At 46.1% G+C, this 138,708-nt stretch overlaps 1 protein-coding gene across 1 annotated transcript; it reads left to right on the top strand.

Moving 5' to 3' along the window:
* Positions 1-22,709: 22,709 nt before the first annotated feature.
* On the top strand, positions 22,710-89,055 carry LOC141056270 (transient receptor potential cation channel subfamily V member 6-like). Its single transcript, XM_073553012.1, has 15 exons — positions 22,710-22,898; positions 25,033-25,130; positions 28,647-28,769; positions 46,282-46,422; positions 47,741-47,839; positions 53,853-54,016; positions 54,122-54,268; positions 56,159-56,371; positions 64,901-64,987; positions 65,411-65,487; positions 77,352-77,517; positions 77,905-77,971; positions 79,519-79,787; positions 80,470-80,570; positions 88,667-89,055. Exons 1-15 carry the CDS (start codon positions 22,807-22,809, stop codon positions 88,764-88,766), a joined length of 1,944 nt encoding a protein of 647 aa, XP_073409113.1. The 5' UTR covers positions 22,710-22,806; the 3' UTR covers positions 88,767-89,055.
* The last annotated feature ends 49,653 nt before the right edge of the window (positions 89,056-138,708 follow it).

Below are 138,708 nucleotides of genomic sequence, written 5' to 3'. Positions count from 1 at the left end.
GAGCTCCTGTAAGGCATATTGTGCCAATTCAGGCCAGGTGTCCAGTTTACAGGCCCAATAGTCAAAGGGGAATGACCTGCGAGGGAGAACATCGATATGGGAGGATAAGTAGTTTGTAATCATAGTTGACAACTGCTGTCTCCTGTCACTTTTAATCGATGCAGTATTAGCAGTCGTGTGAGCGGTACTTGAGAAATCAGTCCACAACATGGTCATGAAACCCCTGTCTCCAATGCCACTTCGGCTGTGTGCACCAAGAACAACTCTTCCATTGTGCCCACTACGGCTCGTGGGAGAAACAGCACCGCTGCTGTGTGCTGGGAAAGCATTAAACAAATGGTTTACCAGAGTTGCTTGTTTGCTAGCCAATATTATCTCTAGGTTCTCCTGTGGCATGATGTTGTGTAATTTGCCTTTGTAGCGTGGATCGAGGATGCTGGCCAGCCAGTAGTCATCATCATTCATCATTTTGGCAATGTGGGGTCCCTTTTTAGGATCCGCAAGGCATAACCGCACATGTGGGCCAATGTTCCAGGTGTCAATAATGCACTGCCACTGCTGGGTGGAGGAGCGCTTTCTGGAAAATACACATCCCTTCAGTCACGCACAAACCCTGTACCTGACCTTGGAATTCCAACATTTTCTCTTGCCCGCTGATAAGCATCCTCCTGCCCAAAATAATCATCCCCCTCATCCTCCTCTTCTTCCTCCACCTTGTCCAGGACAGTTCCCTGACCAGACAATGGCTGACTGTCAGCAAGGCTTCCCTCCTCTTCCTCCTGTTCCTCTTCCGCTGCAGACGCGTGTTCCTTAATGTGCGTCAAACTTTGCATGAGCAGACGCATAAGTGGGATGCTCATGCTAATGATGGCGTCATCTGCGCTTACCAGCCATGTGCATTCCTCAAAACACTGAAGGACTTTACAGAGGTCTTTCAGCTTTGATCACTGCACACCTGACAATTCCATGTCTGCCCTCAAACTGCCTGCCCGTGTATCCTCCCACAAATGCATTACGGCCTGCCTTTGTTTGCATAGCCGCTCCACCATGTGCAGGGTGGAGTTCCACCTTGTTGCAACGTTGATAATTAGGCGGTGCTTGGGGAGGTGGAGCAATTGCTGCAGCTTCGGCATACGACTGGAGTGTATGGGCGAGTGACGGATGTGCAAGCACAGTCTTCGCACCTTATGGAGCAGGGATGTTAACTCTGGATAATTATTAAGGAAGCACTGCACCACCAGGTTCAAATTGTGAGCCAGGCAAGGAATGTGTGTGAGTTTTGCAAGGCCTATGGCTGCCACAAAATTATGGCCGTTATCACTGACTATCTTGCCTGGCTCAAGATGTAGACTGCCCCGCCATGACTCAGTTTGTCGCTGCAAGTAGTCGGCCAGTACCTCCGCAGTGTGTCTGTTGTCGCATAAACACATCATCATCAAACCAGGGGAAGAGTCTTGAGGAGATCATTTGCATATTCCCAGTGCCTTCTGGGATAAGTGAAGAGTCTCCGCGAGCTCAACGATCACTGGGTTTTGGCCGTTGCAGCTGAAAAGAGGAAATCGGAAAACCAGGGGAAGAGTCTTGAGGAGATCATTTGCATATTCCCAGTGCCTTCTGGGATAAGTGAAGAGTCTCCGCGAGCTCAACGATCACTGGGTTTTGGCCGTTGCAGCTGAAAAGAGGAAATCGGAAAACCAGGGGAAGAGTCTTGAGGAGATCATTTGCATATTCCCAGTGCCTTCTGGGATAAGTGAAGAGTCTCCGCGAGCTCAACGATCACTGGGTTTTGGCCGTTGCAGCTGAAAAGAGGAAATCGGAAAAACCGCGCGCCTATCGGCGCTCGAATTTTGGCTCATCTTTCATCGTTTTTAAGAAATCTCAAGATGGAAGAGGCCAGGAGCCATTTGGTGAGCTGCATTTCTTGCTACATGTTCACAGATTTACCAGTGGAAAAGCCAAACTTCACATGCCACAAATGCAAGCTTGTGACCCTGTTGGAGGAAAAGTTGCAAAATCTCGAAGAGAGGTTAGCTACGTTGAAGATCATTAAGGAAGGTGAAGAGTTCTTGGACAGAGCAGAATTATCTCTTCATGATACAGAAAGAGAAGAAATTCGAAGTGCACCTGAAGAAACAGAGGAATGGAGACATGTGACCCAGAGAAGCAGGAGGATCAGGAGGCAGTCAGCACCCATACTGCTCAGGAACCAGTACCAGGCTCTCACGCAGGAAAACGATGAAGAAATACATCAGGATAAGACTTTGCCAACAAACAGCAACCTTGTACGCCTTCAGAGTCCTCCTGGATGGAGAAAGAAAAATGTTGTGAAGAAGAAACGGAGAGTGGTGGTCATGGGGGATTCCCTGTTGAGAGGAACAGAGGCCGCTATCTGCAGACCGGATATAACTTCAAGAGAAATGTGCTGTCTTCCAGGTGCAAAAATTAAAGATGTGTCTGACAGGATATCAGGACTCTTCAGACCTACAGATGACTACCCATTCCTGCTACTACATGTGGGGACAAATGACACCGCAAGAAACGACCTGGAAACCATCTGCAGAGACTTTGAAGACTTAGGCAAGAAAGTGAAAGAACTGGGAGCGCAGGTGGTCTTCTCTTCCATCCTCCCAGTGGATGGCCATGGAACAAGGAGGTGGAATAAGATTCTGCAGGTGAACAACTGGCTACGTCGATGGTGCCGTCAGCAACGATTTGGATTTCTGGATCACGGAGTGAACTACTTATACGATGGACTACTTGCTAGAGATGGGGTGCACCTTACGAAGACTGGAAAGCAGGTATTTGGAAGTCGCCTTGCTACACTTGTAAGGAGAGCTTTAAACTAGAACAACATGGGAAGGGAAGCAAAAGACCAGAAAAAGCCATACACCTGACAAATGCTATTGAGAACTCTGCTATTAGAAGTGGAAAGGAAGAACAAAGACAAAAGAATCTAATTAATAAAAATATTGGAGAAAGAGAAACCAATCACAAACTAAAATGTTTCTATACTAATGCACAAAGCATGGGCAACAAACAAGGAGAATTGGAACTACTAACACAGGAAAAGAAATATGATGTCATTGGAATCACTGAAACTTGGTGGGACAATACACATGATTGGAATACAAGACTAGAAGGATACAACTTATTTGCAAGAAACAGACTTGATAAACGAGGAGGGGGTGTCGCATTGTATGTTAGAAATGCGTATATCTGCACAGAGATTGAAGCTTCAGAGACTGGGAGTTCTGTGGAAACTGTTTGGGTAAGAATACAAGGACAGAACAATGGAAAGGACACCATTGTAGGCATTTACTACAGGCCGCCTGTGCAAGCTGAAGATATGGATGAACTCTTTATGCATCAAATGGCCAAGTTCTCCAAAAAATATGACATAGTTGTCATGGGAGATTTCAACTATCCAGACATTTGTTGGGAATCTCTCTCAGGCAAAACTAACAGGTCAAGGAAATTCTTATCCTCTCTTGCTGACAACTTTATCTTCCAAAAGGTAAAGGAGAAAACAAGGGGAACTGCTACCTTGGATCTAATCCTTATAAACAGGGAGGAAATGGTTGAGGAGGTAAAAGTGGCTGGGACCCTAGGAGGTAGCGACCATGCTATTTTAGAATTTTGGATAACTAGAGGCGGAAGACCTGTGAAGACTCAGACGTCAAGGTTAGATTTCAGAAAGGCAGATTTTAAGGGATTCAGAAAGAGAATTGGAGGGATCCAATGGCTGGATATCCTTAAAGACAAAAATGTCCAGGAAGGATGGGAAATCTTGAAAAATGAAATTCTCAAAGCACAGTTGTTAACAATTCCGAAAAGAGGGAAGAATAGGAAGCATTTAAGGAAACCAGGATGGATGAACACAGAACTTAAGCACATGCTAAAAAGGAAGAAAAAAATGTTTATAAAATGGAAAGAGGGAGGCATATCTAAAGAAGAATATAATGCTGTCTGCAGAACCTGCAGGGCACAAATCAGATTAGCTAAAGCTGAAAATGAATTGAGGCTTGCAAGAGATGTCAAAAGCAATAATAAAGGATTTTGGGGATATGTCAAAAGTAAAAGAAAAGTCAAAGATGCTATAGGATTTTTACAGGATGAAAATGATGAAATGGTAAGACAGGATGTTGAGAAGGCTGAACTTTTAAATTCCTATTTTGCATCTGTTTTCTCTCAGAAAGGAAATGTAACATCAACTGTTATTCACTGTCCTATTAAGGGAATAGAAGAATCCAGGATATCTATAAACAGAAAGATAGTGAGGAAACACTTAGCTAACCTAAATGAATTCAAGTCTCCAGGTCCAGATGAATTACACCCCAGAGTACTGAAGGAGATAGCAGAAGAAATTTTTGAACCCCTCTCCATAATCTTTGAAAATTCTTGGAGAACAGGAGAAGTGCCAGAAGACTGGAGAAGAGCAAATGTTGTTCCTATCTTCAAAAAGGGGAAGAAGGTGGACCCAGGCAACTATAGGCCGGTGAGTCTGACTTCTATACCAGGAAAGATCTTTGAACAAATTATTAAACAACATGTATGTCAATACCTGGATAAGAATGAAGTGATTAAACAGAGTCAGCATGGGTTTGTAACTAATAAGTCATGTCAGACTAATTTAATTTCCTTCTATGACGGTATTACTGATTGGGTGGATCAAGGAAATGCTGTAGATATAGTATATCTTGACTTCAGCAAAGCATTTGACAAAGTCTCTCATACAATCCTTATTGAAAAAATGACTAAGTATGGAATGGACAAGGCAACTGTTAGGTGGATTCATAACTGGCTTAGTGATCGGACCCAAAGAGTGGTCGTAAATGGCTGCACATCCAGTTGGAAGAATGTCTCAAGTGGGGTACCACAGGGCTCTGTCCTGGGCCCTGTATTGTTCAACATCTTTATCAACGATTTAGATGAAGGAATTGAGGGTAAACTGATTAAATTTGCTGATGACACAAAGCTAGGAGGGATAGCTAATACTAGAGAAGAGAGAGAGAGGATTCATAAAGATTTAAATAAACTGGAGAAGTGGGCAGCAACTAACAGAATGGTTTTTAACAGGGAGAAATGCAAGGTACTACATCTGGGCAATAAAAATGAAAAAAGCATATATAGAATGGGAGGAATAGGGCTAAGTGACAGCACATGTGAAAAAGACTTGGGTATACTAATAGATCACAGACTGAATATGAGTCAACAGTGTGATGCAGCAGCAAAAAAGGCAAATGCAATTCTAGGATGTATTAACAGAAGCATACAGTCTAGATCACGTGAAGTAATTATTTCCCTCTACTCCTCTTTGGTCAGACCTCATCTGGAATATTGTGTCCAATTTTGGGCACCACATTTTAAAAAAGACATCAACAAACTGGAGCAAGTTCAGAAAAGAGCGACCAGAATGGTGACCGGTCTGCAAACCCTGTCTTATGAGGAAAGGTTGCAGGATTTGGGAATGTTTAGTTTGCAAAAGAGAAGACTGAGAGGAGACTTAATAGCTGTCTACAAATATCTAAAGGGCTGTCACATTGTAGAAGGATCAACTTTATTCTCATTTGCACAAGGAAAGACTAGAAGCAATGGGATGAAGCTGAATGGGAGGAGACACAGATTAGATATTAGAAAAAACTTTTTGACAGTTAGAGTGATCAATGAGTGGAACAGGCTGCCACGAGAAGTGGTGAGTTCTCCTTCAATGGAAGTCTTCAAACAGAGGCTGGACAGACATCTAACTGGGATGATTTAGCGAATCCTGCTTTGAGCAGGGGGTTGGACCAGATGGCCCAGGAGGTCCCTTCCAACTCTACCATTCTATGATTCTATGATTCTATGATTCTATGATTCATCTGTAACACAGCCTGCTGACGCTTACCACAAGCTGTTCGATAGTGGGACACCTTGTGTGCAACACTGACAGCTGTTGATGGAGTGCTCGTGCGACTGCGCTCTGTGGACAAGCTTTCGCTTATAGGTGGAAGAGGAGGATATGGCTTGAATGCCTACAGGCAACTGTTTTCTATACCGTGGGCTAGGCAGCACTGTTCCACCGCCGCTGTGCCCTGTGGAGCCTGCATCCACCACATTAACCCAGTGAGCAGTGATGGACACGTAACAGCCCTGGCCATGCCTACTGGACCATGCATCTGTTGTGAGTTGCACATTTCCACTCACTGATTGCTTGAGTGCATGGACAATGCGGTCTTTCACATGCAGGTGGAGGGCTGGGATGGCTTTTCGAGAAAAGAAGTGCCGACTGGGTAGGTCATAGCGTGGGACTGCGTAGGCCATGAGCTCGCGGAAAGCTTCGCTTTCAACCAAAACGGTAGGGCATCATCTCTAACGAGATTAGTTTGGCAATGTAGGCGTTCAAAAACAGTGTACACGGATGAGAGGATGAGTACTTTCTTGTCCTACTCAGAGTGTCTGGTAGGGTGAGCTGGACTGGAGAGCTGCATATGGGGGAACTAGCGGTGGACTGGACGGAGTGAGAGGGAGTTGGTGATGGTATTGGTGGTGATGGCCTAGATTCTGTGTTGGGTTGCAAAACCATTGTGATTCCCTGAGTGCTTTGGCCTTGCAACGACAACTCAACATTTCTTGCTGCTGGTGTGCTTACCGGTGGGCTTACAGTGGGGGAAGCGATGGAGCGTTGCTGGCTACCTTTAGTCAGAGCAGGTGCATATGTGCTACCTGAGGTTTTGTAGCCCATCCACGCTTGCAAGTGCATGGTGGTTAAATGTCTAATCATGCAACTGGTATTCAAATTTCTTAGATTTTTCCCTCGGCTAAAGGTCCTTCTGCACTTCTTACAGGTAACCTTTGCCTCATCAGTAGGATTTTGGACAAAGAAGTGCCACATTGCACTCTTCCTACTACGGTATACATTTTCTGGCCTTGCACGCTGTGCTAAGTTGACCGTCTGGTCAAGCTGTCCTGCAACTCTTTTAGTTTTTGGTCCACCTTTTTGGACAGCTACGGGCCCGCCAGATAACCGCTGCTGTGATGTCAATGCCTGCTGCGGATCCTTCTCCTTATCTGAACTATTGCCAGCGCCTCCCTCCTCCCCCCAATGGATGCCAATCCGGGTCAAGAACTGGGTCATCCATCACCTCCTCTTCAAAGTCATCTGCAACTTCCTCTTTACCTTCCTCTGTGTCACCATGTAAGGTGGTATAGTATGTGGGAAGGGGCATCTGAGTTTCATCAGGGTCAGATTCTGGCTCAGTAGACTGCGAGGACAATGTAGTGCTCTGGGTCAATGTACCAGCAGAATCATCTAGCAGTGGCTGTGCATCACTGCACTCCATGTCAGATTCATCTTGGACTGGGGAATTCAGGATTTGACTGGATAACCCAGGCATGGTATGTGAAAAGAGCTCCATAGAGTAATCTGAAGTGTGGGCTGCCGCATCCTTCACTTTTGGTGGGGGTGAAGGACACAAGGAAAGGTGTTTTTCCTGACCAGAACCCTCCACTGATGACTCTGTGCTTGCAGGTTTGGAACGTTCAGAAGAGGAGGCAATAGAGCTGGTGGCTGTTTCGGCAATGTATGCCAAAACCTGTTCCTGATGCTCCGGCTTTAAAAGCGGTTTTCCGACTCCAAGAAAAGGGAACCTTACAGGCCTTCTTGGGCCAGACGATGACGCAGGCTCAACACCTCCTGCCTTAGCTGCTATTGTGCTTTTGCCAGAACCAGTCGATGCACCACCACCATCAGTACCAGCTGCGCCCCCCTGCCCACGTCCGCAGCCTCTTCCACCATACTTCCTCATATTTGGGAAAATGTACCCAAAATACCAGCAGATAGATGGTACTGTATGAGGAGCGTCCAGCTGTGTAAGGTGTATTAAAAAAATTAAATCTACGTATATTTTTTGCTAGTCACAGACGCCCTCCCAGTATGTATTTGACTGTAATACAACAAGCAGATATATAGTACTGTATCAGAAGTGTACAGCTGGATGCGTTTTTTGTGTAACTAACAATCTCCGTATATGTATTTACAGAGTGTCACACACACACGCTGACTCTGTATAGATGTGACTGTAATGTGAACAGCAGATATACACTACTGTTTGAGAATCGGACAGCTCTATACGGTGTAGGTCTGGAAAAATGGAAAATCTCCTCAGTTTGTTTTTCCAGAAAAACACACAGATAGCTTCACTGTTTGAAAAGCCGACAGCTCTATATGTAGGTCTGGAAAAATGGAAAATCTCCTTGTTTTTTTTTCCAGAAAAACACACAGATAGCTTGCATTTGTCCGTGATACCAGCCGGTACACAGTAGTGTGTGAGGAGCGTACACCGCTATACGGTGTCTGTATGGAAAATTGTAAATCTCAGGCTATGTTTATACGGAGTGACACACGCTGTCTCTGTATAGTTTGGACCATAATCAAACAGCAGATATACTAAACTGTTTGAAAAGATGACAGCTATATACGGTGTAGGTCTGGAAAAATGGAAAATCTCCTCGGCTTGTTTTTCCAGAGTCACACACAGACAGCTTGTATTTGTCAGTGATACCAGCCTGTACATGGTAGTGTGAGGAGCGTACACCGCTATACGGTGTGTGAAAAAAAGAACGCTCGGTAACTGACCAGAACAAAGTAATAAAAGTTGGAGTGCTTTGAAAAAAGCAGTTTGAACAGCATTGTGCACACAGCAATGCAGCTATCTGGTAGCCTTAAAAGGAGTCTAATCACCACCAGCGCTGCTGCACACAACTAAAATCCTCCCCTGTCACTGCACACTAACTGTACAGTGAAAAGCACTATCAGCTGAAGCTATTCTTTTTTCTTCTTCCCTGCCTAACGCTCTCCCTATTCAAAATCAGCAGCAGCACCTCTCCTTGTTCTAAGATCGGCAGAAGTAAGATGGCGGTCGGCGGTCATGGCCTTTTATAGCCCCTGTGACGCCACACAAAGCCAGCCAATTACTTCAATGCCCTTCTCTAAGATGGTGCTGGCCGCTGCCTATGTCATCGCGTTGCCCACAGTGTGCGTCCTCCTTCATTGGTTGAAAAAAGGCGCTGGAAGCATCATTTGAAATGCGACTTTGGCGTGCGGGTCGGCGACCTCATGGCCGACATCACGCTATGGTCGGGTTTTGCTTCATGAAACCCGACTTTAGCGAAAGTCAGTGATTTTTAAATTTGACCGACTCGTTTCGCTCAACTCTAGTGGTAACATCCTCAGCACCTGCATCTTATTACACTCCTACCACACTATCTGAGCAATATGACTGGGTGAGACTGTGGTGGAAGGTGAATTAGGTTTGGTGTTCAAGGTGTACGTTTGTGAAAGCACTAGTGAAGCAACGACATGTCCTATGCAAATGTAGGATAACAAGCAGGAACGCGGGATGCAGTGATGAGACGCAGGCAGAGCAAGGGTTAACAGGTTTATTTGCAGGGGAAATTATTCCACACAGGGAGATAAAAAAGTTAAACGGTAATAAAGGCACAGCACAATAATAACAGTACAAATACACGACAATTTGTGTAACAGGTATATCAGAAAGTCCTGGCTCTGCAGCTTCTGCTGCATACTCAACAGCGCCGACGATGGCAGGTGCTGCGCCTCCTTCTGGAGGTCTCTGTAGACATTGGTCCCTCTTCTGATGACAGTGGTCGGTCTTCGGCACCTTCCACTGCCCCTTGTCCACATATTAACGTGACTGAATAAAGGCACGGGCCACAGTCCTGTTTGGGCCATCGTGGCCTCTATGTTATTTCCACTAGTAACGTCCAGTCCAAAATGTCAGGGCAACTATCTACTGACCCAGTCACACGGCTCTGCACTCTCTGGCTCAGCTTCAGACGGCTCTGCACTCTCTGGCTCTGCTTCACATGGCTCTGCACTCTCTGGCTCGGCTTCACACGGCTCTGCACTCTCTGGCCCAGCTTCACACGGCTCTGCACTCTCTGGCTCGGCTTTAGACAGCTCTGCACTCTCTGGCCCGGCTTCACATGGCTCTGCACTCTCTGGCCCAACTTCACATGGCTCTGCACTCTCTGGCCCGGCTTCACACGGCTCTGCACTCTCTGGCCCGGCTTCACATGGCTCTACACTCTCTGGCCCGGCTTCACACAGCTCTGCACTCTCTGGCCCAGCTTCACACGGCTCTGCACTCTCTGGCCCAGCTTCACACGGCTCTGCACTCTCTGGCCCGGCTTCACACGGCTCTGCACTCTCTGGCCCGGCTTCACACGGCTCTGCACTCTCTGGCTTGGCTTCACACGGCTCTGCACTCTCTTGCCCGGCGTCACACAGCTCTGCACTCTCTGCACAGCAGTCCCTGTCTCTGTCTGTCTCATCGGGTTCAGCACTGCCTGTGACTGCCCCAGTATGCTCTGGTGAGGGAGGGGGAACCGTACGCACTCCTCAACACTCTCCTGCGTGCTGCTCTCCATTGGCACTGGCCCCTTCCTTTTTGCGTGCTTCCTCTCACTAGCCTTGCCCTCCTGCGTGCGCTCATCCAGGTCTCCCCACCCCCTGTCACTCCAGGAAGATCCGTCTCTCTCTTGCTTCCTCCAGGGGACAGGAGACGCAGCCTCTCAAGTTCCAGACACGGCATGCAGGTACCCGCGGTCCGATCCACTTCCCCACAAAAGACAACCTACAACTTCTGCACGGACCACTCTACTACCTTTCTTTGGCAGACGCACAGCGGTACGCCTTGTCAATGATGCCCAGAAAGACCATGTACTCGAGTGGATGGCAAGTGCAGCTTCAAGTGGCCTCTCCACCTCAACATCGCACTCAGTACAGTCAACAGAGGTTTCCCCCTCTATTTCCCCTTGCTTCCCCCCACGTCCCAACTATCCAACCATTCAACTGACAGTACGGAACCACAGATGGGTGATTCTGAAGAGCTGTTCACACATTCTATGCCATATTCATCAGAAGTGTACTCAAAAGCTTTGCAGAGTCAAGATGAGGAAATCTGCACCGATGCCCAAAATTCTTTATAGATTGGATCCGGGCCAGGAAGAAGTACGGTCCGAACAGCATTGTGATCCTCGTCATCAGACGTTAACCCCTGGGGGGAGGTGATCCTGATGAGAGTCAGATATCTGAGGCTCACGCGGACTGTACTGTGCTGACAGGGCAAGAAGAGGAGGAGGATAACTCCAATGGCAAAGAATGTGATAACACAGAGGATGATGATGAGGTGTTAGATCCCAGTTGGCGTGAACATAGAGGCACACAGATGAGTAGGTCATCTGAGGAGGGAGACGAGGAGGTTACATTGCGCCATCCGTCGCAGACACGTAGTGATGCAGCCACGATGAGCGATGCATCCTCAGCCACAACTGTGCCTCTGACCAACAGCACCGGTGGGGCTGCAGCTCGCAGGGATGGCAAGGGTTGCCTAGCCTGGGCCTTTTTTGACACTGCAAAGGATGAGCCAACTCACGTAATCTGCCAACTTTGCAAAAAAAAAAAACTGAGTCGAGGTAAAAACTGCAATAATTTGACTACTACATGTATGAACGTTCACATGCCAATCAACATGCTTCGGTGTGGGAATCCCACTGTGTAAAAATGCGGACCAGCGGACATCAACAACCATCAGCCGCCTCATCAATCACACCTGCTGCTTCCTCCTCCTCTGTTACCGTGCCAACAATGGAGACACAGGTCTTTGATCGCAGAACCTCGGGTTCTTAACCTGATGGAGTCAGGCTGACTGAGAGGTCGCCTTCAGCTATAATGGAAGCGGACATGCCTGCTGTATTTGATCGATCTCAAACAACGATCACACCACAAGTTTCTCAATCCACAATAATATCTCCACCTGAACCTCTCTCACGGTCCAGCAGTTTGCCTGGTTCACGGTACTCCACACTCTCACAGCTCTGCAGCCAGCCCACGGTTCCGCAGTTGTGGTCACGGAAAAGATTGTTTCCTCCTTCTCATGACAAAGCTAAGAGGTTATAACAACAATAGTCCAATTAAGGTAAAGAGGGCACTTCAACCAATAATACACAACAAATCCCACATATCACATAGTAGGAAAAGGAAGAGATCCCACAATATAATGTAATAAACAAGGTGTATACTTTATTGAAAAAATCACTAAAATCAGCGTGAAATAGCAGCAAGATTGCCATGAAGAGGACATACCGCAAAGGCCTTTATCAGGACTATATATGCATGCAGCGTGGCATATAAACATGCAATAAACATATGGTTACATAAAAAGGATATATATATAAAAGATATGCAGTGCTTTATTATAGTAAATGCATAAATATAAGCTCTACAATAGAGTAATCCTCAGACACAATGGCTGTAGCAAACACCATAAAAAGCCCATACTGCAAAAAGAGATATACCATACCATTGCTAATGAAGTCCTAATAATGCCCGAGAACTCAGCTCCATAATAGCCATCTAATGGAACCGGTATATAATTAACCGGATAAAAGGTAAAGGAGCGGAGTAAATAAATATATCTACCTGTGGCAGAGCGGTGTCCCCACAGGTCCCCACACCGCTCTGCCACAGGTAGATATATTTATTTACTCCGCTCCTTTACCTTTTATCCGGTTAATTATATACCGGTTCCATTAGATGGCTATTATGGAGCTGAGTTCTCGGGCATTATTAGGACTTCATTAGCAATGGTATGGTATATCTCTTTTTGCAGTATGGGCTTTTTATGGTGTTTGCTACAGCCATTGTGTCTGAGGATTACTCTATTGTAGAGCTTATATTTATGCATTTACTATAATAAAGCACTGCATATCTTTTATATATATATCCTTTTTATGTAACCATATGTTTATTGCATGTTTATATGCCACGCTGCATGCATATATAGTCCTGATAAAGGCCTTTGCGGTATGTCCTCTTCATGGCAATCTTGCTGCTATTTCACGCTGGTTTTAGTGATTTTTTCAATAAAGTATACACCTTGTTTATTACATTATATTGTGGGAGCTCTTCCTTTTCCTACTATGTGATATGTGGGATTTGTTGTGTAAAGCTAAGAGGTTGTGGGTCGCCCTCCCAGGGCTGTGGGGTACTCGGTACCGGGCCGGTATCAGCGGGATGTGTCACAGCAGCGGGGACCCGGTCCGTGGCCCTGGGCGCCCAAGTAATGGGGGAATGTAATGATTTGAATGAATAGTTCGTGACGCCACCTGTGGTGTTCGGCAAGTGAGATGTTAGGCCGACGCTGCATGCAGATCCTCTGGGGCTGGTGGTGTGTTGCAGCCAAGATGGTGAAGCTCCCCACAGGTGGAGCTGTAGCCCCAGGGCAGTGTAGATGTGGGGGAAGAGGAGAGGCACAAGCGGTATAGAAGCTGGTACCCAGATGTAGCGGTGCTGGGTGCGTTGGCACGAGAATGAATGGAGGACACCAGGGCTTGCAGTTCCAAAGCTTTACTCACAGTCTGCAGTACACACAGGTGCCTGCCTCCGTACTGTGTCCTCCAGGTCAGAGGCTCAATCAACCTCCAGGTCCGATGGAATGCTCCCTTCCAACGCTCCGCCAACATGTGCCTTTATGAACGTCTCCTCTATAGCGCCTTTAAGTGTGAAGTACTCAGTACTGAGTTACACTGGAGTGCCTCCTGACAGATGTTCCCAAGAACTCTACTTGTACGGCAGACAGCTGTAGCCTGCTTCGGGGACTCTCTACTCCTGAGTCCCAGCTCACTATCCAAGTTGCTGTTGTGCCCCCAAGTCTTAGATGGGAGTAGTGCATTTACAGCCCACTACTCCACCGGTGTCTGCTGCAGAACCATTAGTGTCCATACAACCTCGGGGACTGGGCCCCGGCCTTGCGCTTAGAACTTCTAGGCAGGGTTCATCCTCTAACCCACGTCCTCTCTGTTCCCTTTTACTCCTTCGTTCCGTTCTAATCTCTCTCTCTTATGGAAGATCAGGTTTCAGTTCAATGTCTTTCTCCTTCTTTCCTTTCCTGTGCCAGCAGACCAAGGTCACTGAGGTCTGATGCAGCACTTCCTTCCTCCATCCCTTTCTCAGGGATATTCTTTCCTCACTCCTCTCTGAGTGGCTTCCTCTCCCTGACTGACCTGTAATTCTAAACCTTCCCGCTCGTTTATGTATTATCATAGAATCATAGAATCATAGAATCGTAGAGTTGGAAGGGACCTCCTGGGCCATCTGGTCCAACCCCCTGCTCAAAGCAGGATTCGCTAAATCATCCCAGTCAGATGTCTGTCCAGCCTCTGTTTGAAGACTTCCATTGAAGGAGAACTCACCACTTCTCGTGGCAGCCTGTTCCACTCATTGATCACTCTAACTGTCAAAAAGTTTTTTCTAATATCTAATCTGTGTCTCCTCCCATTCAGTTTCATCCCATTGCTTCTAGTCTTTCCTTGTGCAAATGAGAATAAAGTTGATCCTTCTACAATGTGGCAGCCCTTTAAATATTTGTAGACAGCTATTAAGTCTCCTCTCAGTCTTCTCTTTTGCAAACTAAACATTCCCAAATCCTGCAACCTTTCCTCATAAGACAGGGTTTGCAGATCGGTCACCATTCTGGTTGCTCTTTTCTGAACTTGCTCCAGTTTGTTGATGTCTTTTTTAAAATGTGGTGCCCAAAACTGGACACAATATTCCAGATGAGGTCTGACCAAAGAGGAGTAGAGGGAAATAATGACTTCACGTGATCTAGACTGTATGCTTCTGTTAATACATCCTAGAATTGCATTTGTCTTTTTTGCTGCTGCATCACACTGTTGACTCATATTCAGTCTGTGATCTATTAGTATACCCAAGTCTTTTTCACATGTGCTGTCACTTAGCCCTATTCCTCCCATTCTCAACTCCGACCGCCTCCCAGCACGTTTCATGTTCCAAGTAGGGAACCACCAAAGGTGCTCTGCTACTCTCTAATCAAGGAGCCGCAATGTGGCTTTGCTGAACTATCCTGTTGTATGGGGTGCGAGTGTTGGAGCGAGGTCAGGAGCCTCCAACTTACCTGGATGGTGGGGCACCACACCTCAGGAGGAGGTGCAGTACCTTTGTGGCGACTGAGCCTCAGGGGCGCCAGAGTTGAACTTCACCATCTCCAATTTGTCGGCCACAGAAATGCTGCCTTTCCGTCAGGTCGATACTGACGGTTTCCGAAAGCTGATGGCCGTCGCAGTCCCCCAGTACCAATTACCCAGTGCACAAAAAACAGATGTATTTAGGCCTGTCTGGTTTTCTCTTGATTTTTTTTTTTTCTGGAGGATTTTTTCCCCTTTCCGAGGTTTTAATGTTGTAGTAGGACTGACAAGAGTAAGGAACTTTGACGCAGTTTGCCAGCTTCCGTATTATGGCCATAATATCAACTAATACCTTACATATATTGATATGTTTTTTGTGCACTGTATATTTTTTTCAGGGTACAGTTGGGCCCAAATGGTTCTGCAAACTTGTGGCCTCTGTTCACACGGGATGCATTTTAGTTGGCACTGGGCAGCCCCCCTCTATGGTGTTCTAAGAGGCTGTGAACCAGAAGCCCTGCATTCCCTGTGTGAACACTGCCACATGCGGATTATTTTTTTGCACTGGTGTACCACACGGACATTCCCTGATTGTAGGCTGGCTGTTTCATTTGGTATTATTGCACCTGTGCAGCTGCCATTTTACTTGGGTCCGCTGCACCCTGTATTAGTGCAGATGCATTTAGGCCTGTCTGGTTTTCTCTGCATTTCACCACAGACACTTGGACGAGTAAGTATGGCCAAGGGCGTTACATCTCCCTGACTGGGCACTGGGTGACTCTGGTGGCTGTGGGGATAGGCGCTGCTCCACAAGTCTTAGAATCCCCAAGGCTTGCATTCCAAACCTCTACATTTAACAGAAATAGAAAAATGAAAAGTCAGCTCACCCAACAGTTGTTACTGGACTCCGAGCAAGGAAACTGTAATGCAACCAGAAAAGCAATGGTCCAAGGTATAATCCGGCTCAAACAAGTTCGTTTAAAATTCAAAAAATATTTTTCATAAAACAATGGTCATACAGTGTAAAAAATAATCCCCATGTGGGAATAGTATCGTGGACAGAGATGTTTTGAACAATAGACACGAACGATTGTTCAAAACGCGTCTGCCCACGCTACTATTCCCACATGGGGGTTGTGATTTTTAACACTGTGTGACCACTGTTTTATGAAAAATATTTTTTCATAAAACAGGACTTGTTTTAGCTGGATTCTACATTTAACACTTCGTCCACTTATTCTGCCTTCTCTATCTCCTCTAGGGCCTCCACCTACGCCCTCAACCTCTGCCTTCACGAGACCCGCGTTCCAACACTGCACAGAGAACCCCCACCACCTCCATACTGCGCAGCCAGGGATCACCTCAATCAGGTAGTTTTAAAATTGATATGCCTTGCAGATGCCATTGTAGGATACTAGCAGGTGCGTAGGATGCAGTGACGAGCAGGAGGCAGAGCAAGGGTTAATGGGTGTTTTTTATATATATATATATATATATATATATATATATATATATACTGTATATTGTATGTAAAATGGAAAAAAGGACCATCAATGCTTTCTCCACGCAGGGAGATGGTATACACAGCAGGCACAGTAGTGCCGTGAGGACAGATAGTTGGTGAATAATATAAGACGGTAACGGGCTGTCCTCCGCTGGAAACAGCGGTAAAACACAATAACAAATGGCGGTTAATAGCGTTAGATTCAACTTATCAGTCTCTGTCGACCAGATGAAGGTGGTTGGAAGATGCCCCGATGTTGCCGCAGTTGGTGAGTCACGACAAGGAAGCCGTCCTGAATATACCGGAGGCACTGTCTCTTTGAGGAGGCGAAGAGTTCTGAAACTTTCTATGGTCCACTCTGTGTCCGGGTACTTTTCGCTGCTGCTCCAGGGAAGGAGGAGGAGGAGGAATCCAGTATCGAGGCCGCAGCCACAGCTGTGGCTATGTAGTCTCTCACAGCGGGTTGTGCTGCACAAGCTGTCAGGGGGTAAGCGTCGCACAGTGCAGTCAGGGATTCTTGCCTGTGGTTGCGTCTGGGCGTTGTTCCCCCGGGGTATGCAGTCACTGATGCTGGCGCTTGGTGCAGGGAAGGGTGCACTGGAAGTGGAGCGCGGTCTGCAGTCTGCTAGGTTTACTGCAGGGAGGGAGCTAACCTTCACCTGCAGTCCCTTCTGTCTTGCAGCAAAAAGCCCCTTGTTCCCACGCTCAGCCCCTTTCATCACAGACCCGCCCTTAGCAGCAGGGGTTACAGGTCTGTCCCGGTCAGATGCTCCATCCCCCTGCAACATTAGTGACTGTCCCAATGGTTCTGGCCCAGAGACACAGTTATCTTTACTGTTCTAGTCCTTCCTCCCACACAGTCAGACAGCTGAAGAGTTGTGGACAGCTCTCCAGGCTGAATTTGATCAATGGCTGTCTCCGCTGAACCTGCATCCAGGGAAGGCCATGATCGATAACGGTGCAAACCTTGTGGCGGCTCTACGGCAAGGCCAGCTCACACACGTGCATTGCATTGCTCACGTCCTCAACCTGGTGGTACAGCGTTTTTTCGGCCACTATTCTATCTACCGCTCGCACCCCTCTGCTCATCGACTTACATCGATACAGAGGTCTTTGTCCATGCCAGTTAACAGGTTGATATTCGATGTGCCGACATGGTAGAATTCCACTCACCACATGTTGCAGTGACTGTGGAAGCAGCTGCAAGGTAGGTCCAGGACAATAGTCAAAGCCGGACTCAGCTCCGGTCCATGCAGTGGGAGACCGTTTCAAGGAAAATTAACATCAACTGAGACACAGTCCATCATAACTTCAACAAAGACTCCTTTACTTGGTTCTTTACACAGCATCTCCAAAGACTTCACAGCATTTACAACAGGCTTCACAAAACAAGGTTCCTTATCTTTCCCTACACTTTGTTCACAGTTACTCTGCACGGGCCCGGGTCGGACCATCCCTGATGATTTACCAGTTTCCTCCGTATTCAGCTCTGCCAAGGCCATGCATCCCTCAGTCTGGTTCACCCCAGACACAAGATCATTAATCTCCAAAGTCAGTAGCCACTGAGGATGAGCCCTGAACTGATGCACTGCTCTCTGGACTGGCCCCGCTTCTTCTCTATCTGTACTTGCTGCTTCTGTGGATTCCCCTGACCGTTTCATCCCAGTCTTAAGGGTGTGTGCCCAAGCAATCAGTTGCCACTTTCTTTTGTACTAGCCTGTTGCTGTGCTGTGATGGTGAGGAAGAAAGCTGGACTTCTCATTGCAATATTGTGAGACTGCTGCCTAGTCCTGGGCTTATTGCCCTTGTGGACCCTTCGGGAGCCTCTGGCCCTCTGCCTCTAACTCTGACTCTCTCAATCTTAACAGGCAGCAGCCCCCCTATATTAACCCTTACTACACTATGTGTTAATGATTCCCCCCTCTAGTGGCCCAGCTAAGGCAATGTTCTCCTTATACATTGTGCCCCATCTAGTGGCCGACCCAGGGAAATAAACTGCCCCTATCTAATGAGCACAAATACATTAAACAATATTATGACATAGGATATACAGTACATAGCAGAAGAAAGGGAAAATAATCAAATATACATTGTTGCCAGTATGGTAATACACGTAGCTGTGTAGCAATACCATTAAAGAACTAGTGGTAATACACCAAGTGGTGTAGCAGTACCAATATGTAGACATATATTACAAACAGATTTTCCTCACCCCCTTACATAGCAACGATCCCTGACGCAGTATGCCACGTCATATAGCCTGGGCCAACGCAGTACGGACATGGCGCACATCACGTTTACAGAGTGGGCACAGATTAAGGACCTCTGCACCCTTCTGCACAATTTTGAAATAGTTACTAAGATGGCTAGTGCTGACACCGCCATCATCAGCATCACTCTACTGGTCATCTATATGCTGGAGCAGACTTTGAATAGCCTGTGGGAGGAGATGGCGGTCCCAGAAGAGGAGGAGGAAACAGAGGAGGCTGCGGAGGGGATAACATTGTCTCTAAGTTCAAAACTGTTGTCACACAGGCAGGTGCCAAGGGAGGATGGATTACTGAGATCCAGGGGGGCTGGTGATGATAACAGATAAACTGTTATTGAAGGTGCAAGATCCGAGGACCTCATGGTAGAGCTCGATATATGAGTGCCTTCTTTGCTGCACATGATCCCCGTACTGATATGATTAGGAATAATGCTGACTACTGGGTTGCCACTTTATTAGAGCCACATTATAAAACAAAATTTTGCCAGATGATTCCCGCCCTAGCAAGGGACCCTCGAATGCTGGAGTATCGAAACATTCTTTTATACAACCTTAAGAGAGCTTTTCCCCAAGTCAGAGGTGAAGCGCACAGTTCGCATCGCAGCTGTAGACTTCCAACCTCCGGCACGTCAATAGGTCAATGCCAAAACATTAGCAGCAGCAGCAGTAGTGGAAGTGGAAGAAACAATTTCTGTGAGTCCTTTGACACTTTCTTTAGACCAACTTGTGTACCAGCACAACAGAGTCCAAGTCTTACACGTGGTGAGCGAACGGAGAGGATGGTGCAGGAGTATCTAGAACTCAATATCAATAGGGTTTGACCCTTTCAAATTTGGTCTTCCAAAATGGATTAGTGGCCTGAGCTCGCCTCACATGTGATGTGTTTTGGCCGCATTTGAGGCCGTTATAAGGTATTGTGCATGCATTTGTTTTTGCCGCCCAATTAACGTGAATGACGTTCTGTTATGTTTGGTGAATATTGCAAATTCGGCGAATGTAATCCGAACTGAACATTGAAATATTCGCTCATCTCTAATGGTCACATTCTATCTCAATTAGAGGGGAATATACCTCAATAAATGGGAACTTAAGAGGGGTCCTCCACCCTCCATATGCAACATTCCACGAAGGATAATGGAAATATTCTGCATAGACTAGTGCCCCATATGGCGGCACACAGAAGCTCTGTATTACAGTAGAGACCCCACCTCTAACCATAAAGGACTTGAGTTGCGTTGACAGAGTTCCCCACGTTCAAAGCCAATCTAACTGACCACTACAATACCCAGCATGCCCTGACAACCTGCTGCACCATATGGTGGCACATAGTACCCAACCACAGGGACCCCATGTCTGATCATAAAGCATTTCGGTTCGGTGAGCCCAATGATCTCCATTTGTTACACAATATACCTCCTCGTATGCCCCAACAGCAGGGGGCACCATATGGCGGCACACGCATCGGCTTGTAGTACAGAACCGTCAGAGGCCATGTGCAGTTAGGGCTCAAGTTGGGTTTGCACAGTTGTCTCCAATCTGTAGATTTCCAGCTGTTGCACAACTAATCCCGAGCGCTCCCTCTCCACTGAGGACTATGGGGAATCGGGTAACTAAGTGTCACATTTATACGGGGAATCGGGTAACTAAGTGTCACATTTATACGGCTGCATTTGTCTTATTACTTATGCTGCGATCACAATAAAACCACAACAGTTTTGCAACAATTCTTTAAAGTTTAAAGAAGTTTCTGTCGTGACTGCATCTATCACTATCCGACTATATTATGGAATTGCCATCTCGGCAGTTTTCCAGAGTTTGTCAGTGATCCCTCAGGTTATTCTGAATGTTTATAATCTGCAGCTGAGCAGTGCCCTCTGGTGGCCATTACCAGGAGTGCAAAATTGCCAATAAAGTGTTTTTAGGGAGTGTCCAGGCGGAATTTCATGGAATGACTTTCTCCACAGTAATGCTCCTACCGGGAGTTTCCATTCTATGATACTTATTTATTTAACAGAAATTTAAAGGAATTGTCCTATCAGAATATATAATTATTTATTAGATGCTCCCCCTGATCAGCTGCCATTCAATGTGTGGTGGCAGCTGCAGGTATTGCAGGGCAACTCCTATTCTTTCTGAATGCATTACCAACAGCGGCCACTACAGATTGAATGGCGCTGCACCAATCCTTATTGCAGAGATGCTTCACATTTGCATTATTTTGGGGGAGGTTCCCAGAGGTGGGATTTAAAGGACATGTGACAGGTGACTTGCGTATGAGAAATGACACTATTTCTGGCCATTATATGACTTGTATCCTGCATTTTTTACCAGTTTTCACTCTCCAGGCTCTAATCTCTAGTTATCAGTTGTCTCTGAGCTTCTGGGTAAAGACTATGATGATCTCCAATATGCAGCACACGCAGGATCCTGCTCGCCATTCCTTAGAGCGCATACAAGCGGCAGCAGCATGGAGGAAATTATACATCAGTACTGAGCAGAGTAGATGTGAATCCAGCTCTGGGGTGAAATAAAAGACTTACTAGAAAGCTCAGCATGATCTCTGCGTCTCCCTTTGCTTGTTTCCTCCATAGAGGGTAGTAGGCGGTGGAAAATGATGCCTCACTTTACAGATAGTGCCTCTTGTTTTCAGCAAGACTGATCTGACCTTGTTTTTTTGTTTGTGGAAAAAGAAGCAAATTTCTCCGACACAGAACACATTTTCTCTCCACATGCTGCAGAGGGTAAAAAAAAAAAAGAAGTAAGAAAAAAAGTAAAAAAAAAAAAAAAAAATTTCTAATCACCCCATTTTTTTTCCCCCCATTAAAAATATTAAAGCATAAATAAGCATATTCTCTATCAGAATGCAAAATTACTTAACCTGGTCAAAAAAAATCTGCATTGACAAAAAAAAAAAAAAAATTCAAAAAGTCAGAAGAGGGTTTTTTGAGGTCATCATCACTCCTCCTTAAAAATATGCTATCGAATATGATCAAAATATCATATGATCCCAAAATGGTATCAATAAAATAATAGTCTCAGGACACAAAAAAGACGCCCTCCCAAGACTCCATCAGTGATTAAAAAATGTTACAGCTCTGAGAAAATGGAGACACAAAGCATTTTTTTTTCTTTTTTTTATTTAATTTTTTTTCTCCTCCACTTAAAAAAAAAAAAAAAAAAAAAAAAGACAATCAAGTTTGTTTTCGCCGTAATTGCAGTGACGAACAAACAGGCGATCCATGCATGTGTTGCGGATGTCGTACAGCTGCGAGACATGCAGCCGCGGGGACTCGAGCATATGTTTTGAGCACGCAGAAGACTCTCTGTTAGCACCCGAGCATGGTCAGACATGTTAAAAAAAATTGCTGATTTTTTTTTCATTTTATCCTACTTTGGAATCTTTTTTCCCATTTTTCGGTCCATTATATGGTAAAATGACTGATGTCTTTCAAAACCACAACTCATCCTGCAAAAAAAAAAAACTGCTATGGAGAAATAACAAATAAATGTGGCCTTTAAAGGAAGAAGGGGAGGAAACGTGAAAGTGCGAAACAAAACGAAAATCGACTTGTTTTTGAGGGGTTAAAAATTAATAACAGATTTGCTGTTCAGGATCCTAGGAAAGCAGGTTGATGTGTGAAAGATGTAAGGACAATGGAAAGTTGTCACCAGACATTTTCAGGAACGCGTAGTGTCTGAATACAAGTTTTAAAAAGTTGCCAGAAGACAAAAAAAAGGAAAAATCTGAGTCTTTCTAATTTTTGATGTTGGTGCGTTGCCTTTATGCTCCGCTCACATTCCTGCCGTATGTCCGGCCTCTTATGCAGAGATCCAGCACTACACAGGTTAACAACGAGAGGAACAGGTCTGGTGAGGATGGGGGATAGGAATGGAGAAGACTCAAGTGAGACGCTGAGCACCTGATTGCTCCTTACAAGACCAGACCTTACCGATCAGTGATCATCTCAACATCTGGGTTTAAAGGGACAGCACCGATGATGTGACCACCCTCCACCCCTGACCTGGGACCACCGACCGAGGCAGCAACATGTTTAATCTATTCAAAGAAAGGCTCAGCTCTTGGGCTACACAATACGAGCCAACGGAGGAGGAGAAGATGGAGCTGATCCAGAGGAAACGGTATGAGACGTGTGTGGCTACTTTATGGCTTTTTAAGTGCTAGAAAGGGATGAGCTGCAGTATCTGAGATGTGTGTGGTTACTTTGTGGCTTTTTAGGTGCTAGAATGGAATGAGCTGCAGTATCTGAGACGTGTGTGGTTACTTTATGGCTTTTTAGGTGCTAGAAAGGGATGAGCTGCAGTATCTGAGACGTGTGTGGCTACTTTATGGCTTTTTAGGTGCTAGAATGGAATGAGCTGCAGTATCTGAGACGTGTGTGGCTACATTATGGCTTTTTAGGTGCTAGAATGGAATGAGCTGCAGTATCTGAGATGTGTGTGGCTACTTTATGGCTTTTTAGGTGCTAGAATGGAATGAGCTGCAGTATCTGAGACGTGTGTGGCTACTTTATGGCTTTTTAGGTGCTAGAATGGAATGAGCTGCAGTATCTGAGACGTGTGTGGCTACTTTATGGCTTTTTAGGTGCTAGAATGGAATGAGCTGCAGTATCTGAAACATGTGTGGCTACTTTATGGCTTTTTAGGTGCTAGAATGGAATGAGCTGCAGTATCTAAGACGTGTGTGGCTACTTTATGGCTTTTTAGGTGCTAGAATGGAATGAGCTGCAGTATCTGAGACGTGTGTGGCTACTTTATGGCTTTTTAGGTGCTAGAATGGAATGAGCTGCAGTATCTGAAACATGTGTGGCTACTTTATGGCTTTTTAGGTGCTAGAATGGAATGAGCTGCAGTATCTGAGACGTGTGTGGCTACTTTATGGCTTTTTAGGTGCTAGAATGGAATGAGCTGCAGTATCTGAGACGTGTGTGGCTACTTTATGGCTTTTTAGGTGCTAGAATGGAATGAGCTGCCATATCTGAAACATGTGTGGCTACTTTATGGCTTTTTAGGTGCTAGAATGGAATGAGCTGCAGTATCTAAGACGTGTGTGGCTACTTTATGGCTTTTTAGGTGCTAGAATGGAATGAGCTGCAGTATCTGAGACGTGTGTGGCTACTTTATGGCTTTTTAGGTGCTAGAATGGAATGATCTGCAGTATCTGAGACGTGTGTGGCTACTTTATGGCTTTTTAGGTGCTAGAATGGGATGAGCTGCAGTATCTGAGATGTGTGGCCAAGCCCCTTGTGCCTGTGTAAACCATGAATGGGAGAGAGGGCAACACAACTGCCCCTGAGGGTCCACGAGGTGGAACAACACTAAGAAAACACTGAAGACCCCTTTAACCCCTTTACAACCTTGTAATTTTCAGTTTTCAATTCTTCCTCCCCTGCTTCCCAGAGCCATAACTTTTTTTTCTCCCCCATCAATATAGCCATGTGAGGGCTCGTTTTTTGCAGGACGAATCGTATTTTTGAATGACCCCATTTACTTTACGATATAGAGTATTGGAAAAAGAAAAAAACATTCCAAGTGAGTTGAAATTGCAAAAAAAAAAGGGGCAATCCACTTTTTTTTCATTTTCAATGTATGGTAAAACTGAACCGGTAATATGATTCCTTTTTTTTTTTTTTCTCTTGCTTATTACTGTATCTAACAGTCCCCTTAGGGGACTTGAAGCCACGATCATCCTGTGGCTTTTGCTACACATAGCAGGTCATCAGCAATATGGTAGAAATCAGGATCTATGAACATCAGCCGCGGGCCGGCCTTCACAGGAGTCAGCAGCAGACCCCCAGCTGTCATGACAACCCATCGGGGCCCCACCTCTGCAGTTATCCATGTAGGCTACACAGGCCTTATATTTTTATATGGTATCCTTAGTATAAGTGCACATTGAGTTTTTGAAGTGCGTACTCTTTAAAAAAAAAAAAAAAAAAACTCTTCAAAGACTCTTCCCATGAATTGAAAACTGCTATAGCAATGGAAAAACTCCTCCAAAAATTTGGCACGGGAGGTTCTGCTCCATTAGGGCTCAGCCTCATTGCCTGTTGGAATCAACAATGGTCTGAAATCCATCACAACACCGCATCTTCCTTGTCGGTTTCCCTTGCTTTACACTGCGGCTCAGCTTAGCTGCACAAGATCAATAGGGAGCCATGTTTATTACATAGTCCTTCTATCCCTGTAATCTGGGTGGGAGGTCGGATAACTTTATAGTCAGAGTTGAAATAATTCTGCTCCACCCTTTATTTAGGATTCTGGATCTTCCTCTTCTTCGAGCTGCAAAGGAAAATGACATTCAACGACTAAAGGAACTTCTAGAAGATGAGAGTTGCGATCCGTTCCAGAGAGGTGAGGGTCCAAGGGATGAAGTAAGAATGGAAATGTGCCGGGTACTCGGCCGTATTCCTCGCATGTGTGATCCCAGCCTAAAACACGCTTTTTAGCAAGAAAAAATCTTTTTAAAGCATGTGCGCCTTATATTCCGCAGTTGGCATCCTTAGTTATCAAACAGAGCACTCGTATAATGTCCTTCCACCTGCGGCTGCACAGTTCTCTCTCTTCCTGCTCCAAATTTATGTGAATAGTGAAGTGTGGCGCCCCCAGGAGTATGGACGCCACAGTGGCATTGCCTTCCTCCAATGAGGGTGATGTCAGGCTTGGAAGCAATGAACGGTCTCTCTAGCAGTTAACCATGTCATGCAACACAGTTCCCACTCCAGGCCAGCAGAGGGAGCTCTGAACCAATACTAAGGGGAAGATCTTCTCTCTGAGGGCCAGGAGGGGAGATTAGTCAGTTAGTGTGAGGAGGGCAACGTGTGTAGACGTGGAGAGAAGCTGGGAGACTGAGCAAAGTTGAGAGCCCATTCCCAGCTGGACCACATGATCTGGAGCCTGGTCTCCACGGTTGTATGGATACTGAAGGTCCTGCAACAGAAACCAGAGGAATAGGAAGCTGTAAATGATCTATTCCCAACTAAGACTCGGAGGCACAACAGCGACGGGTGAGCCAAGAGAAATAGAGGGCTACAGCTGTCTGCCATACGAGGTAGTTAAAAGAGAAGATAACAAAGAGGAACTTCAGTGTAACACAGTACTGTATGTACCTCAAGTAAGCGCTAGGAAAGAGACTACACAACCCATCTGACAGAGAGATTCCTGAATTGCTTCCAGGCTAGCCTGCTCCTGTGCCATCTGTAACCAGGACCCTGGACTGCACTTACAAAGTAAAGGTAAAGAAACTACACTTTGCTGTGTCCTTGCCTTCTTTCTGCAACTTCTCCAGCACTGCTACATCTCTGTGCCAGCCACTGCACCCTCTTCCTCAGCCCCTATTCTCTTCATCTACTCTGCCCTGGGACTGCAGCCCTACCTGTGGAGGGCTACAACATCATTGCTGCACCCCACCATCTGTCCCAGAGGATCTGTCTGCAGCGTCGGGTTAACACCTCCCTTGCCGAACACCACAGGTGTCGTCACGAATCACTCAACCCCTTTTACATGGGCGCCCAGGGCCACGGACCGGATCACCGCTGCTGTGACATTCCCCTCTGAAGGACCGGCCCGGTACCGAGTACCCCACAGCCCAGAAGGGCAGAAGAGGAATGTCGCAGATCTCACAATGTAGTGGAATGTTAACTCCAACAGATTGGTGATGACTTTATGGAGTCTAGAAATGTTTCCATCACGACAAGCCTTCCTATCTGTTACATTGGAGACTGGATATTCTATACCCCTGTCCCTATTCCTCAGTGCCACACTCGAGCTAAGCCCTCAGTTACTCCCCTACAGTCCACTTCACCACAGGACTGAACCTTACAAACAATGCCAAAGGCCAAATATGGGACATCTAAGCCCCAACAATCCATAAATATCAGTCCACTTTACCTTGAGAACACCTAGGTAGCAGAGTTTGCATAAGCACTGCATTGCTTGGGTCCAGATTGGGTAACAGTCCTGGTGAAATCAAGAATGTTGATCCTTAAAGGGTAGCTAGCCTCAGAAATGGCTTAATGTTTAAATCAGGTTTTTGTGTTAAATTATTTTCTCCCAGATAACAAAGTGTAGTAAGAATAAAAAATTGAAATGTTGCCATTTTCGCACTAAAGTTTCTAAAGTTGCAACTACCGTCTGATGCCTAGTGCCTTGCTAGGCCAGACAATAACATCTCTGGCTTAAGGATCCCCAAAAGCACAGCAGGTGACCCACTATGCAGCTTCTCCACAGGTTCCTGGGATCCTTGTCAGTTTTACCCCAGTCTCAAGTCGATCCACAAACCAGTCTGCCTCCAGCTCATGAGTTACTCCTATTGGGTCGCCCCACGCTCGCCCAGGGCAGCGGGGTACTCGGTACCGGGCCGGTGTCAGGCGGGAATGTGTCACAGCAGCGGTGACCCGATCCATGGCCCTGGGCGCCCAATATCAATGGCGGTGATGTTAATGGTGTTAGAGTTTATTAGAGTAGTTCGTGACGCCACCCGTGGTGTTTGGCAATCAAGATGTTGAGCCAACGCTGCATGCAGATCCGCTGGGACTGATGGTGTGGTGCAGCAAAGATGGTGTAGCTCCCCACAGGTAGAGCTGTAGTCCCAGGGCAGTGTAGGTGCAATGGATGTGGAGAGGCGCAGGCTGGTATGGATGCTGGTACCCAGATGTAGCGGTGCGGGAATAACTGGAGGACACCAGAGTATGCGGTTCCAAAGCTTTACTCACTGTTTGCAGTTCACACCACTGCCTGCCTCCATACTGTGTTCTCCAGGTCAGGGCTCCAGCCAACCTCCAGGCAGGATAGGATTCTCCCTTCCACACTCCGCCAACATGTACCTTACTGAACGACTCCTCCAATGCGCCTTTAGGTGCGAAGCACTCCAGTACTTAGTTACCCTGGAATGCCTCTCTCTAGGTGTTCCTAGTCTTTACTTGTATGACAGACAGCTGTAGCCTCTATCGGGGACTCCTCTCAGAGTCCTGGCTCGCAAATTGGTTGCTGTTGTGTCCCAAGTCTATGATGGGAGCAAGGCGTTAGCAGCTCACTACTCCGGTGTCTGTTGCCGGACATAAAGATCAAATCAACCTCGGGGACCAGGCCCCGGCCTTTGCGCTCTCTGAACTGGAAGGGTTCTCTATCTTTCTCAACCTTCTTCCCACCGTCGTTCTATTCTCCTTCGTTCCGATCTGTTCTATCTCTCTTATGGAATCTGTAGTCTTCAGTCTGTCTCTTTCTCCTTCTCTTCCTTAGGGAGCTCGTTCCACTAAGACCAGTCCTCAGCCTCTCCTGACTGACTGTCTTCCTCCGCCTTGAGCCCCTCTCAGGCTGACCTGCTGTCAGCCTGCTCTCTCTCTCTCAGACCCTCGTCGGACCGACCTTCTCTGGGACTCACCCCAGACTCACTGACTGACTGACCTGAAATCCTACACTTTCCCTCTTTTGTATCATCTCACTCCACCCGCCTCCCAGCACATCTCATGTTATGAAGCAGGGTTCCACGAGGGGTGCTCTGCTAACCCCCAGCCTGAAGCTGTTAGGTGGCCCCACTGAACTATCCTGTGTGTGGAATGCAGATGTGGAGCGTGGTCAGGAGTTCCCACCCTACCTGGATGGTGGGGCACTACACCTTAGGAGAAGGTGCAGTACCTCTGTGGCGACTGAAGCCTCAGGGGTGCCACACTATGACAACCACACATGAACCATTGGCACCATACCTCTCCCGCATATCTGCATTTTGCCCTTCTACGAACAATGTGGCTCAAGATTCTAAATAGAATGTTATTGATTAGGGATAATCTAGAACAAAGGCATATTCAGATCAATCAGATATACAGTAGATTGTTCCCTTATTTGACATATTTCCCCCCACTATATACACAGGAGCGGCGGGGGAGACGGCATTGCACGTTGCGGTCCAGCATGAAAACTTGGAAGCTGCAAAGATTCTACTGGATGAAGCTCCTCAACTAATTAACCAGTCCATGACCTCGGACTTCTATCGAGGTAGATTCTGCGTGGATCATGTATGGTGATTTTTACTGTAATTGTTATCAAAGAAGTATCTTTTCTCCTTGCGGAGAATGACATGCCAAGCATGCCAAGATGAGGAGACTTAAAGCCACAATGCTCCACTGTGAAATATGCTAAATATGCAAATTGTCTCTTCAGAGAGGAAGAGGACAAACCCCAAAATAGTGTCTGCAAATTGAGATTCTGGCTTGGCTTTTATCCTAAGTCATGTAACAAGACTCGTTAAAGGGTCGACATTGACTTTTAGGATTGCTACTTCCAATAGGTGGCACTAGAGTTCTAGTCCTCTCTGAAGAGACAATTTGCATAATTACTGTAATTGTTAATGGTTTGACAGGGTCACTGGGGCTGTATGTGAGAGGAGAGGTGTCATGAAGATTGCTTTCTTCCGTGATCTGAAACCCCTAAGTTTCTCTCCAGCATTCTATGTGCTGGAGGGATTAACCAGCCATAAGGGTGTGTGCACACGTTGCGGATTCTGCTGCGGATTTTTCAGCGCAGATTTGTCAAATTCCGCAGACCTGCGGATTAGCCTGCGGTTTTCCCCTGCGGTTTGACACCTGTCAAGGAGCAGGTGCCAAACCGTTGCGGAATCCGCACAAAGAATTGACATGCTGTGGATTTAAATCCGCAGCAAATCCGCGCTGAAAAATCTGTAACATCTGCACAGCGTTTTCCATTTTAGATTGACTAAAATGATACTGTACAATGCAGCAGAAACTGCTGCGGATCCGCAGGGCCGATTGGGCTGCGGATCCACAGCAGAATCCGCAACGTGTGCACACACCCTTAGGGACTGGGTTTTAGGTGAGTAGGTAAGAGATGGGCAGGTCACCTATTCGTCATATCTCCACCTCAAGGGTGTGGCTGGGGGAGTTAAATGTGCAGCCACTTTTTTTTTTTTTTCTGTGTTGTATGTATGGAGAGGAGAGAGTCCACATGTGGCTCCAAGTGGAGCTGAAGACTTGTGGTGTCCTCTGCCGGCGAGTCCCGCCAACACAAGGACTTTGCCATACTTTATTTTTAGTTTTCTCAGAAAGGCCATGCTTATTTTGTTAAACCCTGCTATGGTTTATGCTGTGCTATAATAAACCAGCAGGTGACTTATACAAGAAGCATTCCTGTGTCTACCTTTTGCAAGCAGCAGTCAACCCTTCACAAACTTAATACAAAAAATTTACCCTAACACAACGTGAAAGATGATAGAGAATTTTTTTCCACTTTATCTACAATTTTAAGTTATCTATCCCTTCCATAAAATGTCAGAAGTACTTTGGGAGCCTGGTCTTATACATATTGCCACCTCATGCATGTACAAAGGGGCCCACACTAATTATTACTGAGTTTGTCATGTACAAGAATATAACTACTATAAGGGCTGGCCCACGGTGAACTGACAGCGTGGGAAAATGTTTAGCGTGGGAAAGTTTCTTATGAGTTTATCTCCGGTCAGGTGGAGAGGCTGGGCAGACAGCTTTTTATTCTTTCCTCAGTGGTTTACAGCCGGGCTGGTATCATTAGCACCGCTCCCGGTTGTAAACTATTTAACCCCTTCAGATGGATTGCAGCATGGGACTTGACTGTACGGCGGACAGGTATGGGATATTGTTGCTTTTTTATTTTGGATTTTTTTTACAGGAGAATGATGGCTTCGATTGGATTGGGAGTTAAATAAAGATGGGGGTGGGGAGATTTGCCCCCATCTGTAAGATGCACCAATTCCAGCACTTACCCTCTCTCTTCCCATTGCCCTGTAACGGGAGACATATGGGGTAATAAGGGGGTAATGTCACATTGCTGTTGTAAGGTGACATTAAGCCTGGTTAATAATGGAGACGTGTCTTAAGACACCTATCCATTATTAATCCACTAGTCTGAAAAGGTTAAAAAAAACACTAAAGCCCCCATCACACACAGCAATCTCGCTAGCGACACCGCTGCTGAGTCACAAGTTTTGTGACGCAACAGCGATCTCACCAGCGAGATCGCTGTGTGTCACTGACCAGCAACTGCCCCCCTGCCGGGTGTCGCTGATCGTCCTGGAATGGCCAGGACATTTTTTGGGTCGCTGGTCTCCCGCTGGCCAGCACGTATCGCTGCGTGTGACAGGTGGGAGACCTGCGTGTGACAGGCGGGAGACCAGCGAGCTGGCGCTGGTAACTAAGGTACATATCGGGTTTCTAAGCGGCGCGCGCCGCTTAGAAACCCGATGTGTACCGTAGTTACCAGCGCGCTGGTGCAGGGAGCTGGTAACCAAGGTACACATCGGGTTTCTAAGTGCCGTGCGCCGCTTAGAAACCTGATGTGTACCGTAGTTACCAGCTCCCTGCACCAGCACTCTGGTAACTAAGGTACACTGCGGGTAACTAAGCGACGTGCGTTGCATGTTACCCACGTGTCGCTGGTGCTGATCGTTGGTGAAGCTGCCAATGGCAGCTCACCAGCGATCCTGACAAGGTCATATCATTGTCGGGATCGCTGGTGCGTCGCTATGTGTGACGGGGCCGTAAGAATTAAGAGTTTTAGTGAGAAACACTTTTTTTTTTTTGCCCGGGGGGAACCTAAAACAATGGTCCCTCTCTAGGCTATTAATTTCTGCCCTCAGTCACAGGCTTGCCCTCTCTGGCGATGAAAATTGCACGGGAGCCCACGCAATTGCAATGGTTTTCTCTATGTAAATCATGTCTCCTATCCTGTCTACTTTTGCAATTATTTTACAGAAGCCGACAATTGAATTATCGGCTATTCTGCTATCTATCACGCTCTCAAAAAAAATCATATATAATTATTCTGTGTGTGTGTGTATGTATGTATGTGTATATATATACACACACACACACACACACACACACATATTCTATCTTTTCTGTTATAACTAGAGATGAGCGACTTTGCCTTTTTTCGGGTCGAGTTGGGTTTCGCGAAACCCGACTTTCGCAAAAGTCGGGTCGAACGAAATCAGCCGACTATAGGGAAAAGTCGGGGGTCCGACTGAAACACGAAACCCAATGTAAGTGAATGGGGAATTAAAGTCGGCAGTGAGAGGAGGACAGGAAACACACCTACAGTGCCCATTTGAATGCCAAAAGCATAAATTCTTATTACTGAAGCTTGTCAACCTTTATTTACTTCATAATACTAGTTACGCACTGAAAAATGGGGGTTATTTGGCTAAAGTTGTGGGGGGGGGGGCTGGCTCCAGGTTTTCATGTGCCCTGGGCGAAAGAGCGCCCCTTTAACACATACCACAACTCATGCTGCTCCGATACGGTAAGAAATAGCGGTATAGTACAAAGAAAAATACTTCACTTTTTACATCTCATGACAAGGCCCATCTATTTCTCCATACAGAATCATTGGTCCCATATAATGTTTGAAACAGTATATGATGAGCTCCACATAATGCTACAGTATATGTTGGTCCCCATGGATGAAGCTCCACTGTCTTATGGGCCCAAATAATGCTCCAAACATAATGGGCTCCATTTCTAATGCTCTAGTGTATAATGGGCCCTGTAAATGCTGCTCCAGTGTCTGATGTCCACCTTTGGAATGTTCCAGTGTATGGTGGGCCCCATCTATCATTCTCCAGAGTATAGTGCTCCCCAAAAATTGCTGTCCCAACATTGAAAACAATGAAATAAGTCTCCTCGCTAGGGAATCCCTGTACTAGTCTGGACTCCTCGTCGTCCTCATCTTCCATCTCACTGCACAGTATTTCAACCTTGCAAGTGCTGTGATCCTGAGCAAGCAGGGGGGGCCCACTCGTTGGCGACGGCACTGGCACAGGGCCCCTGATAGTACGGTGGTGTGTCTGACGGCGGGTGGGCCGAACCTGCACTTTCATCTGCAGCTTCCTCTTTGTCACCGTGCAAGATGAAACAGTATATGGGAAGGGTAACCTGAGTTTCATCAGGGTCAGATTCAGGCCGTGTAGAGTGCGAGGGGAATGTAGTGGTCTGGGTCAATGTACCAGCAGATTCATCGAGCAGTGGCTGGGCATCAGTGCACTTGTGTCGCCCCCAGGAGTACGGTCGCCACAGTGGCATTACCTTCCTCCTAGGGAGTGTGATGTCATGCTTGGGAGCAACGAAGGATCGCTCTAGCCGGTTAACTGATTGGGCGGCGTTATTCCCACGAGTCACGACCCTCCAAACAGCGTTCATGAAGGCAAAGTGTTTGTTTTACATGGGCAGTATGGTTGCAAAGCTGAACCTTAAAGGAATGTCCAGAAGGGCACCACCAGGAGTGGAGCCTGTGGCGTAATTTGACTCAACACGGGCAACCTCAACCATCCAGCAACAAAAAAGATGCACACATTGCAAGCTTAATTCCGTTAACGAACGAGACTCCGTCATGCCCCGCGGTCCGAGTCCGGCTTACTAGAGGGACACGTGCGGCTCTGGCACGTGAGATTGGCCAATAACTGGTGTGTCATGCCCATACATGTCCGTGGCTGCATGTGCGCTACACTGAAAGGGCCAGCGTTTGTCGCTTACAGGTGCAGATAACCCGCTGAACACCGTTAGTGATGGGGATCTGGGATTACAATTATTACCCGCGAACGATGATTTCCCAGTAAGTGCAGGTCAACCGCAGTTCCGGAATTAGGCCTAACCGTCATTCCTGAAAATGAAAAACTTACGTGTGCAAACCACAGGTGCTGTAGCTTGCTTAACAGCTCGCCAGCCGTTCTCAGGCCCAGTATGGATTACACGTGATTGCACAAAGGTGAGAAAGGGTACCGTATCCCCGGATAACATGTATGGATAGCATAGTGTACACATTCAAAATATATGTCTATAGATCAGGAGGCAGGCTCAGACGGTGTCAGGCCCAGTATGGATTACACGTGATTGCACAAAGGTAAGAAAGGGTACCGTATCACCGGATAACATGTATGGATAGCATAGTGTACACATTCAAAATATATGTCTATAGATCAGGAGGCAGGCTCAGACGGTGTCAGGCCCAGTATGGATTTGATGGCTCAGACTACACAGCGGAGGAGCAGGGAGAGGTAAACATTGCAAATGCTGGGGCCTTGCCCAAGCAAGGGGGGCACACTCGTGGGCGTCGGTACTGGCACTGGGCCCCTCATAGTACGGCGGTGTGTCTGACGGCGGGCGTGCACCACCACTGTCAGAGACACTTGATTGCACTATGAGGGACCCTGTGCCAGTGCCCGCGCCCAAGAGTCGGCCTACCCACCTGTCCAGGGCAATGGCACTCGCACGGTTTCGTGTGCTAGGTGGTGACCCCGGCCATGGGGGGGGAAGGCAGCACAGTTAGGGAGTTTTAGAAAGTGGCATATGTTGATGTTGGACATTCAGCTGATGCAAAAGGCGAAATAGGTCAAGTCCCAGGAAGAGGAGGACCAAAGCAAGCCATTTTTCTGTCAATCTATGTGTCATCAGGGGAAGGTGGAACAAAATCCTTGGAAACCTATGCATGGTTCATTTTAATGAAGGTTAGATCATCCACATTTTGGGTCGACAGACGGGACCTTTTTTCTGTCAGGATTGATCCAGCAGCACTGAAGACTCTTTCCGATAGCACACTTGCAGCTGGGCAAGCGAGCTCCTGTAGCGCATATTGTGCCAATTCAGGCCAGGTGTCCAGTTTAGCGGCCCAATAGTCAAAGGGGAATGACCTGTGAGGGAGAACATCGACATGGGAGGAAAAGTAGTTTGTAACCATAGTTGACAACTGCTGTCTCCTGTCACTTTCCATCGATGCAGTATTACCAGTCGTGTGAGCGGGACTTGAAAAATCGGTCCACAACATGGTCATGAAACCCCTGTCTCCAACGCCACTTCTGATGTGTGCACCACGAACACCTCTTCCAAGCTGCCCTCGGCCCGTACGGCTCGTGTGAGAACCAACCGCTGCTATGTGCTGGGAATGCCTCAACCAACCGGTTTACCAGAGTAGCTTGTTTATTAGCCAATATTAGCTTTAGGTTCTCGTGTGGCATGATGTTTTGGAATTTGCCTTTATAGCGTGGATCCAGGATGCTGGCCAACCAGTAGTCGTCATCGGTCATCATTTTGGCAATGCGGGGGTCCCTTTTTAGGATCTGCAAGGCATAATCTGACATGTGGGCCAATGTTCCCGATGTCAATGATGCAGTGCGACTGCTTGGTGGAGGAGCACTTTCTGGCAAATCCACATCCCTCCAGTCACGCACAAACCCTGTACCAGACCTTGCCACGCCAACATTTTCTCTGGACACACGAGAAGCATCCTCCTCCCCTAAATAATCATCTCCATCATCACCCTCCTCCTCCTCTTCCTCTTCTTCCTCCACCTCGTCCAGGAGAGGTCCCGGTGCAGACAATGGCTGACTGTCATCAAGGATTTCCTCCTCCTCTTCCTCTTCGTCAATCTCGGCTGCAGACGCCTGCTCCTTAAGATGCGTCAAAGTTTGCATGAGCAGACGCATAAGTGGGATGCTCATGCTTATGATGGCGTCGTCTGCGCTTACCAGCCGTGTGCATTCCTCAAAACACTGAAGGACTTTACAGAGGTCTTTCAGCTTTGACCACTGCACACCTGTCAACTCCATGTCTGCCCTCAAAGTGCCTGGCCGTGTATCCTCCCACAGATGCGTTACGGCCTGCCTCTGTTCGCACAGCCGCTCAACCATGTGCAGGGTGGAGTTCCACCTTGTTGCAACGTCGATAATTAGCCGGTGCTTTGGAAGGTGTAGCAATCGCTGCAGCTTCTGCATACGACAGGAGTGTACGGGCGACCGGCGGATGTGCGAGCACCAGGCTCGGACTGGCCCACCGAGGTACCGTTGGATCCCTCGGTGGGCCCCGCCCCCGCCCGACCATGAATGTCACTGAACAAGCCCGCTCGCGGCCCAGCTGCTGGTACCTGTGAATCACAGTCACCTCTCCTAGCATGTCTCTTGCAGCCCCCTGTGCTTATTCCATCTTCAATCTCAGCGATGTTCTATCTTCCTGTATTCAGCGGCCGCTCATTACCTATGTGCATAAGTAATGAGCGGCTGATTACATATGCGCATATGTAATGATTGGCTCAGCTGAACCAGGTGGACGCTGAAAGCAGGAAGTAGAACAGCGGTAAGATTGAAGATGGAATAAGCACCGGCCTGGGGTTGCAAGAGACATGCTAGAAGAGGTGGTGAGTGCCTCTCCCCTCTGTTTCCATTTGCATGACTGATGATCACTTACGGTACCCCATTTGTCTGTTCCAAAAACAGTACAGATATGTGGAAGGTCTGGACAGACGTGATCACCGCCTAACTTTTCTGTCAGTGCCTGCAACTTACACGCTGCAGAATAACAGACTCCTGTACACCACATAAGCGCCTATTGTCACATCTCATTTATTAGACATACGCATTTTCAGAATACCTAAAGCTGAGAAAGCCGAGCACAATTTATGCTGCCATGGGCAAATATTCAATATGGATCCATGCCCTCTTACCCTAGCTTCACCCTCCTTTTATAACTACCGTAATCCCCCGCCTGTTTCAATTTACATATCCTACATAATATGGCGTCACCTAGTCCTGTCCCTGCGCTCTGCCCTGTCCACTCAGCTGTGCTCTGCCCTGTACCCTCAGCTGCACTCTGCCCTGTCCCTGCACTCTGCCCTGTCCCTGCACTCTGCCCTGTCCCCTCAGCTGCGCTCTGCCCTATCACTGCGCTCTGCCCTGTCCCCTCAGCTGCGCTCTGCCCTGTCCCCTCAGCTGCGCTCTGCCCTGTCCCTGTGCTCTGCCCTGTCCCCTCAGCTGCGCTCTGCCCTGTCCCCTCAGCTGCGCTCTGCCCTGTCCCTGTGCTCTGCCCTGTCCCCTCAGCTGCGCTCTGCCCTGTCCCCTCAGCTGCGCTCTGCCCTGTCCCCTCAGCTGCGCTCTGCCCTGTCCCCTCAGCTGCGCTCTGCCCTGTCCCCTCAGCTGCACTCTGCCCTGTCCCCTCAGCTGCACTCTGCCCAGTCCCTGCGCTCTGCCCTGTCCCCTCAGCTGCGCTCTGCCCTGTCCCCTCAGCTGCGCTCTGCCCTGTCCCCTCAGCTGCGCTCTGCCCTGTCCCCTCAGCTGCACTCTGCCCAGTCCCTGCGCTCTGCCCTGTCCCCTCAGCTGCGCTCTGCCCTGTCCCCTCAGCTGCACTCTGCCCTGTCCCTGTGCTCTGCCCTGTCCCCTCAGCTGCCCTCTGCCCAGTCCCTGCGCTCTGCCCTGTCCCCTCAGCTGCGCTCTGCCCTGTCCCCTCAGCTGCGCTCTGCCCTGTCCCCTCAGCTGCGCTCTGCCCTGTCCCCTCAGCTGCGCTCTGCCCTGTCCCTGTGCTCTGCCCTGTCCCCTCTGCTGCGCTCTTCCCTGTCACTGCGCTCTGCCCTGTCCCCTCAGCTGCGCTCTGCCCTGTCCCCTCAGCTGCGCTCTACCCTGTTACTGCGCTCTGCCCTGTCCCCTCAGCTGCGCTCTGCCCTGTCCCCTCAGCTGCGCTCTGCCCAGTCCCTGCGCTCTGCCCTGTTCCCTCAGCTGCGCTCTACCCTGTCACTGCGCTCTGCCGTGTCCCCTCAGCTGCGCTCTGCCGTGTCCCCTCAGCTGCGCTCTGCCGTGTCCCCTCAGCTGCGCTCTGCCGTGTCCCCTCAGCTGCGCTCTTCCCTGTCCCCTCAGCTGCGCTCTGCCCTGTCCCCTCAGCTGCGCTCTGCCCTGTCCTTGCGCTCTGCCCTGTCCCCTCAGCTGCGCTCTACCCTGTAACTGCCCTCTGCCCTGTCCCCTCAGCTGCGCTCTGCCCTGTCCCCTCAGCTGCGCTCTGCCCTGTCCCCTCAGCTGCGCTCTGCCCTTTCCCTGCTGCCGCTCTCTTTGGGTATGTGCACACGTTGTGGATTGTGCTGCGGATTTGGCTGAATCCGCAGGTAAAATGACCTGTGCTTTACCTGCAGATTTTGTGCGGATTTCGCCTGCGTTTTTACACCTGCGGATTCCTATAATGGAATGGGTGTAAAAACGCTGCGGATTCCGTACAAAGAAGTAACATGCTGCAGAAAATAAACCGCAACAAATCTGTGTAGAATTTTCCGCAGCATGTGCACAGCAGATTTGGTTTTCCATGGGATAACATGGTACTGTACACCCCATGGAAAACTGCTGCAGATTCGCAGCCAAATCTGCAACATGTGCACATACCCTTCCTCTGCCTGTGCCAACGCTCTCTTCTCTTTCTCTGCCTGTGCCAACGCTCTCTTCTCTGTGCCGCTACGCTCTGCATGCACCTGAGTTTTGTACAGGCCACAATATGTTTTGCGCTGTACACAAGAAATGGCCGTCAGTGTCAGTAAAACTTCAAGGAAATCTATCAGCAGAATTCACATTCCAATCTGCCTGCATTAGCGGACCTGATGAGGCTGGTGAACTGACTGCAAATCCATGTCTGGTTGGCTGGATAATCCTGCATGAAGGTTTCGCTGCCTGAATCTCCGCTGGGCGTTTTCTGAGCGCTAGTCGGGTTGTGAAATTCTCATCTCATAAGGTCCCAGGATTATACAATCATTTCTACAAGCCGTGCACCAACCGGAGGAGCACAGGAGGGAGCGCTGAGTAATTACAGGGGGTGGGAGGGTGAAAGCACAGGTTACACAGCCTGGAGCTGTAATACTCCTATGTCACGGGGAGCGCTGCTCCTGCAGCTGTACATTCTATCATCCCACAAGGGAGAGACCGATGTGAACTACAGCTCTGGAAAGTAATACAGCAGGTAGCTCAGGATCAGTAATGAAATGTTATAATTCTGTATGGAGGCCTATGCGGTGCCTATAATACTGTATGGAGGACTATGCGGTGCCCATAATACTGTATGGAGGACTATGCGGTGCCCATAATACTGTATGGAGGACTATGCGGTGCCCATAATACTGTATGGAGGACTATGTGGTGCCCATAATTCTGTATGGAGGACTATGTGGTGCCCATAATTCTGTATGGAGGACTATGTGGTGCCCGTAATACTGCATGGAGGACTATGTAGTGCCCATAATACTGTATGGAGGCCTATGTGGTGTCCATATTTCTGTATGGAGGCCTATGTGGTGCCCATAATTCTGTATGGAGGACTACATGGTGTCTCATAAATCTGTATGGAGGACTATGTGGTGCCCATAATTTTGTATGGAGAGATACGTGGTGTCCCATAATTCTGTATGGAGGCCTATGTGGTGCCCATAATTCTGTATGGAGGACTACATGGTGTCCCATAATTTTGTTTGGAGAGATACGTGGTGCCCCATAATTCTGTATGGAGGACTATGCGGTGCCCATAATTCTGTATGAAGGACTATGCGGTGCCCATAATACTGTATGTAGGGATATGTGGTGTACTGTATGCTATGCCAGGCCTGCCATTGCTATTAATGATCCCTCTTCTGGATTCTTCTGTTTGGTTCTTGTATGTGCGGTGATGGCGCTGACATCCTTGTGTTCAGACATCTTTTCTCCAAGTCTCTAAATTAAAATGTCCACTAATGTACGGCGAGGGGTTCCGTCGGTCCCCGCAGCTAATCGCACGGGTACCGGGAGGCTTTCGCCGCTAAGACCGGCAGGCAGCAACGCTGCCTGGCTGGTCCGGGCGAATTTTAGCCCCCCCTGCAGATCCGAACGCTTCGATTGGCTGGGCTGTGTAGCATCTACCATGGAACGCTTGTTGGGACAAAGTGATCACCATACCCCCTACGTCAATCCTTGGGGGTGTAGATTCCAAAATGGGGTCACTTTTTAACTTCAAAGTAACACAGGTCAGATTTGCAAAAAAATGGCCTGGACATTAAGGTGAAAACAGGCCTGCGGCCCTAAAGGATTAAATGAATCGTAGTGCGGAAAGATCTGCAGCATATGAACAGCGGTGCAGCTTTTAGTAGAATTAGGATGCTGAAATGATGCAGATTTGGCGTGGGATATATGGCAAAAGAACCCATGGTGTAATTCTGCGGTCTCAAAGCCTAAATGTTGAGTTGTACATTACTGTAGGTGGGCCCCTAAAATTCATTCCCTTGGTGGGCCCTACACACCCCAGTCCGACCCTGGCGAGCACAGTTTTCGAACCTTCTGGAGCAGGCCTGTTAACTCTGGATAATTATTGAGGAAGCACTGCACCACCAGGTTCAAGGTGTGAGCCAAGCAAGGTATGTGTCTGAGTTTTGAAAGGGCTATGGCAGCCACAAAATTACGGCCGTTATCGCTGACTACCTTGCCTGCCTCAAGATGTAGACTGCCCAGCCATGACTCAGTTTGTTGCTGAAAGTAGTCGGCCAGTACTTCCGCGGTGTGTCTGTCGCCAAAACACATCATCTTCAACACAGCCTGCTGACGCTTTCCACTATCTGATCGATAGGGGGACACCTCGTGTGCAACACTGGCAGCTGCGGATGGAGTGCTGCTGCGACTGCGCTCTGGGGATGAGCTTTCGCTTCTAGAGGAGTAGGAGGAGGAGGGTCGAACGCCTACAGCCAACTGTTTCCTATACCGTGGGCTAAGCAGCACAGTCCCACCACCGCTGTCCCCTGTGGACCCTGCATCCACCACATTAACCCAGTGCGCAGTGATGGACACGTAACGGCCCTGGCCATGCCTACTGGACCATGCATCAGTTGTGAGGTGCACCTTTCCACTCACTGATTGCTTGAGTGCATGGACAATGCGGTCCTTCACATGAAGGTGGAGGGCTGGGATGGCTTTGCGAGAAAAGAAGTGGCGACTGGGTAGTTCATAGCGTGGTACTGCGTAGGCCATGAGTTCGAGGAAAGCTGCGCTTTCCACCAACCGATAGGGCATCATCTCTAACGAGATTAGTTTGGCAATGTGGGCGTTCAAACCCAGTGTACGCGGATGAGAGGATGAGTACTTTCTTGTCCTACTCATAGTCTCTGGCAGGGCGAGCTGGACTTGAGAGATGCCTATGGTGGAACTAGCGGTGGACAGGGCGGACTGAGAGAGGGTTGATGATGGTGATGGAGTTGTTGTTCTTTCTGATGGCCTCGATTCAGGCTTTCGTTGATATAACATTGTGATTCCCTGACAGCTTTGGCCTTGCAACGACACCTCAACATTTGCTGCTGTGCTAACCGGTGGGCTTACAGTGGGGGAAACAATGTAGCGTTGCTGACTACCTTCTTTGGGAGCATCTGCACATGTGGTACTTGAGGTTTGGTGTTCCGTCCACGCTTGCAAGTGCATGGTGGTTAAATGTCTAAGCATGCAACTGGTATTCAAATTTTTCAGATTTTTCCCTCGGCTAAAGGTCTTTGCGCACTTCTTACAGATAACCTTGGCCTGATCATGAGGATTTTGTTAAAAAAACTGCCACACTGCACTCTTCCTACTATGGAAGACATTTTGCGTCCTTGCACGCTGTGCTATTTTGACAATCAGGCCAAGCAGTCCAGCAACTTTTTGGCTTTTTGTAACCCGTTTTTGGACTGCTCCGTGCCTGCCAGATAACAGCTGTTGCGATGTCGATGCCAGCTGCGGATGCTCCTCCTCCTCTTCGGAGCTAATGGCAGCGGCACCCTCTTCCTCCAATGGATGCCAATCTGGGTCAACAACTGGGTCATCCATCACCTCCTCTTCAATGTCATGTGCACCTTCCTCTGTGTCACCGTGTATGGTGGTATAGTATGCGGGAAGGGGCACCTGAGTTTCATCAGGGTGAGAATCTAGCTCAGTACACTGTGAGGACAATGCCGTGCTCTGAGTAGTGTTGAGCATTCCGATACCGCAAGTATCGGGTATCGGCCGATACTTGCTGTATCGGAATTCCGATACCGACTTCCGATATTTTTTCAATATCGGAAGTCGGCATCGGAATCAGATGTTCAAAGTTGATTGACAGCCTGACGTCATCATGATGCGCGGTGTGTGCGCATCATGATGCGCCGTCATTTCGGGCCTTCCGGGGGTCTCTGCCGGCCTGCCGGGGGGCTGTGCCGGCCTGCCGGGGGGCTGTGTGGACTGCCCGGGGTCTGTACCGGCCTGCCGGGGGGCTGTGCCGGCCTGCCGGTGGTCTGTGCACCCTGTGGGGGTCTGTACCGGCCTGCCGGGGGCTGTGCCGGCCTGCCGGGGGGCTGTGCTGATGTCCGGGGGTCTGTGCAAGCATCGTCCGATGGGACTACAAGTCCCATCTGGCGATGCCTGCTACCATGACAGTGATTGACACATTAGCCAATGATGGGACAGTAGTAGTCCCATCATCCGGCTAATGTGTTAAATGTTAAAAAAAAAAAAAAAAAAAATACTACATACATACTACATGCATGCTACATACATACTACATGCTACATACATACTACATACATGCTACATACATACTACATGCTACATACATACTACATACATACTACATACATACTACATACATACCACATATATACTACATACATACCACATACATAACACATATATACTACATACATACTACATACATACTACATGCTACATACATACTACATATATACTACATACATACTACATACATACTACATGCATGCTACATACATACTACATGCTACATACATACTACATATATACTACATGCATGCTACATACATACTACATGCTACATACATACTACATACATACTACATACATACTACATGCATGCTACATACATACTACATGCTACATACATACTACATACATACTACATACATACTACATACATACCACATATATACTACATACATACCACATACATAACACATATATACTACATACATACTACATACATACTACATACATACTACATGCTACATACATACTACATATATACTACATACATACTACATACATACTACATGCATGCTACATACATACTACATGCTACATACATACTACATATATACTACATGCATGCTACATACATACTACATGCTACATACATACTACATACATACTACATGCATGCTACATACATACTACATATATACTACATGCATGCTACATACATACTACATGCTACATACATACTACATATATACTACATACATACTACATACATACTACATGCATGCTACATACATACTACATGCTACATACATACTACATATATACTACATGCATGCTACATACATACTACATGCTACATACATACTACATATTTACTACATACATACTACATGCATGCTACATACATACTACATGCTACATACATACTACATATATACTACATGCATGCTACATACATGCTACATACATACTACATATATACTACATGCATGCTACATACATACTACATGCTACATACACACTACATATATACTACATACATACTACATACATACTACATGCATGCTACATACATACTACATGCTACATACATACTACATATATACTACATGCATGCTACATACATACTACATGCTACATACATACTACATATATACTACATGCATGCTACATACATACTGCATGCTACATGCATGCTACATACATACTACATGCTACATACATACCACATATATACTACATACATACTACATACAATACATTCATACAATACATACATAGACATACAGTACATATAACATAGAGTAACATACTTACCAATACTTGTCACATTGTTCCCCGAAGCCATTGTCTTTTACGGAATAAATATTAACATAACAAACCACAAAAATACTCACCCACGATCCGAAGCAGTCCACGAGTGTGTCCCACGACGATCTTGGGTAGAGAACTGCAGCATCAGCTGTTGCTGCAGTTCTCTACGGGCTGCAGGAATCCAATGACGGAAGGTAGGTATCCTTCCGCACTGTATTCCTCCGCCACTTAAAAAATAAAAAAGTCCCTAGTCTCACTTTATGCCATTGCTGCGTGGGAATTTCCCACACAGCAATGGCATAAAGTGAGACTAGGGACTTTTTTATTGATGGGACTACTACTGTCCCATCATTGGCTAATGTGTCAATCACTGTCATGGTAGCAGGCATCGCCCGATGGGACTTGTAGTCCCATCGGACGATGCCTGCACAGACCCCCGAAGCCTGCACAGCCCCCCGGCAGGCCGGCACAGCCCCCCGGAGCCTGCACAGCCCCCCGGCAGGCCGGCACAGCCCCCCGGCAGGCTGGCACAGCCCACCGGAGCCTGCACAGCCCCCCTGGCAGGCCGGCACAGCCCCCCGGCAGGCCGGCACAGACCACCGGAGCCTGCACAGACCCCCTGGCAGGCCGGCACAGCCCCCCGAAAGGCCCGTACAGACCCCAGAGAGGCTGTACAAGGGAAAAACAGGATTTTTCTTATTCCGATACCGGAAGTCCCATAGACTTGAATGGGACTTCCAGTATCGGAATCGGCGATACCGATACTTTTTTTTAAGATCGGCCGATCCATTCTGATCCGATACTTTGAAGTATCGGACGGTATCGCTCAACTCTAGCTCTGAGTGAATGTACCAGCAGAATCATCTATCAGTGGCTGTGCATCAGTGCACTCCATGTCAGATTCATATTGGCCTGGGTAATTCACCATTTCACTTGATAACCCAGGCATGGTATGTGAAAACAGCTCCATGGAGTAATCTGTTGTGTGGCCTGCCGCATCCTTCAATTTTGGTTGGGGTGAAGGACACAAAGAAAGGTGTGGTTCATGACCATGAGCCTCCAAAGACGACTCAGTGCTTTTATTTATTACAAGTTCAGAAGAGGAGGCGATAGAGCTGAAGGCCGAGTCAGCAATGTAGGCCAAAACTTGTTCCTGAAACTCCGGCTTTAAAAGCGGTTTACCTACTCCCAGAAAAGGGAGCCTTCAAGGCCTTGTGGAGCCAGATGATGACGCAGGCTTAACACCTCCTGCATTAGGTGTTATTTTGCTTTTGCCACTACCAGCAGATCCAACACCAACACCATCATTAACAGCTGGCAACCCCCGCCCACTAACACGGCCTCTTACACCACACTTCTTCATTATTTTGAAAAATGTACCCACAATTCCACCCACGATATGGAACTGTAAAACAAGGTACAAGGTGTATATAGGACAGGGGAGAATTTAATTCTCCTACCACTTCTGGACACTGATGTATTGTGTCAGGCCAGTGTATATCACATCACTGTATGACAGGCTGAATTTGGCTGGTGTGAAAAATGTGACATAGGACGGCAGAAATGGATTGTTCTTACACACTTCTGGACACTGATGTATTGTGTCAGGCCCAGTGTATATCACACCGCTGTATGACAGGATGAATTTGGCAGGTGTGAAAAATGTTATATAGGACAGGGCAGGATTGGAATCTCCCTAGAGTGTAGGTCTGTAAGAACGGAACAACTCCTCGACTTATCCTTACAGAGTCACACCCTTAGCTTCACTGTGGCCGTGATAACAGCCGTTAAACGGTACTGAGAGTGCAGCGTGCACGTACACCGCTGTCCGGTGTATGTTAAATTGTCAAGCTCCATGTTTTTTTAGTAAACGGACTGACACACGCTGTCTCTCTATAGTTTTGAATATAATCAAACAGCAAATAGACTAGACTGTTTGAAAAACAGACAAAACTATAAGGTGGAGGTCTGTAAGAACGGAACAACTCCTCGACTTATCCTTACAGAGTCACACCCTTAGCTTCACTGTGGCCGTGATAACAGCCGTTACACGGTACTGAGAGAGCAGCGTACACTGCTGTACAGTGTGAAAAAATGCACGCTCAGTATCTCACCAGGACAAAAAAAAAAAAGCCTTATAAGGCAGCCTAACAACCAACACAGCTGATCCAGCAAAATATAGCCTCCCCTTGCACTGCACAGTGACTGGTGTGTTGTACAGGCAAAATCGCTAGCAGCAGCAGCTGATTTTTTTTCTTCTTCCCTGCCTAACGCTCTCCCTACAGAATCTGCAGCAACCTCTCCCTATGCTAAGATCGGCAGAAGTAAGATGGCGGTCGGCGTTAACGCCCTTTTATACCCCCTGTGACGCCCCCCAAAGCAAGCCAATCACTTGCATGCCCTTCTCAAAGATGGTGGGGACCGCTGCCTATGTCATCACGTTGCCCACAGTGTCCGTTCTTCCTCATTGGCTGAAAAAGGGCGCTGAAGCATGTTTTGAAACGCGACTTTGGCGCTAAAGTCGCCGACCTCGTGGCCGACCTCACGCTGAGGTCGGGTTTCGTTTCATGAAACCCGACTTTGAATTTTTTCGACCTGTTTCGCTCAACTCTAGTTATAACATGTCAGTGTGATTTTAATGTATAGCCAGATATGAATTACCAGCTTTTCAAAGGACACCGGTGCATAAAAATCGGACAGCACTCGCATGGTGCAAGTGCTGTTCATTTTTTTTTTTTTTTTCTCAGTCCAATATCGGCTGAGAAAAATATCCAAATGAGATGTCACCCATTGAATAACACTGGTCCGAGTGCAATCCGATTAATTTTAATATAATGCTGCTCTCGATATACAAGAATATAGCTGTTATTATACTCACTTGTGCTGACAAATCTGTGGTCTCCTGATTGTCACTTGTTTCTCCTTTTCCAGGTCAGACGGCATTACATATAGCTGCTGTCAATCAGAACATGAACCTGGTTGCGTCTCTGATTCGCAGAGGAGCTGATGTCTCTTCACCTCGAGCTACAGGATCATTCTTCGCACTTAGTGATAAGAATCTCTTTTACTTTGGTGAGTGATGGAACGTGAGGAGATCAAGGAGGGTTTTTACTTGCTTTTGTCTGTCTTATGACTCCAGTTGATTGTAGTACAATATTATGGATTATCGACACTAACTGTATCTGTTTGCAGGGTACTTTTTGGTCTGTTCGCGGACACTGGCACCAGAGGCCTCCTTGTCGTCATTGTATATGGATCACCTTGTTCTGTAACTTATAACTTGATCTCATCATCACTGGCTAACTCCTTATTTTTTGTAAAACTCACCATCAGCTTCTTAGCAATTGTCAGAAATGAATAAGAATGACCATACATATATGAATATCAGCCCCACACCGTGATGTTCCCACCTCTAAAGTTCACAGTTGATATGGTGTTTTTGGGGTTATATGTAGCGCCTTTTGGCCTCCAAACACAGTGTGTATTATGGCAGCCAAGTAGCTCAATTTTGGTTTCTTCTGACTAGACTACATTCTCAGTGTATCACAGGCTTCTAGAAGTGTTGTTGGACATGCTTTTGTTCAGCAATGGTGTCTTGCATGGTGAGCATGCATACAAGCCACAGAGATTGAGTGCATTACTTATAGTCTACTTTTAAAAATTGTAACTGCTGATTCCAGGTAAATCTGCAGCTCTCCACAGGTGGTCTTTGGCCCTTGGACAACTCTTCTGTTAATTCTTTTTCACTCTGTCTGACATCTTGCATGGAGCACCTGGATGAGACTACTTTATGGTGAAATGATGGTGTTTCCACTTCTGGATTATGGCCCCAACAGTGCTCACTGGAACCTTCAGTGGTTTAGAAAGTCTTCTGTAACCCTTGCTATCAGCATGCTTTGCAACAATAAGGTTCTTAAGGTCCTTAAGGTCTTGAGACAGGTCACTGGTTTTACCCATCAAGAAGATGTTTCCTGTGTCACTCCTTGATAATGAGACATGTTTTCATAGGATATCAGTTTAACCAGCTGATATTATTTGACAAGAAGTGGCAGGATTGCTTCCTAATTATTGATAGATGTCAGCTGTTGTCATGACTTTCCAGACCTTTTTTTTCATTTATTTCTTGATGTGTTCTATACTTTTCTCCCTTTTGTCATTTCTCATTATTACATGCAACCTAATTTATGGATATCTAAGATTTGGTTTATTTGCCTGTGTAGATTGAATGGGTTGTTACAACATCTTGTGAGAGCTTCATGTCAATCGCACCTTTAGAAATAGATTTAATTACAAAATTGGTGACGTGTTCAATATTCATTTCACCCCTTGTATTAGTTTTATAAGGCACGTCCTAACACATGGATTCAAAATTGTCTAATATTTCTTTTAGGAGAGCACATACTGACCTTTGCAGCATGTGTAGGGAACATTGAGATTGTGAAGATGCTTCTACATCATGGAGCCAACTGCCAGGTCAAGGACTCCTGGGGTAAGTACATTTTGGACCTTTCCCTACAACTTTAAAAATAAGAAAAATGGAGGTCATTTTTGATAACCAATACATTGTCTTTGAATGCTAGTGACTAAAGGTACTGTCACACTTAGCGATGCACCAGCGATCCCGACCAGAAATATGACGCGGTCAGGATCGCTGGTACATCGCTAAGTGGTCACTAGTGAGCTGCCACACAGGCAGATCTCACCAGCGACATCGCTGGGGATTGGGGTCGCTACTTAATTGTCACATTAGGCGATCCTGACGTCCTCCTGTCCGGCTCGTCGCTCGTCTCTCCACAGGAAGCTGACGATGAGAAACAGTCCAGGACGTTCTCGCACGATCAGCGATAACCAGAGGGGGAGCGGGTCGTAGGTAAGTATCAGACACAGCGATATCGCTATAACGTCACAAGTTATAGCGATATTGCTAGCGATATCGCTAAAGCTGGAGTCACACATGGCGACTTACCAGTGATCCCGACAACAATATCAACATGTCAGGATCGCTGGTAAGTCGCTATGTGATCACTGGTGAGCTGTCAAACAGACAGCTTCACCAGCGATCAGCACAGCGATGCCGAGCGCCCGGCATCGCTGTGTTCGTTAGCGCTGATGCCATATCCCTGTAAAAAAATAGAATTAAAATAAAAAATATTGTTAGTCTCATCTTCCGATGTCCCGCGCAGCCATCCCGCCTCTCTCCACGCTCCCGGTCCCAGTGATCCTTTGCACGAATGACCGCGAGACTTCGCGCTCCCGCGAGACCGTGACATTCTCGCGGTCATTCTCGCAAAGGATCACTGGGACCGGGAGTGTGGAGAGAGGCGGGATGGCTGCGCGGGACGTCGGAAGGTGAGAATAACAATATTTTTTATTATTTTTTTTACAGCTGATCGCTGGTCTCCCGCCTGTCACACGCAGCAATGCGTGCTGGCCAGCGGGAGATCAGCGACGAAATAAAAGGCCAGAGGTTTCTTGCAGCGATCAGCGATACCGGCAGGGGGGCCGCTCGCTGATCGCTGTCACACACAGCGATCTCGCTGGTGAGTTTGCTGTTACGTCACAAAAGTTGTGACTCAGCAGCGATCTCACTAACGAGATTGCTTTGTGTGACTCCAGCTTTAGTGTGACAGGCCCTTAACTTGGGAGCAAGGCAGCCAGGCTATTCTGGAAGTGCATCTTTTTATTGGATTACACCCTTTCCACGCAGTCTTTACTGATAAAAAAACCTTTTTGGAAATGCTGAATCCCAGGCAGTCTTATTGTTATCTTTGGTAAATATCAGAATCCCACTTACAAGAGTTTTTCAGGCATTCTGGGAAAGTTGGAAAGTATTCTATAATCTCTAGAATGTTCTCTTTTTTTGTTTTATGGTCTCTTAAGGCCCCGTTACACACAACAATGTCCCAGCGATCCCACCAACGATCCGACATGGATGGGATCACTGGGACATAGTTAGGCTGATCGCTGGTGACCTGTCACATACAGATTCACCAGCGATCAGGACCAGAGAGCAAGCTGGTTTCCAAGGTAAACAGCGGGTATCTAAGAGCCGCGCAGCTGATCTTTGGTCTCTCGATGCACGCTGGCCAGCAGGAGACCAACAATCAAAAAATGGCCCAGGATAATGCTGCACGATCAGCGATACCCGGCAGGGGGGGCCGGTAGCTGATACATGTCACACACAACGATATCGCTGTGACATCACAAAATCAGCGATCTGGCTGGCGATATCGCTGTGTGTGACGGGGCCTTTATTCTCAGTGAGATGTTTTTGACTTCTGTCCCATTGAAATGCTGTCCAAAAATACTGCAACTTGCCAGATCCTTCTTTACACGGAAATCTATTGGCTATCAAAGCTCTGGCCCTTTACGAAAAGAGGATTTATGATGGTCTCTCCACGATTTCACTAGTTTGACAGCACTTTGTGGGGGGAGACATGGAGTATGGAGCATGAAAACACATGGAGATCTACACTGTTATCTTATCTCATAATGGATGAATTCCAAAAGACACAACTGAAGGTGGATTCCTGCTCTTATGGAGCAGCAAGGGAAGAAGAAGGCTAAAAATTGTAATACCAAAGGTTAATTTGATCATCACTTTCTCTTCCTAGTGAGAAATTCAGATTAATATTTTACAAGCATATATAACTTCCTTTGGAACATTAGCCTTTTACCAGCAGCTATGTCCTCCTCTAGAAATTTAAGCCTTTAACAGCAGCTATGTCCTTCTCTAGAAGATTGCTTATTTTGAAGCATCTGTGTATATTCCTCTAATATCTGGGACACACTATACACAGGGACATCTTATTAAATGGCTAATGAATAACAATATTCTGTATAAACTAGGCATTGCTCCTACTAGCCAGTTTCCTACTCCACACTGATGAGGGGCAATACCCCGAAACAGCTGTCTGTGGATGGATACCATGTTTTGGCATAGGTGGTTTCCTTCATTGGAGACTGCCCTTCCCGTGGTTGTTCCTTCCCGGGGAAAGACCTGGCTAGTCATTGCTTGCGTTGAGAAACATGTGATGGTGTCTCCGCGGCTGTTGATTTACATGCTTTTGCATATTTCCCATAAGGGATGGGGGCATTGCTCTAGATCACTGCGTTGAGAAACATGTGATGGTGTCTCCGCAGTGTTGGATGTTGATCTCCATGAGGTCACTCATCCTTATGTTCATAGCCTTTCACTAGGCATTGCTCCTACTAGCCAGTTTCCTACTCCACACTGATGAGGGGCAATACCCCGAAACAGCTGTCTGTGGATGGATACCATGTTTTGGCATAGGTGGTTTCCTTCATTGGAGACTGCCCTTCCCGTGGTTGTTCCTTCCCGGGGAAAGACCTGGCTAGTCATTGCTTGCGTTGAGAAACATGTGATGGTGTCTCCGCGGCTGTTGATTTACATGCTTTTGCATATTTCCCATAAGGGATGGGGGCATTGCTCTAGATCACTGCGTTGAGAAACATGTGATGGTGTCTCCGCAGTGTTGGATGTTGATCTCCATGAGGTCACTCATCCTTATGTTCATAGCCTTTCACTAGGCATTGCTCCTACTAGCCAGTTTCCTACTCCACACTGATGAGGGGCAATACCCCGAAACAGCTGTCTGTGGATGGATACCATGTTTTGGCATAGGTGGTTTCCTTCATTGGAGACTGCCCTTCCCGTGGTTGTTCCTTCCCGGGGAAAGACCTGGCTAGTCATTGCTTGCGTTGAGAAACATGTGATGGTGTCTCCGCGGCTGTTGATTTACATGCTTTTGCATATTTCCCATAAGGGATGGGGGCATTGCTCTAGATCACTGCGTTGAGAAACATGTGATGGTGTCTCCGCAGTGTTGGATGTTGATCTCCATGAGGTCACTCATCCTTATGTTCATAGCCTTTCACTAGGCATTGCTCCTACTAGCCAGTTTCCTACTCCACACTGATGAGGGGCAATACCCCGAAACAGCTGTCTGTGGATGGATACCATGTTTTGGCATAGGTGGTTTCCTTCATTGGAGACTGCCCTTCCCGTGGTTGTTCCTTCCCGGGGAAAGACCTGGCTAGTCATTGCTTGCGTTGAGAAACATGTGATGGTGTCTCCGCGGCTGTTGATTTACATGCTTTTGCATATTTCCCATAAGGGATGGGGGCATTGCTCTAGATCACTGCGTTGAGAAACATGTGATGGTGTCTCCGCAGTGTTGGATGTTGATCTCCATGAGGTCACTCATCCTTATGTTCATAGCCTTTCACTAGGCATTGCTCCTACTAGCCAGTTTCCTACTCCACACTGATGAGGGGCAATACCCCGAAACAGCTGTCTGTGGATGGATACCATGTTTTGGCATAGGTGGTTTCCTTCATTGGAGACTGCCCTTCCCGTGGTTGTTCCTTCCCGGGGAAAGACCTGGCTAGTCATTGCTTGCGTTGAGAAACATGTGATGGTGTCTCCGCGGCTGTTGATTTACATGCTTTTGCATATTTCCCATAAGGGATGGGGGCATTGCTCTAGATCACTGCGTTGAGAAACATGTGATGGTGTCTCCGCAGTGTTGGATGTTGATCTCCATGAGGTCACTCATCCTTATGTTCATAGCCTTTCACTAGGCATTGCTCCTACTAGCCAGTTTCCTACTCCACACTGATGAGGGGCAATACCCCGAAACAGCTGTCTGTGGATGGATACCATGTTTTGGCATAGGTGGTTTCCTTCATTGGAGACTGCCCTTCCCGTGGTTGTTCCTTCCCGGGGAAAGACCTGGCTAGTCATTGCTTGCGTTGAGAAACATGTGATGGTGTCTCCGCGGCTGTTGATTTACATGCTTTTGCATATTTCCCATAAGGGATGGGGGCATTGCTCTAGATCACTGCGTTGAGAAACATGTGATGGTGTCTCCGCAGTGTTGGATGTTGATCTCCATGAGGTCACTCATCCTTATGTTCATAGCCTTTCACTAGGCATTGCTCCTACTAGCCAGTTTCCTACTCCACACTGATGAGGGGCAATACCCCGAAACAGCTGTCTGTGGATGGATACCATGTTTTGGCATAGGTGGTTTCCTTCATTGGAGACTGCCCTTCCCGTGGTTGTTCCTTCCCGGGGAAAGACCTGGCTAGTCATTGCTTGCGTTGAGAAACATGTGATGGTGTCTCCGCGGCTGTTGATTTACATGCTTTTGCATATTTCCCATAAGGGATGGGGGCATTGCTCTAGATCACTGCGTTGAGAAACATGTGATGGTGTCTCCGCAGTGTTGGATGTTGATCTCCATGAGGTCACTCATCCTTATGTTCATAGCCTTTCACTAGGCATTGCTCCTACTAGCCAGTTTCCTACTCCACACTGATGAGGGGCAATACCCCGAAACAGCTGTCTGTGGATGGATACCATGTTTTGGCATAGGTGGTTTCCTTCATTGGAGACTGCCCTTCCCGTGGTTGTTCCTTCCCGGGGAAAGACCTGGCTAGTCATTGCTTGCGTTGAGAAACATGTGATGGTGTCTCCGCGGCTGTTGATTTACATGCTTTTGCATATTTCCCATAAGGGATGGGGGCATTGCTCTAGATCACTGCGTTGAGAAACATGTGATGGTGTCTCCGCAGTGTTGGATGTTGATCTCCATGAGGTCACTCATCCTTATGTTCATAGCCTTTCACTAGGCATTGCTCCTACTAGCCAGTTTCCTACTCCACACTGATGAGGGGCAATACCCCGAAACAGCTGTCTGTGGATGGATACCATGTTTTGGCATAGGTGGTTTCCTTCATTGGAGACTGCCCTTCCCGTGGTTGTTCCTTCCCGGGGAAAGACCTGGCTAGTCATTGCTTGCGTTGAGAAACATGTGATGGTGTCTCCGCGGCTGTTGATTTACATGCTTTTGCATATTTCCCATAAGGGATGGGGGCATTGCTCTAGATCACTGCGTTGAGAAACATGTGATGGTGTCTCCGCAGTGTTGGATGTTGATCTCCATGAGGTCACTCATCCTTATGTTCATACACTATACACAGGGACATCTTATTAAATGGCTAATGAATAACAATATTCTGTATAAACTAAAGTTTAGGCTTCTTGCTTTAAATCAGCAAAAATTTCACTTGATTTGCATTTTGCTGATTTTCTGCTTGTTTAGATGCAGTCTATTTTTAGAAAATTTATGAAAAAAAAATAGGTGAATGATTTCTCCAATTTTTAACATAATTTAAGTTTAGAAGTTTGGCTCCGCAAACAGAACTTTAGGAAATCAGACTATACATAGTAGTGCTGTAGGTTTATCACACATGTGCAGAGGTGAGAGGCAGGTAACACTCATGTGCGATCTTCAAAGACCAAGATGACCCATATATGAACATCCCTGTATTGTACTGTGATTTTTATTTAATTTTTTTTTTTTAAGCAAGATTACCAGATAGCTGGGATGTTAAAAGGCTATAAGAAAACATGTCACACCTCCGACCTCTAAACTGCACAATGGTATATCTATAGTTTTTTATGCTCCTTCCAGGTAACACAGTTCTACACATCCTTGTTCTTCAACCTAACCAAAGTCGTTCATGCCAAATGTTTGACTTCTTCATATCGCAGGATAGTGGGAAAACTCTCATTGACATTCCCAATGCTCGAGGACTTACACCACTGAGGTTGGCCGTCTGTGAAGGAAATGTGACTGTAAGTCAATTTCTTGTTCTCAATCATAATACATGATTGTCACTGAGAATATGTTTTCAGAGACCAGTAAGACATCTGATTCTGCTAAATATCGCCTCATGACAGATGTTCCAGCACTTAATTCAGAAGAAAAGAAAACTCCAGAGGACTTTTGGTCCTGTCACCACCGTGATGTATGACATATCAGAACTTGATTCCTGGGAAGGTCAGCAGTCAGTGCTTGAGCTAATTGCATCATCCAACAAGAGCCAGGTACATAACATTACTAGTTATGATCCCTATTCGTTTTTTGTCATAAAATGCAGAAACCCTTCTGAACACCCTAAACTTAACATGCAGCATGCAAGTGCATGTGTCTACAATAACACCTCATATATAAGAAAGTAATTGCTATAATACTGCCCCTATGTACAAGAATATAACTACTATAATACTGCTCCCTATGTACAAGAATATAACTACTATAATACTGCCCCTATGTACAAGACTATAACTACCATAATACTGCTCCTATGTATAAGAATATAACTACTATAATACTGCTCCTATGTACAAGAATATAACTACTATAATACTGCTCCTATGTACAAGAATATAACTACGATAATACTGCCTCTATGTACAAGAATATAACTACTATAATACTGTCCCTATGTACAAGAATATAACTACTATAATACTGCCCCTATGTACAAGAATATAACTACTATAATACTGCCCCCTATGTACAAGAATATAACTACTATAATACTGCCCCCTATGTACAAGAATATAACTACTATAATACTGCCTCCTATGTACAAGAATATAACTACTATAATACTGCCCCTATGTATAAGAATATAACTACTATAATACTGCCCCTATGTACAAGAATATAACTACTATAATACTGCCCCTATGTACAAGAATATAACTACTATAATACTGCCCCTATGTACAAGAATAAAACTACTATAATACTGCCCCTATGTACAAGAATATAACTACTATAACACTGCTCCCTATGTACAAGACTATAACTACTATAATACTGCCAACTATGTACAAGACTATAATTACTATAATACTGCTCCTATGTATAAGAATATAACTACTATAATACTGCTCCTATGTACAAGACTATAATTACTATAATACTGCTCCTATGTATAAGAATATAACTACTATAACACTGCTCCCTATGTACAAGACTATAACTACTATAATACTGCCAACTATGTACAAGACTATAATTACTATAATACTGCTCCTATGTATAAGAATATAACTACTATAATACTGCTCCTATGTACAAGACTATAATTACTATAATACTGCTCCTATGTACAAGAATATAACTACTATAATACTGCCCCTATGTATAAGAATATAACTACTATAATACTGCCCCTATGTACAAGAATATAACTACTATAATACTGCCCCTATGTACAAGAATATAACTACTATAATACTGCCCCTATGTACAAGAATAAAACTACTATAATACTGCCCCTATGTACAAGAATATAACTACTATAACACTGCTCCCTATGTACAAGACTATAATTACTATAATACTGCTCCTATGTATAAGAATATAACTACTATAATACTGCCCCTATGTACAAGACTATAATTACTATAATACTGCTCCTATGTATAAGAATATAACTACTATAATACTGCCAACTATGTACAAGACTATAATTACTATAATACTGCTCCTATGTATAAGAATATAACTACTATAATACTGCCCCTATGTACAAGACTATAATTACTATAATACTGCTCCTATGTATAAGAATATAACTACTATAATACTGCTCCTATGTATAAGAATATAACTACTATAATACTGCCCCTATGTACAAGAATATAACTACTATAATACTGCTGCCTATGTACAAGAATATAACTACTATAATACTGCCACTATGTACAAGAATATAACTACTATAATACTGCTCCCTATGTACAAGAATATACTATAATACTGCCCCTATGTACAAGAATATAACTACTATAATACTGCCCCCTATGTACAAGAATATAACTACTATAATACTGCCCCTATGTACAAGAATATAACTACTATAATACTGCCCCCTATGTACAGGAATGTAGTTCTGACAATCTTTGTCTTCTATCCTCTAGGCTCATAAAATACTGAACATTACTCCAGTGAAGGAGCTACTGCAAAAGAAATGGAAATCTACAGGACGCCCATACATTTGGTTCCTTGCCACAGTGTATATTTCGTACATGATCTGTGTCTCCCTATGTTGTGCCTTCCGTCCACTTAAGTTGGCAGATGGAAATAACACAGACCCCAGAGACATCACTCTATATGTTCAGAAACCCCTGAAGGTGGGACATATTTCTAATCCTTTTCGCTTTTACTTAAAAATAATGATGCAAGAAATTTGTAGTAAACACGTTTTAGGAAATGAGTGAGATTATCCCACATAGTTACTACAAGTCCGCACCATCTTCCATCGTTGTGATACAAGCAGCGCTGGACACCTGACACTGATAATGACAGCCACTTACATATACCTCCTCCAACTGCTAAGCGCCTAGCAATGGATGTGACAATATCATAAATCTTGGTCTACTCCGTTTCCGATGTATAGATCAGCAAGCCAAGCAAGAGATGGTTGTTAATGTTGACCCATGTTCCGTAAAAAAAAAGGGAAAAAAAACGTCCATATGTTAAAAAATTTAGGTCATGTTATTACTTTATCAAAACCTTTGTCAGTCTGCAAAGCTCATCACAATCATTGGATGACCACACCTAGACCCATATAGCATAAAGAACTCCTAGAAGGGCAATGGAGCGTCACGGTGAGGAAAAACTATGGAGGGCTAGTGCAATATTTGGGTCAGAGTTGAGAAGTAAGCAACAGTCTACTAAAACTGTGCGTTATAATGAGTGTTCCTTTTGCAGCAGAACAATTTTCACTGCATGAGACACTTGGTATAGCCAATCGGCCGGTTGAAAAGAGTGATGGGGGGCGTGGCCTAGGCGCAGGTAATGCAAGTCGCACTGCGTGCGTGCTCCTGAGGTAACCCTCTACAGCTACTGACTACGCACCTATATTTCTAAACTTTCTCTCTCATTCATACTTACTTTTATTCAGCAAGTTGTTTGGCGCATTTTAAGACGTTTCCTGTCAAAATCGGATATACCTAGGACATTTTATCCTGTGGCGAAGACTGCGGCCTGCTAAAATGGCGTCGGTTGATGCCATGTCACTGTGAGAGATCCTGTCTGAGGTAAAAAAGACTCAAAGACTGCCTCTTTTTCCTTTATAAATATTTTATTTTTCACCTTTCATCACATTGGCGTGGATTTATATTCATTTTCCCACAATTTTTTTTTTTTTTTACTTTTGGAGCTTTTATCAATTTTCAGTGACCTTTTCATTATTTTGATATTGCGCCAATTTATTGGAAGATTTCCTCTTGGACCCTCTCTGGATGTACCCCTGATCAACCAGGCGGTTTTAGCCCCCTTTTGACTGTGTTATACCCTGGCACAGCGGGGGTGAAGATCCTGTCAGAAATTTCTCTGGGCGCCATCTTCTGACCTCCAGTGACGTCACCGCTAATCGGTGGGTATCATAAAACCCCTTCTGGGACCTGTGTGTGTGCCCCTACCCAACCGGGGGGTTTTCGCCCCCTTTTAATTTTGTTTAGCCTGGGCACATTGCAGGTGAAGACTTGGACTGAGACCGCTGCAGGCGCCATCTCCCTCCCTATCAGTGACGTCACCGCTGTAAGCGGATTTTTTCCTGTGATCAAATTTGAACTAGACTGATTTTAACTCTTATTTTGGGGCTGCCCCTTGTGGACCGGGGGGTCGGGGATCTCTTTTGTGTGTGCTTTCATTGGACACACTGCTGTGGAAATTCCCCCCACAGATCGCTGGGCTCTGCTGCGCTGCGGATCCTCCTCCTCTGCCAGTGACGTCACTGCTATTCGGGTGGCGTCACAAAATACATTGGAACCCCCTCTGTGACCTTCTATAGGTCTGCCCCTGTCTAACCAGGGGGTTTGCGCCCCCTTTTAACTTTTATTTTGCCTGGGCACATCGCAGGTGAAGATTTGGATTGGGACTGCAGCAGGTGCCACCTCCCTCCCTCCCAGTTTTTCACCGCTATATGCAGTTTTTTTCTGGGCTCAAAATTGAATAAAAATGTATCTATCCCCATTTATGGGGTTGCCCCTGATGGACCGGGGGGCTTTGGATCTTGTTTGAATTTGTTTCACCAGGGCACATTGCCCGAGAAGTTCCTTTGTCAGCTCGCCCTGTTCCTCTATACTCCGGCTGCTCCTCCTCCTGTGACATCATCGCTGGACCCAGGGCCTTCTTCTGAATGAAGTGGAGATCCCCAGCTGCATTGTCCTGACGTGTCTGGCTGTGACAGGCACGGATCGCTGTATATTCCTGCTCCACAGGCTTCCTCACCTCTGCCTGTGACATCGCCTGTCTGGAAGCTGTGGGGGACTGCAGTCGCCGCCTACGGTAGCGGCCATTTTCTTGGTGGGTCTAGTGTTGCAGCTGCTGGGGGTGGCCATTTTCTTGGTGGGTTTGAACTCAATATTTGGTGTTGCTTTATTTGCAGTTCTTGTATTGAAAAGTGTATACACATACTTCATCATAGTGATTGGTATAGGGGATTGTTGCTCATTTAACATAACTAACAAATATACTATATAATTTTTATTTAAAACTAAATAATAAGTTTATAAAGTATAATTATAATATTATATAAATTGGAGGGAAAGAGGAAACAGAAGAAACAATAATATTAGAAATAATAAATAAAACATAATAAAATACAAAAAATTAAATAAAACAATAAAAAAAATTTTTTAGCAAAAATTGACGTTGGGTAGCGGTGGTCCATAGCCGGTCACCTCAAAATAACACAACCCTATACACTTCTGTGACATTATCTCCCTGGTTAATTTATTTAATATAAAGTTACTATTCTACTCTTTCTCAGTTCTTGGTTATATCACTTGGCAAAATGAGACATTTCAACTCAAAATTACCTATGGCTAAAACCACAGATGTCTCTAGAGGACCAAAGCAAAATAAAGAACCCAGGTCTCCTCGTGGTTCTTCCAGGGACACGGTTAATCTATTGAGTCCGCTTAAGTCCTGTTCTCCCATTGACAGAGACTGATCGCAGCTTTCTACCGACAATGTGTCTCTCTCGTTGTCCACACATGGTGCTTGTTTGACAACGTTAAGTGGAGATCTTCCTTCCTCAAATTCTCATACTGAGACAATGGATCTTTCTTCCTCTTCAAAGAGGAAGGGTCCCTCAGGTGGGGGGAGTACGCGGTCTTCCAGTGCCAATTCCTTGGGGGAGGATTGTAGTTCTTCTTCCCCCAACCCTACTCCAAAAAAATCCAGACCGAAACCTGAGGAGTTGTCCGGGGCCTTCCCTGGTGCTACAACCCTTGAGGCATATATGAACACATTAGTTGAAAAACTTAGTGCCAGGATGTGTATCGTCATGGCTAACCAAACAAAGCTTTTTCAAGACACTCTTGAACACTTTACTGCTCTGTTGGATAACCATGAGTCTAGATTGGGGGAATTGGAAAAATCACAAACGGTATCTCTAAAACACCATTCGGAGTCCAAGTCTGAGATACACCAGTTGCGACTTAAATTGGCGGATCTAGAGGACCGCTCCAGCCGCAACAATATTAAAATCAGGGGTATATCGGAAGATATTTCACCCGTCAAGCTTTCTATGTTAGGGGAGTTTTTAGGAGGATGATTCCCAATCTTTCGGATACGGATCTTATCATTGATCGTATCCATCGTCTTCCTAAGCCTCCTTCCATCCCTAAAGACCTACCCAGGGATGTAATTATGAAAATTCATTTCTACCACATAAAGAGAAAATTCAGAATTTGGTCAGAATTAAGAGAGGCTTCCCGGAACCATATCACCATCTAAAGTTGTTTTCTGATCTATCTAAAGCAACTATAGAAGGTCGGAAACACTTTTGATCACTGACCTCCGTGTTGAGGGAGCGAGGCCTTCCTTATAAGTGGGGCTTTCCTCTATGCCTCTTTTTTAATTACAAAGGGAAGAATGCAATTTTTCTTTCATCTGAAGAGGGGTTCCAATTTCTGAAATCTCAGGGTGTCTTGTCCTCTGTTCCTACAGTTTATTCTGCTGGTCCAGGACATGTCACCTTAGCCTATTGTGATGTGTGTCTATGGGTTATCTGATATTATATGATTTAATATTGTGCTTAGCTTGTATATTTGTCTATTTGATATAGGTACTAATGAGGGTTTCCTTAGCCTTGCGCTGCACGGACTTTTCCCCCGGCGCAAGTAGGAGAACCATTTTCTGTGGTTTCCCTCTTAGGGTTCTAACACTGTACAATTTTAAGTTTGTACTTATTATTTGGTTATTTAGTTTTGTAGTGTTTTCTTTTTTTTGACACTTTCCAGCTGGTGATTGTTTTTTAACGCCAATTTTTCTCTTTTTTTTATGGTACTTACATTAGTTACTTATAACGTTAAGGGGCTTAATAGTCCACATAGGCGTTTTTCCTTTCAGAGAGAAATTAATAAATCTGCAGCAGATTTCGTGTGCCTCCAGGAGACTAAATTTAAAATTAATAATCATCCCATGTTTTCCCTAAAAAATTACCCTCATGTTTTTGAGGCCTCGGGTCCCTCTAAAAAGGCAGGTGTCATGACCCTAGTCAGGGACTCCTTGTCGTTCGAACTGCTGGAGGAATTGGTTGATGTGAACGGTCATTTTCATGTCCTTGTCTGTTCTATAGACTCCCAAATTTATACCATTGCCAATATCTACACTCCTACTAAAGGTCAAATTAGGTTTTTGAACAAATTACTAAAAAAACTTGAACCGCTAAAGAGAGGCATTCCTCTATTCTTAGGTGATTTTAACTTGGTACCCGATAATACGCTTGATGCCTCTTCTTCCAGTAGACTTAATTTCCCTTCTTTAAATAATTGGCTTTTCACTAATGAATTTTTTGACGTTTTTCGTTGTCTCAATTCCACTTCAAAGGAATATACCGTACATTTTTTTTTTCTGACTCTCATTTATCTGCCTCTTGTATTGACCTCACTTTGTCAGACGCATTTTCTCTCCCTAGATTTTCCTCAGTTTCAATTGGAAATAAATCTATTTCAGATCATGCTCCTGTTATTGCCAAGTTGGTTGAGGGGCACTCTGTTAGTTAATAATCAGCAGTTGTGGAAGTGTAATGCTTCTATTTTTAAAATTCCTACTTACCATGAGGAAATATCTAAATCTCTCAATTTTTATTTTCAGAAAATATATTTGATCCTTCCAAACCGTTCCTCCAGTGGAATGCTCACAAGGCGGTTATATGAGGCACTCTTATTCGTATTTCCTCCCGTATAAAAAATTTTAACCGTCAAAAAATTAAAAATTTGCAGGCTTTGATTAAGGAGAAAGAGTTGGAATTGTCCTTATCTAAGAATCCTCCCTCTAGCTCCACATCTCTAGCTGATTTATCCCGTCTTCGAAATAAATTAAGGGCCACAATTTTTTCGTTCTATGATTTAGCAGTAAAGCAATCAAAATTTCATTATTACATGTCCCTTAATAAACCCACCCGTTTTATGTTTAATCGAATAAAGAAGCTTAGAGTACGCAACCGAATTGACAAAATTACTTCTCCTAAGGGATTATCCCTCACCCACCCACAGGACATTGCAAATGAATTTGCGAAATATTTCAAACAACTGTATAATTTGAGGTCTGATCCCTCTCTTCCCGCTCCAGTTGCGGACTCTATTAATAATTTTTTATCTTCGGTTAACCTTCCAAAGCTCAACTCTGTGGACACAGATTTTTTTATCTGCTCCTTTTACTGCTGAAGAGATTGGTGACACCATTAATCAATTAAAGTCATATAAAGCCCCTGGTCCCGATGGTTATAGTAACAATTATTATAAGTCTTTCCGCGACATTCTTGTCCCCCATTTAACTAAACTTTTTAATGCCGCTGAGTCCGTTAGTTCCTTCATTAGAGAAAATTTAGATACTACAATCGTACAAATTCCCAAACCCAATACTAATCCTGATCAAATTCTTAATTATCGTCCCATTTCATTAATAAATACTGACCTCAAAATTTATTCTAAAGTTTTAGCTAATCGTCTTAATATTATACTGCCTAAATTAATTTCCACGGACCAAATTGGCTTTATCAAACATCGGCAATCCATTGAAGGGACCAGACGGCTGCTAAATATTATAAAGTTAATCAATTCCCAAAAACTTCCTTCTGCTCTAATTTCATTAGATGCAGAAAAAGCATTTGATCGCTTGAATTGGACCTTTCTCCGATGCTCCCTACTAAAATTTGGATTTAATTTAGACTTTATCACCAAAATGATGGCCTTATATTCTGACCCTCAAGCAAAAATTTACAATAATCACTTTTCCTCCCCATTTCTAATGGCACCCGGCAGGGTTGTCCCCTCTCTCCATTTCTTTTTGCCCTTGCAATAGAACCGCTAGCCCAATTAATCAGAGATCATTCCTCCATAGAGGGTGTTCGAACAGATCATCAGGAGTTTAAGATCAGTCTATATGCTGATGACGTCCTCCTGTCTCTTACTAATCCCTGCTCCTCTATTCCACATTTACAATCCCTTCTTCAAAAATTTTCCTCCCTTTCCTATTTTAAGATTAATGAGTCCAAATCCAAAGTTTTCCAATTTAATCTCACCAATTCTAAAATCAGGAGTATAAAGGATGTCTCTTCTTGGGGTTGGGCGGAGTGGGAAATTGTTTATTTAGGTCTGCGGTTTTCTAGAAACCTTGGATCTCTGATTTCCACTAGATTCCCTAATTGCCTCCATTTCTAAAGGCCTTAATTTTTACGCGGACAAAGAATTATCCTGGTGGGGAAAATGTCTAGTAGCCAAATCAATATTCCTTCCCAAAATCCTTTGTTTTCAGATCCCTTCCCCTGCTTGTTTCCACTTCTTATTTAACTAGTCTGCAGACACACCTTAATTTATTTATTCGGGGAAATAAAAAGCCCGTATTGCTTCAAATCAGTTATACAAACATAAGTTACATGGAGGTATGGGACTGCCTAACATCTCAGCTTATTATTACTCTAATCTTATTAAGCAAAGTCCATGTTGGTGGTCAACTGGCCATATACCTTCATGGGCGGACTTGGAATTTTATTTTAATAAAAATTCCCCTCCTTGTTCTCTTATTTTGAATCTATTGACATCTAAGCATTTATCTCAGTTTAATCATCCAATTTTTATGGCTGCTATTGTGGCTTGGAGGAAGTTTTTTAAATTTAAGAGTAGTTTTTCTAGGATTCAACTCCTGTTGAGGCTTCCTCTCTCTTTTCTGGCCTCTGTTTATTCATTCGATTTGCATTCTACTTGGGCTGACTGGGGTATTTCTAAATTAAATGACATCTTTGATGGTCATAAATTTGTATCTTTTTCTCATCTTAAGAATAGGTTTGGGGTTCCCTCCTCTGCTTTTCTACACTTTACTATGTTGAAAGAATTTTTGACTCCACTGGTGACTCGCTGCCCTCCGCTATCGGAGCCAGCGATCAATATTTTATGCAACTCAGGCCATAATATTTTTTGTTCCACTCGTTATATCTACCAGTGGTTCAACAACGATTCTGCATTTATAAAATCCCCATATATGAAAAAATGGGAATCGGTTTTGAATTTTTCTTTTACCCCAGATGTTTGGGAACTGACCATGTCTCTAACCTATTCTGCTACCATGTCTATGGCTCTCCATGAGTCCTACTTTAAAATTATATCGAGATGGTACTACTCGCCATCTCATCTAGCTTTTATCAACCCTTCCACCTCCCCTCTCTGTTGCGGGCATCATGGTAGCCTTTCCCATTTATTTTGGTTTTGTCCGCGTCTTCAGCATTTTTGGGACGACATCTCCTCTCTTATTTCTCAGTTCGCCCTGCTCTCGTTGGATGCAAGTCATTTGAATCCTTCTGTTAGGAATTGGTAATTCATTTACTTTTGGTTTCTAAAAATGAAATTGCGTTTTATTGGAAATCCACTCGAGTGCCCTCTTCACTCGATATTATTGCAAAGCTGACTTTACGTAAGTCATATGAGCAAAAATTGGCGTTGCTGAATGGCTGTCTTCCTTTCTTTATAAAGAAATGGTCTTGCTGTCTGGAAATGTTTCCATGAGTTCTTATTATTATTTATAGTCTGGTTGTGTTTTTTTATTTTTTCTTTCATGTGTCATGAATGCCTCATGATATTGCATTTATGTATGCTCTGTTATAAAATGTTAATAAAATTGTTTGGAAAAGAGCGATGGGCCTGCTTGAAAACTCCCCATGAATGTCTAGGAGGGCCTTGGAAAAAGAGACCACTCATGCTTCTGGAAGGGTACACAAGTAACCAGGATGATGCACAGACCTCTCACAATGCTGTGCGTCCCCTCAAGGTGTTCTTCACCATGATAACAAGTCCAGCATCTAAATGTTTATGTAGGAACTGAGTGTCGATGAAGTCAAGGCCCAAAAACTCTGCTGCCCAAACTATTGTCCTGCAAAACCATTTTAGAAAAATTGGCATGTTTGGCGTCGGTTGACTGTGATTACAGCAAATGGTAGGGAAAGACGATGTAGTAATAAGTAATAAGTTACAAGAACCAAGGAATACCAATTACATGGTATGTTGACCAAATCAAGAATTGTAGCTAATCCACCATAATCTTTAATTTGGGTTTTCTATTAGCTGCTTTGGGAATCGCCTTGTCATAACTTGTGGATGAATAACAACCTATAAATTTGCCTTCTTAACCTTCAGCCATCTTTTTTTCACCAGGAAGCTTACTTGACTCGGGCCGATCATTTAAGACTCGTTGGTGAAGTCATTTCAGTCATTGGGGCTTTTATACTTTTGCTGAGTGAGGTAAAGAAACCTTTTACCATGTAACATTTGCTAAATCATAAAGGGTTGACCATATTTGCCAACTTTACAAGGACGTTTTCGGAAAAAAGGGAGACCTCCCAATCCTCTTGGCTGGCATTACTTTCTGAATGTTTTATGCACGTGGCAGAGTTCCTCACATTCAGAGGGAGGGAACCAAGGGTGTGAAATAAGACATGGCCTGCAAAAGAGGTGCTGGGTGTGTGCAACATATTTTCTCCCTACACTTTTGACCAGTTTCACCAGTTGGAAATTACCTGATCATTCCTGTTGTGACCAAGTTCATATCTTAGCTCTGGCCATCGGGAGGGTCTTCTTGCCTGCTGGTGGGCAAGTAAACCCACTCCTTTAATTAGTTGATCCAGTATTGTTACAAAAATCTTTTTATTTTTATTTTTTTTTCAGATTTCACAGACCTACAGAATAGGTGTAAAGCACTTCATCAACCCTATGTTCTGGAGGGATCCATTCAACGTGATCAGGTTAGATTTGTGTCCTAAAAACCCTGAGCACATGCTCTACCAGAGACCTACTTAAAATGTTCAATTCTAGGTCCATAAATATTTAAAGGTTTAGAGTTCTCTCTTGCAAAGCCGCATATCCTGTTTTCTTGCCTCTCGGCCATATAGTGATTATGCAACTCCCCAACCTGATCTGTCTATCATTATAAATCACGCTTTCCTCTGTAAAGGACGTCGCCTGCCTCGGAGTAACCTTTGACTCTGCCTTGTCCTTCACATCACACATCCAAACTCTTGCTGCCTCCAACTCAAAAATATTTCTAGAATCTGTTCTTTCATCAACCGTCAATCTACAAAAAATGTTAGTGCATGCCCTCATCATCTCCCGCCTCCACTACTACAATGTCCTCCTCTGTGGCCTCCCTGCTAACACTCTCGCACCTCTCCAGTCAATCCTTAACGCTTTCTCTTTGCTGTTACTGATTCTGTCCTTTATTCAAATCCCTTCACTGGCTCCCGATTCCTCAACAGATCCAGTTCAAAGTACTAACGCTAACCTACAAAGCCATCCATAATGTCTCCTCCATATATCTCCAAGCTAATCTCCAGACATCTTCCAACATGTAATCTTTGGTCCTCCCAGGACCCCCTTTTTCCTTTACATTTATTCGTTCCTCATCCGATTGCCTCCACAACTTCTTCTGAGTGTCCCCCAACCTGTGGAATTTTGTGCTTCAAAACATCCAATTGTCAACAACATTTGGAACTTTCAGATGGAACATGAAAAGCCATCTCTTCAATAAAGCTACGGCCTGCAATGACGCCCTGCCACCTCACCACCACCAGAGCTGCCGTGACCCCCCCCCAGCCTACTGTCTCCTTCCCCATTATCCTGTACAATGTAAGCCCACGAGGGCAGGCCCTCTCTCCTCTGTCTGAAAGTGTTAGTTTCTTGACTCTAATGTATGTTTATATTTTTTATGTACCCCCATGCACACACCATATAGTCAAATGGTGCTCTAAAAATAAGTAGTAAAAAAATATACAATTCTATTGCCACCACTAGGGGGAGCTAAGAAGTGCACTGTATACTCACTATTAAATTTATAGTCAGGATCCAGCAATGAGAATTTTAATATTTTAAAAATCTTATCCAACTTAAGAAGGTTCTGTATATAAAACTGAATGTGTGTCGCCAACCAATCATGAAGCATCTTTCATTTCACCAGAGCTGTTTAAAAGAAGCTGAGCTGTGTGAATGGTTGCTTTGAGCAATAGTTTTCCTGTCTCCCATGACTGCACACATGAGAGGGGATCCGCCCAGTCAGGACAGGAACCCTACTGAAGATAAAAGGGCGGCACCTCTGCCTCGCTTCAGTTGGGTTTCCTGTCCTGACAGGGACCCGTGTGCTGAAGACTGCATCACGCATACCTGCCCCTCTCCCGTGCCGGTGTGGAAGAACAGGCAGGGTTCTGGGTGCCATGCGTCGGGAGAGGAAAGCGCTGTCCACGGGTCCCCTGAAGGCTCAGCGTCCGTGCGGGCGTAGATGCAGCACGGCCTGGGGTCCTGGGGCGCTGCGCGCCGCCCTCCCCCCTCTGCCGCATCTATCCAGTCAAGGAGGGGTGGCCGCTTCCGGGTCGCGCCCCTCTGATGTCGCGCGCAGGGCACGCTGGGAAGGGGCATGCCCGCGTCACGTTGTGAGGCGGCGCTTATAAGGGGGATGACCACAGAAGACGCACTCATGCCCAAAACTTCACAATAGAAGTGGGGCAAGAAGAGCGACAGCAGCAGCAGCAAGAGCTCTTGCCAGATGCCGGGCCGAGCCGCCAGCATACCAGGAGCAGCCGCTCAAGTGGTGGGAGCGGCAGTCGTAAACGCAACCAGCATGACTCTGAGACGTCCAGAAAAAACGTCACGAGTGCATCTGAGGAGCCTCCGAGATCGGTACCCTTGATTGACAGGGGTGGTGAGTGATCTACGTGAATGTCACCCTTATGGTAACGGGGTTCCATTTTTCTGTTTGATCACTAGGGGTTGAGGAAGTCTAGCGGCAAAACAAAGAATAGAGAATGCGCCCTATGCAGACACCCGCTGGCAGATCAGTGGCAGAAAGATCTCTGCGCTGACTGTATAAACAAAACCATACAGGATGAAACCCCTGATTTGGTGACTAGCCTTGGGGCTATAATACAAGAAGAGGTGAAAGGCTCCCTAAAGGCAGCCCTTAAAAAGACGAGTAAAAGAAGCCGTAGAAGGGATTCTGATTCAGAGGCCTCGCTAGTGCAGAAAGGTCGAGAAAGATCCCTGTCCCCCTCCACCTCCTCTTACTCTACTCAGTCCTCAGAATCCTCTTGGACAGCGATATAGGGGGCCGTCCGTGTTTCCCAACAGAGGTTGTGGAAAAGCTGGTCAAAGCTGTCAGGTCTACAATGGGCCTTAAGGAGGAAAAAAACTCCTAAATCATTGGAGGATGTTATGTTTGGAGGACTGGAGGAAAGGAAAAAACACACCTTCCCTGTAAACTATAAGATAAAGGCCTTAATTGAAAGGGAATGGAAAAAACCACCTGAGAGGTCGGGGGGCTTACCTTCTACATCAAAAAGGAGGTACCCATTTGAGCAAAAAGATTCAGAAACCTGGGAAAAAGTCCCAAAAATTGATGGTGCCATAGCTAAATCCTCAAAAAGGTATCTCTACCATTAGAGGACTCTGGCGTGCTGAAAGACCCACTTGATAAAAAAAAAAAGCAGATGGTTTCCTGAAGCATATCTGGGAAGCTTCGGCAGGTGGATTAAAACCAGTGATAGCTGGTACTTGTACCGCTCGTGCCCTCATGGTCTGGCTACAACAAATAGAGGACCAGATCAGGGATAGAGTTCCTAGGGACGAAATACTGTCTAATCTGACACTGGTACATGGAGCAGCGGCTTTCCTAGTGGATGCCTCAGCAGATTCCGCGAGATTAACAGCTACAGCAGCAAGCAAGTCAAATGCGGCAAGACGAGCCTTGTGGCTTAAAGGGTGTCCAGGGAATTTGCCATCAAAACATAGACTATGTTCTATTCCATGTGATGGCCAATTCCTCTTCGGGAAAAAACTAGAGGAAATTTTGGAACATGCAGGGGATAGGAAGAAAGGCTTTTCCGGGAGAACCCAAAAAGCATCCCTTTCGGAGGAGGAGATTTAACAGGGGTCGTCCCCCGGGAGATAGGAAAAATTGGGACTCTAAAGAAAGGAAAGGATCGGGCTATATGTTTAAAGGGCCCTCTACTTCCCCCAAAAAATCTCCCCAATGACATCAGGTCGGAGGTAGGGGGAAGGCTTTCTCTCTTCCTTTCCGCCTGGGCAAATATCTCCCCCAGTACATGGGTCCTAAACATAATCAAGGACGGTTTAAAAATAAAATTCACCCGTCCGCCCAGGCGTACCTTTATAATGACACCCCGAAGGAGAGCCCAAGAGCAACAGCTGGCCCTGGAGATGGAAGTCTTGGGACTAGTGCAAAAACAAGTCCTAAAAGAAGTCCCAGTGCAAGAAGAAGGAAGGGGAGACTCAATCAGTGGGTAGACAATTGCTCCTTCAAAATGGAGTCAATCAATACGGCCACAAAAATCTTGTTCCAGCACTGCCTCATGGCAGTGATAGACTTAAAAGATGCCTACTATCATATCCCAATCCATCAGGAGTATCAAAAATACTTGAGAGTAGCGCTCTATGTCCAAGGTCAGGTAAAACACTACCAATAAGCAGCCCTTCCATTTGGCCTGTCTACAGCCCCCAGAGTTTTCACCAAAGTGATGGCCGAAGTAATGTCATTTCTTCGTTCCCGGGACATAGTGATCGTCCCATACCTGGACGACTTTCTAGTCGTAGGGAGGTCGGAGACCCACTGCACACACTAAGTGAAGGAAGTGATATCAACTTTAATAGGACTAGGATGGATAGTAAACATCCCCAAGTCAAGATTAACACCAGTAAAAGTGCAATCCTTCCTAGGGTTAATACTGGACTCCGAGCAATAACGCTGCCTCCTGCCAGAGAACAAAGTGACCAAGATAAGGGGCCTAGCTCGCACAGCAATACAAAGGAACTGAGGAACGCAATGTCCCTTTTAGGCTCGTTGACATCATGCATACCCGCGGTAGCGTGGGCACAATACCACTTAAGACAACTACAGTAGGAAGTTCTGTCAGCACAGAAACAATTGAAAGGGCATTTAGAGGGTGAACTATGTCTCTCCATGGCTGTAAGAGATTCCCTACTCTGGTGGACTGTAGAAAAGCATCTAACAGCCGGTGGCCTGTGGCAAAAAACAGTCGAGGACATCATTACAACCGACGCGAGTGTCACAGGGTGGGGAGCACACCTGAGATCCCACTCAATACAGGGAACCTGGTCCTCTCTAGAAAAGGATCACGGTTCAGATGTAAAAGAACTATGGGCAGTAGAAAAAGCTGTGAAACATTTTCTCCCCTTGCTTCGGGGCCGCCACACTCGAGTCATGACGGACAATTGGGCAGTGGTAGCCTACATCAACCACCAGGGGGGAACGAGATCTTGGGGACTCATGGAAATATCAAATCTACTTTTCCATTTAGCAGAACAACATCTGTTATCCATCATGGCACTGCATATAAAGGGGGTAGAAAATACACAAGCAGACTTCCTGAGTCGCAGGCACCGAAGACAGGGGGAATGGTCCCTAAACCCCCAAGTCTTCCAACAAATAGTTCAAGCCTGGGGCAAACCGGAAATAGACCTGTTCGCCACCTCACGCAACAGAAAGGTCAGGTAGTTCTGCTCACTGAATCCAAGAGAAAACCCCTTTGCAGTAGATGCCCTGCAAATACCCTGGAAGTTCATCCTGGCCTATGCATTCCCCCCGATAACAATGATCCCCGAAGTGGTCCGGAAAATCAGGGAGGATCGAGCGAGAATAATTCTTATAGCTCCGTTTTGGCTGAGGAGGCCTTGGTTCTCCCTTCTGAGACTCATGTCAGTGACAGATCCATGTGTGGGAGGAACGGCCCCCGTCGAGTGTCCGGGCCGGAACTAAGTGAGCAGTCATCTAGGTTCCAGGGGATACTATTCCCGGGGGACAGAGTTCGGGGACGGACCGTTGAGATAGATGGAGGGGCCAGTTTAAAAGGGGCGGGGAGCGCCAGTCACGATGAGTAAGCAGACTGGGACAGAGGCAGCAGGAGACCGTAGAAGCGACTGAGAGCTAGAGCGACTTACCAGTGCCAGGGAAGACGCTCACTGAAGATTTCAGAGGGACGGCGCCGAGACGACCGTCCGAGACTTGCTGCCCCGCTCCAGCCCACGGCCACTGCCGCCCCAGCTCGGCCCACTGCCGCTGCCGCCTCACCACAGCCCACGGCTGCGGCCTACCCGCGGTCACCCACGGCTGTTGCCGGCCCGCTCCGGCCTGTTCCCCGCCACCCGCAGCCGCCCTGCCGCAGAGTTCCCGTCGCAGTGGCTAGCTGCACAGGTGGCCTGTCACCCGCCACCCCACATTGCTGCCGCTTGCCCCCATCCAGGGGCCGCGGACTACTCGTCCAAGGACTCCTCCGGGGCCGGAGGTGCCCCAGCGTCACAGGGGCGGCGGAACGCTCGAAGACTACGCCAACTTTTCAGAAGCTGGGCCCAGCGGCTGCTCCGCCGAAAAACCACCGTCCAGAACACTGAGGGACGTCAGGATGGCTAAGTTGACTATATAGTTAAGGACCCGTAGTCAGCCATACCGCGGCCCTATAGTGACCGGCTCTCACCGGACGTAGTTGTGTTCTCCTCTGTTTGTGTGAACTGTATTGAGCCCCTGCAAGGGCAACCCTTGTTACCCCCTTTGGTTGAACAGGCTGAGACTGATGAAAGTCCCCTTTAGGCCTATAAACGTTATTATAAAAACACCAAACCGACTCGTGACTCGTCACTGCATCCTGCGTACTTGCTAGTACCACGCATGGATCTTATCAGAGGTTCCAGACCTGCTTTCCCAGGGACCAGTGGTCCATTCTCAGGTGAAGGGCTTCCATCTGGCAGCCTAGAATTTGAGAGGGCGCTACTGAGTCGCCAGGGATTCTCTCCAGGGTTAGTCTCCACCCTGTTGAAGAGTAGGAAACCTATAACATCACAAATCTACGGTAGAATGTGGAAAAAGTTCCTAGACTTCCTGGGGGAACCTTTAGGGGATGTAGCTCCAGTGGGACCTATCCTAGAATTCCTGCAGTCGGGGCTGCAACTTGGGTGAGCCACTAACACCCTCAAAGTTCAAGTCTCAGCTCTGGAGGCCCTATATAACTGCAACCTAGCAGCCAATAGGTGGGTGTCCCGGTTCATAAAGTCCTGTGGCAGGTCGAGGCCAGTCATTATCCCAAAGATGCCACCCTGGGACCTGAATCTAGTCTTGGGGGCTTTAGCCAAAGATCCCTTTGAACCATTACAAGAGCTGTCACAAAATCTACTCACACTTAAAACTGTATTACTGGTAGCCTTAACATCGGCCCGTAGAGTGAGCGACCTACAAGCTCTATCTATATGCCCTCCATATACGCAGATCTTGGATGACCGAGAGGTTCTAAGACCAGACCCAGCCTACCTCCCTAAGGTAGTCCAAAAGTTTCATAGGACTCAGGAGATCTCCTTGCCATCTTTCTGTAATAATCCTAGAAACCCTGGGGAGCAAAAGTTCCATACATTGGATGTAAGGAAAGCCATAATACAGTATATGTCAGTAACTAGTCAGTGGAGGAAAGACCAGTCCCTGTTTGTAGCCTTTCAGAGTAGTAGAAAAGGGTACGGGGTAGCTAAGAGTACCATTGCCAGATGGATCAGGGAGGCCATTATGTTATCCTACTCTGCAAGTGGCGCTCCGGTTCCAGAAGGCATCAAGGCTCACTCCACCAGAGCCATGGCTACCTCCTGGGCAGAGAAGGCTGAGGTATCGATTGAATAGATTTGTAAAGCCGCTACTTGGTCCTCACCTTCAACCTTTTTTAAGCACTACCGACTTGATCTATCTTCCTCTACTGACCTAACCTTTGGTAGAAGTGTGCTGCAAGCGGTGGTCCCTCCCTAAGGTGTCTTATTCTACAAAAGTCTCTCGTGTGCCATCATGGGAGACGGGAAAACACCAAGGTTACTTACCGGTAGCCGGTTTTTACGGAGCCCATGATGGCACCTGTATATTCCCCCCCCCTTATCACTCCTTTGGGGTGCACTATAGTTTGGGTGCTTTCTTTTTTTTTTAGTTAGATATAATGTGGTGATAGTTTTACCATGTGTACTAACCCGGGGGGCCTCTCATGCTCTGTAAACCAACTGAAGCGAGGGAGAGGTGCCGCCCTTTTATCTTCAGTGGGTTCCCCTCTCTCATGTGTGCCGTCATGGGCTCCGGAAAAACCGGCTACCGGTAAGTAACCTTGGTGTTTTCCCACTCCACGACAACACCTCAGCAGACACTGACTGGGTGGGAGAAATCTAGCATCCCCGGGAACATAAGCTCGAGCCATTGTCTGCCCCCCCAGAAAACAGCAGAGGGCACATGACCGAAATGAATCACCCCCTCCCTACCCATATACCCATCACACATCCTCCATCCCATAGGCACATCTTCCCTCTTAAAGGGTTCTCCGGTATAGAAGTTAGGGCAAATCCCTCAGCGCTCTGATTCTGACCCCGGGATTCTATTAAAGGGATCTCCGGTATGGAAGTTAGGACCGATCCACTCTGCGCTCTGGTTCTGACCCCAGGCTGATGGGATGATGTGAGATATTAGGGGTAGTAGTCTGGCAGCTCTGGCTGATGGGATGATGTGGGATATTAGGAGTAGTAGTACAGTGGCTCTGACGGGATGATGTGGGACATTAGGGGTAGTAGTCCGGTGACTCTGACGGGATGATGTGGGATATAAGGGGTAGTAGTACGGTGACTCTGACGGGATGATGTGGGATATTAGGGGTAGTAGTCCGGTGGCTCTGACTGACGGGATGATGTGTGATATTGGGGTAGTAGTCCGGTGACTCTGACGGGATGATGTGGGATATTAGGGATAGTAGTCCGGTGACTCTGACGGGATGATGTGGGATATTAGGGGTAGTAGTCCGGTGACTCTGACGGGATGATGTGTGATATTAGGGGTAGTAGTCCGGTGACTCTGACGGGATGATGTGTGATATTAGGGGTAGTAGTCCGGTGACTCTGACGGGATGATGTGGGATATTAGGGGTAGTAGTCTGGTGGCTTTGATAGGATGATGTGGGATATTATAGTGAATGTGGCTATGTGGAGTAGGCGGGGCTCTACACTCAGATATATATATATATTTTTTTTTTGTTATAACTAACCGTAGTTAGTTACTATGCCCGGGCAACGCCGGGCTCTTCAGCTAGTAACTTAATAAACTTGGCAATTTACTAATATACAGTAGGTACGGAAATTATTCAGACCCCTTTAAGTTTTTTTACTCTGTTTCATTGCAGCCATTTGGTAAATGTAAAGTTCATTTTTTTTCTCATTAATGTACACTCTGTACCCATTGTGGTGTAGTGACCACTATGTCCACTAGGGGGCACTGTATGGATGTCCCAGGAGAGTGGATGAATGGCAAGATTTTGAATGACCATTATGTATCTCAAGGTGGGTGGCCTTGAGATGGAGATTTATGAGTGTGTTAATCAGCAGTGATACTGCTGAGGTGCTGGTTCAATGTGTCAGGGACTAATTACCTACAAACCCACCCAGGGGGTGTGTTTAAAGCACTGTTGCAAAGAGTGTGTAAATGCTTGAAGGACCTGTGATGAGGTCAGTCATGTGACCTGGTGGGCGTGGCTATGAACCATATAATGTGGCCAGGGTAGGTCACAGATGGTGAATGCTTGGACCCGGTTAGTCCAGTGTGGACGGTCCCACTGAGATGGGGCTTCCTGCCTGACAGCACGTGTGGACGCTGTGAGTAATGGCTGCAAGTGCCTGAGAGTTCCCTGGAGGGAATGAATGTCTGCAGTATGGAGAAGCAGCCATGAGAGAACCCTGACGGGGTGAGATATAACTGTGAGGCTGAAAAGCCTGCGCATTGGACATTGCTAACAGAGTGAAGCTCTGTCATGGACGCTATGCCGTTTATATATTGCTGGTCATGGTTTATGATGTTTAATAAACCGCATGGACTATACTGGTTTATGGAAAACCTGTGCCGGATCTGATTTTGTGGCTGCCAAGCGAGTGATCCCCTACTTAAATGACAGCGCTACCTCACACCATCTTGACTGAAATAAAACAAATGTAGAAATTTTTGAATTTTTTTTTTTTTTAAAAGAAACTGAAATATCACATGGTCATAAGTCTTCAGACCCTTTGCTCAGACACTCATATTTAAGTCACATGCTGTCCATTTCTTTGAGATCCTCCTTGAGATGTTTCTACTCCTTCATTGGAGTCCAGCTGTGTGTAATTAAACTGATAGGACTTGATTTGTAAAGGCGCACACCTGTCTATATAAGACCTCACAGCTCTCAGTGCGTGTCAGACCATAAGAGAATCATGAGGTTCTCCCACATCAAGCCTCTCCTCAGTGCCAGACATATGAAAGCCCACACAGAGTTTGCTAAAAAAACATAGTCTGGGAGTCCTTCATATGAGAACTAAGGTCTGATGAGATGAAGAGAGAACTTTTTGGTGATAATTCTAAGCGGTGTGCGTGGAGAAACGCAGGGACTGTTCACCACCTGCCCAATACAATCCAACAGTGAAACATGGTGGTGGCAGCACCATGCTGTGGGTCAGCTGCAGGGACAAGACGACTGGTTGCAATGGAAGGAAACATGAATGCAGCCCTGTACAGAGATATCCTGATGAAAACCTCTTCCATAGTGCTCTGGACCTCAGACTTGGCTGAAGGTTCACCTTCCAACAAGACAATGACCCTAAGCACACAGCTAAAATAGCAAAGGAGTGGCTTCAGAACAACTCTGTGACCATTCCTGACTGGCCCAGCCAGAGCCCTGACCTAAACCCAATTGAGCACCTCAGGAGAGACCTGAAAATGGCTGTCCACCAACGTTCACCATCCAACCTGACGGAACTGGAGAGGATCTGCAAGGAAGAATGGCAGAGGATCCCCAAATCCAGGGGTGAAAAACTTGTTGCATCATTCCCAAGAAGACTCATGGCTGTACTAGCTCAAAAGGTGCTTCTACTCAACACTGAGCAAAGGGTCTGAATACTTATGACCATGTGAGATTTCAGTTTTTTCTTTTTTAATAAATTTGCAAAAAATGTCTACATTACTGAGGATTTTCAGTCAAGATGGGGTGCAGAGTGGACATTAATGAGAAAAAAAATGAACTTTTTTGAATTTACCAAATGGTTGCAATGGAACAGCATGAAGAATTTAAAGGGGTCTGAATACTTTCCGCACCCACTTTAGTTCCTGTCTGAAATGTGCCCTGATCCTCAGCTACAAGCTCTGGCCTCAGGTCAACAGAGGGCTTCTTCTAGTTTCAGTATCTGATATAGGACAGTTTGTGACCATAGCTGTGTATAAAGGGGGCTGCCTGACCATTTCAATAGCTAATCCGGCCCCCTTCTCTGTATAGAAGGCTTATAAGACAGACTTGGCTTCACAGCTCTGCTTATATGGTGACAGGTGTAGCATTATCCTAAACTCCTGTCCGACGTTTAGCATAATAGTACGCCCATGTTGGACTCCCCGTTTGGTGCGGGTTCCGGCGCTGAGCCTGCATCTTTCCGGGCACATGAAAGCTGATCTGTTCAGTGAACAAATTGTGATCCACCCGCGGCTGTTAACTAGCTAAATACCATTGTCAATCTCTGGTAAGCACGTCACTAATCCTGCCCATTGGTGACCCCATCACATGATCGCGGATCACCAATGGGGTGCCATGACAACCAGAGGTCTGCAGCATTGCCAGATTGGTATTAGCACCACTCCGTGGTCAGCGCTCATAGTAAGAGTGCATTTCTGCTACACACCGGAGATCTGATCATCGCCTGTGTAGCAGAGGGGTGACGTATTCCAGCTTCTAGTCTCCCATGGAGACTTTTGAAGCATGCAAAAAGTAAAAATATTAAAAAATATAAAAGGTCAACTCTCCCCCTCCCCCTTTTGCCCTATTCAAAATAAAACAATAAAATCTAATGTAAACATATATGGTATCGGGTGATTCTGAATACGGTGATCTATCTATATAAAAAAGTAACACGATCGCTGAACGACATAATGAGAGAAAATTTAACTCCAGAATTACGTTTTTTGGTCGCTGCTACATTGCAATAAAATGCACTAACGGGTGATCAAAAGATCGTATGTACACTAAAATGGAATCAATAAAAACGTCACTTCAGCACACAAAAAATAAGCCCTCATCCAGCCCCAGATCATAAAAAATGGAGACGCTATGGGCATTCGGAAATGGGGCCTTTTGTTTAAAAAAAAAAGGTTTTTATTTCCACTTAAAAAAAAGAACCTTGACATCTTTTGTCTGAACTCATTATGACTGGAGAATCATAATGGCAGGTCAGTTTTAGCATTTGGTGAACAATTTTAAAAAATATATTATTATTTTTTTTTTTTTTTTTTGCAATTTCACCACACTTGGCTTTTTTTTTTTTTTTTACCCATTTTCGAGTACACAATATGTTAAAACCAATGGTGTTGTTCAAAATTACAACTTGTCCCGGGGTGGGGGGGGGGGGGAAGAACCTCTGACATGGCCATATTGACAGAAAAATAAAAAAAAGTTATGGCTCTGGGAAGAAGGGGAGCAAAAAACAAATTCAAAAACTTAAATACCCCTGGTCGTTAAGAGGTTAAACTTTTTCATTCTTGCTTCATGATAAATTGAACTGTTTCCTATATTTGCAGAATTTGCTTCTCTTGTCTGATCTTGGCCATCTTAGTTCTGCGCTTGACTGATACAGAAGGAGAAGTGGTGCCCATGTCCGCGGCGTTAGTCCTGGGCTGGTGTTACGTCATGTACTTTGCCCGTAGTTTCCAGATGCTGGGACCTTTCACCATCATTATACGAAAAGTAAGAATGTAAGGACAGCGTGATATGAATAGGGGGGGACAAAAAATTTAACATGGAATTTTCCTGATTTGTATGGCATGGGGATCACTGTGGTACCATTTTCAGTGGGTGTCAAATTGTACATTGGTATTGAGGGGTGCCGATGAGCTGAACAGGTGACCCGATCAGCCATTGCAGGGTCAAGTCCCACCCTGAGGATAAATGCCGAATCTCTCCACAAAATCATTAGGAAAGAATGGGCACTGGTACAAAGATTGCAATCAATGAAAACCATTAATCAGGGGAAAAAAATCTGGCTGTGGACCAACGATGCTGAGACCTCCGATAAAGAGGATCCTAAACATTGTAGATGATTACTATATATTATGTCTTTCTTCTGTAATACAGATGACCGCCAGTGATCTCTTGAAGTTCTGCTGGCTCATGGCTGTGGTGGTTTGCGGTTACAGTTTGGGTAAGACATGTTGATCCTCTGCTTTTTTGTACTGATTTATATCACTTCTAATCCTAAATACGACCTTATAACAAAAATATAAGTTGTTATCTCTTAATGACGTCCCCAGCTCATATACATTACAATATATGGATGTCGTCAATGTAAGTCCCCAGCTTGACACAACGATCTATGCATCAGACCGGAGAACCAGTCCTACAGACTTATTCACTGTGTGCATGGCCCATGTGTTTGTATTCAATTGGTTTCTTGTTTTTGCAAGATTGGGGAGGTTTCCACCCCTCCCTTGCACACATGGGCGTGTCCACATCGAACATTACCTTTCTGAATCCTGCTCATACAGATACTATACACATGGTCAGGTTTTAAATACATCGGTTAGGGACTGCTCTGAGATGGGTATACCGTGACGTTTGGTAGAGCGGCTTAGTATACGTTTTTTGCAAAAAACTTATCAACCAAATACCCGGTTTTGTTATTTATTTATTTTTTTTTACTAGCACTTGCTGTTTACTGTTTTTTACAACAGAGTATTTTTATTCGTTTGTTATACTGTGTTTTTCTGTCTTTCAGTCTTTTGGTGGTGTGAACACTGTCCTACAGACTTGTTCACTGTGTGCATGGCCCATGTGTTTGTATTCAATCAGAGAACCAGTCTGTAGCAGTGGCTCCCATTCTGGCAAAAATCGGTACTTTCTTGTAATGTTGTCTTTCTAATGCTGTGACCATACGTGACTTTCCTGAAAAGAGGCAATGGCAATGATCACAAGCCCAGCAAAAAGGTGGTGTCCAGTGGGAAAAAGTTTTCAGCACTATCTGTACACTAGGGCATCAATATTAGATTCCAGATCTTCACACCAGTTGATAAAGCAGTCTAAATAGGCGGTCGCTCATGACCAAGCGCCACGTCTACCTAATTTTTTTTTTTTTCACTTTTGTTGGTATTACATCTGACGACTTCATCCCAATTCAGTGAGTTGGATTGAGTTGCAGTATCAGAACGGCCACTCTAAAAAAAAATAAAATAAAAAAAAACGCATGTTCCGAAGCAAAAGGGGATGCAGCGCTCAATGAAGCACCGCAGCATCTTTAAAAAGCTGACCACCGGAAATCCAGGAAGTTAGACCCTCCCAACATATCTGCTTGTAATTTAAAAATATGATAGTCCCGAAAACCTCTTTTAAAGTCTATTCTCATCTCAAGCATTTATGGAATATCCGCCTCTGGAGCCCGTCACTTGCTGCTCTTTTTCACTGCTTCCATGGGAGTTCAAAAATGTCGTGCATAAATTTTCAAAACACATACTCAAGTAAAGAGACGCGCAGCCACCTCGTCATTCCCAGTGGTGTGAGATGGGTGCTGTCGTGGATATGCAATAAATGCTCAAATTTCCTATGGTGAGCACATTTGCTTAGCAATGGTCTGAACTCCTACAAAATGACGAGAGAGCTATGCATGCACAGCCACCATTCCATTCCTAATGGTAAGTTGTTGTTTTTTGTTTTTTTTTTACTTACTGATCTTTTAATTTTCTTTTTCCTTTCCAGCTCTTTATGTCACCTTCCAGACAGTAGATCCTCAAGCTTTTGGTGCTTTCTTCCCCTTTGTAATGTCCCTAATCAGCACCTACTGTCTATTCCTCAATGTCCTCAATGGACCGGCCAACTATACCATCGATACCCCGCAGATGTACAGCCCCATTTATGGCTCATTTTGTGTCATCGCCTTCCTTCTCATGTTCAACCTGCTCATCGCAATGATGGGGGACACGCAAGCAGCAATGGCTAAGAAGAAGGAAGAGTTATGGAAAGCAGAGGTGAGTTGTCGCTAGAAGGAAGCCTTGGCAGCCTACTACCATATATAGCATAAAAAGTGAGTGGTAGAAACTGCTTTTGCAAATGAATAAAATGGGAAAACTATTATTTTGGCCAAGGGTAATTTAGCAATGCCAGAAATGTCACAATTTTTTACAAAATTTCCTAAAATGTTCATATTTGTCAGTGTGGTTACAAGACCATTATTTTACTGAATCTAAAATCCAATCCTGCTGGATTTTTGTTAATAAATGAAACAATTTTGCCAATGTAAACTGTGCATCACTGAAACTTTCACATTTTTGGGATATGGGTCAGACCTGAATGTTATCGAAGGAAAATATAGCAGAGAGGCCCATTATACAGGTAACGGCATAGACTGTCGCAAACAGTCATATACACAATCAACTCTTTTCAAGTGAATGGGATGACCAAGTGGCCATCAGGAGAAATCAGTGATGTAGACCCCAGGTCACAGGCTTACCATACCCCCTCCTCTTATCAGATCCTGTGTACAAGATTATATTATTCTAAGCATCGCCAAGAGTAGAAAAAAATCACAGACTGAATATCTGATGCTTGGGTTTTCTCCTTGACATCAACTAACTTTAGATCTATTATATTGGATGACGTAATCTGTTGTAACATTAGGAATATTGTTTGTTTTTGGTTTTTTTCTTATAGATCAGTGGTGTCACAGCAAAGATGGAGCAGACATTTCCAAAGTGTCTTTCGTTTGACTCACAATCCAGTGAGAATGATTTGGAAGAAAGACGATATATTAGGTATGGGACAGACTCCTGATGACCAATCAATCTATCGTGTCAATTGCTTTTAGGTCAAATACCAAAACCTCCACCGTCAAAACCTAGAAAGTGAGAGTGGAGCTTCATACTAAATTTTATGGGATGTAAAATCCTTCAATTATACTTGGAACATTGCCATATTTACAAGAGAACTCTGCTTATTCTGTCCCAGTCTATACAGTACAGCTGGAAAGTGAAATATAGAAAACAGGAAATGTCCAAAAATTCTGGGCAGTAACAAAAACTAACATACCAATTCCAAGATTTATATTTTCAAAAATTGGTAACATGAAACAGGCCTTTTTTTTTTTTTTTCTTTTTATGCAGATTATCTTGGTCCTATATGAAAAATAGAATTATTTATTTAGACTTGTAAAATATTTTTTCCATTCTACATGACGGCACCATGAGAGAGGGGATCCGCCCAGCGAGGACAGGAAACCTTCAAGATAAAAGGGGCGGCTCCTCTCTCCGCATCAGTTAGTTTCCTGTCCTCGATGGGGAACCCTCAAGATGAAAAACCTCTTGAAGATTTTGGAAGAAAGAAGAGGATGCCTGGGCCTGAGTTGGGTGATTACTGGCAGGCACTGGTCTGCTACATCCGTCATCAGGTACCGGTAGTCGCCTCGGGGGCCATATATTCCTATGACCCCCCCCCCCCCCGTGAGCGAGTGCACGGCCACAGCCCGTGAGGCGGATGCCCGGGTGAAGTGCGGAGGCCTCGGAGACCACGGTTCGTGTACCTTCCCTAATGCCGACATGCCCATGATAGTCCTCGGAGGCCACATTTTGTGCCCCTCCCTGTTGACACAGTGGCCATGCAGCCCGTGAGGCACATCGGTGCCCGGGCAGAATTAATACTCGGAGGCCACATGGGTGTACCCTCCCTGTTGAGTCCAGGACGCCGGGCCATCAAAAAAAAAAAAAAAACTGAGGGAAATACCTGCAGAACTCAGTGGTGGCCAGTGGCGTAACTGCTCCCTCCAGGCGATGACCAGATCCGGAAGACAGGTATGGAGGGGGCAGCGGTGCACGTCATGGCTGAATCGCCAGGAACAGGCTGAGGCACCGGGCGCACCGGAAGGGAAAAGCCAGTACGCGCAGCTGATAGGGACACCCAAAGGTGCGCAGCGGTCGGAGCTGAGAGGGCACTTTGGGGGCAGCAGCAGGCGAGGCACGCGCTGGTACTAAGACCTGCAGCAGCAGGGACTCCCGGGGAACCCATGGAGAGGCCGGGAGCGCGAACCGGAATTAGATGAGGCGCGACCCGGAAGTAGAGCGGGCGGTGCCCGGGAGATGGCAGAGAGCGTGCACAGACAGAGCGCAGTAACGGCCATATACCAGTATGCGCGCACTAGTTATAGCAGGGTGCGCGCAGACACGATCTCCAAGCAGGCATAAGGAGCGCGCGCTAATTATCAGAGGCATGATAGCACATGCGCACAAGTGGACGGCAGGTGGGACCAACCAGGTGCCAAATTACAAAAAAAAAAGAGACACACTGATATTTACAGCAGTAGTACTGGCGGGCGTCACTGAACCATTACTAGGTTAGACGTGACTGCTTTTGTCAGAATATGGCAGCAGCAGCTAGGCAATGGAAAGTCTTTCACCAGAACACCTGCAGCCGCACCAGGAGGTGCAGGAGAGGCGGTCGCGCTCAGAGGAGAAGAGCCAGACATGCCGCAGCAGCAGTGGGAGCCGCTCGGGCAGCGCACGGGCGGATCATCGCCGCAAAAAGGAGGGGTCCCTAGTCTCTTTGGGAGACAGTGGGAAGACCAGATCCGGTACCTGTTCTGTTAAGCGTCCGAGTGGTGAGTGAGCTTCGACAAAGTCCAGCACTCTAATGTCTGTTCTCTTTCTCTCTCTTGTCTCCCCTCTCCCCTCTTTTACATACATTGGCGGGGTGGAGTATAGGAGGTCCCTAAGAAGAGTAGGGAAAAACTAAAAATAAAGAATGTCCTTTATGCAATAGTCCCTTAGGAGCATCCTGGAATAAAAGGTTGTGCCAGGATTGTATTAACAGGACAGTAGCAGAAGAGACACCCTCATTCTCTGACAGTCTGAGAACCCTAATTCAAACAGAGGTTTGCAAATCAGTAAGGGCATTACAATCAGCGGATACGGATAGCAAAACTAGAGATAGATCCAGCCCCTCAGTGGTCTCTCAGGAGGACTCCACAGGGTCAGAGGAGGACTCAGATAAAACCCGCTATTCAGATAGTAGTTCTGACGAGGAAGACGCATTCCCAGTAGAAGCTAAAGATAAGCTTATAAAAGCAATCCGGTCTACCATGGGGCTGGTAGATGAGCGAGCAAAAAAGACAGCTCAGGAACTCATGTTTAGTGGACAACAAAAGAAAAAACGTAGAGCCTTCCCTATTAATGAACAATTGGAAAGACTCATAAAACGGGAATGGGAAAAACCAGAGAAGAAGTCCCAGATAATCAATTCCCTAAAAAGGAGGTACCCCTTTGAGGAAGAGGCATCCTCGTCCTGGGATAGAGCTCCAAAAATTGATGTAGCGATATCAAAAGTCACCAGGAAATCCTCCCTACCCTTTGAGGATTTAGGTTCTCTAAAAGAACCCCTGGACCGAAAGACAGACAATTGTCTTAAAACGGCCTGGGAGGCCTCGGCTGGGGCCCTAAGGCCCGTCATCATGGCCACTTGTGTGGCTAGGTCCCTGAAAATATGGGTGGACAACCTGGAAGACCAGCTAGAGCAAGGAGTCCCCAGGGAATCTATTCTGGAAGCATTGCCGGCCATCAGAGCAGCGGCAGTCTCTCTCGCTGAGGCTTCAGCAGATTCAGCCAGGCTAGCAGCAAAGTCAGCAGCCTTAACCAATGTAGGACGCCGGGCAGTATGGCTCAAATGCTGGCCAGGGGACACTCAGGCAAAGATGAAACTCTGCCCTTTGCCATGTGAGGGAAATTTCCTGTTTGGACCAGCATTGGATGACGTGTTGGAGAAAGCCGGCGACAAAAAGAATTTCCCAAAACAGCCATTTCAGGCCTTTCAGCGCTCCTTTCAGAAGGGCCGAAAATTCAGAAGACAGCAGTACAGGGATCAAGACAGAAACAATTCTGACAAGCGAGCCAGAGGCGGGAGAGGCTTCTATTTCGGCAAACCCTCCAAAGACGCCAAAAAACCCTCCCAGAGACGGTCCTTCTCAGGTGGGGGGAAGGCTCTCTCACTTCCTCCCAGCCTGGGAGAGGATCTCATCCAGTACCTGGATCCGGCAAATAGTAGGGTCGGGTCTGGAATAAAGATTCCACCACTGGCCGCCACGAAGATACATGCAGACCAGTACAGTCATCTCAAGAAAAACAAGAAAGTCTGGAAGGAGAAGTATTATCACTTCTAGGAAAACATGTCCTGGAAGAAATTCCGGAAAAAGAGCAGAAGAAAGGGTTTTATTCCCCCCTATTTCTTATAAAAAAAGCCAGACAATTCCTGGAGAACGATTATAAATTTGAAAGGCCTCAACAAATATCTGATAGTTCCATCTTTCAAGATGGAAACGATAAGGTCAACGGTGAAGCTCCTCTATCCTCAGTGCTACATGGCAGTCCTGGATCTCAAGGATGCTTACTATCATGTCCCGATCCGGCAACAGGACTGCAAATATCTGAGTGGTGGTCCAGATAAGGTCTCAGTGGCGTCACTTTCAATACAGGGCTCTGCCCTTTGGTGTGGCGATAGCCCCCCGAGTCTTCACAAAATTAATTGCAGAGGTCACAGCGCATCTCAGGGAAAAAGACACTCTGGTGATACCGTATCTGGACGACTTCTTGATAGTGGGAAGAAATTTCTCCCACTGTCAAGAACAAGTCATAATAGTGATGGAGACACTACAGACCCTGGGTCGGCAACTGAACCTCAAAAAATCCAAACTGGTACCAGCAATGATCCAGAATTTTTTGGGCTTAACAATGGACTCGGTGGTACAGGAGTGTCGCCTCCCAGAGGAGAAAGAAGATCAAAAATCTAATCATGGCAACATTAAAAAAAACAGAAATGACTCTGAGAAGGGCCATGTCAGTGTTGGGGTCCCTAACTTCCTGCATACCAGCAGTAAAATGGGCCCAGTTTCACACTAGAGAACTTCAGTGGTGTGGTCTACAAAACGACCTGAGGCTTCCGGGGTCAGTTAGAGCAGAAGCTCGCCCTCCCGGACCCTGTACTCAAGTCACTCAAGTGGTGGTTACAGATAGAGTCCTCCCCAAGAGGAGTGCCCTGGACATATACAGCCTCCAGAGTAGTCACAATGGACGCCAGTCCTTGGGGCTGGGGAACCCATCTAGACACACTATGGCTCTAGGATCTTTGGGTCCAGGAGGAAAGAAATCTATCCTCAAACGAGTGGGAGCTACTAGCCATCGAAAGGGCGCTGGAAGGATTGTTGACACACCTAAGAGGACATCATGTGAGAGTCCTATCAGACAACCGTACAGCAGTCGCATATGTGAACCACCAGGGGGGCACCCATTATCGGTCCCTGATGCGAATAGCAGGAAGGATCATGGCTCTAGCAGAACACCAGTTCCTTTCATTATCGTCCCTGCATATTCGAGGCGTAGACAACCTGAAGGCAGACTTTCTGAGCAGGAACCACCTGAGGCAAGGAGAATGGTGCCTAAAAGAATCCATTTTTCAACGGATTGTGCATATGTGGGGGAAACCCATCATAGATCTCTTCGCCTCAAAAACCAACAAGAAGGTTCAAAAATTCTGCTCCCTAAGTCCAGCAGACAGGCTGTTGGCAGTAGACGCCTTCAGGATAAAGTGGACACCAGGTCTCATGTACGCCTTCCCTCCAATATGCCTCATTCCAGCAGTTTTGAGGAAGATCAGGGAGGACCAAGCCAGAGTAATTATGATAGCTCCTTTTTGGCCAAAAAGACCGTGGTTCTACTGGCTGAGGGTGATGTCAGTGACGGACCCATGGGTGCTCCCAGAGGATCACGACCTGCTAACACAGGGTCCCTTCAATCACCCTCCGAAATCCAGGCTGCATTTGACAGCCTGGAATTTGAAAGGTCACTGTTAGAGAAAAAAGGTTTCTCAGCAGGGTTAGTATCCACCTTACTCAGTAGCAGAAAACCAGTGACTAAGAAAATTTATGGAAGGATATGGAGGAAATTTTTTATCTACCTCAGGCCCGATTCGGGAGGGAGAAGTACCGGTAGGGGAAGTCCTGGAGTTTCTGCAGAAGGGTTTAGAGTTGGGGTTAGCTGTCAGCACCCTCAAAGTTCACATTTCAGCCCTGGCAGCCTTATTCAACTATGACCTGGCAAACATTAGATGGGTGACCAGGTTTATCCGGGCCTGTACTAGAGCTAACTCTGTCCCGTCTCCTATGCCTCCTTCCTGGGATCTAAATTTAGTCCTATCATCTCTGACAGAAAGTCCATTTGAACCGCTAAACGCAGCGTCAGATAAAGTGTTAACTTTAAAGACGGCCTTATTAGTGGCAGTCACATCGGCCCGTAAGTGCGTGTAAGTCCCCGACCCATCAGCAGACCCGCCATACACTCAGGTCATGGACGATAGGGCTGTGTTAAAATTAGACCCAGCACACCTCCCTAAGGTAGTGTCGAAATTCCACAGGGCTCAGGAGATAGTCTTACCATCCTTTTGTCCTAACCCCGGTAACCAGAAGGAGGAGAGACTTTATTGCTTAGACATTAGGAGATGTATCCTACAGTATTTAGAGATGACAAAACCTTGGAGAAAACAGAGGGCCTTATTTGTCTCATTCCAGGGGGCAAGAAAAGGCCTTAAAGCCTCTAAGCAGACTATAGCTAGATGGGTGAGAGAGGCCATCATGCAAGCGTATAGTAGTGCAGGCAGGGCTGTTCCAGAAGGCCTAAAAGCCCACTCCACGAGGGCCATGGCGACATCCTGGGTGGAGAGAGCTGACGCCTCATTCGACCAAATCTGTAAGGCGGCCACTTGGTCCTCTCCGTCTACCTTTTTCAAACATTACAGATTAGACCTATCTGCTACCTTTGATCTCACATTCGGGAGAAGAGTGTTACAAGCAGTGATCCCTCCCTAGAGAATACAAATCTCTGTAACTCTCTCGTGGTGCCGTCATGTAGAATGGAAAAACACGGGTATTAGTTATGGCCAAAAGTATTGACACCCCTGCAATTCTGTCAGATAATACTCAGTTTCTTCCTGAAAATGATTGCAAACACAAATTCTTTGGTGTTATCTTCATTTAATTTGTCTTAAATGAAAAAAATACAAAAGAGAATGAAGCAAAAAGCAAAACATTGATCATTTCACACAAAACTCCAAAAATGGGCCAGACAAAAGTATTGGCACCCTCAGCCTAATACTTGGTTGACCAACCGCTTCCGGTAACCATCAATGAGTTTCTTACAATGCTCTGCTGGAATTTTAGACCATTCTTCTTTGGCAAACTGCTCCAGGTCCCTGATATTTGAAGGGTGCCTTCTCCAAACTGCCATTTTTAGATCTCTCTACAGGTGTTCTATGGGATTCAGGTCTGGACTCATTGCTGGCCACCTTAGAAGTCTCCAGTGCTTTTTCTCAAACCATTTTCTAGTGCTTTTTTAAGTGTGTTTTGGGTCATTGTCCTGCTGGAAGACCCATGACCTCTGAGGGAGACCCAGCTTTCTCACACTGGGCCCTACATTATGCTGAAAAATTTGTTGGTAGTCTTCAGACTTCATAATGCCATGCACACGGTCAAGCAGTCCAGTCCCAGAGGCAGCAAAGCAACCCCAAACATCAGGGAACCTCCACCATGTTTGACTGTAGGGACTGTGTTCTTTTCTTTGAATGCCTCTTTTTTTCTCCTGTAAACTCTATGTTGATGCCTTTGCCCAAAAAGCTCTACTTTTGTCTCATCTGACCACAGAACATTCTTCCAAAATGTTTTAGGCTTTTTCAGGTAAGTTTTGGCAAACTCCAGCCTGGCTTTTTTATGTCTTGGGGTAAGAAGTGGGGTCTTCCTGGGTCTCTTACCATACAGTCCCTTTTCATTCAGACGCCAACTGATAGTACGGGTTGACACTGTTGTACCCTTGGACTGCAGGGCAGCTTGAACATGTTTGGATGTTAGTTGAGGTTCATTATCCATCAGCCACACAATCTTGCGTTGAACTCTCTTGTCAATTTTTCTTTTCCGTCCACATCTAGGGAGGTTAGCCACAGTGCCATGGGCTTTAAACTTCTTGATGACACTGCGCACGGTAGACACAGGAACATTCAGGTCTTTGGAGATGGACTTGTAGCCTTGAGATTGCTCATGCTTCCTCACAATTTGGTTTCTCAAGTCCTCAGACAGTTCTTTGGTCTTCTTTCTTTTCTCCATGCTCAATGTGGTCCACACAAGGACACAGGACAGAGGTTGAGTCAACTTTAATCCATGTCAACTGGCTGCAAGTGTGATTTAGTTATTGCCAACACCTGTTAGGTGCCACAGGTAAGTTACAGGTGCTGTTAATTACACAAATTAGAGAAGCATCACATGATTTTTCGAACAGTGCCAATACTTTTGTCCACCCTCTTTTTTTATGTTTGGTGTGGAATTATATCCATTTTGGCTTTAGGACAATTCTTTTTGTGTTTTTTCATTTAAGACAAATTAAATGAAGATAATAATACCAAAGAATTTTGTGTTTGCAATCATTTTCAGGAAGAAACTGAGTATTATCTGACAGAATTGCAGGGGTGTCAATACTTTTGGCCACAACTGTACATACCTGGTAATGTGTTTATTCATGAGACATGACGGCACCCTTATATTCCCTCCCTATTGATCACGTCATTAGTTGGGTGCATTATTAGCATTATACACTCCCTTGGTGTTGGAAATTTAGTAGTGTAAAGGATGTATTATTTATGTGTACACTAACCTGCGGAGTTCCTCTCGTGCTCTGTAAAACTGATGTGGAGAGAGGAGCCGCCCCTTTTATCTTGAAGGCTTCCTGTCCTCGCTGGGCGGATCCTCTCTCTCATGGTGCCGTCATGTCTCATGAAAAAACACATTACCAGGTATGTAATACCCGTGTTTCTGAACTTTTGTCTTCTCTAGGGTAGAGGAGCGGAAGTGGAACCAATCCCATCCACATGAAGTCAGAGGATCAGCGAGCGATGATGAATCGGATGAGGAAAACCACACTCACAAATCATGAAAGGGGGATCTGGAACAGGAAATCACAACAGATATCAATAATGGAACTGAAATCGAAGGAATGTTGACTAAAATGGCAATGATATTTGGGAAGAAGAGATCATCGAGCTGTGATCTTTTTAGATTAATCTATAATCTTAGCAACTGATACACTGTGTTTTCTTGGCCTGATAAAGGCTTTTAGGAGAATAATCTATATAAATGCTCCGTGATAGTCATTTTTATTTCAATAGATTTAATTCATGTCATGTTAAAAGTAAACCGGAAATAAAGGATGAGCTATTCCTCTAGATAGTATTATCCTAAGGTCCTCATTCAAGGCTAACATACACATTCGACTACCATACACATTCAGTTATTAGCAAAGCCCCCATTCAAGTCTATTGAAAGGGAAATTCCGTTTTCGAGCCAAGAATGGAGACTAAGGGTCCTAATTGTCAATCGGATTGGGAAAACCACTCCTCTTTAAGGGGTTCTTTACGATTTGAATCCACTCTTCTTAAATGCAGTAGGGCCTACAGAAAATTAAAAACCTTAGACTCCCCTCCTTCACTGGCACCTTTCTAGCTACATTGGTGCTGTTCTGCCAGAACTTGTGCAACATTGTTATACTGATGGGCTGCAGTGCTCCCTTACTTTGAATGAAACTGCTACAGCTCAAAAAAATGTGAGCACTGCAGCCCAATAACAAAGCAAAGTCATGTGAGAATAAGTAGCGCTGGCATTGCTAGAAAAACAGTGATGTGAAAGTTGAGCATAACGTTATTTTATTTTCTATGGGGCATTATTAAATTTTAAAAGTGGTTTTAAAAGTAGTAGACAATCAGTTCTGTCTCTGACATTTAATAATCCCTGATTATCTGCTTGTTAATGTTTACAGTGTGTTCTGGCTCCATCTAGTGACCAAAGTCATAACTGCAGTGTTATTGTGTGTTTTTTACTTTTATTTTGCCATTCTTTCCATTTGCAAAGCATTCTGGTAAGGTTGCAATGCACCCTGGTAGCCTTTGCAAAGGATTATGGATAGTTCAGCCCCCATTTTCCCTCCAGTCCTCCATTTTCCTTCTGCCTGCATCCAGGTAGCATCTCATTTCTCTTCTCCCCTTGTGACAACATCGCTGGTATGTACTTATGTTTCCTGTATCCAATTCCTGTCTTATATTAGCCTGCTTAGTTCTCCCCTGGTTAGCTATTAGCGCAGATGATGTATTATGTATATATGAATCCCTGATGAACCCAGTACTGATTGTGTGTGTATATATATGTTTTTGTTTGTAGTTTCACCGCGCCAATATACCATCACGTTCAATAAATCACAGATTCAACCTACAGTCTCCTTATTGGACCCCGGTATAGTGGTTTAGCCGCCTGTATAGCTACGTGAAGTCTGCTTCATTAAGTGAGGACAGAACACAATCCCTTTAATTAAATTTACCTATTTTAGAATACTTTAAGAAATATATCTTTAATTAAAATGTATCACCTATCCAATGGACTGCTGGGGCACCCATCGATCCTGAGAATGGGTCTCGAAAATTTCCCAGTAGACTAGAGTGGTGGCAACACATGTACAACACTGGTCCATTCAATCTCTACAGGACTGATGGAGTTTGCTCAGAAGTCTGCTTGGATGAAACCATTCAGATCTGCATTCTCAGGATCAGATCAAACCCCAACTGATACCATCATCCAAAGAAGTGGTGATAATTTGGTAATTATCCTTTAAGACATTTGACTTTTTTTTCCAAGAAACATTTCTTGGTAGAGTTGTTTTTTTCAGATACTTCACCAGGAGTTCAAAAGAGAATTGATTCACTTTTCTTCTATGCATCACCAGAGAGAATTTGGGCAAACAGATACTGCAGGTCACCACACTGATCCATGTGGAGGCTGAGTCCACAAGCAGAGACAAGGCTAAACTGAAAACATAAAGAAGAATCCAAAATCACAGATGGCTCCAAAATAAAATTGACACCTTCTTTCATACAAATTTAGATGCCTGTACAGGGAACACAATTAACCCAACTTTTGTGTCTTGGTCCTAAGCTATGACTATGAGAAAAAGGTCTTTTCTGCTGATACAAAGGATCCAGAGTGTTAAATTTCAATATATCTGATCACATAATCACCCAAATCTGCGATTGGAGAGAATCTAGAGGTCCCCATATAGAGTAGATGTTTGCTAAATTGTGGCAAAAACAGGATCAACTACTTTCTGTAGGTTTTGCTGTGGCCTCCTTTTGGATCTGGGAGGGATATTGATACTGACGCTGGACTAGGGTTCTCTGTCAGTTATACTCCTACCCTCAGCTGAGTTAAGTTGACCCTGGTGTTTTGTTTGTGCCTGCACTGCTTGTATGTTCCCTGGCTCTGATCCGGTCTGTCCTTCACTTTGCTATTGCCTGTTGATTCTGTACCTCGTTGTTCGGCTCTTTTGGTAATTGACTTTGGCTTGTCTCCTGACTATGTTTTTGTCGCTCTCCTTTTGTCCCGTGCTGTCCTCCTGTTATTGACCTTGGCTAGTCTGACCATGCTCCTGGAGTTGCCGGTTCTTACTTTCCAACTTGTGCTCCCCAGTTCACAAGAGTCCTAGTTCTAGCGTTTATCGCCACAGAGAGGAGCCAGAAGACCCCAGCGTCTGATTTCTCCTACTCCTGCACTGATTAGAAGCACTTCACCTTCATATTAAATAGTGTCAATTTCTCCTGGAAGCTTTCATGCATTAAGACTCAGCTGTGAACTGTTAACCACTCCAATTTCCTATATAACCTGTGTCCTGGCTAGCACTCGTCAGATATAGCTAATGCTGCATGGCTGGAGGTTGTTGGTGGTTGTTATTTGAGAAGGCGTTTGGTGAATTTATCTGAGAGTGTTGCTAGGTTTTGAGTGTGTGATAATTCCCATTCTTCTCCTATGTTGGTTTAAGTTTAACCTATCCTCAACTCACAGTTGTTTACCTCTGTTTATGTCTCTATATTTGTATAATTGGTATTTTCCTGGTGTATTACGGTACACTACTACTCTCTACTCAGGGTGGAGGAAGGTTACAGACTGAGGGTGGATTCAGGAACTAAGGTGAGGTATATGGCCCCGGAGTCTTCACCATCAGAAGTAATCCGGGAACAGGGCGAGCTAGGGCACCCCTAGTATTAGGGACAGAGAAGGAGCCCCTGGTCCTGGGACACCTGACAGAGTCTCATGACATTAGCTCTGACTGAAACCGTTTTTTGAAACATTATGAATCTTATCACTGTTCTGACAGGGCAACTGCAACAGCTCAGCCTAGAGGTGTCAGATCTACACACAAGCAATGGGTATTCTCTCTCCCATCTAACTCCCAGTTTCTCCAGATGGTGGAGGAATTTTTTCTGGCACTGAGTCATATATATGAAGACCTTGACCGTATCTCCCTGGCTTAATCCACACTACGTCAACTTCAGAAGTGAGACTGGCCGGCGGAGGAGTATTGCTTCAATTTTCGGAGGTGGTCCACTGACACTAAATGGAAAGACCCTGCGCTCTGTAGCTAGTTCTGTGAAGGATTATCAGTAAGGGTGAAGGACGCCTTTGCCCTGTATGAGATTCCAGTTTCCATTGAAGCGGCCATGTCTCTGGCTATCTGGGTCGATTGCCGTCTTCGCCAGACACCTAAAGAGACACCTCAATGTGCAGGAGGGCCGGGACCAAGGGGAAAAAAGGGAGAAACAAAGTCGAAAACTACGAAAGATATGACAATTTTATTAATTGCAAAAAAGGACACATAGTGGAACAAGACATAATAAAAGTAGTCGCATAATAGATAGTATTGATGGGGAAAAGGAATGACTGTTGCCCAGAGATAAAAAGAGACCGGTGCACCAATGATACAAATTAGGAGCAGGGTAAAAAAGTGCGAGACCAGCATGGGTTTAGGTTGTTGTCCAAATTTATCCACTGTGGGATGTGTATATTTTGAGGTAAACCCAATTAATCATTACTACTACGACTACTTTTATTATGTTTTGTTCCACTATGTGTCCTTTTTTGTAATTAATAAAATTGTTATATCTTTGGTAGTTTTCGACTTTGCTTCTCCCTTTTTTCTATAACACTGTCAAGTCGGTACCACGTTCACTTCCATGGGTATATTCAGCACACTGAGGCGTGACATTTAAATATGTATTATTGGAGTATTTTTGCATATCTCCTCCATGGGTAGGACACAATTTTTTCTACATGTTGAAATCCATCTGGGCAAAAATAAGGTGCTTTTTCTCACTTTCTGGACAGTGTTGCGGGGTTTAACTTGATTGACTCTAGATTTGTCCAGGGCCTCAAACCACACACACTGTCCAGATCTTTACCCGTAGTTTCAACATCGACTCTACACCCTTGAAACAGGGTTATTTTACTCAAGTCTGATTGGCTAGACGCAATGTGCACACATAAGGTTAGAAAAAAAAATATTTCCAAGCACGCCGCTCCTCTGAACTTTCCCCACCCCTTCCCCTCCTCAAACACGTGCCCCAGGTTCATCATACACCACCACTATCCTAGCCAAAGAGCTGAAAATACTTTAGCGGCAACGCAAATATTTTCCTGCACTTTTTAACAATTAACGTTTTTTTCTGAATAAATAAAATATGCTCGGGTTTCTGATCACGAATACGAATGTGCCATAATCATGCCAAATTTGTTTTTGGCGATCACTTTTCGAACATATTTGCTCATCTCTAGTTATTTCTGCATTTCTGGACATTGGGGGGGTTAACTTGATCAACGCACATACAGTGTCCAGACTATCAATAATTGCCATAGAATCCGCTCCCTTGAGACAGCGGTATTTTACTCAAGCCGTCTGAGGGTTACATCTACAGGTGAGGGCCATGCTGTAAGCAGGTATTGACTATTATGTGCTAGAGGGTCTTCCCTCTCCTGTGGTTCTTGGATTTCCTTGACTCACTCTGCACAACCCTGTGGTAGATTAGCAGACTCGGGAGGTGGTAAAGTGGAGTATTGTCAAGGACACTGCTTGGGCAACCGGGTTGTAAGGGTGGTTACTAGAGTTGAGCGACTTTTGGTTTTTTAGGGTCGCGTTTCGTTTCGTGAAACCCGACTTTTCCAAAAGTCGGGTCGAGCAAGATCGTCCGATTATAGGGAAAAGTCGGGGTCGTCCCGAAACACGAAACCCAATGTAAGTCAATGGGGAATAAAAGTCGGCAGTGAGAGGAGGACAGGAAACACACCTACAGTGCCCATTTGAATGCCAAAAGCATCAATTCTTCTTACTTAAGCTTGTCAACCTTAATTAACTTCATAATACAAGTTACGCACTGAAAAATGGGGGTTATTTGGCTAAAGTTGTGGGGGGGGAGGGCTGGCTGCAGGTTTTCATGTGCCCTGGGCGAAAGAGCGCCCCTTTAACACATACCACAACTCATCATGCTCCGATACGGCAGAGAAATAGCGGTATAGTACAATGAAAAATACCTCACTTTTTACATCTCATGACGAGGCCCATCTATTTCTCCATACAGAATCATTGGTCCCATATAATGTTTGAAACAGTATATGATGAGCTCCACATAATGCTACAGTATATGTTGGTCCCCATGGATGAAGCTCCACTGTCTTATGGGCCCAAATAATGCTCCAAACATAATGGGCTCCATTTCTAATGCTCTAGTGTATAATGGGCCCTGTAAATGCTGCTCCAGTGTCTGATGTCCACCTTTGGAATGTTCCAGTGTATGGTGGGCCCCATCTATCATTCTCCAGAGTATAGTGCTCCCCAAAAATTGCTGTCCCAACATTGAAAACAATCAAATAAGTCTCCTCGCTAGGGAATCCCTGTACTTGTCTGGACTCCTCGTCGTCCCCATCTTCCATCTCACTGCACAGTATTTCAACCTTGCAAGTGCTGTGATCCTGAGCAAGCAGGGGGGGCCCACTTGTTGGCGACGGCACTGGCACAGGGCCCCTGATAGTACGGTGGTGTGTCTGATGGCGGGTGGGCTGAACCTGCACTTTCATCTGCAGCTTCCTCTTTGTCACCGTGTAAGATGGAACTGTATATGAGAAGGGTAACCTGAGTTTCATCAGGGTCAGATTCAGGTCGTGTAGCGTGCGAGGGGAATGTAGTGGTCTGGGTCAATGTACCAGCAGATTCATCGAGCAGTGGCTGGGCATCAGTGCACTTGTGTCGCCCCCAGGAGTACGGTCGCCACAGTGGCATTACCTTCTTCCTAGGGAGTGTGATGTCATGCTTGGGAGCAACGAAGGATCTCTCAAGCAGGTTAACTGATTGGGCGGCGTTATTCCCACGAGTCATGACCCTCCAAACAGCGTTCATGAAGGCAAAGTGTTTGTTTTACGTGGGCAGTATGGTTGCAAAGCTGAACCTTAAAGGAATGTCCAGAAGGGCACCACCAGGAGTGGAGCCTACAGTTAAATTCGACTCCACCTGGGAAACCTCAACCATGCCAGCTACAGAACAGATGCACACATTGCAAGCTTAATTCCGTTAACGAATGAGACTCCGTCATGCCCCGCGGTCCGAGTCCGGCTTACTAGAGGGACACGTGAGGCTCTGGCACATGAGATTGGCCAATAACTGGTGTGTCATGCCCTTACATGTCCGTGGCTGCATGTGCGCTACACTGAAAAGGCCAGCGTTTGTCGCTTACAGGTGCAGATAACCCGCTGAACAACGTTAGTGATGGGGATCACTGATTACAATTATTACCAGCGAACAATGATTTCCCAGTAAGTGCAGGTCAACCGCAGTTCTGGAATTAGGCCTAACCGTCATTCCTGAAAAAATGAAAAACTTACGTGTGCAAACCACAGGTGCTGTAGCTTGCTTAACAGCTCGCCAGCCGCTCTCACGCCCAGTATGGATTGCACGTGATTGCACAAAGGTTAGAAAGGGTACCGTTTCCCCGGATAACATGTATGGATAGCGTACACATTCAAAATATATGTCTCAGGAGGCAGGCTCAGACGGTGTTAGGCCCAGTATGGATTGCACGTGATTGCACAAAGGTTAGAAAGGGTACCGTTTCCCCGGATAACATGTATGGATAGCGTACACATTCAAAATATATGTCTATACATCAGGAGGCAGGCTCAGACGGTGTTAGGCCCAGTATGGATTGCACGTGATTGCACAAAGGTTAGAAAGGGTACCGTATCCCCAGATAACATGTATGGATAGCGTACACATTCAAAATATGTCTCAGGAGGCAGGCTCAGACGGTGTTAGGCCCAGTATGGATTGCACGTGATTGCACAAAGGTTAGAAAGGGTACCGTATCCCCAGATAACATGTATGGATAGCGTACACATTCAAAATATATGTCTCAGGAAGCAGGCTCAGACGGTGTTAGGCCCAGTATGGATTGCACGTGATTGCACAAAGGTTAGAAAGGGTACCGTTTCCCCGGATAACATGTATGGATAGCGTACACATTCAAAATATATGTCTATACATCAGGAGGCAGGCTCAGACGGTGTTAGGCCCAGTATGGATTGCACGTGATTGCACAAAGGTTAGAAAGGGTACCGTATCCCCAGATAACATGTATGGATAGCGTACACATTCAAAATATATGTCTCAGGAGGCAGGCTCAGACGGTGTCAGGCACAGTATGGATTTGACGGCCCAGATTACACAGCGGAGGAGCAGGGAGAGGTAAAGATTGCAAATGCTGGGGCCCTGCCCAAGCAAGGGGGGCCCACTCGTGGGCGTCGGTACTGGCACTGGGCCCCTCATAGTACAGCGGTGTGTCTGACGGCGGGTGTGCACCACCACCATCAGAGACACTTGATTGCACTATGAGGGACCCTGTGCCAGTGCCCGCGCCCAAGAGCCGGCCTACCCACCTGTCCAGGGCAACGGCACTCGCACGGTGTCGTGCGCTAGGTGGTGACCCCGGCCATGGGGGGGAGGCAGCACAGTTAGGGAGTTTTAGAAAGTGGCATATGTTGATGTTGGACATTCAGCTGATGCAAAAGGCGAAATAGGTGAAGTCCCAGGAAGAGGTGGACCAAAGCAAGCCATTTTTCTGTCACCCTATATGTCATCAGGGGAAGGTGGGACAAAATCCTTGGAAACCCATGCATGGTTCATTTTAATGAAGGTTAGATCATCCACATTTTGGGTTGACAGACGGGTCCTTTTTTCTGTCAGGATTGATCCAGCTGCACTGAAGACTCTTTCCGATAGCACACTTGCAGCTGGGCAAGCGAGCTCCTGTAAGGCATATTGGGCCAATTCAGGCCAGGTGTCCAGTTTAGCGGCCCAATAGTCAAAGGGGAATGACCTGTGTGGGAGAACATCGATATGGGAGGAAAAGTAGTTTGTAACCATAGTTGACAACTGCTGTCTCCAGTCACTTTCCATCGATGCAGTATTACCAGTCGTGTGAGCGGTACTTGAAAAATCAGTCCACAACATGGTCATGAAACCCCTGTGTCCAATGCCACTTCGGCTATGTGCACCACGAACACCTCTTCCATGTTGCCCCCTATGGCTCGTTGGAAAAACATCACCGCCGCTGTCTGCTGGGAATGCCTCAAATAAACGGTTTACCAGAGTTGCTTGTTTGTTAGCCAATATTAGCTCTAGGTTCTCCTGTGGCATGATGTTTTGGAATTTGCCTTTATAGCGTGGATCCAGGATGCTGGCCAACCAGTAGTCATCATCGCTCATCATTTTGGCAATGCGGGGGTCCCTTTTTAGAATCTGCAAGGCAGTTGTGTGAGCGGTATTTGAAAAATCAGTCACAAAATTGTCATGAAACCCCTGTCTCCAACGCCACTTCTGCTGTGTGCACCACGAACACCTCTGCCAAGCTGCCCCCGGCCCGTACGGCTCGTGTGAGAACCATCACCGCTGCTGTGTGCTGGGAATGCCTCAAGCAACCGATTTACCAGAGTTGCTTGTTTATTAGCCAATATTAGGTCAAGGTTCTCCTGTGGCATGATGTTTTGTAATTTGCCTTTATAGCGTGGATCCAGGATGCTGGCCAACCAGTAGTCGTCATCGTTCATCATTTTGGCAATGCGGGGGTCCCTTTTTAGGATCTGCAAGGCATAATCTGACATGTGGGCCAATGTTCCCGGTGTCAATGATGCACTGCGAGTGCTGGGTGGAGGAGCACTTTCTGGCAAATCCACATCCCTCCAGTCACGCACAAACCCTGTACCAGACCTTGCCACGCCAACATTTTCACTTGCCCCACGAGATGCATCCTCCTCCCCTAAGTAATCATCCCCATCATCATCCTCCTCCTCCTCTTCTTCCTCCACCTCGTCCAGGAGAGGTCCCTGAGCAGACAATGGCTGAATGTCATCAAGGATTCCCTCCTCCTCTTCCTCCTCATCAACATTGGCTGCAGACGCCTGCTCCTTAAGGTGCGTCAAAGTTTGCATGAGCAGACGCATAAGTGGGATGCTCATGCTTAGGATGGCGTCGTCTGCGCTTACCAGCCGTGTGCATTCCTCAAAACACTGAAGGACTTTACAGAGGTCTTTCAGCTTCGACCACTGCACACCTGTCAACTCCATGTCTGCTCTCAAAGTGCCTGGCCGTGTATCCTCCCACAAATGCATTATGGCCTGCCTCTGCTCGCACAGCCGCTCCACCATGTGCAGGGTGGAGTTCCACCTTGTTGCAATGTCGATAATGAGGTGGTGGTTGGGAAGGTGGAGCAATCACTGCAGCTTCTGCATACGAACGGAATGTACAGGCGACCGGCGGATGTGCGCGCACAGTCTTCGCACCTTCTGGAGCAGGGCTGTTAACTCCGGATAATTTTTGAGGAAGCACTGCACCACCAGGTTCAAGGTGTGAGCCAAGCAAGGTATGTGGCTGTGTTTTGAAAGGGCTATGGCTGCCACAAAATTACGGCCGTTATCACTAACTACCTTGCCTGCCTCAAGATGTACACTGCCCAGCCATGACTCAGTTTGTCGCTTCAAGTACTCGGCCAGCACCTCGGCGGTGTGTCTGTCGCCCAAACACATCATCTGCAACACAGCCTGCTGACGCTTTCCACTAGCTGCTCGATAGGGGACACCTCGTGTGCAACAGTGGCAGCTGCAGATGGAGTGCTCGTACGACTGCGCTCTGTGGACGAGCTTTCACTTCTGGAGGAGGAGGAGGAGGGTCGAACGCCTACAGCCAACTGTTTCCTATACCGTGGGCTAGGCAGCACTGTCCCACCACCGCTGTCCCCTGTGGACCCTGCATCCACCACATTAACCCAGTGCGCAGTGATGGACACGTAACGGCCCTGGCCATGCCGACTGGACCATGCATCAGTTGTGAGGTGCACCTTTCCGCTCACTGACTGCTTGAGTGCATGGACAATGCGGTCTTTCACATGATGGTGGAGGGCTGGGATGGCTTTGCGAGAGAAGAAGTGGCGACTGGGTAGGTCATAGCGTGGTACTGCATAGGCCATGAGTTCGCGGAAAGCTGTGCTTTCCACCAACCGAAAGGGCATCATCTCAAACGAGATTAGTTTGGCAATGTGGGCGTTCAAACCCAGTGTACGCGGATGAGAGACTGAGTACTTTCTTGACCTACTCATAGTGTCTGGGAGGGTGAGCTGGACTTGAGAGCTGCATATGGTGGAAGTAGCGGTGGACAGGGCGGACTGAGAGAGGGTTGATGATGGTGATGGAGTTGGTGTTCTTTCTGATGGCCTAGAATCAGTCTTTCGTTGATATAACAGTGGGATTCCCTGACTGCTGTGGCCTTGCAACGACACCTCAACATTTGCTGCTGTGCTAACCGGTGTGCTTACAGTGGGGGAAACAATGTAGCGTTGCTGACTACCTTCGTTGTGATCAGTTGCACATGTGGCACTTGAGGTTTGGTGTTGTGTCCACGCTTGCAAGTGCATGCTGGTTAAATGTCTAAGCATGCAACTGGTATTCAAATTTTTCAGATTTTTCCCTCGGCTAAAGGTCTTTGCGCACTTCTTACAGATAACCTTGGCCTGATCATGAGGATTTTGTTCAAAAAAGTGCCACACTGCACTCTTCCTACTTTGGCAGACATTTTGCGGCCTAGCACGCTGTGATCTTTTGACCCTCTGGACAAGCTGTCCAGCAACTCTTTTGATGTTTGGAACCTGTCTTTGGAGTGCTCCGGGCCTGCCAGATAACAGCTGTTGCGATGTCGATGTCTGCTGTGGATGCTCCTCATCTGAGCTATTGGAAGCAGCACCCTCTTCCCCCAATGGATGCCAATCTGGGTCAACAACTGGGTCATCCATCACCTCCTCTTCTATGTCATGTGCACCTTCCTCTGTGTCACCGTGTATGGTGGTATAGTGTGCGGGAAGGGGCACCTGAGTCTCATCAGGGTCAGAATCTGGCTCTGTACACTGCGAGGACAATGTAGTGCTCTGAGTGAATGTACCAGCAGAATCATCCATCAGCGGCTGTGCATCAGTGCACTCCATGTCAGATTCATCTTGGCCTGGGTAATTCACCATTTCACTTGATAATCCAGGCATGGTATGTGAAAACAGCTCCATGGAGTAATCAGTACTATGGCCTGCGTCATCCTTCAATCTTGGTTGGGGTGAAGGACACAAGGAAAGGTGTGGTTCATGAACATGAGCCTCCAATGACGACTCAGTGCTTTTAATTTTTACAACTGAAGAAGAGGAGGCGATAGAGCTGGAGGCTGAGTCAGCAATGTAAGACAAAACTTTTTCCTGATGCTCTGGCTTTAAAAGCGATTTACCAACTCCTAGAAAACTAAGCGTTCGAGGCCTTATGTAGCCAGACGATGACGCAGGCTCAACACCTCCTGCATTCGGTCCTATTTTGCTCTTGCCACTGCCATCAGATCCACCACCAACACCATCATTACCAGCTGCCAACCCCCGCCCAATTCCACGACCTCTTCCACCAGCCTTCCTCATTTTTGGTAGAAATGTAGACAAAATCCAACAAACTATATAGTAATGTAAAACAAGGTACAAGGTGTCTATAGGACAGGGGAGATTTTGAATTTCTGCAGACACTTGTGGACACTGGACACTTTTGGATTGTGTGAGGCCCACTGATATCTGAGCGCTATGTGACAGGCTCGATGGCACAGCTGTGACCAAAGTGACTAGAGGATAAGGGAGATTTTGAATCTCTGCACACACTTTTGGACACTGGACACTTTTGGATTGTGTGAGGCCCAATGAATATCTGAGCGCTATGTGACAGGCTCGATGGCACAGCTGCTGTGACCAAAGTGACTAGAGGATAATCGAGATTTTGAATCTCTGCACACACTTTTGGACACTGGACACTTTTGGATTGTGTGAGGCCCACTGATATCTGAGCGCTATGTCACAGGCTAGATGGCACAGCTGTGACCAAAGTGACTAGAGGATAAGGGAGATTTTGAATCTCTGCACACACTTTTAGACACTGGACACTTTTGGATTGTGTGAGGCCCAATGAATATCTGAGCGCTATGTGACAGGCTCGATGGCACAGCTGTGACCAAAGTGACTAGAGGATAAGGGAGATTTTGAATCTCTGCACACACTTTTGGACACTGGACACTTTTGGATTGTGTGAGGCCCACTGATATCTGAGCGCTATGTGACAGGCTCGATGGCACAGCTGTGACCAAAGTGACTAGAGGATAAGGGAGATTTTGAATCTCTGCACACACTTTAGGACACTGGACACTTTTGGATTGTGTGAGGCCCAATGAATATCTGAGCGCTATGTGACAGGCTCGATGGCACAGCTGTGACCAAAGTGACTAGAGGATAAGGGAGATTTTGAATCTCTGCACACACTTTTGGACACTGGACACTTTTGGATTGTGTGAGGCCCAATGAATATCTGAGCGCTATGTGACAGGCTCGATGGCACAGCTGTGACCAAAGTGACTAGAGGATAAGGGAGATTTTGAATCTCTGCACACACTTTTGGACACTGGACACTTTTGGATTGTGTGAGGCCCACTGATATCTGAGCGCTATGTCACAGGCTCGATGGCACAGCTGTGACCAAAGTGACTAGAGGATAAGGGAGATTTTGAATCTCTGCACACACTTTTAGACACTGGACACTTTTGGATTGTGTGAGGCCCAATGAATATCTGAGCGCTATGTGACAGGCTCGATGGCACAGCTGTGACCAAAGTGACTAGAGGATAAGGGAGATTTTGAATCTCTGCACACACTTTTAGACACTGGACACTTTTGGATTGTGTGAGGCCCAATGAATATCTGAGCGCTATGTGACAGGCTCGATGGCACAGCTGTGACCAAAGTGACTAGAGGATAAGGGAGATTTTGAATCTCTGCACACACTTTTGGACACTGGACACTTTTGGATTGTGTGAGGCCCAATGAATATCTGAGCGCTATGTGACAGGCTCGATGGCACAGCTGCTGTGACCAAAGTGACTAGAGGATAAGGGAGATTTTGAATCTCTGCACACACTTTTGGACACTGGACACTTTTGGATTGTGTGAGGCCCACTGATATCTGAGCGCTATGTCACAGGCTCGATGGCACAGCTGTGACCAAAATGACTAGAGGATAAGGGAGATTTTGAATCTCTGCACACACTTTTGGACACTGGACACTTTTGGATTGTGTGAGGCCCAATGAATATCTGAGCGCTATGTGACAGGCTCGATGGCACAGCTGTGACCAAAGTGACTAGAGGATAAGGGAGATTTTGAATCTCTGCACACACTTTTGGACACTGGACACTTTTGGATTGTGTGAGGCCCACTGATATCTGAGCGCTATGTGACAGGCTCGATGGCACACTGTGACCAAAGTGACTAGAGGATAAGGGAGATTTTGAATCTCTGCACAGACTTTTGGACACTGGACACTTTTGGATTGTGTGAGGCCCAATGAATATCTGAGCGCTATGTGACAGGCTCGATGGCACAGCTGTGACCAACGTGACTAGAGGACAAGGGAGATTTTGAATCTCTGCACACACTTTTGGACACTGGACACTTTTGGATTGTGTGAGGCCCAATGAATATCTGAGCGCTATGTGACAGGCTCGATGGCACAGCTGTGACCAAAGTGACTAGAGGATAAGGGAGATTTTGAATCTCTGCACACACTTTTGGACACTGGACACTTTTGGATTGTGTGAGGCCCACTGATATCTGAGCGCTATGTCACAGGCTCGATGGCACAGCTGTGACCAAAGTGACTAGAGGATAAGGGAGATTTTGAATCTCTGCACACACTTTTAGACACTGGACACTTTTGGATTGTGTGAGGCCCAATGAATATCTGAGCGCTATGTGACAGGCTCAATGGCACAGCTGTGACCAAAGTGACTAGAGGATAAGGGAGATTTTGAATCTCTGCACACACTTTTAGACACTGGACACTTTTGGATTGTGTGAGGCCCAATGAATATCTGAGCGCTATGTGACAGGCTCGATGGCACAGCTGTGACCAAAGTGACTAGAGGGTAAGGGAGATTTTGAATCTCTGCACACACTTTTGGACACTGGACACTTTTGGATTGTGTGAGGCCCACTGATATCTGAGCGCTATGTGACAGGCTCGAAGGCACAGCTGTGACCAAAGTGACTAGAGGATAAGGGAGATTTTGAATCTCTGCACACACTTTTGGACACTGGACACTTTTGGATTGTGTGAGGCCCAATGAATATCTGAGCGCTATGTGACAGGCTCGATGGCACAGCTGTGACCAAAGTGACTAGAGGATAAGGGAGATTTTGAATCTCTGCACACACTTTTGGACACTGGACACTTTTGGATTGTGTGAGGCCCACTGATATCTGAGCGCTATGTGACAGGCTCGATGGCACAGCTGTGACCAAAGTGACTAGAGGATAAGGGAGATTTTGAATCTCTGCACACACTTTTGGACACTGGACACTTTTGGATTGTGTGAGGCCCAATGAATATCTGAGCGCTATGTGACAGGCTCGATGGCACAGCTGTGACCAAAGTGACTAGAGGATAAGGGAGATTTTGAATCTCTGCACACACTTTTGGACACTGGACACTTTTGGATTGTGTGAGGCCCAATGAATATCTGAGTGCTATGTGACAGGCTCGATGGCACAGCTGTGACAAAAGTGACTAGAGGATAAGGGAGATTGGATTGCTTTTAAAAAAGCAGTTTGCGGAGCAGTGGGTAAACAGCAATGCCAGCCTGTCAGGAAGCCTTAAAAGGCAGCCCAACAACCAACACCACTGATACACCACAATATAGCCTCCCCTTGCACTGCACACACAGTGACTGGTGTGTTGTGCAGGCCAAATTGCTAGCAGCAGAAGCAGTTTTTTTTTCTTCTCAGCAGGACAAAAAAAAAAAATTGGGATTGCTTTTAAAAAAGCAGTTTGCGGAGCAGTGGGTAAACAGCAATGCAGCAATGTCAGGAAGCCTTAGAAGGCAGCCCAACAACCAACACCACTGATGCACCACTATATAGCCTCCCCTTGCACTGCACACACAGTGACTGGTGTGTTGTGCAGGCCAAATCGCTAGCAGCAGAAGCAGTTTTTTTGTCTTCTTCCCTGCCTAACGCTCTCCCTACAGAATCAGCAGCAACCTCTCCCTATACTGAGATCGGCAGAAGTAAGATGGCGGTCGGCGTGCACGCCCTTTTATACCCCCTGTGACGCCCACCAAAGCAAGCCAATTACTTGCATGCCCTTCTGAAAGATGGTGGTGACCCCTGCCTATGTCATCACGTTGCCCAGTGTCTGTGGATCCTGATTGGCTGAAAAAGAGCGCAAAACAAACTTTTGAAACGCGACTTTGGCGCGTAAGTCGCCGACCTCGTGGCCGACCTCATCCTAGGGTCGGGTTTCGTTTCATGAAACCCGACTTTGCCAAAAGTCGGCGACTTTTCAAATTTTTCGACCCGTTTCGCTCAACTCTAGTGGTTACCCAATCTGTGCCTAAATATATGTCTGACTTTGGGGATGTGCTCTCGGATTAGGGGTGCCAAGAACGAAGAATGAGTGGAAAACCGCTTTCAATATGCCTGAGAGACACTATGAGAACCCCTTGTGATGCCATTTGAGATGACTAATGCCCCCCCCCATCTTTCAGCACTTTGTAAAAAACATCTTTAGTCACCCGGTAGGTAGATTTGTGATAATCTTTCTTGATGACATATTAATTTATTCACCTGATCTTGAGTCATATCAAGTACATGTCAGGCAGGTCTTACAGATACTCTGAGGTAATAAATTATTTGTCAAACCAGAGAAATGTATGTTCTCAGTTGAGAAGATCCCTTTTCACGGATATGTTTTATCGTCCACCAGTTTTCGCATGGATCCAGATAAAGTCCAGGTGGTACTGGATTGGGATCATCCTGAGGATTTGATGTCATTACAAAGGTTATTTGGTTTCCCCAACTACTGCCGTAAGTTCATCAAAAACTTTTTGGTAGTGGACAAACCTCTGACGATATGACCAAGAAAAGGACATACTTTTCAAAGTAGTCCAGTCTGTTCAGGGAGGCTTTTGATACCTTGAAGGAGTATTTTGCATCTGCACTGATTCTCATACAGCCTGATGTCACTCAACCTCTTATTCTAGAGGCTGCCTGTCCATTGGGGAAACTGTTTGTACCTGTGAATCTCCATCAGCGAGTTCTTAGCGAACATTATGATTCTGTCTTGGCCAGACACCCCAGTAATAAAGCAACCACAGATCTTCTTACTCTGTGTTTTTGGTGGTCACTGGTCAGGGGTACATCAGGATGTCCGGGAGTATGTAGCTGCCTGTTGTGTCTGTGTATTTGTTAAAACCTCTATACTCTTCTGTCTGGGTCTCTCCAACCGTTGGCGATTCCCAGTAGACCTCGGACTCCTTTATTGGTCGTTTTTATCACTGATCAACCCATGTAAGTAGGTAATACTATAATTTTGGTGGTGGTGGTGGACAGATTCAGTAAAATGTCACATTTTACTGCACTACCCGCTTTATCCAACGCCACGACTGTGGTGCAAATTTTCACCAGTGAGACTGTAAAATTACATGGGATCCCTACCGATGCAGGGTGCAGTTTATTTCCATATTTTGGAGGGTGCTTTGCACTCATTTGAGGATCCACCTGTTGTTTTCTTCAGCATTTCACCCGCAGTCTAATGGGCAAACTGAATGGGTTAACCATAATCTTGAGAATTATCTTGGGTGTTTTACATCTGAGAATCAGGAGAATTGGTTTACCTACTTACCTTTAACTGAATTCATGGTAAATAATTGTTGTCATGAGTCGACTGGTAAGTCTCTTTTTTTCGGGGTATATGGGTTTCATCCTCTGTTTAGCTCATTTAATAGGAATCATTATTTTGGAATACCTGAAGAAGAACGATTTTCATCATCAATTAAGTCTGTGTGGCTGGGGCACTAGATAATATGATGAAGATGGGGTCCAAATATAAGAGTGTTGGCTGATCGAAGACGTTTGGTGGGACCGGGCCTGTGTGTTGGTGACTTGGTGTGGTTGTCCTCAAGGAACATTAAGTTGAAGGTTCCTTCTTGTAAACTGGTTCCCAGATTCATCGGTTTTTATAAGATTGTATCTGTCATCAATCCTGTAGCATTCCGCCTTGCCGCCCACTTTTAGGATCCATAATGTGTTTTATCGATCTCCACTTAAAAAAAAAATACATTATGATCTCTGTATCGTCGCCACTGCAGACATTTCCAGTCATCATGCATGGAACGTTGTTGGTTGTTATTTGAGAAGGCGTTTGGTGGATTTATCTCGGTGTGTGATAATTCCCTATATTGTCCTACTTTAGTTTAACCCCATACTCCACTGTTCAGTATTTAGCTCTGATTTTTGTGTGTGTATATTTGCTTGATATTTTCCTTTATCCCTGTTTTTATTACCTTATTAGTCTGGTTCATAGAATCATAGAATCGTAGAGTTGGAAGGGACCTCCTGGGCCATCTGGTCCAACCCCCTGCTCAAAGCAGGATTCGCTAAATCATCCCAGTCAGATGTCTGTCCAGCCTCTGTTTGCAGACTTCCATTGAAGGAGAACTCACCACTTCTCGTGGCAGCTTGTTCCACTCATTGGTCACTCTAACTGTCAAAAAGTTTTTTCTAATATCTAATTTGTGTCTCCTCCCATTCAGTTTCATCCCATTGCTTCTAGTCTTCCCTTGTGCAATAAATAAAGTTGATCCTTCTACAATGTGACAGCCTTTTAGATATTTGTAGACAGCTATTAAGTCTCCTCTCAGTCTTCTCTTTTGCAAACTAAACATTCCCAAATCCTGCAACCTTTCCTCATAAGACAGGGTTTGCAGACCGGTCACCATTCTGGTCGCTCTTTTCTGAACTTGCTCCAGTTTGTTGATGTCTTTTTTAAAATGTGGTGCCCAAAACTGGACACAATATTCCAGATGAGGTCTGACCAAAGAGGAGTAGAGGGAAATAATGACTTCACGTGATCACTGGTTCGTGTATTGTGTTCCCACACCCTGGCACCCTGCAAAAAAACTGTAATGTTCTATCTGGTGTGTGTAGTACGTGCAAATCAGAACACTCACTTTAGGCTCCAAGGGTCCTTCTGGTCCTGCATCTCTGGTTCCAATTCGGAGTCCACATAAACTATTCCAAACTCAGGGTTCATATCCCACAATTTACTCAAAGCCAGGAGTTTCGGTACAAATGCAGTACAGTTTATTTTCCTTTGCAATTCCTGATTTTTCCCTGCACTTCCTGATCATCCTACCGTAGTCCCGAAGACTTTCCTTCCACCCCTGCAGCTCTCGTGCCCATAGGTCCACTAGTTTCAGTCAATCTCCCATCCAGCCTCCCTTGGAAGAAGAAAGAGGCTCCCCGAGTTCTGTCTAATTCTGGCCGTAAGCCCCTGATATCTCCTGAAGGACCACTGAACTTGACAGCGACCGATAGCACACTGCTTTGGGGTCCCGTATTTCCTCTATGTTCTCTAGCCCCTTTTCTTACCTGTCTTCTGTCTCCTCTTGCTTTATCACCAACTCTGATATTTATCAGGACATCCTGTACTAAAGTACACTACACCCATTTCTAGCTCCTCCCAACAATACTGTACTATAGCGCCCCCTCACTGAACTGTGTCTCCTATTCCTAACTATACTATCTAGCCTTAGGCTGCCTCTTTCAACACAGTACAGCATTGTAAATCTATAGAACCAAAACCACTGGACATAGATTGTTAAGAGCCAATAAAATAAAAAAATAATAAATAATAAAAAGAGGGACAATGATATTAATAATATAAAATGCCTTTATTGAAAGTGAATTGGCAAAGAAATGGCACTATGTGCAAGCGTGCCCGCACACATAAAAAACAATTAAAAACAGAAAAAACATTTGTGTGTAACATACAATTAATATAGACGAAGCAGAGACCACATATTAGTTGTAAGGTATAAAGGGACTATATTCCGATAATAGATCCAAATCTGATTAAAATAATAAGTAGGTGTTTTCCTTATGAGGAGTGGTCTTGAGGGTCCAGAGGCCCTTCATTAAGGAGGGGGTACTGTCATGATCCAAGGTGGATCTGGCAGTTTAAATGCACAAAGAGAACTTTTTTTTTCCTTTGGCTTGGTGCCAAAGTGGGTTGATTGCCCCCGTTGGCCATTAGAATTATTACATGTGGTGTCGTTCATTCTAAGTGGCCCCGGTGGTGGTGAGTGGTATCGCACTTTAGTTCTTTGGTTAAGTACACGTGATTAGGTAACAGCTGTGAATGCTCTATAAATGAGTGTCAGGTGTATCATTTGCACTCAGCATGCGGGACTTGGTTGCTGAGAGCTGGACTTTTTGGCCAGGAGCTGAACTCATCTTTGGGACTCTGTTACTGGACAGCTTCAACTGGTGGTGGACTCTGCTCCAAGGCTGCACTATGGTGAAGGATCCAGTTATGGTGATGGATCCGGGTGGAAGAGAAGATGCACATAGGTGGTGGGCTCTGTTGCTAGGAGCGCACGCAACAGAGCAAAGCTAAGTGGTGTTTCCCGTCTTGTCATCTTTCCTCATGTGTGTTTTAGTGCAGTGGTGGGATTAGTTTCCGCACCGACCAATTCCCTAGTGAGGGTTTAGGTCAGGACGAGCTAGGGTTTTTATGTTCCTGTTGCGCGCCCGGTGCGGAACCGGCATAGGGAACGTTAGGAGTGCAGGGACACTGGCTCAGGGGAGCTCAGGAGGTCTCCACTTCCCTATTTCCTATCGCAGGGCCCACCATTGTTAATGTTTCCCAGGTTTCCCTTATTATTTAAATTCACCTTACTGAAGGCGGGGTTTCCAGACTTGTATATACGTGTAATGTCTAAATTCGCCAGTTGGAGGCGGTGTATCCAGGGTGTCACGTGTGTCACATGGGTTCACCTTGCGGTACTCGCTGCATCCAGACACACGTGACTGTCACAGATGATTAAAGTTTGTGAATAAATGAGCCGTGACGCCACCTGTGGTGTTCGGCAAGGGAGATGTTAAGCCGACGCTGCAAGCAGGTCCTCTGAGACAGATGGTATAGTGCAGCAATGATGGTGTAGCCCTCCACAGGTAGGGCTGTAGTCCCAGGGCAGAGTAGGTGAAGTGACGGTGAGGGGAGACGTGGATGGTGCAGTGTTAGGAACAAAGAGGTAGCAGTGCTGAGTGGGTTGGCGCAGGAATAAGCGGAGGACACCAGGGCATGTAGTTCCAAAGCTATACTCAGTCTGTTGTGCATACAGGTGCCCGCATCCGTGCCGTGTCCTCCAGATCAGGAGCTCAGCCAACTTCCAGGCAAGATGAAGTACTCCTTTCCAACACTCCGCCAACATATGCCTTTTCTGAACATCTCCCTTCTTGTGCCTATAGTGAAGTACTCACAGTACTGAGTTACACTGGAGTTCCTCCTGTCAGATGTTCCTATGAACTCTACTTGTATGGCAGACAGCTGTAGCCTGCTTCGGGGACTCCTTGCTACTAAGTCCCAGCTCACTCACGTTGCTGTTGTGCCCCCAAGTCTTGTGTGGGAATAAAGTGGTGACAACTTCTATTCCTCCGGTGTCTGCTGCAGGACCATTAGTATCCATATAACCTCGGGGACCGGACCCCGGCCTTGCGCTGTGAACTTGGGAAGGGTTCTGCTCTAACCCAAATCCTTAGTCCTCCTCTCCTTATGTTCCGTACTAATCCTTCTTTCTTATGGAGAGAGTCAGGCTTTCCATCAATGTTCCTTTCCTGTGCCAGCGGACCCAGGTCACTGATGTCGGCTGCAGCACTTCCTTCATCCATCCCAATCAGGGGATCTTCTCTCACAGACTGACTCAGTCAGACTGACTAAATCCTAAACTCTTCCCGCTCTTTTCGTGCCAACTAAGCTCCACCCGCCTCCCAGCACTCTTCGTGTTCCAAGCAGGGAGCCACCAAAGGGTGCTTGCTACACTACTGTGTTGTGTGGGATGCAGGTGTTGGAGTGTGGTCAGGTGTCTCCACCTTACCTGAATAGTGGGGTACCACATCTCAGGAGGAGGTGCAGTACCTCTGTGGCGACTGAACCCTCAGGGGCGCCACATACCCCCCGCTAAACACAGCATGTCCACGGGCTGCAAGTGAAACAAAGACAGACAAAAATCAGGAACACACAAAAATTTTTGAATGCTTAATAAACAATACTTATCTAAACTTCCCAATATGGGACGCGCTGATCCTTGAACATTGCAAACAATTTAACGAACTATGTCGAAATATAGTACCTAATTTAAGTGCTATAGGCAGTAAACTCACTACCAGTTCAAGTATTATCATTAACACATTTCTTTTACCTTTTTACTATTAGTTCTAGACCCTAGGTGACAACCGCCGATGCCTGGTTCGTCACCTGCATTTTCAAATCTTTATTCACATTTTTCATCTTTATTCACACATTAACATGAGTCTAAACTCTGTAAAACATTCACTATTAGTCCGATTCCTAGATCTCACGACCAACTATATTCTATTACCATTAATGTCTTTATTAAACACTATCACTATTTACTTTTTCTATCAAAATGCTAAACATTATTATTAAGTGCAATTATGTAAAGTAGACACTGATCCAGCCAAGATGTCTTGAAATTTTCCTATTAAAGCAGGTATATGTAAAACCAAGAGAAAGCACCTTAAGAGGTGCAACTATTTACAGGACTGTTCTGGATCACTCATTGTCCATGATCTCCACAGTTCAAATATAAAAGGCTGCCTAAGAAACTGGGCAAACTGGAATCAAAAGAAAAACAACATGATGAACAAAAATTGAAAAAATGAAAAAGGCATAACAGTGCCTATACCCTCCTGGGTAACAGTGAGTTATTAATTCTTAGTGATGGTCCCCTCCTGAGGTGGTGGAAGCGGGTCCCTTGGGCTGCTTCCAGGGGAGAACTGAAGGACATCCTCTTCTTGCTGATTGTCCACAAATTTCAGGTATTCCTTCTCCCAAGAAGTGAGGTTGGTATCTGCTTGTGCAGATGGAATGGCAGCGGGAGTAACTGCTGCCTGTGAGGGTAGCACTTCAGCTGCTGCCGGTGGTACCTCTGCTGCCAATGATTCTGCAGGAGTTGCAGCTGGTACCAATGGATGTTGTTCCCCAGTTTCAGGTGGCACCACAGTTAGCAGTGCTGCTGCCTCGGTTTTTGGCCTAATGTCTGGTGGCACCGATGTCTGTGGCCACTTGTAGGGCGAAAGGTAGGGATTCTGAATCTGTGGCAAAGGGAACCCGTGATGCATATTAATACCCGTCTGCTGTTTAGACTCTTCTACCGAACCTACAAGATGCCGAATGGAACGTGTCTGCTCCAGTCTCACTCTTTTCAGCAGGGATTTCTTCCACTTCCCCATCACAGTCAACTTAGTGTCTTTAAATTGAGAGCAGAGCTCTTCCATTTGTCCCATGTGGAGTTCGAGCATGCCGGCCGCAGTGCGTGAAAATTCAGGGGGTAACCCGTTGGCGGGGGTGGCGGTCATACCTGGAGCCTCCCGGCAATGCACGATGTTCACTAGAGTTGCCCGACCTAAGATCGGAGATGATGGCGGGGCAGATGGTGGCTCCTGGTCCGCAGGGGTCTCCGGTGGGACCTGCGCAGCCGCATCAGGTCCAGGCAGGAGTTCAACTTCCTCCGCTTCAGCCTCCAGGCCCCCAGAGAACTCCTCATGACAGGCCGCGCTCAGCGGCGATTGCAGCATGGAGATGGAGACAGGCACCGGCGTCTTCTTCCTACTCCTCCATACAAAGCCAGTATCCGAACCCCTCGGGGGGTGGGCCATGTTGCAATTGCATAGAAGTTCAGGCGGGGAGGCCCAGGACAGTTCGCGGTCTTTTCTTAGGACCACCCATGTTGTCACGCCCTTCTTCACCGTGCCGGTGGCCATTTTGAGAGTCCATTTTACAGTCTATTAATTTGGTTATTCTGCACATTCTTAGCAATGTTTAAGTCCAATAAAACTTAGGCACACAGAACCCGGTGGCACCGGGCTTCGTCATCCTGTTCATGACGCCAAAAACGGATCACCCACCCAGGGCGGTGGGATACTCGGTATCGGGCCGGTATCTCAGAGGGAAGTGTCACAGCGGCAGTGACCCGGTCCGTGGCCCTGGGCGTCCATTGTAAAAGCGGGATGTCGAGCTTGTGGGTGATGATTAAAATTTGTGAATAAATGAGCCGTGACGCCACCTGTGGTGTTCGGCAAGGGAGATGTTAAGCCGATGCTGCAAGCAGGTCCTCTGAGACAGATGGTATAGTGCAGCAATGATGGTGTAGCCCTCCACAGGTAGGGCTGTAGTCCCAGGGCAGAGTAGGTGAAGTGACGGTGAGGGGAGACGTGGATGGTGCAGTGTTAGGCACAAAGAGGTAGCAGTGCTGAGTGGGTTGGCGCAGGAATAAGCGGAGGACACTAGGGCATGTAGTTCCAAAGCTTTACTCAGTCTGTTGTGCATACAGGTGCTCGCATCCATGCCGTGTCCTCCAGGTCAGGAGCTCAGCCAACTTCCAGGCAAGATGAAGTACTCCTTTCCAACACTCTGCCAACATATGCCTTTTCTGAATGTCTCTCTTCTTGCGCCTATTGTGAAGTATTCACAGTACCGAGTTACACTGGAGTTCCTCCTGTCAGATGTTCCTATCAACTTTACTTGTACAGCAGACAGCTGTAGCCTGCTTCGGGGACTCCATACTACCTACTCCCGGCTCACTCACGTTGCTGTTGTGCCCCCAAGTCTTGTGTGGGAATAAAGTGGTGGCAACTTCTATTCCCCCGGTGTCTGCTGCAGGATCATTAGTATCCATACAACCTCGGGGACCGGACACCGGCCTTGCGCTGTGAACTTGGGAAGGGTTCTGCTCTAACCCAAATCCTTAGTCCTCCTCTCCTTACGTTCTGTACTAATCCTTCTTTCTTATGGAGAGAGTCAGGCTTTCCATCAATGTCCCTTTCCTGTGCCAGCGGACCCAGGTCACTGAGATCGGCTGCAGCACTTCCTTCATCCATCCCACTCAGGGGATCTTCTCTCACAGACTGACTCAGTCAGACTGACTAAATCCTAAACTCTTCCCGCTCTTTTCGTGCCAACTAAGCTCCACCCGCCTCCCAGCACTCTTCGTGTTCCAAGCAGGGAGCCACCAAAGGTTGCTTTGCTGCACTACTGTGTTGTATAGGATGCAGGTGTTGGAGTGTGGTCAGGTGTCTCCACCTTACCTGAATGGTGGGGTACCACACCTCAGGAGGAGGCGCAGTACCTCTGTGGCGACTGAACCCTCAGGGGCGCCACACTACAGTTTAAACTTGATGGACTTAAGTCTACCTAAAAACAACCATGAAATATTGTGCTGGCTCTGTAAGGTTGGCTTTTATCACAAAGGGTTGAAAAATGAAGAATTGATGTGGTCATACTTAAGAAAGTGACAGTATACCTTTACGATAGGACATCTCTTTCTGACTGGTGGTGTTCTAGCTGCTGTGTTGTGGCTCCCTACACAACCGGTTATCTGTGTAGATTATCTGCTCAGGAAATGGATGTGAAGAGTCTGCAGTGGTAAACCAGTGATGTTGCCTCTCGTATTCTCAGCCTCAGCGGTGATCTTGATTCATAAAACAGCTTGGCAGAGCTGAAAACTATTTTAAGTTTATAAAATGATTTATTATTTATTTTTAGCACTAGAACTACAGGAGGGGTCATTTTGCTATTTCTTTTTCCTATAATTTCTAAAATTTTAACAAATGAGTTCTGACTTTTTGTGACTTTTATTTATTCATGGTAGTGTATATTTTAGGACACAAAAATGAATTGTAACTTTTTCAGGGGCCCGGATTTTACAATTCATACCTATAAGTACTGAAGGGGTCAATTTGACCCCATACATAAAAGTAGTAGTAGGCAAGTCACCTCATATTACAGAGTACAGAAAATCACAGTGCTTCTACCTGGTTGTACAGTGTAATTGTATCTTTGCATATCAGGGATGATTCAGCATTTTGTTTTGTCTAAACATGTTTGATCCATGTCTCTTGTAGCGATTTCTGTCTGCACTTCAGTAGCAAACATTACAGTTGAAGCTACAACTCTGCATGTTTGTACAGTGTCGTTTTATTACTTCTGCTTTCTTACAAGTCCCTTTTTGCGACGTATATTTGAAGCATAAGTAAGCAGAGGGGTCTGACAAGTGATGAAATTTTGAAATGTCTTCAGAATTTATCTGAAAATGAGTCAGAAGATGTGGCCCATCATCCGCAATGTCTGAACCACAAACAAAAGGACAAGAAATCCGCAAGCGTCGAAAATGTGGAGTTGGAAGATGCAATGAAAACAAAACAATGAAAACTTGCGCAAGCTGTAACAAACCAGTTTATGGAAAATGCACTGGGGAAATGGAAGAAAGTACTGTTTGTGTTAACTGTTGGACACCGCATGCTATGACCATGTAAAAGGAAAATGCATGCTGTACTTGATCTTAACACTGTTCCTACTAAGTTAAAATAAATGTTCTTTAATTTGTTGGCAACAAAAAAGTTATTTTTACTCCAGAGTCAGTACTTTTGAATGGGGGTCAAAATGACCCCTAATGGTAGTTATAGGTATTATGAAACATGCGGTAGTTCTAGTGTTAGAGCACCATTGATTCCATGGTGCTGTACATGAGAAGGTATTATGCACAAGTTACAAATATAGCGATGACAGACTGGTAGAGAAAGGAGAGGGTCCTGTCTTTACGGGCTTACATGATAATGGGGAAGGAGACTATTGGTTGGGGGGGTTGAGGAATCTCCAGTGGTGATGAGGTGACAGAGGGTTATTGCAGGCTGTAAGCTTTCTTGAAGAGGTTGGTTTTCAAGTTCCGTCTGAAGGTTCTGACTGTGGTGGATAATCAGATTTGTTGAGGCGCAGAATTCCAGTGTATAGAAGAGATGTTTTGGACGTGTTTGGGTGAGGAACATACGAGTGTGGAGGAGAGAAGGGGGTCTTTGAAGTACCGTACATTGCGTGTTGGAAGATATCGGAAAATTTGCTCAGAGATATGTAGAGAAGACAGGTTATGGACAGCCTTGCAGGTCAGTGTTAGCTTTTTTTAACTATTTTATAGCATATATTCCATTTAGGCAAATGCTTGCTCTCATCAAACCTATTTAAAACATGGTGCAACCACAAAGCGGTGCAGACAGCCAGAGTTAAGCAGTTTTCTAAATCCCGAGTGACCCTGTGACTAAAAAATAACTCTACATATGCTAAATTGGCTGAATCATGGCATGCAACATGTCGTACTTGTGAGGTAGTAGGTTAAATACCTGTGCAGGAATCTGAAGAGTCTTGTCAGCAGATAAAGATGGAGGGATAACCGGCTGTCAGACCAGACCGACAACAATATTGAGACGCTGTCCTGGCTGAACCCCTCCGATCTGCTGGAGAATGTTCTGCTGGCTGATTCTTGCTGGAGGGCTGTTACTGTGGGTTATGTACAGACCCTACTGAACGCAATACAAAATCCTGCAAAATTATACTGTTTACCAATTGGAGACAATAAAGATAAATCTGCCGATGACTAGTGACCTCTTGGCATCTGGTCTTCATCGGGGCTGAGTTCAAGTCTGTTACGTGTTACAGAACCACTCAGCACCCAGAATATGTTATGCAGTTATATGTATGTATAATAGGTTCTATGTGAGATGCATGTCCCTAATGCATCAGCCCACAGGCTGCGCCCCTGGGCAGAGGGGACACGATATTCTCCTTTTGTCCGCCCTCCCCCCACCTTTGTAATTCCCACAGTAAACATCGGCAGGCTCCGGCCACCTGCGGCTTTTGTAATGCATGTCTGGCCTGCCGCTTTTCTATTGGCCTGCCCTCTGTATCTGTGTGATATATTCTGTGTCCTGTGAGTAAAGAGCTGTCAGACTGGAAATACGTGGAGAAGCAGTGATCTTTTATATGCGCCCACGTAACCAAGGAATTACAGCCAGCGTCATTCATTCAGACTCCAGCCAACGCAGAGCGGACCTCCGAAAACACGGGGTGGTACTGAAAGAGGTACCCCAGCTTGGGTAGACCCCATTACACTGGTGGCAGACAGCAGGATTTGATACCCCTTCTACAGGAGGAAAGGAATGAATGGAAAATAACTACCAGAAGCCCGAGGGTTGATCGCCAGCGACAAAACAAAAGCGGATTTGATAGCAGCCATCATGGAACACAACGGTGCAGCATCCCCCAATGTGAATGTGGAGGAGACCGAATTCCAGAGGGAGGTAAAGAACAGACTGGCATTCTATGGCCTAAACCCTGCAGTAGAGATCATACGAGAGGTGATGGCTGATGTGCGTACTGATCTGAAGGAAAAGATGACCGAGCGGACCAGGATAGAGCTAGCCAAGATGAAGATGGCAGAGCGGACCAAAGTGGAGCTGGCCAAGATGGAGATGGCAGAGCGGAGAGAGGAGAGTCAGTGAGCAGGGGGAGCTCTGGCCTTCGACCAGTTACCTTCAACAGTAAGCCACAAAAAGATCCAGTATAATGCCTTCCGACAGTTGGGGGAGGCAGAGAAAGACAATGATGGCTTTCTGCAGGACTTTGAGCGGCAGTGTACCCTTCATCAAGTGAAGCCGGAGGAACAGGTTCAGATTCTGGCCAGCAAGCTGACAGGCCGGGCAGCGGACGCCTATCGCACGGTACCTGATGAGGACTGTATGGACTATGAGCGGATCAAAGAAGTGATCTTGGCCCAGTTTGCGCTGACACCAGAGGCCTACCGCCAAAAGTTCCGCGGACTTATAAAACGCGTAACCGATACCCACGCTGAATGGGCCTGTAAATTACGGCGGTCACTGCTACAGTGGGCACAAGGGAGCCAAGCAACCACTAAGGAGGACGTCCTCCAGCTCTTCCTGTTAGAATGATTCTTTAATGGACTAAACCCCGAGACACAGGAATGGCTTCGGGACAGGCGGCCAACGACTCTTGAGGAAGCCGCTCGTCTGGCCGATGAACATCATGATGCCAGGAGGCCGCAGTTGTCCGGATCAAAGGTGGTCACTAGGGGCCCGCCCATGGACCTGGAGGGCCCCAAACCACCGAAGATTGTAGGGGGACCAGCTAGAAACCCGGCCTACCACAGTCCCCCTGGGGCGCGATGCCACACCTGTCGTCAGCTGGGCCACCTGCAAAGACAATACCCCAACCGGACTCAGCATACCCAGTGGCCAAAGGCGGGAACAGCTACCTTCAGCCGGGCTGCTGTACACTGCTACCAAGGCGAAGCTGACCCGGCATTGGGGGCTACAATTAACCAAGGGGTGGAAGAGATGGAGGAAGTGCTGCATGAAGTAGACCCCATGCAGGTAGCCCAGGCAGATAATCGACAACAGCATCGACAGGTCGTGTGGGTTAATGGGAAACGTATGCAGGGACTAAGAGATTCCGGGGCAACTTTGACCCTTGTGAAGCCTCATCTCGTCCGGGACCAAGAGAAGATGGACCAGACAGTGGCAGTCCATGTAGCAGGGGGAGCTATACATCGACTACCCACTGCCAGGATTCAACTGAACTGGGGAGTTGGGGATGGCCTTGTTGAGGTCGGCCTGATGGAGGATTTGCCTGCAGACGTCTTGCTGGGAAATGAATTGGGGCCCATGTTGTCTGCATTCTCGGTGACCCCTCTTGCTGAGACCTATCCTGTGACCACCCGGAGACAAGCTCGAGCTGCGGAGGCGGAATCGCACTCAGAGGAGGCCCAGGTAAGACATCCCAGCCCTGCACGTATTCCCATAGCCAGACACATTTCTTGGGCCACCCCAGATGAATTTAAGAGGGCGTTACTTGAGGATCCTTCATTAGAGGGATATCGTGGGAAGGCACAGGAGGGGAGAGGAGTACTGGAAGGGGAACAGTTTGTATGGAAGCAGGGACTCCTCTACCGGATCACAGAGCAGCACCACACAGGGACGAGCCCCACTATAAAACAACAGCTGGTAGTTCCCAAGAAGTATAGGCAGGAGTTACTGCGAATCTCTCATGATATACCCTTGGCTGGGCACTTTGGCTTCAGCCGCACCAGGCATCGTCTGACACAAAACTTCTTTTGGCCGGGGGTAACCTATTATGTTCGTCAGTACTGCCAGACCTGTGACAGTTGACAGCACATTGGCAAGAGGGGGGATCGATGCAAGGCCAAATTACGCCCCCTCCCCATTGTGGAGGAACCATTTAGCTGAGTATTGGTCGATCTGATAGGGCCGTTAGCCAAACCCAGTCTGTCCGGGAAAAAGTATATATTGACAGTGATAGATTATGCCACACGGTATCCAGAGGCGGTTGGTTACTGGCAGAGATGGTGGCGGCCGCCCTGCTCCAGGTTTTCTCACGGGTTGGATTTCCCCGGGAGATTATCTCGGACCAGGGTACCCAGTTTACAGCAGAGGTGACCAACCAACTGTGGAAGCTGTGCGGCGTAAAGTCCCTTAGAAGCTCCCCGTACCACCCGCAAACCAATGGGTTGTGTGAACGCTTTAACGGGACATTAAAACAGCTCATTGGGACTTTTCCCAGGACCTACAGGGACTGGGAGAAATTCTTGCCACACCTCCTGTTTGTCTATCGGGAGGTGCCCCAAGAATCCATGGGGTTCTCCCCGTTCGAGCTGGTATACGGGAGACGGGTAAGGGGACCCCTAGACTTAGTGCTGGAACACTGGGAAGGGGAGGGCCTCATAGAAGGGGTACCTATTGTACCCTATGTGCTGGAATTCCGGGACCGCCTACAGGAGCTGACCCAGGTTGTACGTGAGAACCTGCAGGCGACACAGCGGCGCCAGCGCGTATGGTACGATCGGAGGGCCAGAGAGCGCACTTTGGAAATAGGACAGAAGGTCCTGGTGTTAGAGCCCATTAAGCAGAATAAGTTTCAAGCTGCATGGCAGGGGACCTACAAGGTAGTGGGGAAAATAGCAAACACAACCTATAAAGTCGCCGATTGTGACGACCCCAGGGTTATCCGCATGTTCCACGTGAATATGCTGAAGCCCTACCGGGAGCGCCATGAAGAGGTAGTGGTCATCTGTGCACCTGAAGCAGAGGATTTAGCCGGACTTCCCTTGCCGGATGTCTTAGGGGAAAGGACTCAGTCTAAAACATGGGACCAGGTACACTTGGGTGAAGACCTAGGCCCCCGGGAGAGACAGCAGGCGGAGGCGTTGTTGAAGCTGCGACAGAGGATGTTTTCAGAGAGACCGGGGTACACTTGCCTGGCACAACACAAGGTTGAGACCCAGGATCAGACCACCCTGCGACAAAACCCCTTCCATGTCCCTGAGTCTGTACGAGAGGGGATGCGACAAGAGATACAAGAGATGTTGCGTTTAGGGGTCTTTGAAGAGTCAGATAGTCCCTGGGCATCCCCCGTAGTGTTAGTGCCCAAGAAGGATGGGACTACACAGTTTTGTGTAGACTATCGAAAGCTCAATGAGAAAACAGTGACGGATGCATACCTCATGCCGTGTGTGGATGAGTTGTTAGACCGGCTGGTGGGGGGCAAAGTATTTGACCACCATCGATCTATGCAAAGGCTACTGGCAGATTCCCCTTAGTCCTGATGCTATTCCCAAGTCGGCATTTGTCACCCCGTTCGGCTTATTTCAGTCTCGAGTTATGCCATTCGGGATGAAGAATGCCCCGGCGACATTCCAAAGGCTGGCTGACCGGCTTCTGGATGGTCTCCAGGACTATGCTTGTGCCTACCTGGACAACATCGCCATCTACAGTGCGACATGGGAAGAGCATCTAAATCACCTAGAGACAGTATTGGACAGGATCCACCAGGCCGGAATCACCCTGAACCCAAACAAGTGTCACGTGGGCAAAGCAGAGGTTCAGTATTTAGGGCATTGGGTGGGAAGTGGGAAACAGCGACCAGAACCAGTCAAGATTGAGGCCATAGCCAAATGGCCCATCCCACGCATTAAAACCCAGGTCATGGCGTTTCTAGGGACAGCGGGGTATTACAGGAAATTCGTTCCCAATTACAGCAGCGTAGCCAAGCCCCTCACTGATTTGACCCGTAAGAACCAACCCCGCCAGGTAACCTGGACCTCAGAGTGTGAGGAAGCCTTCCGCCAACTAAAGGACGCCCTCACCAATACCCCTGTATTGGCCGCACCCGATCCAACTAAACATTTCCTTGTTCACACAGACGCTTCTATGTTTGGATTGGGGGCAGTACTGAGCCAAGTTGGGCCGTATGGCCAAGAACACCCGGTAGCTTACCTGAGTCGGAAACTACTGCCCCGTGAAGTAAGCTATGCGGCCATCGAGAAGGGGTGCCTGGCGGTAGTATGGGCACTCAAGAAGTTGCAACCATATTTGTATGGACGACAGTTTTCCCTCCTAACGGACCATAATCCCCTAGTCTGGCTTAATCGGGTCTCCGGAGACAACGCCAGATTGCTGCGGTGGAGTTTAGCCCTACAACCTCTGGACTTCACCATCCACCACAGACCCGGCAAGCAAAATGGTAACGCCGATGGACTAAGTCGACAAACGGAACTTGTACCAACCCCATAAACTTCGGTCATCCCCAAACCGATCCATTGAGGATCAGACTGTGTATGCCGATCGCATAGCTGAAAAGGGGAGCCGTGTTACGTGTTACAGAACCACTCAGCACCCAGAATATGTTGTGCAGTTATATATATGTATAATAGGTTCTGTGAGATGCATGTCCCTAATGCATCAGCCCAAAGGCTGCGCCCCTGGGCAGAGGGAACACGATATTCTCCTTTTGTCCGCCCTCCCCCCACCTTTATAATTCCCACAGTAAACATCGGCAGGCTCCGGCCACCTGCGGCTTTTGTAATGCATGTCTGGCCTGCCGCTTTTCTATTAGCCTGCCCTCTTTATCTGTGTGATATATTCTGTGTCCTGTGAGTAAAGAGTTGTCAGACTGGAAATACGTGGAGAAGCAGTGATCTTTTATATGCGCCCATGTAACCAAGGAATTCCAGCCAGCGTCATTCATTCAGACTCCAGCCAACGCAGAGCGGACCACCGAAAACACAGGGTGGTACTGAAAGAGGTACCCCAGCTTGGGTAGACCCCGTTACAAAGTCTATTTGTGTCTAAACATCCAGCGAGCAGAAAGGGAAAAAAAAAAAAGAAAAAGAGAGAAAAGTGTGAAATTCAATAACCTGTGGATCCTCCTTCAGCAGTAATCATTTCCACCAAACCTTCACTGTAGCCGCAGAAAACAGTTGCACAGTATTTTATTCGCTTTCTTCTTTGTTCTTTAAGTAATTTGTGTCACGGTTGCACCCCTCAGTGTGTCTGGGATGCAGTTACTGACAGCTCGCCCATCCAATCTGGTTTAGGGGTGTGCTGAATCTGTCAGTACTTTGATTGACAGCTTGGCTATTCAGTCTGGTACGGGGGCATGCTGAGCAGTCAGTGTGTTGATTGACAGCTCAGCTATCCAACCTGAGACTGTGAGGCATTAGCTGTCTCCAAGTGTTCATTATTCCGGTTACGGTGAACATGGATCACAAGAATTTAGCTTACACTGAATTGGCTAAAAAGTTAACTCCTAGACAGGCCAGACATAATGTGACCAAGCCGTGAGTCAGAGTGATCAAGGAGTCCAAGGTCAGAAGCCAGGTGGGTACATGATAAACAGAATAAAAAGACAAAAGCGTAGTCAGGTAGGGTTCCGAGGTCAGACTACTGGTAGGATAACAGATCAGAGCTGAAGGGGTTAAACAGGCAGATGGTCAGAACAAAGTCCAAGGTCAGGCAACAGATAAAGCATACAGCACTCACGGAACATTCAGCTTGTAAGGTTTGTGCTTTCTTGTGCCTTGCCCTGTATGTTCTGTCCTCACTATTGAAGCAGACTTCATGTAGCTTATACAGGCAGCTAAACCGCTATAACGGGGTCCAATAAGGAGACTGTAGGCTGAATCTGTATTTTATTGAACGTGGTGGTATATTGATGCGGTGAAACTACAAACAAAAACATATATATACACTGAGTCAATACAGGGTACATCAGGGATATATATCATACATAATACATTAAGAATCAACGTCTGCACTACTAGCTGAGCAGGGGAGAACTAACTGAGCAGGTTGATCTGAGACAGGAATTAGATACAGGAAGCATGTTTACATACCAGCGATGCTGACACAAGGTGAGGAGAGGAATGAGATGCTTCCAGGATGCAGGCTGAGAGAAAATGGAGAACCGGAGGGAAATGGGGACTGGACTAACCATGATCCTTTGCAAAACTTACCAGGGTGCCTTGCAAACTTACCAGAATACATTGTGAACGGAGGGAAAGAATACGAGCATTAAAACTGAAAGTAAAATAACACAATGAGACTGCAGTTATGACTCTGGTCACTAGATGGAGCCAGAAATACTGAAAACATTAACAAGCAGACAGTAAAGATCATGAATTAGATGTTGGAGACAGAACACTGTATGCTTGATCTGTTGCCTGACCTTGGACTTCATTCTGACTATCTGCCTGTATAACCCCTTCTGCTCTGATCTGTTATCCTCCCGGAGCTCTGACCTCAGAACGTCACCTGACTACGCTTTTGTCTCTTCCTTCTGTTTATGATGTACCCTCTTGCTTTCCATCCTTGGACTCCTTGACTACTCTGACTCAAGGCTTGGCCGTGAGAAGTGACTAGCGTCACAATTTGTCCCTCAAAGATCCAAAGAAGTCTATGGAAATAGAAAGAACACATGAAGTTCTATCCATTCCCTCCTTCATGTTGAGCCCTACACCTATGTGCTCCTTCCTACATGATGATGATAATTTTTATTTCTATAGCACTGACATATTCAACAACACTTTATAATTCAGAGAAGACATGAACAGACAATATCAGAATTTGCAGCGTATCATGTAGTTCATTAAAAGCAAAGTGCAGGGGCTTCAGTGTTGGCTGGATCCTTTGGGGAACTAGGAGCCAATGAAGGAATCTGCAGAGGGGAGAAGCAGAGTTTTGGACGGACTGGAGAGTTGCGAGAGTGTTAGCAGGGATATCATCATACACCCAAGATCAACTCTGAAAACTTTTTATACCCAGTCCTATTTGAAAAGATTTTTATTTCCCATGGAAGCCACTAAAGCCATGATTTACATGGATGCCTTGATTAGCAATAATGAGCCAAAAGATATTACAATAATTAATTTTAATATTGTGTTAATAAGGGTTAGTTCTGACTAATAGTGATCTTCCTTTATGAGTCAAACCAGTTGTAGAAATTATGTTAAAATTTTTATCAATTTTACGCTTGATTAAAAATTTTCTGTTGGAGAAAAAAAAATCATATTAATTTAAGCAAATAGTTTACCAGATTAAAATAAGTAAATGGTGATATTCTTTGTGTTGTGCTTTGATGAACTATTGACGAGCAATACACAGTTATTGTAAGGAAGCTCCTTGAGAAATTTTATGAAAAGGCAATTTTTTTTACCACAATCATAGAGTTGGAATGTGTTTTCTTGGAAGACATAAGCAGTTAACCGGAGCTATAAAAGAAAGTTTAGAGTAAACACAAGAGGTTAAACTAAGTGCTTGATTGTCACCCAGTTTGTGTCAACAAGAGCCTGTCCCACAAAGAGACCAGAACTTCTTCCCTGGGGTGAGTCACATGCTGAATAAAAATTTCTAGATTTGAAATATCTGAGATTGTCCAATTTATCTAAATGGAGCACATAGAAATCCATGAGTCTGATGAAGGTCCGGAATTGTGATAGAAACGTCACATACATATATTATTTTTTGGGATTGCATAAGAAATAAAGTCTGTATCTCCTTCATTGGAATGCTGAGTTATTCATGTGTGAACAGGAGTAAACTCAAGACATAAGGCCCCGTCTCACATAACGAGATTGTTATCGAGATCGCTGAAACGTCACAGATTTCGTGACGCAACATCGACCTCGCCAGCGATCTCGCTACGTGTGACACATAGCGGCGACCGGCCCCCCCGCTGGATATCGGTGATCGTGCTCGAATGTCCTGGGCCATTTTTTGATCATAGAATCATAGATCATAGAATCATAGAATCGTAGAGTTGGAAGGGACCTCCTGGGCCATCTGGTCCAACCCCCTGCTCAAAGCAGGATTCGCTAAATCATCCCAGTCAGATGTCTGTCCAGCCTGTTTGAAGACTTCCATTGAAGGAGAACTCACCACTTCTCGTGGCAGCCTGTTCCACTCATTGATCACTCTAACTGTCAAAAAGTTTTTTCTAATATCTAATCTGTGTCTCCTCCCATTCAGTTTCATCCCATTGCTTCTAGTCTTTCCTTGTGCAAATGAGAATAAAGATGATCCTTCTACAATGTGACAGCCCTTTAGATATTTGTAGACAGCTATTAAGTCTCCTCTCAGTCTTCTATTTTGCAAACTAAACATTCCCAAATCCTGCAACCTTTCCTCATAAGACAGGGTTTGCAGACCGGTCACCATTCTGGTCGCTCTTTTCTGCACTTGCTCCAGTTTGTTGATGTCTTTTTTAAGATGTGGTGCCCAAAACTGGACACAATATTCCAGATGAGGTCTGACCAAAGAGGAGTAGAGGGAAATAATGACTTCACGTGATCTAGACTGTATGCTTCTGTTAATACATCCTAGAATTGCATTTGCCTTTTTTGCTGCTGCATCACACTGTTGACTCATATTCAGTCTGTGATCTATTAGTATACCCAAGTCTTTTTCACATGTGCTGTCACTTAGCCCTATTCCTCCCATTCTGTATATGCTTTTTCATTTTTATTGCCCAGATGTAGTACTTTGCATTTCTCCCTGTTAAAAACCATTCTGTTAGTTGCTGCCCACTTCGTTGGTGTCCCGCTGACCAGCATGCATTGCTGTGTTTGAAGCCAACGAGCGACCTCATTGGCGACGCAGAACTCAGGGACACAGGAGTGAGTCGTCAGAATAGCTGCTGTGTGACAAGATACCAACGACCGCCGAGGTTGTTATACCGATCACCGTATCGTTGCTGCATTGTTGAATAGATCTGCCTGTTTGACAGCTTACTAGCAACCATGTAGCGACGTACTAGCGATCCCTACCAGGTCGTATCGTTATCGGGATCGCTGGAGCATCGCTATGTGTAACGGGACCCATAGATCTGCTACAGAAGAACATTCTGTGGGGTTTTTATTTAATGCAAATAGAAAGGAAGACCTGGCTCACCACAAGAGCCTATAGTCTGCCAGGGATGGGCATAGCACGGAAGACAGGATGGACCCCCATGGAAAACTCTTGAACATTTATTGAATCATCATAAAATTGTGGTAAACATCTAAAAAGTGTCCAGGTAACAAGCACCAATGCGTTTCTGATGTGTATAGCACCTTAAGTCATGCACCAGAAACGCGTTGGTGTTTGTTACATAATTTCACCACAAGACAAGGGGCATGATGAATGGATGGTGGGTGGTGCCCAGGCACAAGACAAGGGGTATGATGGACGGATGGTGGGCGGTGCCCAGGCATGATGGACGGATGGGAGGCGGCTGATACAGTGGGACACACCATACCTATGGAACACATTACAGGTATGAGAATCTATTTATAAAAGTCAATATTTCAGCATTACTAGGGGTCAGAAACAGAAGAGCCACCTTCACAGAGTGCAGCCTTGGTGCTTATGACGGTGGCTCTTAGTTAAAAATGCCCTGGGGGTGACAGGTTCCCTTTAAAAATACTCCATCCCACCAGTTTCCTGGCTCCAATGGCTTCTATCCACATGACTGCTGCAGCCAATCCCTGGTTCAACATTCCTGTGCTCAGCATCACTGCTGAGGTTCAGGATTGGCTGCATCGGTCACTTGGTTAGACACCACATGACTCCCACAGGAAAGTAAACATCCGCTAGGACCTCCAGAGAAATCACTAGATCTGTGGGGGGGCAGTGGTGCAAACATCCACCAGGACCACCAAAATCGTCATAGAAGCCAGAGGTGATTTGTCAGATAAGCACCGGTTTTAACTATTTTAGGGCATATACTCCATTCAGGTAAATGTTTGCTCTCATCAAATATGGTGGAGCGGTGCAAAAAGCCGGGGTTATGCAATTTTCTAAATCCCGAGTGACCCTGTGACTAAAAAAAAAACCCATACATATGCTAAATTGGCTGAATCATGGCATGCAACCATGCTGTGCTTGTGAGGGAGTAGGTTAAATACCTGTGCAGAAATCTGAAGCTTCTTGTCAGCAGATAGATAAAGATGGAGGGATAACCGGCTGTCAGACCAGACCGACAACAAGACTGAGACGCTGTCCTGACTGAACCCCTCCGATCTGCTGGCTGATTCTTGCTGGAGGCCTGTTACTGTGTGATAGGTACAAACCCTACCAAATGCAATACAAAAACCTGCAAAATTATACTGTTTACCAACTGGAGGCAATAAAGATAAATCTGCCGATAACTAATGACCTCCCAGCATCCAATGGTAAAACCAGCATTTCTGGTCTTCACCGGGGCTGAGTTCACGTCTATTAGTGTCTAAACATCCAGGGTGTAGAAAGAAAAAAACAGGAAAAAGTGTGAAATTTAATAACCTGTGGATCTCCCATCAGCAGGAATCATCTCCGCCAAACCTTCCCTGTAGCCGCAGAAAACAGTTGCACAATATTTTTTGGGGTTTTCTTACTTGTTTTCTTCAAGTAATTTGTCCCTCAAAGATCACAAGGAGTCCAGAGAATGAGAAAGCAACGCATGATGTTCTCTCCTTTCCCTCCGTCATGATGAGTCCTACACCTATGTTCTCCTACCTACAATATGATGATAATTTTTATTTCTATAGCACTGACATAATTGACAGCACTTTATAATTCAGAGCAGACATGAACAGACAAGATCAGAAATTACAGAGTGTTATGTAGTTCATTAAATACCAAGTGGAGTGAGGGCCCTGCTCAGTGCTCACAAGCTTACAATACATGATGCTCCCTTTAACTTTATGCTACCTCCCTCATGTTACTCCATTCTAAATAATGCCCCTCTATCATATTGCTCCCTCTACCATTAAACTCCTTCTTCCTCGATGCCCATTCAACCACAATGCTCCCTCCATTATGATTCCTCTTGCCTTATGACGCTCACTCTTCCAGGATTCTTCTGTAAATATGATGTTTCCTTCACCATCTTGATTCTCTCTCTACCATGGTACTCTCTCCACCTTGATGCCCTTGGCACTATGGTACCATTTCCTTCTTGATATCCTCTCCACCTTGATTCTCTTTGCACCATGGTTCCCTCTTCACCTTGATTGTCTCTCCACCATAGTTCCCTCTCCACCTTGATACCCTCTACACTATGGTGCCATTGTCTTCTTGATAATGTCTCCACCATGATGTCTTCTCCAGCCTGATGATCTCTCCACTTTGATGCCCTCTACACCATTGTTCCCTCTCCACCTTGATGCTCACTCCACTATGATACCCTCTTTACCATGATGCCTTGGCCAAAATGTTTTCTCCACCATGATGCCCTCCCCACTGTAATCCCTATCCTGGTGTATCTTCTACCAGGATGCTCCATGACACATTTCTCCCATGATGCTTCTAAAATCATGATGTTCCCTCCACCATAATTCTTCACAGTTAGGGTAGGTTCACATGACTGATTCTCCACATCCGAAAAAAAGTCAGATTATTCTAATCTCAGGCGTAACAAGACCAAAAAAAAAAAGCTTCTCCACCTTCTCCATTCTATCAGTTTGTGAAAATCATACCGTACTCAGATGTCATCCAAGGGTGATCCAATTTTTTCATGAACCCATAGACATGCACCGATTTTGATCCGACATTGGGATCAAAATCGGACATGTATATTATTTGTCCTGCAGACCACCTGGTCTGAGGAAAAAAAATCGACCATATGCACTGCCCCATAGAATATCATAGGCACGAGTGCGCTCTGTGAAAACCACGGATGAGGTGTTCATGTGTAGTGTTAGGGTTTTCTTCATCTTTCCTACCCATAGAACATAGTTCTAGAAGCATTGTGGGGCATGTACATGGTCTTAAAGAAACTACCATCTATCAATCGATCAATCTCATTTCTCTTTTATCCATTATAAATCTAAGTATCTATCTATTAATCTATCTATTTATTATCTATCTATTATATATTCTATCTATCTACCTATCTATCTATCTAGTTTTTGCTTCTATCTTGAATACAATGATTATACTATAAGGTGCAGTAAATGTGACGTCGTCTTTCTCCTGCTCACACCTGACTTGGGTGATAAGATCTTCTCTCACACATGTTTTGGTATCAGCTCTCGCTATGTGAACTCTTACCTCTGACATTCGCTCCTATCTCACTTGATCTTAGCTGACTGATCCGGTTTTAGTTTGATCCCACATCTAAATCACATGGCGCCCGGGGCGCTATATTTGCTGCCAGTTTTTTTGCTGACATTCAGTTTATTTTTACGTGTATGGTAATTGTTTTGTGTCGTAAATCGTTCGTATTTGCGGTGAACTACCTTACTATCCTCGGCCCCGGGACAGAGATTAAAACTGAAATCTGTTCTTTTTGTTTGTTAGAGTAGGAGACTTATATACTGTATGAATAACACATAAAAGGTATTAATGCTGTAGACCAGGAGTGGGCAATTCATTTTCCTGAGGAGCCACATGACAGACTGTGACTGTTGTGGAGGCCGAACCAAAAGTGTGACATTAATTCTGCTCAATATTAACATTTTAAATATAATTGTAATTATTTTATGTTAACTGTATCACTTAATATTGAGCAGAATTAAATATGCTTGCATCCCCCTACACACAGTAACGTCCCCTGCATAGCCCCTGTATATGCAGTATGAGCCCCACATAGCCCCATGTATACAGTGTAAGTACTCAAATAGCCCCAATATACTGTATGAGCCCACACAAAGCCCCCTGTATACAGTGCAAGCCCCCACAAAGCCACTATATAAAGAATGAGCCCCCACATAGCTCACTGTATACAATATGAACATTACATAGCCCCTATATACGGGATGAGACCCCACATCACTACCTACAGGAGCTTCTCACAAAAATAGAATATCATCAAAAAGTTAATTTATTTCCGTTCTTCAATACAAACAGTGACTCTCCTCTATTCTATAGAGTCATTACACACAGAGTGATCTATTTCACGTGTTTATTTCTGGTAATGTTGATGATTATGGCTTACAGCCAATGAAAACCCGAAAGTCATTATCTCAGTAAATTAGAATACTTTATAACACCAGCTTGAAAAAATGATTTTAAAATCTGAAATGTTGTCCTACTGAAATGTATGATCAGTAAATGCACGCAATACTTGGTCGGGGCTCCTTTGGCATCAATTACTGCATCAATGCGGCGTGAGATGCACCTGTATATCCAGTATGCGTACCATATAACCCCTATGTACAGTATGAGCCCCAAAGAGCTCCCTATATGCAGTAGAGAGCCCCCATATAGCGCTCTATATACAGTATGAATCCCATATTGCCCCTTATATACAGTCTGAGCACCCGCATATCCCCCATTATACAGTATGAGCTCTCACATAGCCTCTCTGTACACAGGAAGAGCCCCCACTGCGACAGTGAGTCCAGCTTAGGAGTCAACCCTTTTAAGGTTCAGTCCATTCTAGCTTTTATTATGTCCTTCCATATGCAATGACTTTTACTGCATATTTCTTTTCTCACTGTATTTTTTAACCATATCTTTGGCAGCCATCTCTCTCCTGTGATCATTGAGATCACAGTCATCCAAGATTGAGTATAGTAACCATTCTTATCAGAGGCCATTGTGTTGAATGAATCTATACTTGAGATAGGACGGAACTTCAGGTTTTTACCGGAGACTGAAAACTTGGTTCTAATACAGAAGACTACCAACAAATTTTGCATCATAATGTAGGGCCCAGTGTGAGAAAGCTGGGTCTCCCTCAGAGGTCATGGGTCTTCCAGCAGGACAATGACCCAAAACACACTTCAAAAAGCACTAGAAAATGGTTTGAGAGAAAGCACTGGAGACTTCTAAGGTGGCCAGCAATGAGTGCAGACCTGAATCCCATAGAACACCTGTGGAGAGATCTAAAAATGGCAGTTTGGAGAAGGCACCCTTAAATACTTTTGTCTGGCCCATTTTTGAAGTTTTGTGTGAAATGATCAATGTTTTGCCTTTTGCTTCATTCTCTTTTGTGTTTTTTCATTTAAGACAAATTAAATGAAGATAATAATACCAAAGAATTTGTGTTTGCAATCATTTTCAGGAATAAACAGAGTATTATCTGACAGAATTGCAGGGGTGTCAATACTTTTGGCCACAACTGTAAGTGACCAGGGGGCAATGAATTGAAGATAGAAGCCAGGAAGTTTGAAAGCCGAGTCTCAGACGTGCCCCAATAGTGGAGACACTAAGCTCACTGGGAATAGGATTCCACTGGTTTCATGTGCACCTTTACAACTTTGCTCATCTCAAGGACCTTCTGTGAAGCAGAGCCCATAGATGTTTCTCTCCTATCGTGTTCTTCACCCCTCATCTATCCAGTCCCTTTTTTTGGTGGAACCAAACCCAGACACTCAGCTTAGGCCTTGAGAAGCAGCACAGACTGGTTTTCCCAAGGCATCAGTAAAGGTAAGACATTGGTCTATGATCCCTGCAGGGCCTTCTGACACACAGGATTGTGCAATAGGTCAAGGGTCCTTCTTATTTTTTAGAAGGCTTGAGATAGAAAATTTGCATTCTGGTTTCCAAAAAAGAAATTGATCGCGTGTGTCCTGCTTAGATTCTGTTGGCCGTGTCCATCTGAATAATTGTGTTTTTAAAACTTTCATCCTCCATTGAAGATGCCTCTAGTCAAGTTACGTCCTCATTTTATGATAATAAAATGGATTTGCAAAAATTCCAAGTGTTCAGCAACCTTGTGTTTGTCTCTCAATTCCTAATTAATTCTTAATGTTACAAGAAATTCAAAAAATTTTGGAGCTTTAAATTGTTGGATCTCCAAAGTTTTACTTGTTGGAGAAAGTATGAGATGGCTGGCAACCACTTCCAGTAAACTGTGTAGTATTTACTGTACATTATTTTCTCCCACTCTCATTATAGTCCGTACCCCTTTATTTGCCCTTATTCTCACCTTTTCGCTCGTCTTATTTGGGCTGTTGGATTTCAGCAGTTCTGCAAAATTTTTGGTCGCTGTATGGCCGCATACAAAGCCTCTACTGCTCTTCTCAGGAGCTGTAGGCAATCCTTGTACCACCATATTGTGTTACAGTATGATATTGTATTAAGGATTATTTACTACTTATACTGTCCCCGGGGCCTGTGGCTGCAAATATGGCTCTGTGAGTGTCACGTCACCGTCAGACTCGGGGCCTGCTGTTCCGCCCTCAGCCACTAGGAGGCGACGGACTGTCACGCCGCTCTCGGGCTCGGGGCCTGCTGTCCAGGCCTCGGCTACCAGGAGGCGCCGGACTGACATGTCATCGTCGAATTCAGGGCCTGCTGTTCCGCCCTCAGCCACTGTGAGGCGCCATGGCTCGCGCCCGAGTAATGGCGGCAACAGTGAAAGGGCTTCTGCGCAGGCGTCTAGTGGACTCAGACTCCGCTCCTCTGTCAGTCATGAAGGGGTTGGTGCATCGTCATCAGGTCTGGTCCTGGGGGCGGTCCTGATGACATCATCAGCCCGGGAGCCTGTGAGGGATGACCTGATCCCTCAAATACCTTTGGACTGGGCTTGCAAGCCGCCGGATATATTCTTGGTTCCCCTGCGTGTTACTGTGTGAATTGCTGTTGACTGACTCTGACTTTTGCCTGGACTTCTGACTCTGCTTCTGCCTAACGATTCTGTACCTCTGCGACTCTCCTGGTTTATGACTCTGACTTCGGCCTGGATTCTGACTCTGCTTCTGCCTAACGATTCTGTACCTCTGCGACTCTCCTGGTTTATGACACTGACTTCGGCCTGGATTCTGACTCTGCTTCTGCCTAACGATTCTGTACCTCTGCGACTCTCCTGGTTTATGACTCTGGCTTCGGCCTGGATTCTGACTCTGCTTCTGCCTAACGATTCTGTACCTCTGCGACTCTCCTGGTTTATGACTCTGGCTTCGGGCTGGAATCTGACTCTGCTACTGTCTACTGTTTTTGTACCGTTGCTGCCTGACTGGTTTAGTCTCGGATATCATTGCCTCTGTGTCCTGTATTGGAACACCTTTCTGGCGACCGTCCTGCTCTGGTCATTGCTCCTATACAGACAGTGCCTCCTGGGCTCTGCTATAAATCCAGATCCCTGTATAGGGGTAAAGGGTCTCAGTGTTTCTCGGGGTGCTGTCTGGCTGCAGTCCAGACCGCAGGCAGACGTCACATTATATCCGGCCCAAAAAAATAAAACTGCTCTTGTGTCTATACTTAACACATATAAAAGCAGTTTTCCTCACCTTTTTTTTTTCTTCCTCCTGACTGAGCTGATTCCTGGCCCAAACACCTGTTACATTGCACAGCCTGGAAGGTCACTCTCAGGCTCAAGCATGCTGCAGCCTGGAAGCTTCAAAGAAAATGCTGGCTGTTGGAAATCCACATTCCTGGAGCATCGCCCCCTGGACAGCGCTGGGGGTCAGGTATTGCCCGCAAAAGCGGCCAAACTGTTGTTACCAGTTTCCCTTTCTTTTGCTAAGAAACGTCTGTGTGTGAAGGCTTATGTGGATTGTGGTGCTGCCGGCAACCTTATGGATTTTTTATTTGCTAAGAGTCTGGGTGTACCTCTGCTAAAGCTTAAAGTGCCTATTCAGACTATTACAATTAATGGTACATCTATAGACCAGGGAGGCGTGGAATTCATTACTGACGAAATTTCTATGTCAGTGGGGACATTACATAACGAACAAATGTCATTTTTTGTTATACACAATTTATCAGATCCAGTTGTGTTAGGCATGCCATGGTTGCACCAGCATAATCCAGTTATTGACTGGCGCATAGGTGATATCGTGCGCTGGAGTCCACGGTGTCAGAATCACTGTATGTCACTGTCAGTGAACCAAGTTAAAATTAAAAACCCCTCCATTCCATATGCATTCGGAGATTATGAAGATGTCTTCTCCATAGTGGAGTCTGAGAAACTACCTCCTCATAGAGAGTACGACTGTCCTATAGACTTGGTCCCTGGTGCCCGTCTCCCTAAAGGGAGAATATTCAACCTCTCGGGTCCGGAGCGTGTAGCCATGAATGACTACATAGCAGACAGCCTACGTAAAAGGCTTTATTAGACCTTCCACCTCACCTGTAGGAGCTGGGTTTTTCTTTGTAGAAAAAAAAGATGGTGGACTCAGACCATGCATCGATTATCGTGAGCTGAACGCAATTACTGTAAAAAAATCAGTACTCGCTCCCACTCATTCCTGATCTGTTTAATCAGCTACTGGGAGCCCGCTGGTTAACTAAACTTGACCTCCGGGGGGCATATAATCTGGTCCGCATAAGAAGCGGTGACGAATGGAAAACGGCCTTTAATACACCTCTTGGTCACTTTGAGTACCTTGTAATGCCGTTCGGACTCAGTAACGCACCTGCCGTATTTCAACACTTTGTCAATGACATTTTCAGGGACATTTGTGGGGTGTATGTCGTCATGTATCTGGATGACATTTTGATTTATTCGGCTGACCCTGTGACACATGCTCAACACGTCCGTTCGGTATTGCAGAGACTGCGAAAAAACTCCTTGTATGCGAAATTAGAAAAATGTGTTTTTTTTGCTGAAGAGGTACAGTTCTTAGGATACATGGTCTCAGGCAAGGGGTTTCGCATGGACCCTGTCAAGATTCAACCCATTAAGGATTGGGTGCAACCCAAATCGCTGAAAGCGCTGCAGCGGTTTTTGGGATTTGCGAATTATTACCGCAAGTTTATCAGGGGTTTCTCTGAGATTGCCAAGCCACTCACGGACCTTACCCGAAAAGGGGCGGACGTGACTAATTGGAATCCTGAGGCAACCCGAGCTTTTTCTACACTAAAGGAGTGCTTCGTGGCCAACCCGGTGTTGATTCAACCAAACTTGGACCACCCCTTTATTGTTGAAGTAGATGCCTCCGAAGTCGGAGTGGGAGCAGTGCTCTTGCAAGGCACTGCATCCCTCACTCAGCTTCGCCCATGTGCATTTTTCTCCCGCAAATTCTCTGCCACGGAGGGAAACTATGACGTCGGTAATCGGGAATTACTGGCGATCAAATGGGCCTTCGAGGAATGGCGCCACTTCCTCGAAGGTGCCAAACACAAGGTCACTGTTATTACAGACCACAAAAACCTAACCTACCTAGAGTCAGCCAAAAGACTAAATCCCAGGCAGGCTAGGTGGGCCTTGTTTTTCTCCAGGTTTGATTTTATAATCACCTTCCGCCCCGGGACTAAAAATGTGAGGGCAGATGCCCTCTCTCGCAGTTTCTGCCCCACACAGACCGAGGACTGTGAACCAGTCCCAATATTCGCTAATGGAATCGTCGTGTCGGCAGTGTCTTTGGACCTTCTGGAGGAGATCCGTAGGTCTTCAGAGCAAGTTCCTGACACTACGCCCCCCAAAAAATTGTTCGTTCCGGCTAACCTTCGTCTGCAGGTTCTAAAAGAATCACACGACTCTGTCCTGGCAGGCCATCCGGGTCTCAATAATACCACCAGGTTGGTAACTAGGAACTTTTGGTGGCCGACGGTGGTCAAGGACTGTAAGGACTATGTTTCAGCGTGTGAAGTCTGTGCCCGCGCCAAGTCCCTCCATAGTCGCCCTGCCGGCTGGCTTCAGTCCTTGCCCACCCCTGAGAGTCCATGGACCCACATCTCCATGGATTTCATTACAGACCTGCTGCCATCAGATGGGAAAACTTGTATCTGGGTGGTGGTAGACAGGTTCAGCAAGCAGGGACATTTTATTCCCCTGTCTGGGTTGCCTAACTCTGAGACTTTAAGCAAGTTGTTTATCCTGCACATTGTACGTCTGCACGGCGTTCCGGCAAATATTGTGTCCGACAGGGGTACCCAGTTTGTCTCGAAGTTCTGGAGGGCATTCTGTAGACGCATTGGTGTGGAGTTGTCCTTTTCTTCGGCATACCATCCCGAAACTAATGGTCAAACTGAGCGTACTAACCAAGCTCTGGAACAATACCTCCGCTGTTATGTGTCAGGACATCAGACCGATTGGGTGGAACATCTGCCATTGGCTGAGTTCGCCCTCAATAATCGATATCAAGACTCCATTAAAACTACCCCTTTCTTTTGTAACCTTGGACTACATCCGCGCTTTGGGTCGTTTTCGGCCAGGATGTCGGAGCTCCCTGGGGTGGAGCAAAATATACATCGGCTAAAAACGATTTGGTCTGAGGTTAATTCAAATTTGAAAGGGGCTCAGGTTAGACAGGCATCGGCTGCAAATAGACGACGATCTAAGGGGCCGCACCTGGGAGTTGGCGACAAGGTTTGGCTCTCTACAAAAAATATCAAGCTTAAGGTACCGTCCGCCAAACTAGGTCCCAGGTTCATCGGCCCATACGAAATTATCGAGGTGGTTAACCCAGTAGCCTTCCGCTTAAAACTTCCACAGTCATTCAAATTGCCTAACGTATTCCACAGGTCTCTCCTCAAACCTTATCGTTCTCCCATTCACCCTGTTCAGTCCCCTCCTCCTCCTGTTTCGGTCGGGGGAGCTCTGGAGTATGAAGTCCAGGGTATCCTTGACTCACGCCTTGTGAGGGGCTCAGTACAGTATCTGGTACACTGGAAGGGCTACGGCCCAGAAGAAAGGTCCTGGGTTCCTGCGGGGAACGTCCATGCCAAGGCATTAATTAGGAGATTTCATCTTCTTCACCCTGACAAACCGGGTTTTGAGGGTCCGGAGGCCCCTCCTGGAGAGGAGGGTACTGTCACGTCACCGTCAGACTCGGGGCCTGCTGTTCCGCCCTCAGCCACTAGGAGGCAACGGACTGTCACGCCGCTCTCGGGCTCGGGGCCTGCTGTCCAGGCCTCGGCTACCAGGAGGCGCCGGACTGACATGTCATCATCGAATTCAGGGCCTGCTGTTCCGCCCTCAGCCACTGTGAGGCGCCGTGGCTCACGCCCGAGTAATGGCAGCAACAGTGAAAGGGCTTCTGCGCAGGCGTCTAGTGGACTCAGACTCCGCTCCTCTGTCAGTCATGAAGGGGTTGGTGCATCGTCATCAGGTCTGGTCCTGGGGGCGGTCCTGATGACATCATCAGCCCGGGAGCCTGTGAGGGATGACCTGATCCCTCAAATACCTTTGGACTGGGCTTGCAAGCCGCCGGATATATTCTTGGTTCCCCTGCGTGTTACTGTGTGAATTGCTGTTGACTGACTCTGACTTTTGCCTGGACTTCTGACTCTGCTTCTGCCTAACGATTCTGTACCTCTGCGACTCTCCTGGTTTATGACTCTGACTTTGGCCTGGATTCTGACTCTGCTTCTGCCTAATGATTCTGTACCTCTGCGACTCTCCTGGTTTATGACTCTGACTTCGGCCTGGATTCTGACTCTGCTTCTGCCTAACGATTCTGTACCTCTGCGACTCTCCTGGTTTATGACTCTGGCTTCGGCCTGGAATCTGACTCTGCTACTGTCTACTGTTTTTGTACCGTTGCTGCCTGACTGGTTTAGTCTCGGATATCATTGCCTCTGTGTCCTGTATTGGAACACCTTTCTGGCGACCGTCCTGCTCTGGTCATTGCTCCTATTCAGACAGTGCCTCCTGGGCTCTGCTATAAATCCAGATCCCTGTATAGGGGTAAAGGGTCTCAGTGTTTCTCGGGGTGCTGTCTGGCTGCAGTCCAGACCGCAGGCAGACGCCACAGTGAGATGCTGGATCTCTTCACCTTACTTACAATTGGCGACGGTCGCAGATAGCTCAACTCAGCTTCTGGCACACATGCTATGAAGAATCCAGAAGAGACTTTGATTCCTTTAAGAATGCATACAAACAGCAGTAAAAAAGACTTTCTTCAGAAAAGCTGAAAGCACATGTGGCTCTAATGAAGCCAAGATGGAGACTAAGACACAGGGGGAAGAAGAAGGAAGTGACATCACACCCAGAAGAGGGAAACAGAAGAGACAAACTTCATGGAAAGGGAGGATTTCAGCTATGCAAAACACAGGAACACATAGCAACAATAAATCAATATGAGAGACTGCAATACAGCATGTAAAATGCACAGGACAGTCTGTAAAATGTCTCAGTCATGAGGCATAACACTACTAGAAGTGATGATTCTAGAGGAAAAATACCAACAAGATCGGAGAGGAGTGATTGGTACAAATTTCTGAAAAATTTCTGGTGAATCTGAACTTTTTTGGAAACAAGAAGCATAAATTTAGTAAAAATGGGTCAACATAATAAATTAAATTGCCTATCATAATGACAGATGAGTGCCGCAAATACATTTTGGGAGCTTCGCTCATCTCATCTCTATGCAAAATACTTATTGAAAAAAAGAAAACTTTCATGTTCCTCTGTATAAAATAAGCAGTAGAGTCTGATCCGCATAGTCGATGGGTGGCGCAATACAGTCGTGTGAGCAGCAGAACAATACACCAAATAATTTACATTTCAAAAGCTTTTATCCCTGGAACTCGTCAAAAACATGAAATCCGTAACTTTAAATAAATCTTGAATATTCTCTGTTTTACTTATCGCTCCGGGTGCTATCTGCTGATCTTTGTGAAGTAGCCGCACAGACATGTCTTCTGCTTCCTATTTGCTAGTTATTTTGTAGAACATAGCGTTCATATTTCCAACATGTTATTCGTTCAGCAATGCAGGTAAGATCCATTTCTTCCAAACTTTGCTGACTCAACCGGCTGAGGATTCAGCGTCCATTAGTATTTACTACACTGCTTGTTAATACACTTGATATTTTCTTTAGAAATTTATATTTGCATATAAACGAAGGAGCAAAGGTAGCAAAATATTGTATTTCTATTATTGTTGTCGAGTCGTCAACTCTCAAAATTGCAGAATATTATCAGTGGTGTAGCTAGAGTCCAATGTGTTAGGGACGGCGGAACGCAACAGATATAAAAAATAGGAGGTGCGTTCGCCGCCCGGGGTCCACCATGCGGTAGATGGTAAGACCGCTGCTGGACAATGGCAGATGCACCAAAAGGTAAAGTACTGCGCTCGTTTTAACGTCACCCGAACGCTAAGAGCGGCTCTGTTAAGACACAGAGTCGCCTTACAATAAAGAATGTAAGGACACTGGCCCTGTTAGCCTCACAGGATGACCAGCGGGTGGCGTTGCTGCCGCAACCACCAATGGACGCTGCTACCGCAGTGCGGCAGTAACTATAGCCGCTGCACGACGGCGCCGGAAGGCCGGACACCGTCGGACGCTAGTGTACAACGCAGGAGGCACAGTGGCGTGTAGCTTGCCACAA

Source organism: Dendrobates tinctorius, unplaced genomic scaffold, assembly GCF_039654945.1.
Source record: "Dendrobates tinctorius isolate UK_male_01 unplaced genomic scaffold, ASM3965494v1 ptg000196l, whole genome shotgun sequence".
NCBI classification, from domain to species: domain Eukaryota; kingdom Metazoa; phylum Chordata; class Amphibia; order Anura; family Dendrobatidae; genus Dendrobates; species Dendrobates tinctorius.
This window is presented reverse-complemented; position numbering and strand designations above follow the sequence as displayed.

Excerpts from the sequence above, each read along its gene's own strand:
- LOC141056270 (XM_073553012.1), top strand. The coding sequence starts at position 22,807 with ATGTTTAATCTATTCAAAGAAAGGCTCAGCTCTTGGGCTACACAATAC. Across the intron at positions 28,770-46,281 it reads GACCTCGGACTTCTATCGAG|GTCAGACGGCATTACATATA; the intron begins GTAGATTCTGCG and ends CTCCTTTTCCAG. Across the intron at positions 65,488-77,351 it reads GATCCATTCAACGTGATCAG|AATTTGCTTCTCTTGTCTGA; the intron begins GTTAGATTTGTG and ends CTATATTTGCAG.